Source organism: Trachurus trachurus, assembly GCF_905171665.1.
Source record: "Trachurus trachurus genome assembly, chromosome: 15".
NCBI lineage: Eukaryota > Metazoa > Chordata > Actinopteri > Carangiformes > Carangidae > Trachurus > Trachurus trachurus.
In genome coordinates this window covers 8,189,319-8,313,558 of record NC_139906.1, presented here as the reverse complement: position 1 = coordinate 8,313,558, position 124,240 = coordinate 8,189,319, and the positions used below count along the sequence as shown (strand labels likewise).

Here is a 124,240-nt window from a genome sequence, read left to right as displayed (position 1 = left end):
GCTGGTAATCGACCGCTGATGCCTTGCTCAGGGACACATAAACACTATAAACAGATTAATTCAAATTAATCAACAACGTCTCAGTGTTTTAATCAGCACCTCATCCGACTCAAGAGCTACAGACACCACAGCCTTTTTATTCTGTTGTAGATGTTTGTTCACCTTCCTTTTTCTCTTTACCTCTGTCATCATTCGTGAAGATGCACCGATGTGTGTTTGATCTGTGTTGCGACCACAATCTGAAATGATATCACCACTGAGCTGCTGATGGTGATTATCGCTGAGCCTGTTTCCATCTGTTTGAGTCGTCGTCTGGGGGATTTGGAGACATCACAGTCGCTCTGTGCAGAGTTTGCAACTAACAAAGTGAATGTGTGTCAGCAGCTCAGAGGGAAGTGAGACAACACGGTGTAGCTATAGTGCAGGGACAACGTTGCATCATACTTGAGGGAACAGGGTGAAATAGGCAGAGCTGCACCGGGAAGTTTGGTCAAAAAATCCTGCTTGTACGGCAAAATCCACCTAATTGCAGCATGAGTTCATGGCTCGTTTTCTTAAACTGCATCACATTTATCACAGACTTTAATTCATACAACAAGACCAAAGAGTCTGCAGCCATGCTAGCAGCTCCGCGAGGCTGTAATTAGACCCAGCAGCGCTTTGAGCTGAAGGCTTACGTCAGCATGTTAACGCGTTCACATCAGGAGAGTTTCCTCCACCTGCTTTTAAGTACATTTTCAATTTGCACATAAAAATACCTGAGTGGGAACACAGCGAGTTATAAAAACATAAAGCAGCACGAGGAGACTGTGACTGTGTGTGACCTGCCTTAAATTAACACATTCGCATGTTATTGTTTTTGATTACATCATATTGTTTCACCTTCTTCCTCTGAAGGGGAGTAAAGGAGAGTCTGTGCCACCGACCAAACCTCCTCTTCATATACAGTATAATGACAGTGGATGGAAAGTCAGAACAACAAAGGTGAATGAAATCATTCGGCTGCAACATCTGGGAGCTGCAAATGTCCTGCATCAAACAGATGTTTATGTGTTGAAAACCTTCACTGAGGTAGTAAAACAGTTCTTCCTCTGTGGACCATGAATCAGTTTAGCATTTGTAGAGAAAAGTAAGTGTAGTGATTTTAATCAAAATTCAGACTTTTACTGTATCACCACAGCACACACTGTCACTCTCATATCCTGCGTGCTATTATAGTACATATTTGAAATACTCTTTTATCCAGTATTTATTATTTATGTTTGCTGATTTGCACAACTGGGTACCAATTGACCACTCTTATTCCACTGACCACTTTTTATCTACAGTAACTATATTTGTATTATTTGTATTTCGGATTGTTTTATTATTGTTCAGTAACGAAAAAGTCAGATTCCTTGTATGTGTGTGCAACATACTTGGCCAATAAAGCTAGCGGACCAAAGTAGTGACAAACTGATCAACCACCCAACAAATATCTGTATTTATTTAGAAAAAACTACAAATTCAATAATAGTAAGATCCATCCATTCATTGTCCAGTCCACCACACTTATCCATGCTGGGTTGCAACTTAAAGTCCCCAATCAACCTCTTGTGCATGACTTTGGACCTGGAGAGAACCCATACAGAGAGAGGGAGAACATGCAAACTCCACGTAGAAAGGCTCAGGGATCAAACCCATCAGTTTCTTGCTGTGAGGTCACAGTGCTAACCACTGCTCCACCATGCCGCCCTAAAAACAGCAAGATTTCCTCTCTTTAATTTTCAGTTGATAGATGCAGAGATCGACTAAACCTGCGTCCTTCTCATGCAAAATGAATAAAACATTGACTTTTTATTCTGCTGAAGTTCATTTGACACAGTTTTTTTTTTTTTTTTAATGCACCGTCGTCTCATGTGAGCCACACAGCGAGCCGAGCCGACGCACCAGCAGCTGAGATGGAAAAAAAAAAGATCTTGCCAGTTGTCTGACTCTTGAATTTTCTGGTTTATCTGCTCGTAAAGCGTTTACAACCTTATAGCTGCACTGGAGGTTTGTCGGATATCACTGGGTAGATATCTCTCTGTGCCTTTGTGTGTGTGTGTGTCATGATGCGTGCAGACAGGTGCTGCTGCTGCTGCTGCTGGTGGTATTTTGAAATCTTATCAGGAAGCAGATCATCCCTTCACAACACACACACACACACTCACACTCACAGTGATTAAGCAACTCTGTTACCAAGCGCGGTGTTGCCCAGTGCTTCGTTTATACAAAACAACATCTGGAGCGTATTACACCACATTGCAGTAACATATGCACAGACCACGTAATGTAGACGTTAAAAAAACTACCTCACTCACTCAGTTGCACTCATACACACATATAGGCTAAATGTTACTGTAATGTAGTTATATAGTAGTTTTCACTTGGCTGCACACACTGCATCCATTCACAATATTAGCAACTGGCAACTCAACAATACCAGAATCTGTCAGTGAAAAATGCACTTAGTCTTGCAATGCCAGCACACACACACACACACACACACACACACACACACACACACAGACAGACACACACACACACACACAAACATTTGATTCATCTGGTCCAGTCACCCTATGTGCCTGCTTTGTGATATGCTAAACATTCTGTAAACATTATCCTGTGCATGGTTACTGTCACCATGGCAGCACGACAACAGCACTGAGCTCGGCCCCTCAAACACGGGACAGTAGTGTTATTTAATATTTGGCTACGCATGAGCACAGCATGTTTCTATCACATAATCCTGTCACAGCAGTGAAGACTTCTCCGTGCAGGCCGAGCCCCTCCCCTCCCCTCTCCTGCCCTGCACGGAGGCGGCGGCGGCGGCTGTGGCGGCGGCCGTTGAACGAAGCCCAGCTGTTGCTATGTTTTGGTCTTATCACACAACAACAACAAAGAATAAAAATGCTCTCTGAGAACAGTCTGCCCTCAGAGCAAGTCACACCACACCACACGCTCTGTGTCCACTGGCAGCATCACATGGGACGGGAACAGATGCTTTTTTTTTTTTTTTGCACAAATTTAGGCCGCTTACATCATACGTGCGTGCGTATGCGTGTATCAAGTTCAGTAAATCAGGTCAAAAAACAGATCTGTTTGTCTTGTTTGATGCTAAAATTACTCCGGCTGAATAATGGAAATATCGGCTATTTTCATCCCCTTTTTTTTTTTCAAAAATAGCTTTTTTTAGAGGCTGGGAGCAGCTCTGTAATCACTCGGAGCGGGAGCTGCTGAACAGACCGAGGTCAGAGGTCAAACTCTGTCAAAACACTCAGCGACAGTCAGAGCCGCGTCCTCTGAGCCGACCTGCGCACTGAGCTGTGAAAACCGGGGATCAAACATTATTTTGTCATCCTCTTTAGGTAGAAGCAACGTCTCACCTCCGTTTCAGTCAGGATGGAAGGAAGGACGTTGAGACTGTATTTTTGTTTCCTCTTAGAGCTAATATAGCCTATATAATATACAGTTCAGTCTTCCTCAACAGCTGCAGCTCAAACTCTCCTGTGGTGTTTTTACTTAGTTTCAGGACTCATGATCTAAGACACAAGGTCCTAATAGTTTACAGTTCACTGTTTCAAACTCAGCTTGATGTAATCTAAAAAATCCCCCGTTGATGTCACTCGGTTCACCACTATTATACAGTTTTTTTTGTAGTTGAAGCTTTGGCTGTTTTCTTTATGAACTTCCATGCATTTCTTATAACAGTAAAAATAAAAGAAATGTTTTTTTTTGTTGTTTTTTTTACATTCACAACCAACTGGTAGGTTTTTGCAGGTAAATCAAAATATGCAACTTTTACCACAAAGCAACATGGTGGGAATTATCTGCTGCACATATAAAAGTAAAAAAACAAACAATATACATGTGTATAAAAAGTGTGAAAATAATCCAGATCAGAATAACTTTTATTGACAAGTAGGTTTTACACATACTGTACAAGGAGTTTGACTTGACTCTTGTGTGCAAGAACAAGAGAGACTGTTAAACAGTACAAAAAATAATAAAACTAAATAGGAAATATGAAAAAATAAAGCTCTAGAGTTAAAACACACACACACACACACACACACACATAAATATGCAATGTAGAAATAGAGTTGTGCAGTATGTAGAGGTGTGTGCAAGTGTATTGACGGTGCACTGCAGAAAAGCAATAATCTTATTCTTTAAAATGCATTTTCTGTCGCTACTTTTACATGTTTTTTTTTCACTTTCATATTTCCTGATCTTGTGTTTTACATATTTAATTTTGCATATTAAGTTTGCATATTTACTTTTGCATATTTTGCAATTTATTTCTGACTCAATTCTAGCTATATTTTCCTGTTTCCTGTTTTTTTTTTCATAAATAACAAAGACTAATGAATGTGTAAATATTTCAAATGCGAGGTAAAAATGTCCACCAGTTTGGGAGATAATATGCACCAAACTTTTATATGTTACAATATCAATACATGTGTGCACCAAAGTTCACAGGGTATAAAAAGAGTTTGCTCTCAGGCAAAGAGAGAGAGCACAAGTCCAGACACACAGTGTACCTGCGGGCTGTAATCAGGCCACACAGGCACCGTGCACCATTTTTCAAAAAGTCCTGACGTTTCACACGGACGTGCAGCCCCATTGGCTCCTGGAGAGAGAAGCACTTGTCAAAACATCCATCAGGAGCTGCTGAAGTCGAACTGTTGCTGCAGCTCTTTTCACCCCCCGCTCGAATCAAAGGAAGGTGTGTCTGCTCTGCTGCTTCCCCCTTTGCTTGCCCTGGAAACGTCCAGGAGAGGTGTTGGTGCTGTAACTGTAGCAACGTAAACAGGAGGGTTCAAACACAGATTAAAATGTGTGCAAAGATTATGTAAGGCGTGTGTGCATGAATGTGTGTGTCAGTTCAGTTCAGTTCAGTTCAGACACACACACACACATGGTTTCTTATGTTTCTTAAGGGCAGAGTCTCTGCAGCCTCATGGTGAAAAACACTTGAGCCTGTGACGCCCACTACTCACTCACTCCCGGCGTTCAGCGCGGCAGCAGGCGTGCATTTTATTAGCAAACGTAAGTGGGTCTTTTACAGCGACTCGGCAGAATAAAAATAAGTCTGTCTCTATGTGCATGCATGAGTGTGTGTGTGTGTGTGTGTGTGTGTGTGTGTGTGTGTGTGTGTGTGTGTGTGTGTGTGATTACCGTGAGGATAGTTAAGTTGTGTTAAATCTGTTCTTGGCTTCACCTGGTTTTTCCACCCATTCTCACATTGAAGGAGTTGTCCCCCACTCAAACCAATTAATATATATATACACAGACACACACACACACACACACACACACACACACACACACACACACACACACACACACACACACACACACACACACACACACACACACACACACACACTCTCTCACACACACATGCACACACACACACACACAGCTGGAGTAGTGATGGTGTTTTGCTCCACATCTGGGACAGATTCACAGCTTCTTCTCAAATCCTGGGTATAGAGAAACAAAACGACGGCCAATTGTGTCGACAACTGTGAAACTTTTGTATAAAAAATTTCTTTTTTGAGGTTTGATTTCACCAGTTTTATTGATCCCATCACCAGGTACATCGCTCATATTCACTATTATACTGTACTTGATAATTGATCAGCTTTGAATTGCTGTTTGATTTAGTGGCTGTGTGAGCTTCTGAATTACCCTAATGTGGAGCAATACCGTGGAGAATGTGCACATGTTCCTGGAGATTTTCCACTGTTGGGAAAACATATAAACATAATTTATAGTGTCAATTACATGCAGTGGCTCTTAAAAAATGCAAATCACGAGCTATTTTATTAATTTTCAGGCAATGATGGAACATTTTTAGGGGCAATGTGGAAGTGTGAGAGCATAGAGAGGAATTATGTAACTGTTATCAAACCAGTAACGTGAATTTCATATGGTGTGCACTGTTACTACCAGACTGTACCAAGGGGCTGTATTGCTTAAATAAATAAAGGTTTTTTAACTTAATTAGACTAAGTTTTGTGTGTTCCACCTGTGCAGCGTATGGGCAGGACATGAAGCTCCAGTGGTGCATGATGGGATTTGTGTTGCAACGATCTCTCAAAGCTCTTTCAATAATATTTATATTTGGTGGAATATTATAATGACTCAGCCATATTTCTCCCATGAGTGTGATTCATTACATGTTTCTGACTTAGATATATTCTTATTATTAGTCTTTGTGTTCTCTGATGTATTGTTTGATATGAAACAACAGCTGGAAACAGGACAAAGTTACAGCAGCAACACTGAAAACACAAACTAATGAGTGCATGAAAGTTGCACACTCCTATATCATCTTTTGCATCAGGTAAAACTTGCAGCAGTTTCAAGTTTGAGCTGGTACATAAGCTGCAATACTCAAACTCAACTTTGAGCAACTTTATTAAAGTGGCTTCTAAAACTAATTGCAAAGAAGGAAGCAGCGTTCAATAGTTAAAGATGAGCTGATATAGTGGCAGAAACAACTGTACAAGTCGTCCCAGAAGCTCTCGTGGTATGCAAGCTGGCTAAGGTGTGTTTTGAATGAAGGCGAGCATGCAGGTGCACATGAGGGAGAGTGACTCACGTGTGTGTGTGTGTGTGGAGCCCGAATCTCACACGTTTGCACCAAAGTTCAACATGGAGGTCGATGAAGCGGTGGGCCCCCTGAAGGTCGAGCTGGTGTTGAAGGTGAGCTCATGCTGCCGTCCTACTGAGTGTCCCATCAGAAAACTTCACAGCAAAGACTCTGACCTTTTAAATGAGTAAAGATTTATTATGACACTTCAGGTTCAAGTTCAGTCTACACTTATTATTATTACACATGAACATTTAAATTGAAAGATAGCCCACTTTATCTGACATGTGAGAAAAACTAAAAAACAAGACAAAGAGATGCAAAATGACTGGGTTGAATAAAATCAAAATAAATACGGGCAAAAACTGCAACCTCATTTTGTAATGTCAAACAGGCATGACGTTAATGATGAATGTTAAAACAACAACAGGGCATGCAACCCAGGCAATTGCCTCTGGCCCCGAACTGGAAGGGAGCCCCTTGAGTCAGTATCAACATGATGTTACCTATGGCTGTAGTGCATAGTATGCCAAATTGAATCATCAATGGTTTGGGATTTTTGGATTAACTTTAGCTTTTACTCAAATTATGAGCCATTCTGCTGCTACCTGTTAGTATGTCTTTCATAAGATACAGATTTATACACCTGAGTTATCCTGGAGATACAGTGTCAAATTTGAGGAAAAAAAAATCAATCATTCTCTATTTGAAACCTTAAAACTTAGACAAAATAATTAATTTAACATTTTAGACTACCTCTCATTGGGGGTTGTTGCACATTGCTGAATGTGCAACAACAAAATAATACAAAAATGTACAAAAAGAAAAAGGGAGCAGGTGATGTAATGGCATCAAATGCATTGTCGTTTGACTCATTTTGTTGTAGGCCTATATGACAGTCAGTATCCCACTCAGTACTATCACTTTGAATATTAGGTGTAAATCGACCCCAGGCTGCACTTTTAGCTGAATTTGCGACCATTTCAGATTAAAAACCAAAGATTGTAGCAGGTGTGTAAATGGCCAATAATCAATATTATTTGGCAGTAATAATATAAGGCCCTAAAATAAGATTTTGCTTAGGGCCCCATGGAGACTTGGGCCGACCCAGGGTCACCCTGCTGCTCTCTGGGCGACCGTACAAGGAGCCCTCTCCTCTCCTCTGGCCGGCCGGCAGCGAGTTAAAAAACTACACGCCCCAGAATCCTTAGCGGCGACGTAAGCGAAGCGAGCGTCTCAACCTCAACGCGCGTGTGTGTGTGTGTGTAATGTGTGTGTGTTTCTTTCTCCGTGTCTCCTCCCACAGCCACAGTGAACGGACAGGACGGGTCGGCTCAGTGTTTACGCTGGGATGCTCACAACAAAGGACAGACTACAGCACACTCACACACACCGAGAGCCCTGTCATTAAAAAAAACCATACACACACAGTGATATTTTTCTCTCGCGCGGTGACCGTTGGTAACTCCTAACTGCAGGGAAGAGGAGGACACACAACACAGAGATCCCTTTTATTGGCGTCCATTTTTACCCTTTTTCTTTTATATTTTTATTGCTGAACCGGGGCAAGAAGACAAAAAAATCCCTCGTGTGTATGTGTGTTTTTAATGTGTGTGTGTGTATGAGCCCGGCGGATCGTTAGCTAGCCTGCTGCTAGCCTCAGCAAGTTGGGGGAAAGACGGGCAGAGCCACAGAGCCACAGAGCCGAGCCGAGCCACACCGAGCCGAGACAATAAAGAGGAGGACTTCATCAGTCATATCACTGTGAGTACATGTCTACAAACCAACCTGACTTCCTACTGTAACCCGTTAACAACACAAACAAACACACACAGTAACGAGACAAACCGGTGAAAACAGCTACTACTACAACAGCAGCAGCAACATCATCAACGGTTGGACACTAACGGTCGTCAGTTCGGCTGTTGCCCAGTGCCCCAGTGTTCTACATTCTACATTCTACATTCTATCTCTGTGATGATAAACGGTCGCGTGCGTTTTTGTCCGTTAAAAATCTAGAATGTGTTAATGACGTCAGCTCACCTCGGGTTTAAAGTGATTGAGCACTCGGCAGGTAAGTCACTAACCACTGAGGCTTCACTGCAGCAGCAGCAGCAGCAGCGGCGGCTGGCAGCACTATGCTTTGTCAAGTGTCCTGCAACACACTCACAATCACACACACTGCACGCACACACACTCATGCACCTGCTTTGTTTTATCTCAGTGCAAATCAACGGGCTCGGTGCAGATAAAGCTCATGGTGTGCAGAGCAGACAGTGTATCCGTGTGTGTGTGTGTGTGTGTAGGTTTTTTAGAGATGCAGATATTAGTTTACATCACTTCCAGTCTGCATGATGACCTGTCATAGTGGGGGGGTGGGAGTGGGAGTGATGGGGGTGGGGGGTTGAGAGAGAAAGGGAACATTGCCTGATAAGGAATTAACCAAATGCATGGACTCTTGCCATTACCAAAGCATGATTGCCAGTTAATGACCTCCCCTCCCCTCTCCTCTCCTCCCCTTCATCCCTCCCTTTCTTTCTTTCACTTTGTCCAATCTCTTTCTGTGTGAGCCTCTCTCTCACCCCCTCCCTTCTTCCCACCCTCCCACTTTCTGTCTTGTCAGACTTTACTGGTTGGTAAATGATGATGCGATAACTTTTTTTTGTTGTTGCTGATATGGATCTCGCTGACTTCCCTTCCCCGTTTTGGAAATGTCACGTAAAGACAGACGTGCATTAACTCCCCACCACCAGGATGCCCTGGGCCTTATTTCTATTGTCTGCGTGTCAGTGTGATGATTAATCTGGAGGTTTTTCTTTTGTTTTTGAGTTGTTGTTCAGTGCATTTCATCCTCTCAGCAGCGTTAACTCATTTACCAAGAGAGCTTAAGGTCTGCACACTTAAAACTGAAGGTTTTGCACCTGTGATTTGTAAAGCAGGTGAGTCAAATAAGACAGCACAACAACTTTTTTATCAGGTGCAACTGAGCTGAATCTGTTGGCGACAGCTACACATGAGCCTGTTGTGAGGAAGGATGACGAGCCTTTATTATATTTTTGCACGGGCTATTTAAGTCTGCATTCTCACAGTCCTATAAATGGCAATAACTTCTAGTGTGAAGTGCTTGGATCACAGCGTTTGCCGTGTAACAGGGGCAAGAGTGTAAGTGTTGCACATACTGCACACGCGTTTATGTTTGCCCATTTGCATTGGGTGTGTGTGTGTGTGTGTGTTGCCTCCGGGCCCTGAGTGCGCGTTTGCCTCCAACACGGTTTCAGTGGAGTCTCAATTTCAGGGAGGAAACCGGAGCCGATGGTGTCAGACAGGAGCGCTGAGAGAGCTCTGATGTCTTAATGGAGGCTCAGTGCTGCCCGTATCCTTAGTAACCCGTTCCGTGGGGACACAGATAGGCCTCCCAGCCTCGGCCCGGGCCGGATGCTGTATCACAAGTGCCCAGGAACAAAAAACAAAAAAAACAAAAAAGAAAACTCATAACCTCGCCATTTCATCAATTATTTGAAAAGTTTTTATTTCACTTAAATATTTTACATGGTCTTTTATAGGCGCAGCAAGATTTGTCCTCCAGTAGGACCATAAAACTCATTTCCACTATTATAACAACATTACAAATGTGCTTATCATCAGTCTAACAAATGTGGCTTTTTTGATATTCAGCAGCATCGTTATTGCATTTATATCCAGCATCACTAGGATTAAAACAAAACAAAACAAAAAAAAACTAAATCCCTGCTGCATTGGTTGCAATATACCAGGATATGTATCGTATATTAAGCATATTCTTCAGAAGCCTTTGAGAGCATTTGTGGCTTCTGAAGCCCACTGGTGACATAAAATACACAGCGGTTGATAAACAGTTCACTTCTTCCCACATTCCTTTGTTACAGAGCAACTGGAAAATGTTTAGAAAATTGGATTCGCTCGTTTATGAAAGTTTAACATAACAATTTGGTGGCAGAGGAAGAACAGACTTTAATAAACTGTTCTCTTTTTTTTCATCCGTGAGTGTGTTGGGCTCTTCCATCACCTCAGTCTAAATAATGTGTCCAAACTCTTCTCTTTTCCACGTTTCACAGATTTGCTAAACTCACTACCACCACTAGTGAAAATGGTTGACGGCAACTTTTTATAGGCCGGTGATACGGTGACATGTGAAAGTTGGCCTGCAGCGCTGCGTGGCTTTAAAACGAGTTGAGACAGAGATTGCTGAGGGTTAACGGGGTGAACTAATTGAGTAATTTTCTGTTTAGGCTGAGGTAAGTGTGAACTGTGTGGAAACCTGCTTTAATGGCGTTATTTGCTCAATGGAAATAGATGAAAGCTGTAACAATCGTGCCACGCAGCAGCAGGTCGTTTAACATGAGTGCATTTGAGAATCGAAGCCAAGTATGTACATGTTATTGGGAAAGTGTTTGCATTTTTTTGTATCTCCGTGTGCGGATGTGCCTGCAGACAGTTGTGCGTTGTGATCAGGCAGCCAGCGCCGATGGGATCTGGGGGTGTAATCATCATCGGCAACAGTGGAGCAGCAGCTTTCCCCCCGCTGTGTGTGAGGAGCTTGGCACCCGTCCTCCTCCCGGTCCGGCTTTACTCTCCGCTGGGCTGGTAAACAGGCAGAAGTTTGTGGAAGGAGATTACGTCTGTCATGGAAAGTGGGTCAGACAGTGGGCACGTTTTTATGGCCTTGTTTCTGTGAGGTAGGGAAGAAGAGGAGAGGAAGGGGAAGGAGGGGGGGGTTTAAACCACCAGCGTTTTTCCATAGTGTTGCTTGAGGCAGCTTGTGCTCAGTCAGTACTTCTTCTATACTCTCGCTCCTGTCAGAATCATTGTCAGTCGGCTTCTCATCTACGCTTTCTAACTTAAAGCTCCTCTTTGCGGACACATGTTGGTTCAGTGTGCGCTGAAAACCAGATTCTTCACCTCAGAAACTTCACATCTCTTTGTTATCTTCCTCCTTTCTCCATATATCCATGAATTAGAATCGTAAACTGTCATTTTCATTGCTTCGACAAGACGAAGCATCAGATATTCACATTTGAAAAGCTAGGAAAGGGAAATATTTCACATTTTTGCTTAAAAGAAACGACTAAAACAATTATATGAGTGTCAAAAGGAGTTGTCCATTTGTTTCCAGCCAGGCGACTAAATGATAAATCGATTAATCATCACAGCTGTATTCAGCACTTCTTTGCCCCTAAGCCGAAGCGTCTATTGTCTTTGCACTGACATGACAGGCCTTAACACACCTTAACACAGTCTAATTATAGTCAACAACTTGACACCTGTCAAACCAAAATGTACAAATTCAAAAGTGCCAGCTCCACCTGGACAACTGTGGCTGTCTGTGTTGGGTGTTGCCCTGTCTGAGTAGCTAAGCTTAGCTTTGTATGGCAAAAACAAATGAGAGACAAGAGCTCAAACATCAAATCCTTTTTTAAGGATCATTTTGGCTGCACCTCTGGTTCTATCTCTGCCAAATCTGCACATTTTGTAGAGTGTAAAGCTGCGAAAATCATCGTCAACAAGGAGAACAAACACCCACCCAGAACAACTCCCTCCATGCTCTCCCCCTCTGTTATTTGCTAGTAATAACCTGATTGCTTCCTGCAGGTCACCACACATCCACATTATCATATAAATTATGTAAACTCAGGTTTGCGTGGATCTGTTTATTGTAAACCACATGAATTATTGAAATCCAGTGGCTTCACAGTAATGGCGTTAACGTACGTGTAAAAGACAACACACGGCAGAGAAAGTACACCTGCACAAGAACTCGACTGAACAATGACGTGTGGTCCTTTTTCATCACAGCACCTGCCTTAATCTCACTCCTCCTATAGAAGAGAATATTTATTATTTATTCAGAGAGCTATTTTGGTTTTAGTTTGTGCACCGGTGTGAGTATTGGTCACCTTTTATTGTTCCATGAAAAACGAAGAATAAATTCCTCATTTCTCATTTCTCTCTCGCCACCTCCGCACTTATTCATCCTTCACAGTTGCCTAGTTTGTGTTTGTGTCGTTCCTCCCTTTGCTGCGCTGCCTTCTGAAAGTAACACTAACGTTTCTCTCCTGCTGCCAATACCTGAGTCAGAAAAGTGAGGGAGGGAGGGGAGGGAGTGAAACATAGTATAAAGAAAAAGCTGTTAGGGGAATCCACGGTCCTATTTGGCCACTTTTTATTATATTAACGGTAAGCCGGCTAAGTTCATGAATAGCTTCCTTATTTATGAACGTTGGTGGAAAAGTTGTGTTAATTGTGTCATAATAATGTCGCGGATGTGCTGACAAGTAGAAACTGAATCATTTTTTGGGGAGGAAACTAACAACACAGACACTAAAGGAAAAGTGAGGATGCAGTGAATGGTTTTTATTCATCAGGCAACATTTCATTTCTTTTTATTATTCGTTCCAATCCTAGGATTTGAAAGGAGCAGGATGAAGAAAACTTATCATACCTTCTCCTTTTTTTTTTAAACAAAAGAACACTTACATCAGATGAAATGCCAGTTCACAGCCAACAATATACTGAAAACGAACAAAGAAAAAAACATCCACAACCAATACCTTCCATCATGCAGCACCAGCTCTCCTTGTAGTTTCTAAAGATTTTTGGCAGGTTGTTTGTTTCAGCCCCCCAACACCCCACACCCCCGTCTCTTCTCGTGACGCAGACTGACTCCATGATGTCGAGGTCAGGGCCTGTTTCTGCTCATCACATTTATTCAATATCCGACCAAACTCTGAGATAGAGCTGAAGTGATGCATAAGTAAGTTGATTGGCAGAAATTTAATCTGCGGCCATTTTGATAATTGAATCAAACATTTCTGCCCATGCACTCACTGTGAGGAATCCGCTGTTTTGTTGTATCTGTTTCATGTCACTGTAAACTGAATTTATTTTGGTTTTGGCCTCGGCAATACAAGACGTCAGAGGACATTACCTTACGGCATTTTCTAAAATGATATTTTAGAGGCTAAAATTGTGTTTCTGTGTTCTTATCTGCTTCCAAAAACAATTGTGACTGGTGGTTTTTGTATTAGACTTTGAGCTAAACTTTGAGCTTTACACATATTTATATAGTGTAATAATGAATATAGTGAACTATTGTTGTGCTGCTTTGTCGTATTTCACTACATCCTTGACATTGTACATTTTGATGTTTACACTGAATGGATGTTGTTGAGCCAGAACCGGAAAGACAATTATACAAATTGGGGACATAAATATCTGCACAAGTAAGTAAATGTGGCTTAAATGTCCCAGATAAGGACAATAAGCTGTCAAGTAATAGATGCTGCTTTTTTTTTTTTTTTGACTTTTGCGTGGTGTCTGCACCTGAGAGGAGACAAACTGCTTTCTTCGTCTTAATACTTTTATATTTGGGGTGTGCCCGATATCGTGTTTGACACCTCCGCCCAAACTTAAAACCACAGTCTGTTGTCGAGAGGACGTTCGTTTCCTCTAATCGCATCACAACACTTCACTTTCAGAAACTGAAAGCACTATTGAGGTTTTACATTAAGTGTGAGAGAACGGGTTTGTGAGAGCGAACGTATGTGTTTGTGTTTGTGAGATTCTCACAGTGCCATTTCTGTGGTTTCTCTGTTGTATAGTTTGTTAAATATAGGACACTGCAGCTGAAACTACTGCTATAATAACACACACACACACACACACACACTCTTGAGGACACATTTTCATATGTAGACACAAACCTGTAATTATCGACTCCCCTCTGATCATGCATGATTGCCATTTCCTGCTTCACTTTCCAACCTTCCTGTCTCAAATGAGCTTGTGAGCACATCCTCGCACACACCCACACTTGACACAAAGTCAAGTGTGTAACTTGTTGACCCTTGCGACTTCCCCCGGGGGATTACTGCTGTTTCTGTAAATGCGGGAGAAACGCGGGGCAGTAATTGCTTGAAAATCCATTAAATAATCAAAGTCTGAGGGTCTTTCCTTGTGCTCGATGTAGCAAGAGAAGAAAGTTGCTGAGTTATGAAACACCCAATTTGTACATGAACTCGATTACATAACATGTGAAACTGTTGTTTAGACTAAAGATAAACTTTAAGTCCGCTTTAAGTGCACTTTCCAGAAACGCTAAGTCTGTTTTATTTTAAAGGTCTAGGAGATAGAGCCAGAGGTCTGAAGTGGAAACGCTGCCAAAGACCCAACCTAACCCCTGCCGCCGCCACCGCCGCCGCAGCAGCGCTAAGCACTAGACCGTCTCATTTGGCTGGACAAGGGGCTAATGATTACAAACTATGACCAGGTGCAGCACAGTCAGACCAACACAGACCGTTCCCTCGTAAAAACCCCCCGAAGAGAAAATCAGCCCTCAGTCACCAACAACTGAAAAGGCCCAAACAGGAACGGATGGCGAACGGAAACATGAATCAGCCCCGAGCACGCAACTCGTTGTTTTCTGCCGGGGGGGCACAGCACAGTAATCATGTCATCATGTAGCCGAGTGTGGGAATGGAAAATATTTTACACCAGTTTCGACATTTTATATCTTTTCAACCATATCTTGAAATGATTTCTCTTGAATCTTTCACTCTGACCGAAGCCGAGCGTCCCGTCCCCCCACCCTCCTTGTACTTGTTTACAGTCACCTACATTCCTGTGTGGAACGGATGACACTCGGCGTTGCTGTACAGTTGCACACTAACCCAGTTAACCGGTGATGAATTGCTGTAGGTTGCAGCTGTCCTTGGCATTCCTTCCTCGTTGCTGAAGACAATAGGGAAGCAGTGGGATTAAACACTCACACATTATCAGATCACCGCATTTTCGCTCCGTAACGAACGGTGGCTCAACTGCACCAGCGATTCTGTGATCTACAACGTATCGTCAGGTAATTATCCGCACAATAGGTAAAGGTGGAAAATGACCAAACTCATACTTGGATTGTATTTGCCTGTTGAATATTAATAGCTTGGTCTTTGACATACATTTAGATGAAACTGTTTATGAAAAGAGCAAACACAGAGCTTTTTAATGCCTGGTGAATGTCACATGTTAACCCCAATATCACCTTCCAGTAATGAGCTTTCATTTTTGAGCAAATTTTCCCAAAATGCGTATTGAAGTTAAATAAGAGCAGTTTAAATAACAGGCTGGGTGATTTCCCCCCCCCGTAGCGCTGATGAATGCAGATGAACGCCTGTCATTCTGGGAACACGGCTCACGCACGTTGCATGCCTCGAAGAAGGTCACATTGTGTGCTTCGTACAATCAGGAGATGGTGCCTGGCTCCAGAAACACTTGGTGTGTGTGTTTGATTGCATGTCCATATGACCAAGTATCCATGTGTATTTATAAACCCAGTGTGTGTTCATGTGTCTGCATCCATGACTGTGTGCATTATTGTGTGTCCAAGAGGCCTTGCTTGGGTTTGTGTCTTGTTGCACGTCGTCTACCAACAGAGCTATTTGTTGTCTGTGTGTGTGTGTGTGTCTGTGTGTGTGTGTGCATACACCGGCGGCCTGTGTTCTTCTTCCCACTGAATCATTGATGAGGCTGTAATTCAAACGCTGGCCCTCCTATTTCTTCCCCTACCTTCTGTCATCGAGTTAGCCTCCCTCCCTCCCAGCGCAGCTTACAGGAAAACCAGTCGGCTGCTCTGACGAAGCACAGACAGCAGACCGGCCCTGGAAACTGCAAAAAAAAAAAAAGCAACCGCTAGTTAAAAAATGGACAAAACACAGGAACAAGTGGTCTCTGCTGCTTTTAAGCTTTTCTGGTTTTATTTTTTTGGTTTGTTTGTTCACCATGCTATGACGTTCACACGGTGGTATTTGTTTTCCTCTCCGGAGATTAGTAATTCCAGTCCTGTGTGCCTGTATAGATAACATTTGATTAAACCATGAGAATATCTTCCTGTCCAACAAAACTAGTAGAGCTGAAACAGTTTGTTAATTAACCAATTCGTCAATCAAGACAAAAATGCGAAGACTCCCAAATTCAGCCGGTTTTCAAAGTCTTTAAACGTAGCAAGTTGAAACTCTTTCGGATTTGTTTGACAGACAAACAATAACATTAGGAAAGATTGATTGATCCTAGCCTAAACTGGAATAGTAACCTGATGACAACATTATGTAACAAAAGATATTCTTTGGAAATGTCTGACGAATAAGTTCGGGTAAGTGCACCGATAATAGACCCTCGTGTGAAATTAATTTCTTCCATTCCTCCTCCCATAAAAAAACGTTTTCTCCTATTTTAGCCGCTATTTTCGAGGCTTATTCCAAGTCTTCTTTTAATTTAAGGGAGCCTAAGTTAGATTTTGGGAAGTCTGATTCACATGAACGTTAGAGAAGGTATTCATAAATAAAAACAGAGCCACCACTGTTTTTAATTATTCCCCTCTAAGCTGCTTTTATTAGCCAGTATTACGACCAGTGGAAAGAAGAGGGAGACATCGGGATGATGATGGGACACATTGGTCATGGGTCGTATTCTCCCTTTTCTCAGTACCTGACATATTTTCTGCTGCTCTGATCCTCCAAAACAGCCTCGGGCTCCGACTGAGGACCCTGTTTTCTGTGGGAGCGGTCCTCCAGCCTGTGGAGATGCCAGTCTCTTGGAGCAACCGGTAGTTTGTTTTGATGAGTTAATTTAATTCTCAGCAGGAATTTGGCGCCGAAGGGTCCGACTCCAGTCTCTCCATTTAGGAGCGGAGAGGGTGGAGGTGCGAGTGGTCTGCGCTCCTCGTGCACTGGGGGAAAAAGATCTGGTCCTCCTTTTGTGCACTTTTGAAGTCTGAAAAGTGTGTATTTTTCTTGGTGCCCCTGCTTGGACGTGTGATGTGTGATGTGTGATGTTCACGGTTGAAACCGGTTCAGAGAGGTGTGACTGTTTCAGCAGCTCAGATCGTTTTCAGATGTGTCCTCGTGGGTCAGTCTTCTGGTGCCATCTTCACTATGTTCACATCTGCTTTCAACAACACGGCCCCGGGGTTTACATTCCTCACCGTGTTTCTAATGTCCAAGTCCTTTTCCTGACCTGCTCCACATATTTCATGCCTTGCTGTTTATAGCTGATGAGTGCGAGTATTGTTGTGGCAACGCTTCCTCTGATCAAGTGCCTGGAGTCGAGCCCAAGTGGATTATTCTAATCGGCCTTGTTACAGACTACTTCTTTTTTCCGTCGTAGCCGCCGCAGCTACGGAAGATCCTCCTAAAAGTAGCGCAACGTGTCTTAATATTGACCACTTCAGTGTCAATGTGGGCTCCGTGTGTCTGTCACAGCACATGGTGAAGTGGCGTGCTGCTGTGTGCACCAGTTTATAAGGTCTCTTTTGCAGGGTAATGGTTCCTCCAGAGAGATCCAGACACCGCTGAGCGTGGATGTCTTGTAATATGTTTTGCGTAAAAAAGGGAGGAAATTTAACCACATATAAAAGAAAAGAAAAATGACAGATGGTCTGAGGCTAATTAATTTTTTATTTGCCATGTTACAGAGCATGTGTGCGCCATCCTGAGTAAACAGGATATTCATAAATCTTACGTTTATGGCATTTGGCAGATGCTCTCATCCAGAGCAAATTACAGTTCTGCTCAACTTTAGTGATTGAGACAAACAAAAACCAAATCAGATGCAGTGAAGACTGATGTGCTGTATATTTGGTTGCAGTCAAATTGCCCCAGTGATTAGCTGGCCCCAAGGTGCTGCAGGCAGTAACTGAGTAAATATAATGACTCTTCTTCAGACACAGATGACCTCACCATAGCAGTTTTATTCTGTAGAAAAGATTTTCTTTCTATTTTTTCTAGGACAGAGACGAAAATGGTTGGACTTAACAAGACATTTCATAAAGGCATCTGCAGACCTTTAGCTAGTGTTTACACTCCTGTTTTGGAGAAGCACTGTCACACAGAGTTTACCAGGGGTGAAGTGCAAGAACTTTCTCCTTTACTGTCTACTCCACTTCATGCTCCTTTAGCTCTGTGTTTGGTCTCTGCTTTTCTTTTTTTGTAATCAAATGTTTTACTAGAATTTGAAAGGCATCTTCATCCATTCAACAGCACAGTAGCAGTCAAAAATGTTAAAACACTAAACAACACAAAAGATCAGTGAATTATAAGAAGGATAACCAGCCTCTAAAAAGTACACACATGAAGTAAATTAAAAATACATTCAACATTTACAACAGGAAAATGAATAAACATTCAACATCTACCAGAATTGAGTATGTACAGTACATACTTTGGTCTCTGCTTTTCTTTAGCTGCTAAATGCATCACTTTGTTCATTAGTGAGTTGTCTGTCTGCTGTTTTGTATTGAGCACTTGGCTGAAAACAACAGTCATGTTTCCATCAGCCTGTTTTGATGCGCATCTAGAAGGATCACATCGGAAAATTATGATGGAAACGCAATAATTCGAACTAAAATCCCCTGATTCGCACAAACTAAAATACACTCACTAGAGCCGGGTTTTGGTTGATTCGAAAGGGATGGAAACAGCTGTGTTCGAATTAACGAAGTAGCTCACTTTCACCCCAACCGAACTGTGTTTGCGGTTCACTCACAAGACAACAACATGGCGGATAACATAAGATTTGTGTGGACGGAGGACGAAATAGTAACTTTTTTAACGTTAATAAAGGAGAAAAACATCACTGCTATCCTTGACAGCTAGCAACAAAGAAACGCCACCATTTACCAGGAACTTTGTGGGGAAATGTTTATCCACACTCTGGGTTTGTAGTTTTCAGTCCGTACTTTTAATGGAAACACATATGATTCGAATTTCTTTTAATGCGTATTTACCAGTTATTCAAATCACTTTTGGATGGAAACATTGGTTAGTGAGTGAAGCGAAGTTACAGCCAAACGGCTGAACAATGAGATAAAACTACGATAGAGTAGCAAACCTCAAACAAAGCTGCTGATAGAAAATATCAATTATGGCTTTATGTTTTTCTATTTGTGTGATTAAGAGTATTGAACATCTTGTCAGGTGTGTTTTGGACTCAGACAAGTTAAATCTCACTAAACTAACCGCCCCTTTGTCTCCAGTGTTTCCTAACCTGGACGTGACAGCCTGTCTGTTAAAATGTGCCCGCTGTTGTTGTTCCTTCCTTCCTTCCTCTCGAGCAAAAGAGTCACGGGGGCTCATGTGAATCCAGCGAGCACAGTATGTTTCCATCCATCTTGGTGTAAATACTGGACCACACACACACACACACACTCACACACACAGCCATACTGGAAGTCTGCTCTGGGGACCACTGAACATGACAAGTGCGCGCCTGTCTGTGAGTGGGCAGGGAATTGGGACTTCCTGTGTGCATCGACACGCTGACTCTGTGTAAATCACTTTGCAGCAGGCTGGCTACAGGCGTGCCCGTGGTCAGACAGACATGTTTCTGTGCCGTGTGCACTTAGATTCAAAATAATCAGTGAAATATACCAAAATCACGCCCACGCACTCTAAAAAAAACCAAAAACCCACAATATTATGCTGCTCCTATCGTCTCATCTTCTACTCAGATACCTGTTAGGAATTCACACTCTGGTTTGTATTGATAGTACCGTCTTATCTCCCGTGCACACTCAGGAGATGTAATTCACCCTACATTAATTTTCAGTAATGTTGCATCAGCAGTGATTTTTCCTGTCGTATAAGGTCCTCTCTCTGCCTGGTTTTTCGGAGGGTTCCTTCTTCCTCTGGATGGAAATGGTCGCCGCGTGCCAGCGCTCTTCGTGGTTTTTTATTCTGAGACAGAAGATTGGACTTATTGTGAGATCTGGTGGTGTGTGAATGGAAATGAGTCTGATCATTTCCCATTGGAGTCAGGAGGAACGGCCGCCAGCTAAAGAGAGAGATGGAAAGAATATGAGCTGGTTGAGGCAGGCACATCCAGACAAACACATAAAAAAAAAATCTGCATTCATTGAAGGAGGAGGTGTTGAGGACCAATTTCTGGAGTAGGAAACATTAACACTAGCTGTTTGCCAAACACGGGCAGATTTTAGATTGTGTCTCTAAGTGTGTGTGTGTGTGTGTTGTCGTCCACTCGGTTTGGCAGGTAGGCAGCAAGCGATCTCTCTCTCTTCTGCTGGCTGCTGCACTGAGTGAAAACTGCAGTCACAATCATCAGGAGATGGACGGTCATCATTAATCATCCCCCGTTTGAGGCGTGTGGTTTCCTGCTGTACTCTTTGTTGAGTGCTTCAGGTTCTGTGTGGGCCGTGGTTCTGTAGCAGCAGCTAGGTTTTTGACTGACCATTAAACTGTTTGTATTCAAACATTAGACCGACTGTTTACACAACAAAAGGATTCACAGCTATCTAAAGATATCTCAGCTCTTGAGCCAATCTGCTAACTCTGCATAGGGGGGGGGGGCATTAGAGCGTTTTAAAGTGATTACATCAGCTAAAGAAATCTTGGTCCACTTCCAGTCCTTTGTTTGTTTTTTTGTAAGCGATTGCACTCTTTGCACTCCAGGTGCCAAAAACACCCCATGAACTCTGGACACACTGAAATAAAGCACAGTGTCGCCACCATTTAAAACCGCAGAGGAGCACAGACATAAGATGAAACAGCAGCCATCAGTTATAATTAGCAGCACAGTCCACACTCGCATCAACAGTGTGATATGTTTTTAGCCGTATTTTGCAGGCGAACTGTACCTTTCAAAGAGCTGCTGCTACAAAACTTAACCGGGCTATATTTACTTAATGTGGAGCAGATGTCAAACACATCTTTTTAAAACTGCTAGTTTTAATGTAGGCCCACTTTAAACCTGGAGTGTGCACCATGTAGCTGTATTATGTTGGAGAATATAAATATTGAACTCAAGTGTTGAATCAGATCCGGATGACAAAAAGAAGACACAAAGTGCAGGTCCAGTGTGATATTTAAAAAAGAAAAAAGAAAAAGGAAAGTTTAGCTAGAGAGGAAAAAAATAAACTTCAGATAACTCAATTGTTTCATTAGCGAACATCTAGAGGAGGATTTAGATATCTGATTGTCGATTAATCCTAGACTTTAGATAGTGGACTGAGCAACCGATACTGTTTCATCATGAACTTATTTCAATATACGGAAACAGACAGTATCATCATCCTCGGCTATGAGATATTCCCAAAATGAACACATGGCAATCACTGCGAGGAAAGAATCTGTCCCGAGACCTCTTGAAATCCTCACTGTCATCTTTGATTTTTTAGCTATTTAAACATTTGTTCATATGATACTATTTCTGGCATTGACTTAATCACTGTCACGTAAAAAAATGTTCCTATTTCTGTCTGGCATTTCCAACATAGATTACTGGTCAGTGAAGACATCCTGTGGAGCTCGGAAAGGAAGTTTAAAACACCTGATGATCTTATCCTCACGTAACCTTTTAATGATAAATTTCACTTTTGTTTTCATAGTTCGTCACAGCTATTGTTTCTGCTGCTTATGTAACTCTCAGCGGACTGACTGGATTTGGTGCTTAAATCTTTGTCCTTCAGGAACAGGTAATGTTAGATAAGACTACTGACAGATGCAGAGCTAGACTGAACGCACTGTGTGTCTTGTTATTAACAGGTGAAACAGGTAAATCAGTGTCTGAACCACAGGATACGAACGTAATGTAGAATATATTTGTAGGCAGTGGAGAATATGTTGTTTTGTTTATCTGTTCATCCTTCTTTTTCATTATTGAACATCTTGTTTTTCAAAGTTACCTCTTCATTTTATTTCAGTCTCATTTTTTCATCATGGAAAATAGGTCTCTCTTAAAACCATGCATGCTTAAACATTTACGTCCGCTTTCTAAAAACACTGGAAAACAGAGTATTTTCCTCCCATGCTCCCAGATGACTTGGATAGAGATCCCCTTCTCCTTCCACTTCTTTTATTTTCCTCTCATGTTCTTGCCATCTGTTCATGTTCATCGATCGGACAAGTTTGACCAAAGGAGGAGACAGAAATGGGGAGGCAGAGGAGAAAAGAAGACTCTGGCCTGGCGTCAGGTTTGCCAGCTCCCTCCTCCTCCTCCTCCTCTTCCCCACAGATCAGTTTCCGAGTCATCGAGCGTCTAATCTCCACAGCGCGCAAACCAATCCCTCTCCACTGACCCGACCGTGCAACTCTACACACCGGAGACCAGACCCAGGCCGTCTGAAAACGAGCCCGCGCCCACACAAAATGCATTTCACTTGCATTACAAACACTCGGAGCAGATTAAAATCCCTGATGATGTGCACACAACCTCCCACATGCTTGAAAAAAAACAAAAAAAAAACGCTGCATGGTTAGCACATGGTTTGACTTGTTATTGACTGTTGTCGCGTTGAAATTGTTAATTGAACCCTCAGCACTTACAACGAGGATGAGGTTTATTGGTCATATCCAGCCCTCATCTCTTTTGCTACAACCATAAAAACCTCCGGCATGATGTGCTGCATACAGTAATGCTCCATTTTAGTCATCATGTGGAAAAAAAATAAAAGCCATTCCAAGAAACTGTAGGAAGCTTTCATCTGGTGCTCTCTCCTGCTTTCAAGCCCATAAACTGATGACTGATGACCCAGACCAATCAGGCCTTTTTATCCTACAATTAGCCTTTTTTTTCTTTTCTTTTTCCTCCGCTGTCTGCATCAAGATAACTGAACATTGAGTCTGAATCACATTCTCATTCGTCACAAGCTTCAGTGTCTTGGTTAATAACACTTTCCTGCAGAGGATACATTTGGGACCAAGGGTTCAGTCTGTGGATCTGAAAGGCCGACAGTTCCCTCACTTGGGATCCTCTTCTTCTTCTTCTGAGTGAGACATAATCTGGCGGAGGGCTGCGATGTTATCGTCTTTGTCTGTGAGCTGGGAGGTGGCCGACCGTCTGAAGAGTCTGTGGCGAGCTGGCTCTGCCACCGAGCAGCTGCTGTTCGTCGCAGGAAGTTGAGGCTTTTGACGTGGAGCTGGCTGCGTTCACATGGAGGTCCTCTTACAGACGAACTGGCCCATCGACTGCTCCGACTCTGGTTCTCCAAAGTCTCAGATCTGTTTTAGAAATTTATGATAAACAGTGCTCCAGACTAACTTTTTCTATGAGGAGCACAGTGGCCCCCTAACTTAAAGGGATGGTTCAACATTTTGGCAAATTGGCCCATTGCCATAATCCCTATAGTTTTAGGAGTAGGTTTGTTACCTTTAATTGTCGGTGCAAGCTGTTTTCAGAACAGCGGAGCAGAGCTGCGAGCTGCTCAGAGCTATGCTATGGAAGCTAATGGGATTTCTTGGTTTCCCTCATCAAACTCATCAAATACACAATCCAACAACTCCAAAACGCTCTTATGTACAAGTTGTGCCCTGCACATTCACCACGCTATGAGATAATAACAGAATGTTATGACACAGAGTTGTTTTTGAGGTAAATTCATGCAAAACTGCTGATGCGCTGTCCCAGCGGGGGCAGTTTTTTGGCAAGCAGTCTCTGCATTTGCCTCGAAAACAACTCTGTCTTGTAACGTTCACCTTTACACATTTCACCTTTATCACAAAATAAAAGTGCAGCTCCTGCAACTTGGATGTTGCTCTTGTTCATACCATGATTTCAATCATTATATTACTTAGATTATTATTTAATTACATATTGTGCAGCTCTAATATGTAATTATGTAATGTAATATCCTCGAGTTATGAACAGTTGGTCAGACCAAACAAACTACTCTATGTGAAGAGTTCACCATGCACTCTGGAGTATTTGATATATCAATGAATAAACTAATTGATAATGAAATCAAGTTTACACTATAATATGATAATCTCCTTGCATAGTTGTACTCTTCCATCTGTTTTTAAGATTTCCTGAGTATTGAATGGTTCTTTAGAGACTTGGTTTGAGGTGCAGTGATTGTGACTGTGACATATTGCTAAACTTCAATATAAATATTGGTGTTACAGTGGAAATGTGCTGCTGTACGTCACAGATAATTCAATTTCAACACTTTTAGGTTTGCGCTGTGCCTCCTGAGAGACCTCCTCATCACTGTTGTTGGGTCTGACCGTAGCACGGATATTTCTGTCTTTTCTCTTCCACTGAGCTGAAAGACCTACCCCTGCTCTCCAAACAGGACACGGGTTAAGTGGGTTGGAGTTCCTCTTGGAGTGGGATTTTGACAAAGGACCCTTTTGTTAAGACGAGGCGAGGTCAGCCTGATTTCTTAGCAGCATGAGGTACAGTGAGATCAGCTGAGTATACTCCCTCCACTTGGTCCACCAGCACCTTTTAAGTTTTAGATTTTTTTTTTGCTCCTATCTCCCATTCAACTGGTAAATTGTGTCTGTGGTTTAGTTTATGCAAAAAAGGATTGAGTCAGTAGCAAGGAATAGAAACCTGACCCGAGTGTGACAGTGTGTTGCTGACATTATGATAAACCTGCCTTCACCATTAAAGCATCTTTAGTTTCTACCGGAAAGTAGACTAACCACTCACTCCCTGAAGTAGCTGAGTCAAATGACTTCTGCACTTTCGTTTTTCATTTTGTGCTTGTGGCTCCTGTTTTTTCTTTTCTTCATTTTTTAAAATACTCAATATTGTAGCTGCATTGATGATTAGTCGATTCAATCAAAAGAAAATCAATCTGCCAAATATTTGCTGCTCAAATGAAAAAATCTGCAGCTTTCCTTTGTTTTATGTGAATACAACATACATTTTGACAGAAGACATTGGCCTCTAAGGACTTGTGAGGGTTGATAATGAAAGTAGCCATTAGTTAAAGTCCTGCTCAGCAATATACTGAAGGTTTAACACATCCCACCCCTTATTATGAGAAATATGTAATCTTCTCACTCTTCTGCTCAGCACAGCTTAATGCAGAGTCTCATGTTTTAGCGGTAAGACTCATTTTAATGTCTTTGTGATAACATCAGTTTGCTGAGGTGGTTGGCAGCGGAGGGGGGTGCACCAGCGTTTGGTTTAGCAGCAGCAAAACGGTGCAAATGTGCAGCATCAAGAGCTGAGAACAAGAGAAACACGGTGGGTTGCCCTACATCGCCCCGTCTTCTGTTTCCATCACCGGTCTCTATTTCCACCGTAGTCGGGTAATTTTTGAGACAACAGTCGGTTTGTAAAAAGATTACAGCTACAGCTCTGTGTATGGAGATTCAGATGCAGCTGGTGGGGGGGTGTGCAAAGATAAAAAAGACTGTAGAGTGTGTGTTTTTTTTCAATTTTTGGAAATAGTTTGCTTGCTAAAGCTTTTGAAGAACACGTGTGGTTGAGTGCTCAGTGTGGAACAGCTGGGGAGCTCAAAGCCTCTCGCTCACCGTCGCAAGGGGAACATGAAAGGTGTGAAACACCTAAGAGCCTCAGTATTTACGGATGTGGTGAGAGCCAAGTGAAACTGGGATGATTAGGTATCTGATGACCTTCTTGATGAAAAGTACTGACAAAGATCACAGCAGCCACCTAATAAAATGTTTTTTTCCCCCCCATTTTTACACCGTGCTAACACAACAACTGTCAACCACTTTCAGCCCACATCTTATTGACACCTAGTTTTAGCCCCAGTGGGCAGAATATCAGTAGCACTTTGAGTGTCATAACAAAACTGAAAAAAGAAAAAAGAAAAAGTGAATACATAACTCTCATGTTTCTAAACACATCCTGGAGACAGCTGGTCGATTTGCTAACATATGATTATTGCCTCACTTTCAGGAAAAGAAATATGAGAAACCCAAGAAAGATGGATTCATTTTCAGCAAGTCATTTGTTAAAAACTCCTGGCGCTGTATTAATTCAAAGAAAAAAGGGACAGATATTATTAAATGAAATTGAATCTCACAAATAGGCCACTATTTCAAAATTATATACCACAGAAACACAAAAGTACAGTGTAGGTTGTTGTCTTTTCCAGTCGGAGCAGGTGTGCTTCACATTAAATAGCTCCACACGTCCACGGAGCCAGAAACATGTCAGTCTCTTGAAGTCTATTCCAGGCATCTGTTATTATTTATTGATCTGATGACCCACTTTACTGGGAGGATATCATTACCACTTTCCAGTAATGAAGATGTTACACCGTTTAGGAGGTCCTGGTTTCCTTTTCTTTTGTGTCCATCTCTGACCTGGTGGGTTTTTTGTTTTGTTTGTTTTTTTTGCTGGTACAGCGTTTGGCTGCGTGACGTCTTTATCAGTTTTTATGTTCTCTGTTTTTGTTGTTGCTTGTCCTATTTTTTATTCCATAGTCACAGATTTGTGACGTTTATTAGATAAATGGTTCACTTGAACATCACTGGACTCTGTTTTTATCGGATCTGCCAAGTTAAAACAGGATAATACATTTATCCATTTGCCTGTCCTTTTTTTTGGTTCTGCGTCTGTTTTTTGTCTCAGATCACAGTCTTGAGTCCTTTAATATTGGATATTTACCGACTCGCACTTCGATCTGATATGTACGTTTATCTAAAGTTTGATTTAAAATGAATCTGACTGAAATTAGAGGTGTAGCCTTCTAGGTTTGGCACAGCTTCTTCTTGACAAGTTCTTTGATCCACACGCTTCTTTAAAAAAGTTGAAAAGCTTAAATTATAGACACCCTGTTGATGATGTGTCACTTTGTGAGTTTTGTTTGGAACAAGGTGATGCTCCTGCTTTTTAACCCGTAAACAGTCTTTGGCTGAAGACAGGCACTGGCTTGCGAGAGCAGCAAACAAACCTGAAAGTTGAAAGTTTAATGTTGGTTAGACATCAAGTTACTCCCGGAATGAATGTTAATTAGTGACATCTGATAGGACACCGCTGCTGCCGGTGTCGTTTGAAGGCAACAGTTTGTGGCAGCTAAAATGAAAAAGCTGCCAGCTGAAAGTTTGTACACGTGGATCTTTGCTCATAATAAGAGAGCAAGACGAGATGACGGATTTGTCACTGTCACACCTTGATGAGTTGTGTGTGTACTTTGCAAACTGGGTGTCAGAAAACAGTCGAGTCATTTTTCACGTTCACACTACACAGTTTTTATTTGCATAAAAGAGAGCGAGGTGTTTGTAGCCTGGAGCTCAGCTGCCTGTCGTTAAGTAAGAGTTACACCAGCAGCAGCAGCAGTTTGAGGTGGACCAACCACTGTAAAAAGAATAGATTGGATTTCATCTGATTCAGGATCAGCTCAGGGCATCCCTACTCAGGTACCATTTAAATGTTTATCCCCGAAGCTCATTTCTGTCGTTGCGGTGGTGGGACGAAGCGGCCGAAAACAGGTTTGTAAATCACTGGTGAATATTAGCTGTCATCTTCTGTAGGTGTCAGGTACGGGGGCTTTCTGTCACATGAACCTGCAGCTTAAAGGACAATTCCAGGCAAATTTCAACCTGCGGCTCTAGTTTCCTTAGTATTTTAGGTCTAAAAGAATGAATCTGAAGATTTTCTTTTTAATGTCTCCTGTTATGCAGTAGTTCTGTCTGTCCCTGCATCGCCACAGCAGCGTATAATGCAGTGGTTCCCAACCTTTCTTGGTTGCAGCTGTCAATCAAGATGCGCCAGCTCAGATGTTTTTATATGCTGCATTCTATTTGAACTCGATTTATATATTTGAGAAAGTGAAAGTATAGAATACAGTTGTTTAGAATTGTGTGTGGTGTTTTTAATCAGACTTTTTAAAAGAATAATAATTAGTTAAAAACACATTTTTATCAGTAATTTTTTTTTTCAATTACTAGACACAGAGGGGTTTGTTTACTTCAAGAAAGCCGACAAGTTTGTAAACAGCTGTAATACGAAGTCTCGCGAAGTCTCAGGCGGGAGTCAAGTTGATGTGCTAACTATGTACAGGTAGAATAATAAACAATAGTCAGATTTACTGCTATGAAAACATTGTACCTCTGAGTTGATATTCCTTCAGACGACCTGTAGACAAAGTGAGCTGTCAACTTGACTCTCATGCGAGACTTCGTATTACAGCTCCGTTTACAAACATGTCGGCTTTCTTGAAGTAAACAAACTCCTAGGTGTATGTTTAAATACCCATCTGATGTTGTCTATGAAAGAAAAACAACTGTGGTTTTGTGGGATGTAAACAGCCTAAACGGCCTAAGATCTGTCCGCTCCCATTATATGCTGCTGTGGCGATGCGGGGACAGACAGAACTACTAAATTACAAACTACTAAATCTTCAGATTCATTCTTTTAGACCTAAAATATTAGGAAACTAGAGCCCCAGGTTGAATTTCCCCACCCTCAAGGCCTCAGTGCTTCTTCTACATGTTTCCTCGGCCACACGGCAGACTCAGCAGATCAGTTAGCGCCGTACTCGTATTGTAGGTCCGTCTGTCAGCTCCTCTTTGTCCATGACCCTGTTTAGAGGATCTTCTGACCCATTTTTTTTTTGATTTACGTACTGACCTACCAACCGAGAAAACACTTGCCTCTGGTTAAGTCGTTTGTTTCCACAGAGTCGCCGTGTGTCTTGTCATTCTGAAAGTGTGTCATCCTTTGAGTTACCACAATCGTGCCCTTTCTGAAGCATTACAAACACACTTTTAAGTCAATACGAAAGCCAGTATCATGCAATGGATCCAGAAGAACTGTTAACTCAGAGTGTGATGAGGTGGATTATCGATGCTCGACTTGTTTGGTCACGGCTTTGTGGCGCTCTTTGGTGCTTTTTTACGCCGAATAGGACAATAGTTTGACTTGATGTGCTCAAAAGAAGAAGAAGCGCAGCTGTCACCCTGCTTCCGTGTTAAACCCCCTCCTCCTCCTCCTCCCCTCGTATGCATGCATGTACACTTGTTTGTCATGTGTTGTTGTGCTCTGTTGGCAGTCAGGGCGAGTGGCAGGTGTCGCCCATGCCTTCTCTCCTTTGCAGTAAAGTTTTATGAGGGCTTTTGTAAGTGTGAGGTTGCTGTTCTCGCTGTCAGCAGCAGGTTGTTACAGTCCGTGACCCCGGCCTGCGGAGTCAGTCTCTCTGAGCTCTGGATCTATTGTTGTGTAGGACTGTGTGTGTCGGTAGCTAAGCAGCAGCTGGCACACGGCCACACCAAGCTCTGTGTCATGCAGAGTTTGCAGAGGCAGAGAGCTTAGTCAGACACACACAGTCACACACACACACACACACACACACTTAAAAATTATACACACACCCATACATATAACTAGACGTGCACTGGAGATGCCAGTTCGCAAACGGCTTCCTCGCTCGGCCATTTTAGTGATCGATGTGCTTGGGTTTTTCCTCAGTCGAAGGGTTTCATTTAAACGGGATCATTGGCGGGAGCTGCTTCCTGACATAAGCCAAGTAAATTAAGAAGAGAAATCACAGGTTAAATTAAAGAAAATAAAAGCTGTCACTCAAAACGGCTCTCGCTCCCACTCCACCGGTCATTATCCTTCATATAAAATGTCAATTAAGTGGAGCTTTTTAAATATTAAAACTGGCATCATCAATCACCGGCGAGATGGAAATCCCAGCCTCTGACATTAAAATCTAATGGCTTTCATTTCTATGCACCGACACAGACTCCTCTCCATACTTTTGACTGCTTTGCATACACATCGCTGTCTGAAAATAATGGTCCAATACGATCATAATTTCCCAGAGAGACCGGGGGCCGGCTGCCGGAGCTGCTGTCCCTGAGAAGGCGTGAGACGTGAGCTCCGGAGAGGCAGCTGCTGCTTTTTTTTCGTTTGTTTGTTTTGTTGAATTCTTGATAACAGCGTTGAGACCAATAGATAATTCAGCTTTCTGTTCATCTGTTCAATACTCCGGCCTATTTTTCTTTTGGTTGTTCAGTGTCTGGATCCATAGGTAAAAAAAAAAAAAAAAAATCAATTCCCGGCCAGTCAACAGCCCACAGCTCCCTCGAGACTGCTTACTTAACCTACCGCACACAGTCACGTGTTATATGTGTGGAGAGGATTGCACATGCAAACAGTTAAGAGCGTGGCGTTTCAGCATGCACTGATAATGCTGCATACTGTGTGTGTGTGTGTGGGATTAACCTCCTCTGTCATGGGAGCAGGTGGGGCTCAGCGCTTACGTCCAGTTTTGCCGGCCGGCCGAGTCGAACACACCCTTCTATCTCCACTTCCCCCCTTCTTCTTCTTCCTCCAGCTCCTTCATTAAACCAGGCAGAGTAACAACATCCTTCCTCCGACACAACCTCAACCTAGTGTCCACTCACTGTCAGATGATTCACAGCCGTTCCTGCCCTCGCTATCTGCTGGTTTTTTGTTCTGAAATATCAACAGGAGCTTGTCGTGTGGAGAAAATGAAGTGCTTGCCTTCACTTAAATGTGATTAACCCTGGTGCAATTTCTTTCTGCGCTACTAGAGTTTCACCTCCGCCCTCTTTTTTTTCTTTTTCTCCCTCTCTGTGTGTGATGAAGCTGTTTATAGCTCGCAGCTATACTGAGCTGCGGTGTGATGTGATGTACTTATTGTAGATTTTTTTGTTAACACTTCAGGAGTGAGACATTGGGATGTGAGCTCGAAGTCAAAGTGTCACATCTTCAGGTGTGAGGCTGTGAAAAGTTAGTCTGATTGTAAAGGTTTTGAGTTAGCAGACGCTATCTGTAGTTGTGCATCTCAAAAGTGTAATGGAAAAAATGTTTTTTTTTGCATTTACACGTCACTCCAGGTCTGATAAGATATGAACCCGTTGGTAATTGTTTGCGTTTCCCTTCGCTCTCCCTCTCTACCGTCTGTTTTGAGTCGTCTCGTCAGGACACCACAGTCCACAGTTGCTAAATCAGTACACGCAAAATGTTTTGAATGTCCATCTTCCTTAAAATTGAGTCTCATGGGCCGTGATTATATGACAAGAAGGGACATCGCTGTTAAAAGTCTGTTCTTTATTCACAAGAAGAATACACACTTTGTACCGTTTCCACCCAACCGGGTTAATTCAATAAAACGTAGGTGTGTGAGGTTCAGTCTGATAACTCAGGCGGTGTCACACAATAACATGTCCGTGTGAATAACCAAACAATAGGTCAAGGTTTCTTTTTTTTTTTTATTAATACCAGCTGGTAAATTTGTTGTGCAGACAGGCACTCAGCAATCCCAGTATAAAAAACAGCCACACACAGACATCATGACACACACATCACAAATATAAAAAGACAATATAATCAAATACATGGTCAAAGTCATAGGAATAGAAATAGTTCCTTCTGTTACAGTCGCGAGACCTTTAGGCTTTGCGAGAATTACGGCCGCTCATTTGCAAAACACCTTTCAGTGGAAACACCTGCAATTAGCAATTGTGCTCTTTCGAAATTTTAGAAATATCAGCGCTTTTATTTTGTGAAAACCTGTAGTGGAAACGCAGCTTGTGTGACCTTTCACCTGTAATATGTCCAACAGGTTGATTTTCTCTGGTGCGTGTTTCTCTGACAGGGCTCAGTTCATGACATTTTTGTTATGGTATGTTGGTGATAGACGACGGGCTGGTCTGGGTATTTCTCTACTTCTGCTTCTTTTCCCCCCCACACACAACAAAAACAACAAAAACATCCAGTGAGCAGCAGCAGCAGCAGCAGCAGCAGCAGCAGCAGCAGCAGCAGCAGCAGCAGCAGCAGCAGCAGCAGCAGCAGCAGCTCTGCTAAAAAGGAAACGCCTTAATGATGAGAGAGGTCAGAGGAGAATGACCAGACTGGTTGGAGCTGACATAAGGGCCACAGTGACGCGGATAACCACTCACTCTTTTACAGCTGTGGTGAGTGAGGAGAAAAGCAGCTGAGAGGGAACAACATGTTGAACTTTTTGCAGCAGCAGCAGCCGAACAACAAGAACAGAAGTCTGAGGCTGCACAGACACAGACTTTCACCAACGTTGGACAGATGAAGACTGGAAAAAATCGTAGTCTGGTCCAGTTTTGTGCTGAGGCAGCGTGAATCCATGGACCCAACCAACCTGCCTTGTGTCAACAGCCCAGACTGGCGGTGGTGGTGTGATGGTGTAGTAGGGAATGTTTTCTTGGCTCACTCTGTGCCCCCTTAATACCAATCAATCATGGTCTGAGTGCCACAGCCTGTCTGAGCATCACTGCTGCTGACCGTGTGCATTCCTTCATGGTCACAGTTGACCATCTTCTAAAACCAACGGCCACTTCCAGCAGCAGGATAATGATCCATGTCGCAAAGTAAAAAAATGTCGTCGTCTCAGGCTGGTTTTAAAGGGGAACTATGTAAGTCCGGTCGCTTTTCCGCTGTTTCGCTAACCCTCCTCTCGGCCATGTGCATTTATTTACAAGAAAACCAGCGAGAAATCGATCAATAGAGCGGTAGATAACGTTATATATCATATTACGATGTTACGACAGGTATATTTGTGTAGTTTAATCTGTCATAGACAAGAGATTACAGGTTAAAAGGTGTGTCGCCGTGCCGCCGAGACGAGAGCTGTAACAAGTTACATTTATTTAACCATCACAATTACTCCAGAGCTGTTTAATTGAGGTAAAAATCCTGCATAGTTCCTCTTTAATGAACGAAACTCAGTGAGTTCAGATCTGAATCCAATAGAAGATCTTTGAGAAGCGGAGATTTTGTAGCTCAAATGTGCAAATCTGCAGTGCAAGTGATACAATCTGCAAGTGATACAATCGCGTCACCAGCGTGGACCAGATCTGCTAAAAGGATCTTAATCCAATCTTCTAATCAGTTTTCACTCTGATAAACTGAAACATTTGCATAGATAGACACCGGACTTATAAGAGACACGAGTCGATGTGTTTTTTTTTTATTGTAAAGTGTTCTGTGCTGTCATCGGTGGCTTTTCTTTCGTATTCTTAATGAGGTGTGTCAGTGTATCGAAGAAACAGGTCTAATGATGAGCAGAGCTGGCTGTAGTGGAAACCTCGAACTTCCTGTTTCTGAGGGGAAGCTGTGTGTGTTGGTGTGTGTGTGTGTGTGTGTGCACCCACAGCCCTCCTTACTGCATGAGCATCTTCATATGTATATTAATCAAACAGTAAAAATCAGTTGCAGTCATAACTTGTATGTGCGTGTTAGGATGACTTTTCTTTTTCATGTTTCGGTCGTTGTTGGTGTTATTGACAGATTGTGCTGCTGTATCAATAACTCAACTCATTACAGACCATATCGTCCCTTATTGTTGCGTAGCTGTTGCTCCTACAGTACAAACACTGTCTTTGCTCCAGGATGTGGAGAGCTGCTTATTTACCTGGAAGGCCTCTGCATGAACTTCTCCCACTTGGTCTGATGGGACCGTCTCTGCTGTTCGGTGCTGAGGAACAAAAGCTCCCCCCTCCCCACTCATCATCAAAACACTGTACTTCCTATGCTTTATTCATATGTGGTTCTGCACTCTCTTAGCAGAAAGGCACTCTGGGACCGGTAGGAGAAATGTTCTGCCTGAAATGAGGATGTCTGCTGCTCGGTGGTTAAGTGGTGTTTTTGTTTTGGGAGAGATAGCTCGACATATTTATAGTATAAGAGCGGTGAGGCCACGCAGGGAGGGTCACAAGTTGAACTTAAACCCATGATGATGTCGAGAGTGCATGAGATCGTCCTCAGCTTATTGTAACAGGAAGTCCATCCTCTCCTTTCTCTTTCTCATGCATCATTTTCTCACACACACACACACACACAGCCTCTTCTCAGATTTTTTTTTCTGCTGTGATTTCCTGTGTCTTCAGTGTTTTGTTTTTGACTCAACCTCTGCAGTCGGCATTTACCACCAGGCAGAAAGTGGCATTTACAGAAATCTGGTTCACCAAGAAATCACATGAGTTCCTTGTTTGTGACCCCGATGCTCTGATCTAGGTTTCTTTTCTTTTTTTTTGTATTTGAAGCTTTATAGCAACATCATGGAAGGTTGAAAGTTGTGTGTGGGTGAGTTTTCATATCAGCCCTTTGAAGCAGCTCCAAAAAAATCTTTGATATGACTAGGTTGCACGCTTGAAAAGGAAGTTAAGTTCCTGTTTTCCCTTATTTATGTTTTCGTAATTCATAATGCCTTTTCTCTTTGTACCGTGGTTTTGTTTTGTTACTGTGAACTCCGGCGCTGAATGGGGAACAACTACTGTAGACGGACATGTGTCACCTGCTTTTCGATTGTCATCACACAGGAGCTTGCATCTATTTGCATGCAAACAGCTCGATGGCCAACATTTCCAACCCCGAGGGCTCGTTCAAACTCAAAACAACCCTGCATTATAAAAAAAGAAAAAATAGAAAGGTTTATAAAACTGTGACTCAGGAGTGTTCAACTTTATAGGTTGAATTGTGTTGTGGTGAAAGCTGCGAACCACCCTGTGTCTTGTTTTTACCTCATTCAGATGACCATCATGTGCGCTGCTGCTTACACAAAGCCATGTTAAATCACATTTAGTATTGATTGTTGCTGTCATAATAAACTGTGAAGTCTAGGGCTGCCCCCGACCAAGAGATTTTCTTGGTCGACCAATAGTCGTCATTTAGGGCCATTAGTCGACTAATCGTGATATTCAGATTGTTTATTTCAACACATCACACAGCTTATGAACTTGATGTAAGACAATATTATTATAACCTTTATTTAGACTCGTATATATATTGAGGTAGCAAACTCATTTACAATATAGCCGAGACAAAGAAGTACATTCAAAACAATCAACACAACTAACAGAAGATCACATTGAAAATAAATTGACAATCAGGAAGATGAGTCAATTAAAACAGGAGCAGTTGGTGGTAAAATAAGATACAATTAGGGAACTAAATTGCCTTAATGATAAAAAAGGAGGTGAGTTTAAGATTCTGCATAAGTGTTTCAAGTTGCAGGTGCACAGAATGAAACATTTTAGTTTCTTTTTAAAATGTAGGTAATGAATAAATAGCTCTACAGCAATCTAAAACTTGTGCGATATCATGATATTAATAGTTAACTGTCTAATAACGAAAAAAACATTCTGACAGTGAGTGAGTGTCATGTCTTTCTGTATCTGGCCCTTCAAATTAAAAGCCCTCTAGCCTTTCATACACTGTTCAGTCATATAGATTTTGACTTAATTTTGACAAGACACAACTCTAAATATCTTTTGTTTTTTTTCTGCGACTAATCGACCAATGACTTCTTGGTCGACTATTTCGGGGCAGCCCTGGTGAAGACTATTCACAGTCTGCGTGGAATTAAACATCAGCTGAAATCTCCACTAATTGCATTTGAATCCTGTTTCCTCCCGTTAGGCCTCCGCGAGTAAACACACTAATCTTTGTGCTAATCCTCTCTTTGTCACCGTGCAGGGCGGGACGAGCGCTGCGGGAGACGGACACATGAAGCATGAGAGGGTGGAGCTGAGGATCAGCTGACCCTTCCCCTTTCCTTCTCCTCCTTTCCCCCCCGTTCGCCATTCGATCAGCACCCCCCCCTCCCCTCCTCCCTCCCTCTCCTTCCTTTCCTCTTCCTGTCTCCCCCCTCCATCACCCTGTTGGATCTCACCGGTCTCGCCTCCCCCTCAATCAGCCGTGCCCAATGTACTCGCCAGAGCAGGAAAACATCTCCACCACCGCCTCCACCAAAGTGCCAGTGAAGTATGGAGAGCTCATTGTGCTGGGGTAAGCACCTGCAAATTACAAACACATATCATTATTTCCATAATACGCCAGTAAAGAAGAAGACCATGAGACAAGACAAGATTATATAATCAATAATCAGCACATTAATCATTCAGTCCAATGGTCAAGGTAATAGCTTATTATTTCCCTGAATTGACAGTCCTTTTCCAGACAGAGATATTGAATTTGTTGATACAGTACTTCTTCGCTCTTGGGGATGAGGTTTGTTTTCTTGGTAACTATATGAGAGTAGATTGAATGTGAACTGTGTGTTTTGGCGACGATCGACTGTATTGGTCATTGTTGGAGCAGTGAGTCATGGCTGATAATGGCTGGATGTGTTGGTCATCACAGTCGCTGGTGGATCCAGTTCAGTCCAATCAGTGTTTCCAACCAACACGCCCACCGTTCGCTGCGTTCTTCCTTTGAAACCGCATGAGTTCACTGTGTGCACAAAGACACAAACAGAGCCCGACCCCTGTGTGATTTCTGCTTTTAAATTGAAGACAGTTGGGATCTGGAGGTGACGACTTATTGGAGCTCTTTGGACCAAGTCCGGGTCAGCGAGTGTAAAGAATATAATCTCAACTCGACAGCCGCTGACAGTTGTTATTGTAAACTTTTTTCTTTTTCTTTTAAATCATGAAACAAAGTTCACTCGCCTCTCTGCTGAATGATCCGTGTTGCCTCCATCCTGGATCTCATCCAAACTCTTTTCTCCCGTTCACCACCCGCTGTGCTGCATATACAGTAAACAGCACAAGCTGCTGGTGGCCGTCCACTTTGTTTTGTACAAGAACATGTAACAGTTGATGGGGTCATCACCGCTGACCAGTCACTTCACTTTGCTCTCTTGTGTGTTGACTCTGTTGTAGGCTGAGCTCCAGAATAACTTTTGTTATTCGGAGCACAGTGGCCTCCTAACTTAAAAATTTTAGGAGTGCAAGAGGAAAAAGTAGGGGCGCACACTGTAAGTAAGCACATTTTTATTTATATAGCACCCTTCATAGTAGTTGTGCACAAGAGTGCTTAACAGTATATGCAATAAAACCACAGTTCAATCGACACAAACTGGAAAAACAACAACAAAAACATATAGGAAACTTATGGACAGAGCATATACTGTAGCAAAGCCCTGTGCATAAAGCAATGCACTGGCCTTGCGGGATAAATAAAATACAGTAACACATAGTCACATGGCACTGCAAGGCCAGAGGAAGTTGAAACAGGCAGTTAAGAAAGCAACATACTGTACAGTGGTAAGTGGGTACCGCCTAACACTCAAAGGCTTGTCTGTACAAATAAACACAGCTAATATTCACATTTTCCTTCTCATTAATGATCCTCACACATACTGGCCTGCTGCCTGTAATGACAGATACCGGATTCTTTGAGTTGCCCCTTCCATGTTTAAATGGCAAGCAAATTTACTGGTTAACACATGTGCAAGTAGATGAAATATTTACTTGCACTGTCTCAATTTTTAGGGGCAAAATGCTGACATTTCGGGGCAGACTGGAGCCCTGGTTGTAGGACTGGGTATCGCTACTGCTTTGTTTTCACGGTTTTAATACCAATTTGCTTGGTTATGAAAGAGATTTTCACAAAACTAATGTTGCAAATTGTACAAAGATGTAACTCTCTAGCCTGGTGTATTATTAAAAATATTAATGCCACAGTATAATACATTTTTGCAAAAAAGCAGTTACATTAATGCACATTTATTTAAAATTACCCACTACAGAAGTAAAAAGTGCAACAGTGCAATGGCGTCCAGCCCTACTCAGTTGTAAGGTTTATTTTACTTTATTTAATCCTCCGTAGTCCCTTTCGTTTCTTTTGAGGATAGATGAACAGTTACGAGAGATTTCAGTTTATTACCAGTTCGTCCCATTTATTGGGAGCCAGTTCTTCTGAGCTCACGCTCCGTCCAAAACTGTCGAAGACTAAACAATCTGTGCGAGTTTGTGGAAACACTCTTTATGTGTGGCAGCTCGTACAGTCTGTTTCCAGGCAGTCGTCAGGTTTGTCCCAAGCTTTAATAGAAACATCATGTTAATTAATAGGAAGGAAATGCACTTATTAGACCTCAAAGATGCACACAAGGACCACTGATGTAAACATTACTTTGTTTGTCTAAGAGAAACCTCAGTGCTGCTTTCAGGCACCACAATACAAACAGTAAAACATTTATATGGACATGCAGTCTCAACAAAAATAAGAATTTGTGTACCCTTGCTGTGACTTCCTATTGTTCCTATGATTTCTATTACATAAGATTTAATCCAAACTTTGAGAACAGTACAAATAGGCGTTTATTATAGCAGGACACTAGTGGAATAAACACTAAGGATTTACTGTAGAAGCACTCTGATTTGTCACTTAACCCCCCAGATATCTTCTAACAGGCTTAGCTGACGATGTGAACAAAGGGCAGCGATCCGGAAAGCCAGAACGGAAACGCTCTTCAAGAAAGAAGCAACAGAAACACATGTGGGGATATTTTTGTCTGGTTACTCGGGGTCGTGCACTGAAAGCCTCACACTGATGATGGGATTGTTCAGCCGCGGGGTTACAATCGAGTATTTTTGGAAGATGAGATTAACCACAATTTTGCTCGGCGTATTACAAGATGAGATGAGGTTTGGCCAGAAGCAGCACCGGCCGGATCATCATCTTTAACACCTCAACTCTCTCTCTCTCTCTCTTCCTCTTCCTCTGGAGATTTGTTTTGACTCAAGTCCACATACTCAGCTGTAGGGAAAAAAACCCTCGACCCCACCCTGCATCTCAAGCATGGAGGACAACTGCACACATACAGTACACATGCACTCTCTCCAATAACAACTGATGGTGAAGGACTTCCTCTATCTGTCCGTCTTCTGTTTATTTCCCATAGGGCTCTTCCACCCCACTCCCCATCCCAACCCACTCCACAGAGGAATGCAGATGTCGGAAAGACTCCTTACATGCACACACACACACCTTCTTGTGCTCATACGACACAGCCCACACACACATACACACACATGTTTTTCATGTCTCACACACACAGTTGGTTTCACAGCTGACTCACAGTTTGTTGTTCTGAGTTATTCTGGAGCCGCATTGTCAGGGAGATGACCGTGGAAATTTTCCCCTAGTGGAAAAACTGCAGCGAGCAGTAAATGCAGGCAGTCCCATGCCTTTACAAGGGAGAACCCCAGTTTTCCGTTTTGCTCTGCTTTTTCCGCTCCTCGTCGTCTCGATTCTAGGTCAGGCCACCCGTTTAGAAAAGGTCAACGGGGGCAACGTTCTCGCTGGTTGACACAAGCAGTCGCACTTTGCTGCGATCACAGCTGCTCTAAGTGTAGCCAGCGCTTTAATTACCAAACCGTAGCTCCATGCTCTCACCACCAACTCTAAAGGGGAAACGAATCCACGGCGGTGACGTGAACCCGTTCACTCTCATTACCATGTGGTCTCTTCAAAATAAAAGCCACACAAGGCCGTGGAAACACAGGACGCAGCATTTTATGTTCCTCGCATCGAGAGCAGAATCTGAAAGGTTGCAAACCCTGATTGCAATTAACCTTTCAAATTGGCACCGTGCTGTTCACGAGGACCATGTTGTGACTGAGAATGCACTGAAGGTTGAGGCGGCCCGCTGCTAAACGGGTAGAAGCTGAATATCCCACCAGGTGCAGTTAAAGTTATTCTTTATTATCATCTTTATGTGTGACGTTTCTGTACACAGCCCTTCTTCAGACAGCACTTAAAGGGGAACTATGCAAGTCTGGTCGCTTTTCCTCTGTTTTGCTAACCTTCCTCTCGACCATGTGCATTTGTTTACAACAAAACCGGTGAGAAATCGATCAATAGAGCCTTACATAACATTATATATCATCATACGATGTTACAATATGTATATTTGTGTAGTTAAATCTGTCATAAACAAGAGATTACGGGTTGCGGGGCGCGTTTGTGTCGCGGTGCCGCAGAGACGAGAGCTGGGACATTTTACAAGGTTGGTTTTCAGCCAAGAGACGCTAGGTGGAAGGCAGAGAGCATTTATTAAACCATCACACAATTACTCCAAAGCTGTGTAATTAAGGTAAAAATGTAGCAGAGTTAAGGTAAAAATCCTGCATAGTTCCTCTTTAAGTGACTTTGCCAGTGTAGCTGCTTCTAAACAGTGTTTACATTTCCAAAATGTGCAACATTCACAACATTCCCAAAGCTGTATTTTTTTTACATTCATGTTTTCCAGCTTTCATGTTCCTCCATGTTTTTTGGAGTTGGCACCTTGCTTTGCCTCTTTGCATATAACCACATCCAGCTGTTGATGACTGGATTAACAGGAATTTATGACAGGATCTTGATCACATCCTAAATTGGTACTTACCTGTACAGATCTGACCACGAGATTTATTTATTTATTTATTTTATTGTTTTGGAGCCCGAGGCGCTCGCTGTCACTGCTGGGACGGTGTCAACTCCTCAGGGTGTAGCGTCGTGACTTGTGAGTCAGCCAGCTCGTAAATGTCACATCACAGGTTTTAACGGACATGTGCTTCACATGAGATCTTCTCCGAGCAACTCTGAATCCGACATTAACAAGTCACAGTGGATCAACCAGATAATCTCACTGAATCGACACTTAGTTGAGTTTAGTTTAGTGAGTTTATTTCAGTCTTCTTGTAAAATCAAGTGCACACATCAATAAACAACGGGCTGGGCACCGTTGCACTGTTTTCTTCTGGAGTGGGTCATTTTAAATAAATGTACATTAATGTAAAGTTGCTTTTCAGTCAATTTATTGTAAACATTAATATTTTTAATAATGCACCAGAGAGTTCCATCTTTATACAATTTGAAACATTAGTTTTGTGAAAATCTCTTTCATAACCAAGCAATTTGTTATTAAAACTGAAATATCTCCAAATGAATCAATATCGAATCGGGACCTTGTGAATTGGAATCAAAATAATTCAGTAAATCTGTAGCGATACCCAGCCCTAATTTACACTTATGTTTTAAACATAAATAAACATACTTTTTCCCCCTTAAAGTATAAATACCAAACAAAACAAAACAAATGTAAACGCTTAACTCTAACAAAAGAAAACCCTGACATATCAACAGCTTTCCAGAGCTCTGCAGCCACTGATAAGTAATCAAACGTCAGGTATAATGATCCTTTCTTGCTGCAGTTGCTTTTTTCCCAGTGAAAACGTTTCAGTCCGTTTCACATCTTTTTCCACTTTGTGTAACGTTCAAGCTGTTTTAGTTTGTTAGGTGATGGTTGGGCTTTATAGGAAAATTACAGTAAACGACTTGCACGCCAGTATAAAGTGTTATCACGAATTGTGCTAACAGAACGGCTCAGCTGCAAGTAAACTCCCCAAACATCTGGAGCTCTGCAGCCGGCTTTGATCCGACTGCGGCTCCTGTGTGTGACCAGGGGACAACAGACCGGTCGTCATGCACGCAAAACAGGGAGCGGCCCCGTCATCAACACGTAGCACAGTGCTGCATCTGACCTCTGCGGCCGGCCGGCCGTTCGGCAACCCCCCGGTCCAACATTACCATGTTTGAAGCCCCCGTGATGCTAATGGCCCTAATCCTGAGGAATGCTGCGGCGTCTCTGGGGAACGATCTGTTTAGAGGCAACAGTGAGTGGACATCCATGTGGCTTTTTTTTAAAACAACCGTGACATCACTGGATACACTGCAGTCGCTCCAAACCACCACCTCCTCCTCCTCCTCCTCCTCCTGTGACCAGATACTGTACATCTGCTGCTCAGCTGTGTGTGTGTGTGTGTGTGTGTGTTGCATCGGCAGAACACAGGTCTCTCGCTCCGAAGAAGAACCCACTGGAAGAAGTAAATCTCACAGTTTCCTTCCTCATTAATTTTGCCATTTAACTTATGTCATATTCAATTACTCAAAAATAGAGAAGTAGAGTACGCACACTAGAATATGTTCCTGAATGTTTCATATGAACATCACCACAGATATTCATATTAAACACGGGACGGGAACATTTCTTCTTTCCTTTTGTGCTGTTTCTTTTGTATCAATAAGGACACAAACTGTACGTGGTTAGCATTTGAATTATCTTTGTCACATCATATTGTACCCATACCTACTTTTTTTATTTATTATTACACTGATGCTGCCCATGTTTTGTACAAAAACTTGAAATATAAAGTATAAAAACCACAAAACAAGTTGTTGTTCTGGCATATTCTAGTGTGCAGACTCTTATTTCTTTATATTTTTGATTCACTCCTCGTTGCGGTGTTTGGAGGATGTGCGTCGTGTCTTGTTGTGATTGTCTCATATTCAGTTTACTCAGTGATACAGTAGGTAGTAATTTCCCCTCACAGCCTTTCTTTACGTTTTTATAGACTTGCTCTATAAGTGGTAGCTTGTTGCTGCTGCTGCACACTGAGCTTTTAGTTCACTACACACACGCTTGTTGCTAATTGTGGGAAATGAAGAATACACCGTGTGTGTTTGTGCACACACACACTAACTTTTTCCTAACTGTGGCCCTTCCTGCCTCGCTCCCTCTGAAAGACACACACGCACACTCTCGTTGCGAACCTTTGGCCTTTCTGCCATTGTTTTAACAGAAATGTTCTGATGCATGTACGTACACGCACACATCGCCGCCGCCCGCTACCCATGGGAACTTGGGATTGAACTGCCAAGCGAGACTTTGAGCCTCCTCCAGCAGACTGCCCTGCCCTCTCCCTCTCTCCCTCTCCCTCCTTCTCTCCGGTTACGGGCCAAACTTCACCATGGTTACGCTCTTGCCATGGTTACTCTCCCCAAACGTTGCTGTGGCTCTGTTCCCTCACCATGGTAACTCATAAACCCTCCCAGCGTTGTTTGATCCCAGCAGATCCTGCTACTCTGAGAAGAGGAACATTTAGCTGGAGGCCGGGCGACGCGTCCTCCTCACAACCTGTCCGTCTCCGCTGCTGGACTCGGTGCTGCTGCGGTGGGTGGGTGGGTGGGTGGGTCGGTGCGTTTCAGGGGTCTGATTGGTCAGAGACGCGTTCCAGAGCCGCTGCTTTAAACACATGATCTTTTTTTTTCTCTCTCTCTTGTGTCTCGTTTGCTTTTTCAGATTTGACAAACTTAAACCCTTGATTTCTTTCATGTGCTCACCTGGAACTGTGACTGTTTCTAAAAACTTACAAGCGAGCTCTGGAAAGTTTTTATCAAAGTCAAGAAAGTTCTTTTTTTATTTACCTTTCTTCATTTATTGTGACTTGGCCTAAGTTTTTAATGTGGTGTTTTATTAATATTTAGACCAGAGGTGTCAAACTAATTTTAGTTCAGGGGCCACAAACAGCGCAATTTGATCTCAAGTGGGTCGGACCAGTAAAATAAAAGCATGATAACCTATAAATAAATAAAAAACTTTTAATTTTTACCTTTGTTTTTGTACATTATTAAGATGTTTACAGTTAATGAGCTATCCTTTTACAAAACAACCTAAAATTTCTTGATTAAAACATTTCTTTAACAATATTATGCCTCTTCAGTCTTCTACACAATTTTTACACAATTTTTACAATTCATCCTGCGAGCCGGATTGGACCCTCTGGGCCAGTTTTGGATTTAGATCGATGCTATTGAAAAGAATAAGATTGAATGTCTGATAAATGATAAATATGAATTGAATTGAAAACTGAAAAAAAACAAAAGGGTTTTTTGGAAGCAGTCATCATCACTGCTGACTGTCAGAGTGAGTCCATAACTTCTGTGGCCTCTGGATGTCATAACAGTGTTTTAAGGTAGCGAGCAGTATTTATGTACATGGTCGTGTTTATAAAGCAGTGCTGCTGCTGCTGCTGTTACAGGAATATCTCTGCACAGCCTGTAATGTATAGATGGGGCCTGCTTCAGATAAAGTGCATTTTCTTTCTCCGTGCATGTTAATTTCAAGATATATCCACTGATTTTGTTTCTTTAAATGACTGAATATTGTTTTTGTTAATGGGTTAAACGAGACGAGACACCTTTTTCTTCCATGTCTCTGTGCTCTGTCAAGGAAACACAAAAACACACTGTTGATAAACTGAAACGTAGGTGGAGATGACGAATGTTTGCTGAGTGTTTTCTTACTTTAGGATATTCACCAACACACACACACACTCACGCTCACACTCACACACCGAGACACAACAGTCCCGGTGTTGTTGGGAGTCACAGAGACTCCATTCTGTCGGAGGGAACGCCTCTGTTTATTCTCCTTTCCTCAGTCATGTATCAGGCTAAATGAGTCTCTCTCTGTGTTTATTTTCTCAGCCCTTCTGGGGTTATGTTTGGAGGGCTCTGTTGTTTATGGGGACATGATTTGCTTTTGTAAAAAAAAAAAAAAAAAAAGCATGTATAAAAAGTATAGGCTGTTATTTGTGCGCGTGGATGTGTGTGTGTGTGTGTGTGTGTGTGTGCGTGCATAGTCATGGAGAGAGTGCACTGAAATGCCTCGAGCGTTTTCCACAATGACTGTTTTTCCAGTGCATTATACAGCTGCTCAGACTATAATGCCCCATTGTTTATTGTTTTTTTCTTTCTTTGTATGTATGTGTGTGTGTGTGTGTGTGTGTGTGTGTGTGTGTGTGTGTGTGTGTGTGTGTGTGTGTGTGTGTGTGTGTGTGTGTGTGTGTGTCTTGTGTGTGTGCGTGTGTGTGTGTGTTTCTCTGTGCGAATGTGTAGGTACAATGGCTCTCTGCCCAACGGGGACCGAGGTCGACGTAAAAGCCGTTTTGCACTTTGTAAGAGGCCGAAGGCAAACGGGGTGAAACCCAGCACAGTTCACGTCGCCTGCTCTCCACAGGCAGCCAAGGTGACACACTCAAACACACACACACTCTTACACACTCTTACACACACACACGGTATTATTTATATGTCCCAGGGATGACCTACTTTTAAAAGGTACAATGGTTTCTACACAGTATTTAACTGGAACTGGATGCTAAAGCGTTATAAGAGAAACAAGTGTGAATGATTCAGTGGAAAGTGAGTGATTTCTTTTTGGGTTGTTTGTTTTTTTTTTGTCCTGGGAAACACGTTCATGTGTTTCCATCAGCAGTTGTGCATAAGTTCGGCCAGAAATCCTCCAGAATCTGTTAAATGAACAGGGGATTGTAACTTGTATATGTGTGTGTGAGAGCGAGAGACCTTTGCTTTTCTGGTTTAACATCTGCGCTTAATGGATTCTCCGAGGACACACACACATATACACATATACACACACACCGGCCAGGCTTTTAGCTGCAGTAATTTAAAGAGTCTGGAAGAGCGATTGTCCCTCTCTGTCCTGTGGGTGGTCCTGACCGACCGAAAAGACATCGAGGCCGTCCTCCTCCTCCTCCTCCTCCTCCTCCTCCTCTAAGGTCCAGCTAGTGACTGCATAACTGAACTCCTCCTCACCTACTCCACCCTTCCTCTCTCCGTCAGGATCACTGAGGAGGAGGAGGAGGAGGAGGAGATGTCGGAGGTGTTAGTGCGATGCAGCGTGTTCTGGCTCGGTTCCTCGTGTACATTTTGAACATTTGTGGAAAGTTTCAGAGCTGCATCTTGCGTCTCATTTATCCTCCCCTTTGTTCTTTTTTATGTCTCAACAGGCCATAAGCAACAAAGACCAGCACAGCATCTCATACACTCTGTCTCGAGCCCAGACGGTGGTGGTGGAGTACACCCATGACAGCAATACAGACATGTTCCAGGTAACAGCTTTTATCAGCACCACTAGATGATTTTTTTAATTTATTTTTTTTACAGCCAATTTATAGTCCTTGTTTTTTCCACTTCCACTTCCCTGCTGCACTCACTCACTCACTCACACCTGCTTCAGTAGAAGAGCTGGACTGCAGGGTGTGTTCGAGGCGAGCAGAGGGTTTCAAAACGGCTCACTAACCGGTGTTAGACTTTGTCTCAGCGTGTAGGTGGATCAATTTTTAATCTTAGGCGTTAATTATTTAAGTATCGGCAATGTTAGCATATTCATATCAGTGTGTTGCTACTAAATTTCCAAATGCAGTTTATAATGTGCAACATAATATTCAGTAGAAATTTCAGTTCAGGCTCAGTTGGTAAAGTCACATTTATCTAAGTTAAAGAGACCACGAGGAGTTTGCTTTTGGTTATAAAAGAGTCTCATATTAATGTGGATAAATCTACGTCAATGGGTCCATTTTCGATAAATGTATCGTTGTGTCTTTATAGTTATTTTGATATTATTATTTATTGGTCAACTTGCCCAGCATTTCCTAGTTTCAGTTTCCCGGATCGCTAGTTGGCATTGTTTATGAACTACGACGGTATCTGATCGTCTTCGAACCTGCGACTTTCGTTCTTGATTAATGAAAACATTCTTGGCAAATGTTTTCACTTTCGTCCGGCTTGCACCAGTCCAAGAATTTCACTTACAGGGTTATGCGTGCAGAGGCTCATGGGAAATGTAGTGTGAAATCACTTTGCTTTCCAAAAGTCCTCGTAGTCCCTTTAAAACACAGCTTGACCTTGGAAACAACAGTCACAAAGTTTATTTAAACTCTATTTCTGAGCTTTACATCACATCACATCACAGGTTGTCATGGAGTTGTTGAAGTTTTCTTTTTTTCCTCATCACTTTAAGAAGTTGAGAGTCGCTCGTAACCTTGGAAACTGCCTTCATGACAGCAACTAAAGTCCGTTCAGCTCCAGTCCAGGAGTTTTTCATCATATCACATTGTCAGCAAAGTGAAAGAAAGAAAAAAGGCACAATATTAAAGTGGACTGGTTGTGTTTTGTATTAAATAAAACAACAAGACTTGAGCAGTAACTTTGATGATACGTCTGAGTCAGACGTGGATTAGAGGTTCAGTTCCTCTACGGTAAACACTGTGTTTTTCAGGAGGCAGCCCGTTCCTCGCTTGAATACAGCATTAACGCGCTGGGAGGCCGCTGTGTGCGAGGCGCTGCTGTCAGGGGCTGCAAAGTACCCATCATCATGGCACAGAGTGTCCTCAGAGTTATTATGGGTTGTGTGTAGAAGTTTGTAATACACGTGAACCATCAGATAACTTTTCTCTCAGGTCGTCTAAGTTCATCCAGGTTTAAAAAGCAGAAAGTGTTTACAGTGGATCCAAGTAGCTGAACTTGTCGGACAATGCTCCTTCAGTGTTTTTGTCATCCACCTACGTCACTCCTTCTCTTTTCAACTGAGCTCTGTATTGTACACTGAGCTTTTATTTCTATGTCTCTCTTGTTCTTCCCCACAGAGAATTATTCAGTATTATCTCACAGCTGGAACGGGTTTTCTTAAGTAATCCTGATTTAAGTCTGGAACTTGTTATAACACGTCTTCTTCTTTGTCCCTCTCTCTCTCTCTCTCTCTCTCTCTCTCGACACCAGATCGGTCGATCGACGGAGAGTCCCATAGACTTCGTGGTGACGGACACGGTGGCGGGCAGCCAGAGCAACGCAGACACCCAGTCGGTTCAGAGCACCATCTCCCGCTTCGCCTGCCGCATCATGTGCCAGCGCACGCCGCCTTACACTGCACGCATCTACGCCGCGGGCTTCGACTCCTCCAAGAACATTTTCCTGGGGGTGAGATGTGTTTTTTTTTGTTTTTTTTTATGTATGTTTATTGTTTTTCAACAAAAAAACTGAGATTAGAAAAAAGACATGGACAGGATCAGCACATCATAAGTAAAGAAATAACAGAAGCCACTGACTGTCATGACAATAAAATAAACATGTGTGTTTAAAAAACTGTACAAAGTGAAGAGTAAAATGAGAGATACACACAGCAAGGTGTTTCACAGTGATCGACACATTAGTCCTTTCCTTGAAACAGTTGCAGTTCAGGGTCCCACATCTTTTCAAACATGTCTCCCCTGTCTTCGTTATAAAGTCTCAGTCTCTCCAGGTGAAGCGTATTTGCCATTTCTCTTAACCACAGATCGAACGTGGGTGCGATGTCTGACCTCCATGCCTGGAGGATTAACCTCTTTCCAATAATAATAAAATAATAATAATCAATCAATAATAATACATTTTATTTAAAAAGCGCTTTTCAAGCCACTCAAGGACACTTAAAGATGAGTGCTTCAAATGAAATGATCAATAAACAACATTCAAAACATCAGTAAAATAAAAATGAGCAAATATTAAAGCAGAAGTCGACTGCAATGGACAGTTCATCTGTGAAAGTAGACTCCAGGAAGAATAGCGATGGCCTTTGCCAAAGCTAATGGAGATCTAAATAAATGAAAAAAAAAAAGTGAGTGATCCGGTCGTTTTCGCTAATGCTGCGTTCCAGGCAGGCTTTTGAAATCATAAATTACAGCTTCAAACACTCTATGTAAGTGATTGCTGTCGGAAGATATAACTATTTAAGACTTATATTAACACAAATATATCACTTACTTCTGCTTTAAATATACAACATTTAAGAAAACAACAATGAATCACAATTCCAAATAGGAAAGCCTTTTTCTCATATTTATTGGCAGAAGACAAAGTGGGTAGTTGTCCCGAGAATGGCTACAAATGGATCAGGCTCCCAACATTTCCCATGGAGAAGCAATGAAAAATACGTTTCCAGTATGTGCACAATTGTGAGCTGTGTTTTTTTGTCTGGTGCCTCGGACACGTGAAAGAGTGAGAGGCAAAGAGATCAAAGGAAAAAAATAACACAAGGAAATGTGACAGAAAGACTGAGGGAAATGCATGATCAAACACAGCTCGTGTTCTGGTGATGTGAAAGATAAAAACTCTGTGCAAAACCTTTAACCTACTTTTTCCCCCCACTCATATTAGCTGTCATATTTTCACACTTACTGTCAGAAGCAAACATCATTCTCCCCTGTCTGTCATCATCATGACAACTGATTTCCTGTCAAAGTGGCCATAAAACTGAATTCACACGCTGGTCAAAGTAAAAAAAAAAGAGGAAATTACTCTTAATAATTTCATTTAAAGCTGCAATTTGTCATGTGGAAGTTTTTCTATGAACATGGTGCTGCAAAACTTTCCACTACACTCTTTCCTTTTCGACTCATAATGTGTCTTTGACCCTAACCCCGACGTCTTGGTTTGTCTCCAGGAGAAAGCTGCCAAGTGGAAGACGCCCGACAGTCAAATGGACGGGCTGACCACCAACGGCGTGCTGGTGATGCACCCGCGAACCGGCTTCACCCAGGACTCCAAACCCGGCGTGTGGAGGGAGATCTCGGTCTGCGGCAACGTCTTCACCCTGCGAGAAACACGCTCGGCGCAGCAGCGAGGAAAGATGGTGAGGAGGGAGGGAGGGAGGGAGGAAGGGAGGGAGGGAGGGAGGGAGGGAGGGAGGAAGCATGACCGTGTGTGGGAGAAAAAAAAAAAGTTCAAAACAAAAGTTCAGCCGCTCGTAAACTTTGTCCACAGTCAGATAAAAGAGGGTTCAGAAGGTTTTTAAGAAGATAAGATGATGAAGATGATGATATCGGCCCCACAGAGAGACAGGATGTTTTGGCAGCAGACCGGTTCACAGTCGACACATTGCTGCAGCAGAAACAAGTTGTGAAGATAACACAGACACCTTTTGAAGATGTTCTGATGAACAACAGGGAGCAAGCACACGGCCGCTTATTTCCACATCCAGCAGTTGTGTTTGCTCAGTGGCCACCGTCTTTTTCAGCTCCGTGTTTGGTCTCCACTGCCTGCGGAGGGAAATATCTGCCTCTTCTTTAGCTGCTCAGTGCTCCACCAGCTGCTCGCCAACCGTGTGCGTGTGTCTGCTGTTTGGTGCTGAGATGAATATTAGACTGTAGAGTAGGGGTGTCAAACTCATTTTTGTTCAGGGGCCAGAAACGGTGCAATATTTTTATTTTATTTTATTTATTTAGATTAAGGACAACACATAATATTGGACATTGTACAAATGTAAATATGCCAGATTGTAGCCATGGCTAGTGTCCGTCTGTAGTCCCCAGGTAGGTTGTTGTACAGTAATAGTAAAAAAAGACACATGAGAAATACATAGAAGAACCATAAAAGACCAATACAATATAAGGATTTGCACAAAGAGGGACAGAATACTGACTTAACAAAGAACATACACACTCAGGTACAATAAAACAAAACAAAAGATAACAAAAGTACCTCCGGTGTATTACATATCAAAATCAATAGTGACCACAACAAGAAAAAAAGAAAAGAAAAACAGATTAAAGCCTCACACAGTTGCACGACTAGACCCTCCAGCCCTTAACCTAGTTGCCCACGACCCAAATTGCACATAACCCCTATTACACACAAACTTAATATTAATAATAATAATACATTTTATTTATAGAGCGCTTTTCAGGGAACTCAAAGTTGCTTTACAGACAATAAAAACAGCAGATAATACAAGTAAAATAGAATTTTTTTTTAACACAGATTAAAACAAATACGACAATATATCAAGAAGTATTGCACTTAATTTAACTTAATTCGATTTCAAGTGGGCCGGACCAGTAAAATAATACCATGATAACCTAAAAATAAAAAGAAATTTGAATTCTTCCCTTTGTTTTAGTGCATTATTAAGATGTTACCAGTTTATAAACTATCCTTTTACAGAATATATTATAAACAAGCTGACATTTCTTGATAAAAATGTATTTTCACACTTGGCAAATTCTTCCCTCACATTTGACATCCCGGCTGTAGAGAGTGAGTGAACATGAATCTGCATGGTTCATCACTACGACACATATTCACACTGCTTTCATGTTGTTATTCGATACCTTGGTATTTAAATTACTTCAAATGTTGAGTCGGACATGAGTTCAAACTGATAGAAGCAGCTTTTCAAACACGGAAAAACCCACTGACCTGATTTTTCAGATTGTTTTTGTGTGTTGTGTGGTTGTTGTGGGTGTTTTTATCTTCTCCATCCCTTTATCATCACACTCTTTGCACCATCAGCAAAAAAGCTTAATAACAGCACATGGAGGTTATCGGGATGCCGTCTCCATAGGCAACGGGTCCGGCTGTCAGAGCTGTGTGTAACAGGACCTTGTAAGAGGATCCTCCGGCTGACGTCAGAGTCTCTCAGCCAATCACAGCGCCGCGGCCACCTGTGGCATTTATATCTGACTGGATTTAGGTTGTCGTTCTTGTTGAATTATGTCTTTTATTAGGCATTCGTTTAGTTTTTTTTCCTTTTCCTCCTCCATCATCATCGTCATCTTCATCATCATCATCCAGCAGAAGCTCACAGTCAGCGGCTCCAACATTAACCCGTCTCTTTATCTGCCGTCCCACATGTTTCCCAGTCTCAGCCGGCGCAGCACAAATTAACAGCTCTTGTTATCTCCACCCGGCCATCACCATCCAGAGGAGTTAACCAACCACGTGTGCGTTATTATCTACCACTATTACTATAGAAACCACTCATTATTTCACAGGTGATGGACAGTCTGAATCGTCAGCACCTATTTTCCATTATGCACGGTGACAGAACATGATGGGGTTTAATTGTGCACATGACAGTGAATAACACAGTGAAGTCCTGCGATGCAGTGGCGGATGATGATGATGCTGTAACAGCAGCAGCATCGTGTGCAGTTTCAAATGTCGATGGAAAAACACAGACTTTGGAAGAATACACCTACAGTAAAGACCAGTTTAAGTTAAAATACATTTATTTATTTGGCTTTTTACAAAATCACAAGCCGTGTTTTCTCCTTTTGAGAAAAAAATTCGAAATAAAAATGTTTTGTTTCAGGACAGTCTTAAAGGAGTATTATCGCAAAATTCGGCCACTAGATGGAGCCAGGCGGAGCTTATCAGATATAAACAAGTGGGCAGCTGTCAGAGAGAGAGAGCAGCCTCGTTTAGTCCCCCCCCGCCCCCCCTCCTTCTCCCTCCCCCCTCCCTCGCCAGGCTGAATGAACGTGCAATCGCGGGAAAAGAAAACTCGCGGCAGCTCTACGTCGCGCACAACCACAACAACGACAACAACAACTGAAACGTCCTCCTCCTTAATAACACTGAGAGGACAGCTGAAGAAAGACACAGGGACGTGGAGACAAAGTGTTCTACCAGCGATTCAGTGACTGTGAGCACCCTAACACTGCTACATTACTTACTGTTGCATATTTGTCCGGTTCAGAGGTCTGATTTGCGAGTTCCGAGTGCATTTTAACGCAGCAAGCGCCGGGCCGGCTTGGATCATAACAAAGACAAATGCTGCATTTGCCCCACGGACACTATACTGTTGGCGATTTTTTTTGTAAATTTAGTTATGGCTCCCCCCGACCCATCTTTTACATATGTCATCTTATTTTATGCTATTACTGCTGTATTTGCGATAATGCTCCTTTAAAGAGGAACTATGCAGGATTTGTAGCTACATTTTTACCTTAATTAAACAGCTTTGGAGTTATTCTGATGGTTTAATAAATGGCTTAACTTGTGGAAGCTGCCTCCACTTTTGTGTCACTTATTGGCCGAAAACCAACCTTGCAAGACCCGGTGTCCCAGCTCTCGTCTCGTAACCCGTAACCTCTTGTTTATGACAGATTAAACTACACAAATATACACATCGTAACATCGCATATGATATATAATGTTATCTACCGCTCTATTGATTAATTTCTTCATTCCTTCGTTGTAAACAAATGCACATGGCCAGGAGGAGGGTTAGCAAAACAGAGGAAAAGCGACCAGACTTGCATAGTTCCCCTTTAAAAATACACTGATTTATTTCGTCCTCTAAACCACAAGCCGTGTTTTCTCCCTTTGAGAAAAAATTAGAAATAAAAATGTTTTGTTTTAGGACAGCCTTAATATTTCCTGACTGCATGGGACTGTTGTTAAAGACGGCAGGATAGAGGCGGTCTGTGTGGAGGAGAGAGACGGAGAGAGAAGCCAGGGTTTGAACTTCTTTTTTAGCTCGTATCATTTTTGAAGACGTCTATTTCTGTCGTCGTGCCTGTGAACAACGACAGAGTGCAGGGCTGAAACTGTGCGCCTTCATCCCAGATGTTGTCTCCCTCTACAATAGCTAAGATAAGGTGGAAACTAAGTAACACATTTTCCAAACATTGTCTTTTTAAACATAAACCAGTTCTGAAATGAACAGTTTATCGCTCTGGAAACCTTTTTTGCCCCCTGAACCTTTCTGTGCCCCCCCCCCCCCCCCCCCACCACCACCACCACCACTTTCTCTGTAACTGTCTGAAACCACAGATACATCCTCTTCATGTCTTTCCCTGAACTGACACTTTTTGTGCAGCTATATCCCTCCACTGTTTCAACTCAACACTTTATCGCTTTTCCGAATAATACAGTTTGTTTTATTCTTTGGTTTTTCTTTGCACACAGCGTCTGGTTGAAGCTCTTTCTCTTTCTCTTTCAACCTTCAAACCTCTGCAAGTACACAGCTTTTCTAAATGGGATAACTGCCCCGTGTTAGTGAAGGTTAACATCTGAAGGACTTTCTGATTGAATGAGGGGAAAAAAGTCGTCTCAGCAGGTTTTAACCAAAAAGCTCTCAGGCAGGATCCTACTCACTGTGTGTGTGTGTGTGTTAATAAGCACCAAAACACCTTGTTTTTTAATCTCATTTGACCTTAGATTCTTAAAAAAACCCACAATATCCATCATTTGAGAGTTGATTTGATGTAGAGATGATGAATCCTGTGCAGGTTTGTTTCAGTTTTCACTCGGCTTCGCCAGCGGGGGCAGCTGGTCGTCCTTCTGCAGTTTGACACAAGGTTGAAGCCAGACAGTGTAATGAGGAATATCTTACAGTGCAGCACACACACACACACACACACACACACACACACACACACACACACATGCACAGATTTTAACAGATCCTGCTGTGGGTACAGAGAAGTATGAGAGTCCAGTGTCTCCTGGCTCCTGCTGTGTTTAATAAAAGCTTTTTGTGCTGATAAATGATCCTCTTTAGTCTAATTAAATTATAACTGTGTGTCGCCGCCGGTGGGAGTGTGTGAATCGACCCCGAGCGCTGACATCATTAAATTTGAACGTGGTTATTTATTGATCAGGCTGACCGTTTTTCATACGGTCATTTTTATTTCTTTTTATTTAGCGTGCCGTTATGTTAAAGGGATAGTTCGACATTTTGAGTAATTTGTGCTTTCACAACAGCAACGACAACAGTGCGTGGAAGTGGTCGACTCTCCACAGTGTGAGTGTGAAATGAAAAACTGTGAAAACCACAATAAGAGTGTGACGTCGACATTTGACGGCAACGGAAATCACAACTGGTTTGTTAAACTGGTGTGTTTAAATTCACTCAGTGACTCGAATATTAAAGCGTGAATTTAAAGGGATAGTTCAACATTTTGGCAAATTGGCCCATTGCCATAATCCCTATAGTCATAGCAGTAGGTTCGTCACCTTTGATTGTCGGCGCAAGCTATTTTTAGAACGGTGGAGCAGAGCGGCGAGCTGCTCAGAGCTACGCTACGGAGGCTAATGGGATTTCTTGGTTTCCCTCATCAAACTCATCAAATACACAATCCAACAACTCCAAAATGCTCTTGTGGACAAGTTGTGACCTGCACATTCACCACGATATGAGATAATAACAGAACGTTACGGAACGGAGTTGTTTTAGAGGTAAATTCATGCAAAACCAAACCGCTGATGCACGTTCCCGTCGGGGGCAGTTTTTCGGCAAGCAGTTTCTGTATTTGCCTCTAAAACAACTTATTATCTCATAGCGTGGTGAATGTGCAGGTCACAACTTGTCCACCAGAGCGTTTTGGAGTTGTTGGATTGTGTATTTGATGAGTTTGATGAGGGAAACCAAGAAATCCCATTAGCCTCCGTAGCGTAGCTCTGAGCAGCTCGCGGCTCTGCTCCGCTGTTCTAAAAACACCTTGCACCGACAATAATTGCTAACAAACCTACTGCTATGACTGCAATGGGCCAATTTGCCAAAATGTTGAACTATCCCTTTAACAACGAGCAGCAGCCTCACAGTCGCTGGTCTGAGATCAGCTGGACGGGAGGAAAACAACAACTGTTGGGACCCTGAGCTCAGAGCCGCTCGCTCCAGCTGAGCAGCTCTCCGGCCAACAGCACACACACACACACACACACACACACACACACACACACACACACACACACACACACACACACACACACACACACTTACACTTTCTGGCCAGATGTGAACGTGTGTTATTTTATCAGTGTGACATTAAGTGCACACGTGATGAACTTGATGAACCGTCCCCGGGTTGCATGAAGGTTAGACAGCGTCACCAGCAGCAGCCGGTGGCGGTGTAACGCTGCTGCTGATGCTGATGCTGCTGCTGTCGCCACGGAGACGTGTTTGCCCCGAGACCCACAGTGACCTCAACACACACACACACACACACACAGAAAAAACAACAACCCTTGAGCTGCTCTTCTCTTCTCTTCTCCTCTGTGAACAACTTGTCTCCTCTCAGGCTGTTTCTCCTCCTCCTCCCTCTTTCATCATCTTGTCTTTGTCCCACTCTGACTCGTTATCTAAAGCTGGAATTTCCCCCCGTGTCTCATCTGACCCCAGTCACTCAGTCAGTCACAGCGAGTGAGTGAGTGAGTGAGTGAGTGAGTGAGTGAGCGAGCGCTTCCTCCATCCAGACTGTACTTTTAATACATTTTCCAGCGGCTCCTCCCCCAGCTCCACTTGTTCTTTCAGTTTCCTCATGTCATCTTGCCTCCAGCTGTTTGTCCCCTGCATCCATCCTCCCCTGAATCACTCGGCTGTCAGACAGAGAAAAGGGGTAAACGCAGGAGTCACACTGCCACCTACTGCGCTCACACCAGTACTGCAGCACAGTAAATCCACTTTTTTACCGGACTCAAACATCACCTGTTTACTTGCTGCTAACTGGATTTATGCTAAATGAAAGTTAAAAACACTTTGGCTTTGGAAGTGAATTTAGCAACAGTGTTGGCAGCAATCACTCAATCAATCAATACATAGTTTACAAAGTGCTTCACAAAACAACATATAAGACACAAGTCGCCCAAACAATACAGTAACACAGGCAATGCAAGAAATAACCAAAAAATAACAATCAATTGTGTATTAATGTCAAGAAATAGCCTAGAAATAACAGTCAATTTCATTGTAATGTCATGTTTTTCATAAAGGCAAAAAGATTTTACATGCTTTTTTCATACTTAGAATTTTTTGGGAAAGGCCAGAATTTTTCTCCACTACAGTACTGTATGTCCTTGCAATTTGTCAATTACAATCAGTTATTTCTGGGCTATTTCTACCCAATCAATCGTTATCTCTTGAAATTACTATAACATTGACCGTTATTTCTTGGCTATTTCTTGACATTATGACACATTACTTGTTATTTCTTGGCTATGTTTTGACATTGTCACGTAATTAGCAGCCTGTAAATTAAAGGGTTACCAATTTTTTTTTTTAAAAAAGAAGAGGATTTTTGGACTCAAAATGTATAAAAATCCTGCCCATGTCCTGGTTGAATAACATGAAAATGTGAAAATGTGCCTTTAATTATGTTTGACATATATAATAATCTGATCATGTGACCTGCTGTGTTTTCTGTTTCTGTGCTCCAGGTGGAGACGGAGTCCCAGGAGCTCGTCGACGGCTCCCTCATCGACCTTTGCGGCGCGACTCTGCTGTGGCGCACGGCCGAGGGCCTCGCGCGCACGCCGACGCTCAAACACCTGGAGGCGCTGCGGCAGGAGATCAACGCGGCGCGGCCCCAGTGCCCCGTGGGCTTCAACACGCTGGCCTTCCCCTCGATGCGCCGCAAGGACACGCCGGACGAGAAGCAGCCGTGGGTCTACCTCCAGTGCGGCCACGTGCACGGCTACCACAACTGGGGCAACCACCGCGAGGAGCGCGAGGGCCGCGAGGGCCGCCACCGCGAGTGCCCCATGTGCCGCGCCAAGGGGCCGTACGTGCCGCTGTGGCTGGGCTGCGAGGCGGGCTTCTACGTGGACGCGGCGCCGCCCACTCACGCCTTTAACCCCTGCGGCCACGTGTGCTCGGAGAAGACGGCGGCCTTCTGGAGTCAGATCCCGCTGCCGCACGGCACGCACACCTTCCACGCCGCGTGCCCCTTCTGCGCCCAACAGCTGAGCGGCGAGCAGGGCTTCGTCAGACTCATCTTCCAGGGGCCGCTCGACTAGCGCAGCGGCGGCGCGTCCCGCTGTTTGGACCCCGAGGTCGAAAACAGGGACCTGCCCAGACGTTGTTTTCTGTCCTCTGCGGTTAAATAGAAACTTTTTTCTGGACTTTTTGTCTCTCTCATTTTTAAGTGACCTTTGTATTGCTTTTTCATGAATGACGACAAAGATTTCTATATTTTCACGTGAAACCAGAGACACAAAAAAAGAAAAAAAAACCAAACAAAAGAACACTGCTGGGTAAAACTTTTCGCGTTTTTGTTTCTCGGAAAGAACTTTTAACAACAGTATTTATCTAAATTACTAACATAACAACCGTCGTTGTGCAAAAAAAGAAAAAAAAAAAACGTACGGTTTTTATTCATGTTTCTTGTTGCAATATACATCTGTGTACATCTCTTAGAGCTAATTTAAACAAAAGATGTTTATTTATGGCCCCAGGATCCATTGCTTCATTCTTCTATCTGTCAGATATGCCTAACTTCAATACTATTTAGCATTTTAATTTGAAAATACAGTATATTGTTAATCAGATATAAAGTTCTAGGTGTGTTCTGAGGGTTTCGTTCTGTGTCTTTCTCCCATGTTTCACCTCTCAGATCATGTTTGTCGTATATATTTATATTTACACCCCCTCCTTCCCCGTCCCGTCCTCTGGCGTGCTCTCACTCTGTGTGTGTTTAACCCTTCAGTTGTACTTCTCTCTCATTAGGGCATCACCACGGCCTTCTCACATTCAAAGCAATAGATTTGGAAAACGGAAACCTCCTACTAGAGCATTATGGGAAACTGAGTCTCTTCTAGGCGTCTGTAAACGCTCAGACAAAGCTTGAATGACTGACTGACTGACCGCTCCCTCCCTTTAAAGTCCGAGTGACACACGTTCCTGTGGGTGAGTGACTTGTTTTTCTGATCGCAGGTTAGCCATGATACCGCAGTTATGTAGCTTATCACTCATCACACTGCAAAAACTCAAAATCTTTCCAAGAATATTTGTCTTATTTCTTGTCAAAATGTCTAATTTCTAGTCTTTCCACATAAAATAAGACTCATCACCTAAAAATTTACTCGTTTTCACTTAAAATATGCTTGAAAGAAGTAAAAAGTGTCTAAAAACAAGCTACTTTTTAAATGTGATGAGTCTTATTTTAAGTATAATGAGATTTGTTTTTAGAAATGACAATTTCACTAGAAATAAGACAAATATTCTTGGTAAGATTTTGAGTTTTTGCAGTGCACACACACATACACGCACACATACAGTAAACACACACACTGTAACCAGACCTGGTCAAATGCTTTTTATTATATTGAAAGAGTAAAAGGAAGTGATGGTACAAAGATACTGATCCAGATGTGATTAAAGTGAGAAGACCAGTTGTGGACAGTCTGCTTTATTCTGCTTCTCCGCTCTGATGTTTTTACCTGCACAGGTGTAGCAAGCAAGAATATTGATCATTATGTTTTCCAAATACAGTATTATGGTCAGTATTATTATCTCTAGTCATTCATAATCAGATATATATTCAAAGTATTGGCATCTTACAACAACATAAATGCTCCATTTCAGTAAAGATGAGGTGTTTTATTTTGAAAAGCTTAGATTCACTGCACTTCGACCTGAGCGAGTCGGTCTCACACATTCAAGCCATTAAAAAGAAAAACCACACACACTTCAGAATAAAACTGTAGCTGTTTGACTCAGGTTTGACGCACACAAACCAAACACAGACACACAGCACACACACACACACACACACACACACACACACACACACACACACACACACACACACACACACACACACACACACACTCTGATCTACAGATGTGTGAGTGGATTTAACAGGAAGTAATTTGTGCTTTCATAACAACAACAACAGTGAGTGGAAGTGGTCGACTCTCCACAGTGTGAGTATGAAATGAAAAACTGAAAACCACAATGAGAATGTGACGTCGACATTTGACGGCAACGGAAATCACAACTGGTTTGTTAAATTCACTCGAATATTAAAGCGTGAATTTAAAGGGATAGTTCAACATTTTGGCAAACTGGCCCATTGCCTATAATCCCTATAGTCATAGCAGTAGGTTCGTTACCTTTAATTGTCGGTGCAAGATATTTTTAGAACGGCGGAGCAGAGCCTCGAGCTGCTCAGAGCTACGCTACGGAGGCTCGTGGGATTTTTTGGTTTCCCTCATCAAATACACAATCCAACAACTCCAAAACGCTCTGGTGGACAAGTTGTGACCTGCACATTCACCACACTATGAGATAATAACACAACGTTACCACACAGAGTTGTTTTAGAGGTAAATGCAGCGACTGCTTGATGAAAAACTGTCCCTGAAGGCAACGCGCATCAGCGGTTTTGCATGACGTTTAGAGTTGTTGGATTGTGTATTTGATGAGTTTGATGAGGGAAACCAAGAAATCCCATTAGCCTCCGTAGCGTAGCTCTGAGCAGCTCGCGGCTCCGCTCCGCCGTTCTAAAAACAGCTTGCACCGACAATTAAAGGTAACGAACCTACTGCTATGACTATAGGGATTATGGCAATGGGCCGATTTGCCAAAATGTTGAACTATTCCTTTAAGAAAAAGCTAAAATAAAGTAAGTTTCACTCCGAGTCCGACCTTTTCTACATCACACAGGCCGCTCAGACTCAGAGTAGAGACGACGACCGTGGTGTTTTTGTGAAAGTACAAATTCTCCCTGATCTTCATGCACACACACACACACACACACACACACACACACACACACACACACACACACAGACACACACACACACAAACACACATCCTGCAGCGTCACCGACACTTCAACTGTAGAAACCTGACGACGGAGCAGCAGCTTCACAGTCAGAGTCACTTCAAACCCACAACGCCTCCCTCAGCGCACACACAGCTCCTGCAGGTATCCCGAGTGTATGTGTGTATATGTGTGTGTGTGTGTGTGTGTGATTGTAATTTATGTGTTCATGATGATGATGATTGTATGGCGTTGCCTGGGTAACGAGTCTAACCAGTTTGTGTGTGCATGTACAGTATGTGTGGGTGTGTGTGTGTGTCCATGGTGTCCACACACACACAGTAGCTCTCCACACCAGTGTCGCTCGGTCGGACTGCAACACACTAAGTCACCTCAGGGAGAAAAATAATGACCTGTGTCGCACACACACACACACACACACACTCAAAGACACACACACACACACACAGCTTAAGTCTTCTGAGGATACTGTACCTCAAAAGTCAAAGTCTCTTCTGGATCTGAAGTTTTGTGTCTTCCGTCTCCTTCACTGTGTCTTGTTTTGTTTTTCTTTTCGTTGCCTCCGAGGCTTCGTGTCTCTGTGGATTAAAAAGTGTGTGTGTGTGTGTGTGTGTGTGTGTAATGGCTTCACTCTGTGTCTGTACCGTTATCGCAGCCTTGTTGTTTCCACACATACACAACACACATCTGTCTCTCTCTCTGTCAGTCTCTCTGTCTGTCCCACCTCCTCACTCGCTCGTCTCCTTCTCCTTCTCCTCCTGTCCGGTGTCTCCTTGTGCTTAACTACGGCAAAAAGCAAAGAATGTTTCCAGCAAACACTTTTTTGTAACAACTTTAAACAATAAAGTGTAAAAGTGAAACTGTGTGTTGTGTTTTTATTTAAATGACCAATGTCAGATATAAAAAAACATAACAAAATCTCTTAGTTTGTCATCTTAGAAATGGATGGGAAGATCCTTTTATTTATTTGTGTAGGTATATTGTGTTTAAGAAACTCTGACTTCACTAAACCTGAATTTTCAGTTCCAAAGAATAACGTTAAAGTCTTTCCTGCTATAAATTGACCTCAGATTGTCCTTCATGTTACCTTAAATTAAAACGTACTCCCTTTTCCCTTTTGTAGGGGAGCGCCTACGCTACTCTGCAGTAGGTTTTAGATGTTTTCACCATTTAAAATCTTGTTTTTTGGCCCCTCAGGGCAGTTTCATTTTAATTTATTAGTGTTATTTGTAATGGGACTCTGCATATTCATGAATACACAAAAATAATTTGTTGTACTGTAAATATGACAAATTTAGCCTGGGAGCTAATTTCCATCTGCAGTCGCACGGTCCACAAATAAAAAATACAGTAAGACAAAAAACAAAACAAATGACAAGCTTTGTATGAATATATTACATCACACAGTGGTTGCATCAGTCGGAGGGAACATCAAGTGGTGAAATACTTAAGTGCATTTATGGTATTTGCCCCCTTCTGGATTTCTTACTTTTCTGCATATTTGTGGTTCGCTGGAATCCCAAAGCTTTAGAAATGGCTTTGTAACACTTTCCAGACTCACAGATGTCAAGGATTTTGCTTTTTTGTCTTTTTTTAAAATTTCTTTATATCTCATCGCAGCATGATGAGTCGCTGTTTGAGATCAATCAGCCTCCTTCACTTCACTCAAACACTTTCGATGGACCTGGATGTGGACAGTTACATTGAACTCAGCTTTAAAAAAAAAAAAAAAAAAAAAAAAAGGTTTATCAGGGTTACTTCATGATTTAACAAGGGGCAATTACTTTTTCCCATACAGTAGGGCCAGGTTGGTTTGGATGGCTTCCCCCCCCCTTAAAGCATGTAATTATCATTTAAAAACTGCATTTTATGTTTACTTGAGTTATCTTTGTCTAATATTAAAATGTGTTCGATGATCTTAAAGGTGTACAGAAATGGCCGTTTGTCCTGTTTGTCCGCCGAGTTGTCACGAGCTGCAACACGAGTTTACCCGAGTGAGGAAAACGAATTTGATTGGTTGTTATCGAGCGGGCGGGATATTCAAAGCTTGGGGCGAGCCCGAGCTCCGTGTGTGTGTGCGTGTCTCAGACGTTTGAATGACGGATTACGGATCCAATATCAGTGGCTGGTGAATCGTGTACAGGCTGACGTATAATCCGTGCGCCTGCATTATCCAATGCGAAAAAAAAAATACACACTTTCATCCCGGATTTACTCAAAAATAGAATTTTGCACAAAGTTTGGCCTACAACGTCTGAAAGATGAGTTATCACATTAATTTTATGACCCAAAGTGGGCTCAAATTCAATTTTCTTTTCTGTACACCTTTAAACATTTAAGTGTGACGAAGGGGGCAAATACTTTTTCACAGCACTGTATGTTGTAAAGTGCTATTTGAGATTCACTGAAGTGCATTTTCAGGCAGTAAGTGCTATTTTTTTTAAAGTGCATGGAGTAAAGTCCTACTCACAGAACTGGTTTTTACTGAACCATATTTTTTAGCTGTTTCTTAAATGCGACGTATGTTGTGCTTTCTCTGTAAGAAGACGTAACACTGGGGCAATGAAGGCAATAAAAATATCTTTATAATCTGATCTAAGCACTGATCTATGTAAATGAAGCTTCATGGTTTCAGTTCTGACTTACTATGACACCAGATGGAGTTAAAACCATCATTTAAGGTTATTATTTATCAATAACTGTGTCATGTGACTGGATGAGGAGTTTGTGTGTGTGTGTGTGTACAGACATGAAGGACGACACATGCTCAGTAGATCATATTGCACTTTATTCAGCTCTGAGGAGGCAGAACTGGGCCGAGACCTCGTCACTGTCACAGATCAACATTTATTGCTTTCAGGCTCCCGGTCCTGGTGTACAGTATGTATGTATATGTGTGTGTTTTTGTGTGTGTTTTTGTGTGTCGGACCCATCTCAAGTACTTTCCCACTAAAACGTCCCGTCCGTCTTTGTGTGTGTGTGTGAAGAGTCGACGCTGAGTGGCGTGATGATGGACAGAGAGGAGACAGGAGAGGTTTGACACCGTGAGGTTTCTGTACAATTTGTGAACAAACTGGATTCAAAACAGAAATAATAATGCACAATGTGACAGGCTTCGTTATCTAACAGGTTTCACTGGGATTGCATGAATAAAGGCCTTCGCTTTAAAACGAGGATCATTTTCAACTCTTACAGGAAATTTCATGACAACCCCCCAACAGACGTGTCGAACGAACGAACGAACGGTTACAGAACAAACACTCACAGCTCGGTTTGTGTTTCATCATCAGGTCGGTCTGCAGCTACTGTACGCCCGCAGAGGAAACATGTTTTCTACGCTCTGTAACATGAGAAACATTAAAAATTCATTCCCCAACACAAACTTCACCTCGGTCCCACAGGTTCACACTGGCTGGTTATTGTTGCACAGAGCTTTTAAATGTCTTTCAGCTCATTGTTTTGGATTTTCCAACCTGGACAGTCACTGTTAATCTGCCTAGCAACAAACGACAAGACAGACAGATGTCACTTTTAGCAAAGAAAATGTGATTTAATGTGCATTTCTGTTTACGACCAGTGATTTTCTCCAATCAAAAGAGAAGAAACATTTTTAAATATCACCAGTCACAGTTTTGGGAAATGTGGCATTTGTTTGTGTCCTGTAACAATTTGATAAACATTATAATCTCTTTTTTATTGCAATTTTTTTTAATGATTCACCAACTTTTCCACTCAGACATACAGGCAGGTGAACCTTTTTTAAGTTACTGTATATAGAGAAATTATCTGTCACTGGTCACTGGTTGTGTATAATTTGAAACTCATAAGGACCACTCTTGATTACTTATTGATTATTTTTTTTAAATTATTATTTACTTTTGTTTTGTTTTAATTAATCATTATTATTATTATTATTATTATATATATGTTTTACTTTATTATTATGTATTTATATATATACATTTTTTGTATATGTAATTTTGATATGTACTTGATGCATGTAATACAAGTGGTTGCATACAAGCTCAATCAATACTAGGTTGTTGAATGGTACAGTAATATTGTTGCAGGGATGGGGCTCTGTTGGAGCGAGGGAGGGGGGGGGTTATATTTGTAATATTTCTAATAATCTATGCTTCTGAATTTATGTACTTTATACATCATCTCTTGTATGTATAAATATCAATAAAAAAGACAAAAAAGCCACGGTTTGGTCGTCTCAGAGCTCAAGTTGAGTGAATATTGGACTTTGATTGGAATAAAAACATTTTTTTCTGCTGGCTGAGTAAACAGAAAACTTTTTCACAATAAATCCATGTTGAGTTCACTGCTTGTTATTCAAGGTGTGAAAGAAAAAAAAGAAGAAAACTGTTAAAGCAGAAATAATTGGACTGGTTATGACGTCTCTTCAGACTCTCTCAAAGTGCAGCAGCCAATAACGAGACAGCAACAGTTCCTGGCAACAAGTCTGAGTCATGTTGGTTTACTTTTTTTTTTTTTTCTTCTTTTTTATTCAATTTTTTTATTTGACTTCACACAGTAGTAGCTCAGACTGAGGAGGAGCGTTTTAAAAACCTTCCTGTGTGTGTTTTCGGTCCAGCTGAGGTGAAGTGGAAACCAGCTGTGACACGTACACATGTGACGAAACAGCAGCTGGTTTCTTCTCACAGCTGGACCGCGGGACAACGTGTGACGTCTTCGTCTCCGTGTTAGAAAAATAAATGATCTAAACTCAACAACTTCACTTCAGACAGGACTGTACTCTCTCTATGTACTTGTTTTTTTGTACATTGAGGTGATTGCATTAGCAGTGCTGAGGATGGAGACGATGAAGATGAAACTATCAGGTTTGTTCTTTATAGTTTAGTTTATCAGTTTCCTCATTAAAGGAAATTATTAATTATCTAGTTTCACTATTTTGACAGGTTTTTATTTCCTGGTCTTGGAAATGAGTTAATACTAGAATTAAAAAAAAGAAAATAAGAGTTGATTTTCTCTCCGTCGTTGTGTAAAGTGACAGCTATGATCAGCTCATTATAGATACTATTAAAGGTTCATGTTGTGTAATAATCAGCCTGTAGGGGGCAGTGTATTCAAGCTACACACATACACATTTACACACACACATACACACACACACACACACACACTCCAACAACCAGCTGTGTAAACTCCAACTGTCCTAACGTCGTAGCACTGCACATGCAATCACACACGCAGCCTTCAGGGAGACGCCGCTCGCTTCCTCTCACAATCTGTTGTCGGGTAAACGAGACAAACAGGTCACATGACTGGGATAAAAGCCTGGGATTGGTCACATGATGCGGTGGGTGGGTGGTGGGTGGTGGGTGGGTTGGTTGGTTGGTGGGTGGGGGGGTCGGTTTGGTCGGTTTGGAAAAGGCCTCAGTGGTCCAGGATGCGGAGGTTGCCGGACACGATCTTGTTTTCCAGCATGGAGCCGGCCGGGATGTCGATCCGATCCCCGTGGTTGGCGATGATGATGACGGTGCCCTGCGAGGAGGAAGAGCAGAGAGTTTAGTTTAGTAAATGTGACAAATCAAACAAAAATACTCCATTAATTCTCTTTAACATGTGTCTCAGTGTCAAAACTAAAAGTCTGCAGCTTCTTTTTGTTCATTATTATTAGATGGTTTATACTAATTAAGCATTTCACTGCTGTAGCTGCACAACATGGAGTCAACTTTATTCTATTTACATACAATTAATTGATTCTCCAGTGGCACACATCCTAATAGATTAATAAGATGAATGGAAAAACCAAACACAAACATGTGTTTTTAGCTTTTCTCTAGTCTGTGATTCTTCACTCTTTCTGCCTCAGAGTCATTTAAATAAAAAAACATGTGGGAGGTTTAAAGAGCGAAAGTGTCTCTGGTGGAACGACTGGTTTAATTATGACAGATTGCATCAGATTATCATTGTAACTTCTCATCTAACAGCTGTTTAACAACTGTTTCACTGTAACAGGTTTAATTACCTGACACGTATTGAAGTGGGTCAAGTTTGGCTTCACTTTGATCAACAACAACAGGAACAGATTTGCTGTTCACACGACTTCTTGTTGTTTTCTCATGATTAATTTAAGTAATTACACCTTTTTAGGCCTTTTATCGTTGTTTAAATGAAATGTATTGATTGTATTAATGTATGTGAAGGACCTAGAAACCATTCCTGCAATAAAATGTGGTGTAAAGTGTAAAATAGTATTGTATAAAATCAAAAGTAGGTGAAGTTTAGTTTGTGTTTCTCGGAGCCGGAGACGCTCGACGTTTTCAAAGCAGGATTTAATTAAAGCAATAAATCACTGCCCACCCGCTCTCTGAAAGCCTCTGTTACATCTTTGTTGAGACGTACGTGACCTGAAAGCCGAAACCAGATTATAATCTCTCAGGGTTGCGTTTTAAAGGTCGGAGAAATTTAAGGATTTCTCTCTGTGCTTTTTTTTTTTTCAACCACAGCTGCCTCGGGTGTTTCTCCAGACTTCATCTGTGCCACATCAACAAATATAGAAACTTAAAAAAAAAGGGGGAAAAAAAGAAAGAAAGATCACCGGGAGGTTTGCAGCCTTTTTAAGACCCACAGTCTGGTGCCATCAGTGTGGGGCACCAGAATAAATAATGCAGCGGTCTTTCTAGGTTATCAAGTCCAACCGAAGAGGCTTCTGCACATTTAGACCTAATGCAACTTTAATTTACGTATGAAGTGACATTTATGGCCTTTGATATGGGCTAAAGTTAACAGAGAGCACAACACAACAGCAGATTTATAAAACAATACATTTCATCATCTGTTTTTCAAGTGAAACGTTGTTTTGGAAGAAGCTCTTTACCTTCACTGTAACGTTTTTCCCAAAGGTGACGTCTCCAGACACGGTGAGGTGGTCGAGCTCCAGCATGTCGGGAATGCTCTCGAAGCGCGTCAGGTACTCCTGAACCTGATCACAGACAACAGACCACGTGTTTATCCTGCTATGATCACTTTTTACAACATTTTATAATAATAATATAACAGATTCAATTTTTTTTTTTTTTACTTTTCAACATCCGTAAAAATAGTACGGTAATTAACATTTTTGTAATAAAAATGCTGCATATTGGAACTGACATGAGAAAAGCAAAAAAGTGAGAGAAGAAGGTATAAAAAAATCTAATTATGTATATATATTATTTGACATATCTTCATTAAATGTGAAGCCATAATCATTACAATTAAAATAAATTAAATAGATAAAGACATGAAATGTTTCAGTCTGTGTGGAATGGATCTATATAATGTATTAGTTTCACTTATTGAATGTAATTACTGACATGAACAAACTTTTCCATGATATTCAAATTTATCGATCTATTAATTTCCACACTTATTTCTATATTTATGTATTTTTTTTTTCATGTGTCACTTTCAGCCCAGATTAAAGCAGTAAAAAAAAAAAAAAAAAAAACTACTGGAACTGAAACTTTAGAGAGGCACTGACCTGAACTTTGAACGTTTGGAGGTTATTTTCTATATTTGAGCTGATGACTGTGACACTGTTGAGTAACCACATGACTGAACTTCCTGCACAGTCTAATACGTCATGTTTACGTGTTTGTATTGTCCTGTCCTCCTCCTCGTTACCTTGGTGAAGGAGCTGCCCAGTTTGACGTGCGGCGTGGTGGGGAACTCCCTCTTGGGGCTCATGGTGAGAGAGCCGGCGTCCAGGCTGTACAGGTTGGACATGACCAGCAGCAGGTCCGACGTGGTCTTCACGGGCAGGAAGCGGCTGCGGGGCACGTTGATCCCCAGGGCGTTGTCGAAGCTCTTGATGGCCGCGCCCACCGCCGTCTCCAGCTGGATGACGTTCTGTCCACCATCAAGCGTCTGAGGATTGATGAGGAGAGAAGACATGTTGGTTACTTATATTGTATTTTGTATTTTTATTTAGCACATAAAAGATGTATAAAACAGCATATTAAAAAAAGTGGAACGACAACGACAAGAGACATACAAAGTATACAGTAGATAAAGCAAATGTGCTGGAGAAACCAAAAAAACCCCTAAGGGCTTGTCAAGTGGTCCTCCAAAAGACAAACATTCAACATAAATTTAATTTACAGAATGAAAAAACAACATAAAACAATAAAAAAAAAGAAAATCAATATTGTGTGAAAATTCAGGATAAACATTTGACATACATTTGTTAAGATAAGCATTCAACATAAATTTATAAAGATAAACATTCAGCATAAATTCAGTTTACCGTCATGTGAAAAACAAAACAATTAGAAAAAGAGAGAGAGAAAAACAAAAGTGATGTAAAAAGTATGTGGAATTATGCATTGCTCAATTGGGCCAATAGAAAGTGAATTAATTGTTTCTTAAATTAATTTATAGGTGGATTGGTAATGCATTCCAAAAATGAGTTATGAGTTTATGAGTTATGAGTTTATAAACTGATCAAACCACACATTTGATGTTTAATTTGCCTGAGTCCTCTAAAAACTGTAGGAGGAGCAGTGAGTCGCAATTTGGTACCAAAGAAGAATTAGAAGAAGAAACACCTTTCATCAGACCCCAGAAAACTATAATTTATTTATGTATTGTAATATTGTTATCACTCTAATTTCATTCTTTTCTGGGCAAATTGAATCGTAGGCAACTGGACTTGTATTTGTCTAGGAAGACAACTTGTCAAACTAGTGCGGACTGAGACTTGCGTACGAACTGATGAAGTCCAGTTGCCTACGATTCAATTTGCCCAGAAAAGACCTGGATGAATGAGAATATCCATAGACTCTAATATCATGTTTGTTTCTATTTATTTACCTTTCTTGTATTTCGTAAAAAGAAAAAAAAATGGTTCCATTCGTTACTGTAGGCCTATTATATTTCCTCAGTTTTAAAGTATAATTTGTATTTGTAAGATTTGTATAAATAATTATTTAAAAAAAAAAAAAAAAACAGTAGGTATCTTACTTATAATAAATAAGAAGTTAGCAAATAAGAGCTTTGCAGCTTCACAACGTTTTGAGAAAATAAGTTACATCTTGTCACGGTTGCTAAGCGACATGGCTCGCGCACTGCGGCGTAAACGGCCGGTGACGACGCACAACAACGTACGTCCTCCGTAGATGAAACCGTTGCCTTTCACCTCGGCCTTCCCGGTCTACAACGATTATAAACGGCCACACTTTCGTTTTACTACGACCCCCGGACGCTGCGGACCATGAGTTGCGACCATGAATTTATTAATCACTCGTTTAAAGTTTGTATATAATCGAGGGTCTACCGCTTCGAGTGACAGTTGACTGATTAGTCAGTTAACAAGATGGCGACGGCGCAGCAGCACACTGAGCCAAAGAGACTCTACTACTATCAAGGTGGCCAGTGATATGAAATGAATGAAGGAATGAAAAGTTGTCAACAGAGGAGGAAAGTAAGCTATTTATATTTTCTTATGATAACACGAAATATTTACACAGCTAACTTAACCAAGTGTATCCGTCTGCGGCCTGCAAGAGGGAGGCGTGTCGAGTAGTAGGCACTGTAGGAGGCGTGTCGCGTAATGACGTCACTACGCGACACGCCCCCCGCCACTACAGGGAACGCCCTACACACGGTTCTTAAAGGGATATGAGCCCACTACAGTTGCATGTTGCATGCAAAAGTTAACGACTTTGCCTACGCGTTCTTTGCCCTATAATGAATGTATTCAAAAGCTTACAAATGTTATTATTACATTTTTAATTGGGTAAAAACAATTAAGGCAGGATTTCATTTATATTAAAAATTTAGATGTAAAATTTTCTGACTTTGTCACAAGAGAAAACACAAGATAATTAACAGACAGGAATTCATGAGCTAAATGTCAGTGCTTATGTGGGAGTAAGAGCGTAATGTGTTGATATATATATATATGTATATATATAAAAGTAGTGGCCTACCCTATATTTATTTATATAAATAAATAAAAGTAGTAAATAATAATGTCAGTGCTTATGTGGGAGTAAGAGCGTAATGTGTAGATATATATATAAATATATATATATATAAATAAAAGTAGTGGCCTACATAACAAAATTAAAATAATGTGATGACAATAACTTTTATTATTCCTTAATGGGGAATTAATTTGTGAATCTCTCCATTCTGTAGGTTACTGAGCAGTGTTGCTCCCTTGCTTTCTCTCTTGATATCAGCAGGGATCATCAGCAGCATTCTCCTGGAGCTTGAGTTGCTGGCCCTCTCGCCCTCTCTCCTACCTGCAACACCTCTTGGGCTTTGTTTGGTATTCTGATTTCCTTTATTTCACCCTACAACACACACACTACTGTACTCATGCACTCACAGCACTGATCATAGACCATAACTTTCTTTGTCATGGTCGTTTTGTGACAAGTAGCAATTCATCTCAACTATATTTGGTCTGTCAAACGTATTTGTAGTGAAGAAGAGATCTATTTAAAAAAAAAAAAACCAAAACATTTCAAGGCTCATTTTTTATTTTATTTTATAGCCTGCTCAGAAATGCCTCAGAGGAGAGGGCTTCTTCCAGTTTCTCCTTGTAAATTTGGAGCTTCTTTGCTCCCTCCTTGGACATGTGCCCCACCAGGGCTTCGGCCATCACATTTAACTCACTGTCAAAAAAGAACAATAAAGGTTTTCAATTACATGTTACATCACACATTGATGTGTCATGTGTCTATCATCAATTCTTTACATATTAATCTTACCACGGTTGATATTGAGGTCCCATTCGGAATCTCGCCACAGCCTCTGGCACTGTTATGTTGACTTTATGTTGAGTAGAGTGGCTGTTAATCGCCTGTTCGTCTGCTCAGGGTGATGCGCATTTATTGAGTCCCTAGCAACGGCTCGTTTTACCTAGCAACGGTCTGGTATTGTGTTATTGTTCCCTTCCCCTAACCTTTAAGAAATGGTCACTTTTGTGACTGTAGGAAGTACGTGTTTAAATGTAAATGTGAACAATAATTTCAAACAAACTATTGCTGCACTAGACCACGGTGAGAATAATGTTTTTGAATGAGCTGGTCAATATTATAGCAGAGTTACAATTTATTAGTTACACCAGATTGCTGGCTAAGTTACAACACCCAATTCTATTTGGCTCAACCTTTTAGGATCATTTGCAATAAAACGTATGTATACGCTGCATGTCACTTATCAAACAGGCAAATAACCCTCTGAAACTTTGCTAACGTTACATTTTGCTGAGTCGGCAACGGGCTGGCTTCGTTGTTATATTTAATAATATGGATAAATATAGCCTTACTTCCTTAGTCCATCGCTAAACACATTTATTATATACATTAATCGATGAATTAATTAAATTACACTGACACTTACAGTCTGCATATGTTCGGCCATTCAGACTAGTCAAGTTTTACGGCGGAACTGGTTTACTTCCTGTTTTGGCGGTCTCATTTTACATCTCGCGTGGTTCAACGTGACTTTCCCGTGTGGAGGGGGCGTGTCGCGTAGTGACGTCACTACGCGACACGCCTCTACGCGAAACGCCTCCCTCTTGCAGGCCGCAGACAGACCCTTCTCAACTTAACAGTCACGAAAATTAGTTAGCGCGGGCGTTTGTTGGCGTTATCTAGGAGATTTGTGCCAAATCTCGCGAGAGTGTGTTGTAGAGACACAGACAGGTCTTACAAAGTTCATTTTCTCCTGATTTGTCTGTTTGATATTTGCCATTTTTGTGTGAAAATCTTAAGTAGAGATGTGGCTTTGCTTGTGAAAAACTCTGGTGACTATGGAGTGAAAGAATCGACCATAAACTGTTTTCATGTCCACTTCTCCCATTGGACTCAACAGACTCCAGACCTGCTGCTGGTCTCCTAACGGGGCGGTGGAGGTGGAGAAACCCTCAGGACACAGATACAGGAAGCTGACCCGTCGTGGGGCGTCTCGGCTTCTAAACCGTGTTTGTCTGAGCTACCGAAAACCATAGGTTGTCGTCATGGAGGCCACATCCACCTTTATCTACAGTCTATGGTCACAGCAGGTAAAAATAAAAACTATCTCAGCCAGGTGATTATATAACATGGACCACTTCATGGACCTTTTTTTTTTATCTTAAGTGTCTCTCAGTGTCACAAGTACACACAGTTTGCTCATGTGTGGAGCTGTAATGGGAAAAGTCCCCTCATAGTCTCTGTAGTTTCAACACTGCACTCCTACCTGTACCTAGAAGGGACCACACACATACACACGTACACATACACACTTATGTAAAGCCACACGGTTATCAGCAGTTACATAACACTCACTATGTCACGGTGTGTGATTTAGTAACCAAGGGCTGGAAAATTACATCTATAGGCCGAGAAAGCAATAATCAGGACCGAGGCTGAGGTTCTGCAGTGAATTTATTACGCCGGTTGCAGATTTGCATACCCTGAGGCGGCGCGTCTCTCTCCGCTGAGGGGCGGCGAGCGAGCGCACAACAAAAATAACATCAAGTCACATCAAGTCAAATTTGTTTGCTGTGCTGCTTTTTTAACAGGACTGCTCTGTCACCACAAGCTTTTTTTTGGAGGACTATAAAAGGACAAACATGGAGTCTTAAAATGATTCTCCACGAGTGAACATTTACTCCCACCTTCCCTTTAAATCTTTGCTTCATTATGAGGAAAATGAAGTGTATATGCAAATGTGCGAGAGCTGCAGCAACTAGCTCGAGAAATAGAGCAGAATGAGAAGCAGCTTTAAATTTTAAGTCACAGAAGTGACGTTTGTGCGGGGGGGAAATTAAACTTTTAAATTCATCTTTGGCTCGCTTATGCCATCCCCACACACACAAACACACACACACAGTCGCACACACTCAGCTGAAAAAAGAGTCCAAGTAGGGCAGATGAGCCACCAGAGAGGTGACCAGAAAACTGGATTGGTTTGAAGCTGCTTTTCTTCTCCTTTGTATGCAAAAACCTCACAGAACAACAAACAGCTCAGGAAGTGGAGCCGTGCAAACACAAATATGAGTTTCTTCTGCAAGCTAAGATTGTTTTTTTGTTTTGTTTTGTTTCAGAAACATTATGATTTATTCAGAAGTGGTGTTCTCTGACAAGGAGACCGGGTGCAGAAAACTCCTGTTGGGATGGACACAGTGAAACACAGCACAGTCGGATGATACTGGCTGGTTATTTAGAGTGAATTGTTTTATCTGAGCATCTATTGCACACTCAGCCGCCCTGATGTGGTCCCTCCTCTTTCATCTGCCCCCCTCTGGGCTCCAGACTCACACATGGATGATACAACAGTGGACTATACCACTACAAGGACATGAGTCATTTCACTCTGATGGCTCCATAATTCATTGAACGGGAAGGGAAGAGGAAGGAGACATGAAAGATGAAAACATCTTGCAAGGCAGCAGATTTCAGGAGACTAATAGTATCCCTCCCACTGAGGCGCTGAGCTTGTGTTGTCAGACAGAAGGGAAATGTTAGCAACAAAGTCAAATCAAACGTCTGACAGACTTTTGTTTTGCGTCCCTACTCCAACACAACAGTGACAACTGGCTGCACATCCCTGTTACCCGCCATTTGTACCATTTGTGGTGATTTTGAAAGTATAATGTAAACAGAAAGTATAATGTTGCCATGTAATCAGTGAGTTAGTGGTAAGCTACAACTCAACTTGCACTTTTTTTTGGCCTATATTTCTTAACATTTCGGAAAAATTGGCACCATTAAAACTAAGCCGAAGTTACCATATATAAGTCTTGGGCAAGTTCTGTATTATAAGAATTGTCTGTTTTTCTGTCATTTATGAACTAAACACTATTATGATTATCACAAATCGATTATTATGCAAGAATTAATTTCACAACACTATGAATATGTAAAATCAAACATAGTCAAAATATTTACACAAAATATTTAAGTATTTATTCAAATAGGACCAATTATTAACCCCCAAGGGGAAGTGTTGGAAATATTCAAGTCATTAATTATCATCTATACCAAATGTTTAACTTTATTTTAATCGTTTTTTTTTTTTTTTTATTACAAATGACACACTAACATTTAAATTCCTACCAATTCAATGTTGGTAAATGGACCAGTATCTGTGCATTTACCTTTACTTTAGTGCTGATCTGAGTAATCGTGACATCCCTACTAAAGACATAATCAAATCCTCAGAAAATCTAAGTTATCCTGAATCTAAAAGCATGTACATTAGATCCGCATTTTCAGATGTAACTGAGCTATGATTTATGGGAAGCAGTGCATGTTTTGCAACGCCCCTTTCAAGACGGGAATCGCGCCTCAAAGTCTGAGTCTGAAAACCTCAGATCAACAGGGTTTTGTTTATTGTTGTCATACAGTACACACATACACAGAGGATGATTACTTTGTGTTAGTTGCCCTGGTAGTGACGGCGTTACTCAGCCTTAGTCACCGAGATCTTCGTAACACACTGACGTTAAGTGTTTTCACAGCAATGATTTCCAGATGTGATAAATGCCGGTCTTCAGCAGCAACTTCATCCTTTTTTCATGCCTTCTAATATTCAAACCTCTCCGGCGTCGCCTCGCTGACATTAGATGTAATGACCTTATAAATAATCTAGAGGCAAATTCTTTATTAATCATCTGCAGCCCTTCTGAGTCGATATCACATCTCACTGCTACACCCTCTTTTCTTATTCCCTCATCTCAGCAAAACAATAACAGCTTCAACACACGCTGGCAGCAGGAAAGTATCGCCCCTCCCGACCATTGAAATGCAACTGTGGCATTTCATTAATGCAGCACATTTAGTGAAGATGTGACACGCTCTCACAGTTTGAATCTTCATTTACACTTCAATTATTTTTTTTACTGTATCGTACAAATCAAAGAAAGACAGATGGTCGGTTGCAGTGACAGCTCATATCTGAAGTTTCCCTCTGTTCTGTTATGTTAATTGTTAAACTTTGCAAACAAACAGTAAGAATCTGAATTGTTCTCACTGACCTTGGGGTTGACTATGATCTCCATGCCCATCGTCTTCTGCTCTTGCAGCCTCTTGATCGCAGCCAGAGAGATCCACAGATTGTTGGTGTTGAAGATCTTGAACTTCGACACCGACTTGAATTCGTCCACATGGGCCTTGGGCACCTGGGCGATCTCCAGCAGACGCAGTTTCCCTTCGTACTGGATCAGCGTGCCACCCTGAAAGTAAGAGTTGCCTTTTTTACAATTTGTGTGTGTGTGTGTGTGTGTGTGTGTGTGTGTGTGTGTGTGTGTGTGTGTGTGTGTGTGTGTGTGTGTGTGTGTGTGTGAGAGAGAATGATTGACTTCGAATTGTATTTTTAATGAGGCCTGTTAAAAGTGGTTCTTTGGAATAATAGGAATAATAAAAGTTGCTTGGTGTTAAGTTTTCCATTCTGCTAAAAAATCCCTTTTATTAGTCGTCATCATAATTGAAAACAGGAGTCTAGCAAGTTGCGATTCAACCGAGATCCACTAGAAAGTAAGTTATGGTATCACCAAAAGCTTAAATGTTCATAAATGAGTGTATAAACAACAAAATACAAACCATTACACCAAAAAAAAATACAATCCTCACTCTTCCTTCACCTCATAACACCTGTTTGAAATACTGCACTACAATGACAGGTACGGTAATCAGTCATCTCAGGTTCAATCAATGAACTGATCACTGTGAGATATGAGAACATTATCTACAGCCATTGCACCTCTGTTTTGTTTTCCAGTTCACCATAACTCTAAAAGAAAATCGACTCTATCTTTGGTTTAAGATGTAATATTTCCCCCCCAAAAACCCCCAATAAACTCGCACAATCACTCCTCACTCTCAATCATCACTTATGACCCTGTGAACGTCTGTGGAGGTGGATTTATCTGCCTTCTTATTTCAGTGTGTTCAGCTGAAACCAACCAACTGAAAGCAGAGAAGGTGTGTAGCGCAGCGTTGTGCCGGTCGGGATGTGAAGGTTACACGGCTGTGTCCTTCTCTTTTCTCTACTGTTTGTATAATACATATATAAAGAAGCTGCTGTTGTGTGTGTGTGTGACCGAAAGCTGAACTTTGGCCGCAATTACCCAAATTACAAGAGCGCTGCACCTTCCCATGGGTTGGACAAAGGTGTGTGTGTGTTTACTTGTGCTTTGTAATGTAACTAGTGAAAAAAAAAAACTAAACCAAAAACAATCAAACACTCTTTTCATCACTCGAGGGGCCAACGTTCAAAAGAAACTGACAAAGCATCACAGCGAGTAAACCTGTACAAACATAACATAACCACTCCACGTCACGTTTAAACCCGGACCTCCTCCTCGTACCTTGACGTCAGCGCGCGTCTTGTCCGTCACCTCCATGATGAACTCGCAGCGCTTGCCGTTGGGCTGGCTGACCAGGTGGTGCAGGATGTGGAGGTCCACGGTGGCGCCCAGGTTGTCGATGTTGGACACGAAGATGTACTCCTTGCCCTGCGCGATCAGCTTCTCCAACAGCCCCGAGTTGTAGAAGCTGGCGTAGATGTCGCCGTGGCCGGGAGGGTACCAGCCCTCTGTGTTCTGCCCCGTCATGGTCAGGGTTGTGGACACGGGCAGGAGGGACTCTTTGTTGATGCGAGGGTACCTGGACAAAGGAAACCAGCCATCATGTGTTTGTTTGATAGAGATTGTTGGTTTAGAAATAGACATCGGGATGGACGATGGTTCAATATTATCATCTATTCTCTGAGGAAAAGAAAAAGCCTGAACTACATCATCTGTCAACTAATTAAAAGTCAGAGTGTGGAGCAAAAGATCTGACTCTAAACTTGGATAAGACAGAATTAAACCCTAATTTGATGCCTCCACCTGGGCACTAGGTGTCCCCATCTCTGCTTCTGCTGGTGCAGTTACTGAAAGAAGGAAATGAGTTAACACTAGTGATGTGCATCTTCACTGGCCACCCGATACAATTTGATTACGATTCACCGAGTCTATGATTCGGTTCGATTATACGGTTCGATGCATCTCAATGCATTTCAATGCATTTCAATGCATCACATCCTCAATTTTCTGTTACCACACATGGCTATTTCATTAATTAACATAAATAGTCAGATAAATATGAAATAGAAAATATAATTTAAATGCATTTCCACAATACAGCAGCTTCCTTGGAGTCTGAACACACAAAGAAAAAGAAAAGGCCTAGCCTACTTAAAGGTGCACTTGTAAATTTCTCAAAAACAAAACCTAAATCTTGGCATTGTGCTTTAAAATAAAATAAATCACTGTCTCTGTATGTGAACAACAAACTTCATCATCAAACTTGAATAATCGGTTGAATTCAAAAAATCGACTTATGTGACATCGATTCAGAGTCCTTCTCCCTGAGAGACCAGCGACCAGAGACCGGAGACCTGTACTACGAACATACCTTGGACACATTTTTGTAATCTGGTTTAACTAATTCATTTTAAATCCTGGATTTACCGTATTTTATCTGACGTGTTCACTTGAAAGAGGTAAAAAACTGATCTGATTGGTCAGCGGTCTGGTTGTTTACTGCTTTGGAGTGGCGTAGCAGTTCAGCATCAGTTGCCATGGTGATTTAAGTCGGTAAGAAGGGAACGACCATCGTAGGACTGAAAATCCAGCGTTAAACCGGAAGTTACTCTGACACCTTAAACTCTCTAATCTCTCTGAACAACAGCAGTGGTTTTCTTTTTGTTACACTGCTCGATCTATACTTTCTTTTGTTAAATAAATTACTTTTCTTTCACTGCCAACTCGTATCGTTTCCCATTTCTGTCCCAGTCCTTACAGTCCAATGGCAGCAAACATTTCATGTATCCCCTACATTCAGGATAATACAGGTAATATAAACAAACTATAAAAGCTGTGAATCTGATGTACTAAGCAGAGAAGCAGCACAAGGAGAAAACATGGAGATTTCACTACTGCAGGACTTCAAACAACACCCTCACCGAAATAAACTTCCAAGAAGGCAGATGAGGCAACAAGCCAAAGAGTCCAAGCCATCATCGCTGCGTGCATTAAACTGATCAAAGGGTTTCTGAGAAGGATCCGCGTCAGGTCGAGTTAACAACCCTCACCGTGAGCGAACAGCGCCGTGTGAAAGCCGGCCGTGGTTTTTTGGCAGTTTGAGGATATTTCAGAGCGTAGATGAGCCGGTCAGGTGAGAGGAGCTGCACGAAGGTCTTATTAATTGAGGACTTATTCCGGCTGACTACAGTTCCCGGGAAGATCTTTCGGATGAGTGGTTTTGATATGAGCTCATAGACTTCAAAGGTTTCATGTCATCTCAAGACTCACATCTGAGAACATTTCGTTACCTCCACAGAAATGTTTTTTTTTCCAGATGTAGATCCAATATCGCTGCTGCAGAAGGAGCAGGTTTTTTCTTCCAGGGTACAACAAGACATAAATGAACATATTACTGAGAAACCACTTGGATTTTTTTTTATAAATGATCTTTATCTGCCAATTTTTAGCACAGTTGGTCCTGAGGTCCAGATGCTGATTTACTACATCTCTCCACTTTTGTTTCCATGCTGAGCTGCAGCAAAAGAGACACGAAGACAAAAGACTTTAACTTTGAAAAGACTTCAGATCTGGTTACCACAGACTTCACATTAACTCCTGATAAACTCAGCCGTGGATTTTGCACCGACAGTGATTTGGAAACGCGTCTCCTCGGGGCCGCTGTGAACAGGAGGAGTGATTACAGCTCTGTGCCGATGGGCGGCTGGCTACCGTTTCAGCTGTACAGAGGTGAAAAACATGTAATAGAGTAACACATCAGACACAAAAGATGCTGGGAGGACGGGAGCTGAACCGACTGCTGCAGGGATCGAAAAACGTAAACCTCTACTGTATAACGTAGAGGTTCGAGTCTTTAGCGGCGTCGTTGGAATCTGTCCAAACCTGAACCGCCTTTAAGTCTTTAAGCCGAGTTAAATGCCACCGCAAGGAAGCCGATCAAATATTACACTAGCACAGGGTGTGTGTGTTTTGCACGACTCTCTGACACATGGCCGAGTTGTATTCAATTGGTGTGATTATTATTGCCATTGATATAGTTGATGAATATTAGTGGGTGAGGACCAACTATATTTACGATTTCCAGTTAGATTGAACATGCCGCTGAATTTCATTTGCCTTTTATGAATTACTCTCATGACCCCGGCCGCAGACCTCTTTGTTCTCATATTGATTCGGGTTTCGACTGTTCAACCACTTCCTCTGCGCCGACATTAAATCCTGAAGCGGCCTCGCCAGCCGCTGTCTAAAAACTGCTTTGTACTACACTCCTTCAGGCCCACGAGAACATACAAGAGCGCTAAATAATTCAAGGCGTATAGTAAAAAAGCATGTTTCACTTGACTGACAAATTAGAGACACGAGGACATTAAATATTAACGGCTTTCTCCATACATTACATGACATTTCCTGTCTAGTTGCTGCTGTTCTTGACAGTTTTATTACAGACTCAGGAGCAGCACACAGCAGGGAGCTCTGACCAGCTCGGGATTCACTACTGACAAGTTTCCACTGCAGGAACTTTGGGGTAATTTGACGGGGGCCGGGGGCGTTGGTGCATGTCTCCAAAGCGGGAAACGCCCCCGGAAGATGATCTCCTGGAAGTTTTACGGAGGCTAAAGGAGTCCCTGCCTCGGGGGAAAGGTCCTCCAACTGGTCCAGAATAACTCGTTGATGGGGCTTGAGGTTTACTCAGTGCTGATTGTGGTGTTCTCAAAATTAGGGCTTGGTTTATAAAATCGATTTTCCGATTCATATCAATCTTCATTTTGAAGATCCAATATCGATTAATAAAACCCTTAGACTGATCTTTTAATAAATGCCACTTCCTGTTTGTTAACTTGTTAAAGGACAATTTCACCGCTGCTGTTTACATCTTGTTGTGCCCATCCACTACTGAAATGTAGACATTGATCGCAGTACTTGAATTTTTCACCCACAACTGCACTGGAGAGTTGCCCTGTTTACTTCTGAGGTGGCTCATGTTGAATACATTTGTGTTAATGATGCTGCTTTTGGGTAAATTATTTAATATTTTTAATAACGCACCATCATTGTACAATTTGCAGCATTAGTTCTGTGAACATCTCTTTCATAACCAGGCGAAATTTGTGTTAAAACTGAAATATCTCTAAATATCCAATCAGAAATCGAAACGAAATCAAATCTATTCAGTAAATCGGTAACGATAGCCAGCACTACTCAAAATGGGATGTGATGCAAAACAGAAAGCGCCAACATAAACAACATTTTTAAACTTCGACAGAAGAGGAGCATCAGTCAAAAGCATCTACACGGCCAGAAAAACGACAACTAGAGATGCAATTACGTAACAATCCAAACTGTTGCACATGGTCCTGCTCTGCATTTAGAAAACGTTATCTGCCTCGTCTGGTAAAACTGCACGGACACACTGTCAGAGGAGATTTGGCACCGAGCCCACTGTCACTGTTACTGTCACTGCTGTTGATGATGATGATGTTATGAAGAGTCGTTAACGCGGTCGCTCACCTGCTCTGGTTGAAGGTGTGTATCTTGACGCGGTGGTGTGTGTACTTCTGCAGGATCTTCTTCGTGTCTTCGTCTGTGTTGAAGGAGTTCATGAGGACCAGGGGCACGTCTGTGTTGTACGTCTTGTTCAGGTGCTGTGGGACATTTGAAAAAACACAAACACAAACTGTGTAAATGCCAACTTCATCTAGGTTTTATTTATCCAGGGAAGAGGAATTATAATCATCCGACTAAAATCGGACTCATAATAAATACTAAGCAGGAGAAGAGCCTGGTAATGTTTCTGTAAGTTGTGTCATTAAAGAGCGAATACAAAGCAGAGGAGTCGATCCTGAGGAGACATGGAAGCAATTTCTTTCATCAAGATAAGAGAAAACTAAAAGTAAGTTGAGGAGGAAGATGAGAAACGGGATATGAATCATCGGGGAGAAGCTTGCCATGAGAAAGTTGCGAAAAACTTGAATTTCCAGTCTGGCAGTGAAAAGAAGGAAGCGAATTAATAAACCAATGCGGATGTTGGGTGAACATTCACTTCACATACTATCGTGCCAACTGCCAACCGAACCACAAAGATATCTTGCATTTAGTTTCAAGGGAAGGTAAAATGTGCTGTTCTTCCTTGAATATGATGTCACTTCAGGATGGATGGAGGATGTTGAAGTTCAGGCTTCACACTGCAAACACACAGAGAAAAGGAGCGACCTTACGGCTTTCTTTCAGAGTGTGTTGACAGTGGGTGTGTGTGGAGGTTAAGACTGGAGGGATGGCAATGACCACCTGGAACATTTTGTACTGTGCTGCTGAACCAGCAGCCGGACCAGGCATCTACCTAACACACCGGAGATCTGAAAAGGCCTGTGTGTGCAGCATTTTTATGATTTCTGCAGTAAAATATAATCGATATTCGATGTGAAGTCCAACACAGAGGAACTTTAAATACAAGTGGGCATCAGTGTTTGAACTATGGACCAATGAGCACGTGCTAAAGATATTTTTAGATTAGATGCAACCCTGTAAATTAAAAAATATACTGTATATTTTCATGGTAAAAAGGAAAATCTGCAAAATGATCTAAATATTTTGATTTTTCACACTTAATTTACACAATTACAGGAATTCTGTAGATGTTTTTTTCCCTATGAAAGCTCTAAATGTTTTATAAGTCTATTAATCTGCCATGTATTTCAACCAATTTGTCATTTGGGCGTTAAAATGTCAAAAAAAATGTCGTAATCTCTTTAAATCAACAATTCTGAAACCAAAGACGTAACCTTAATAACTACAGAGGAATGTTCAACGATTAAATTTTTCCTCTATTTTGGTTTAAAAATCCCAGAAAAAACACAGTAATTACCAAAAAATTGACTGCCAGTAAATTTTGGGAACTCTGTTGAGTCTGAAAACACTGTGTGCTCCTGTCTGAGGTCACTTCTGCTCAGCTGCTTTCATAACTGATGATAGGAAAACATGTTTTAATGCGGAGGAGCATTTTTTACAGGTGACTCACATCAGCTCTGACCTTCAAAAAAAACCAAAAAAAAAAACCAATAGCCTGTGCACCGGGTTCAGGACGTCCTGACCAAAAACTGAAACAGCAACTTTTTAGGAAATGCTCACAGCTTCTTTTTTGAGTCCGGTGACCTCATATTATTATACACTAAAATGGACTCAGCTGAGCTCAATATGGAAATACATATTAATTCTGAACTAAAGGAGCTTAATCTGTCTCATATGACTTTTGGACAAACTTCTAGATATATTAAACTGTAGGTGTTTGTCCCTCTGTGTCTCGTGCTGCAGCAGTGTGAGGGCGAGAGCAGCAGTAAATCCTCTGCAGCCAGGTGGCGACATCCAGTAAAAAGCCTGAGTGTTGTGTCGTCCAAACGTCCACGTCTGCTCAGTGACAGTGCACAGGAGCCCTGCACTCAAACGACCCCCCCCCAAAACACACACACACATAGGAGGAGATGTGGTTATGGGATATATATGCGTGTGTGTGTGTGTGCGTGTGTGGGATCCATTTTCTCTCGTTCTAAACAGGCTTCCTAAACAGATTGAGTCAGTCAGGAGGTAATCTGACCAGACCTGAGCAGAAAATGGAGAGCAGAGACTCGGACACAGAGGCCAGTGTGCTGGGAGGGGAGAGGCGTCCCACGAGACCATTATGAAACACACACATACACACACACCCAATATAAACTCAGTTACACCATACTGTACTGTACACACACACACACACCACCAGTGACTCAAAAACCTTTAATTCACCTTCAGCGCAGCCTCATACCATCACCCGGTGTGAGCTGCATCGAGGGAGCAGCAGCTGCACGACAACGTTTTTTTTTCATTATTAATCGTACATGTTGACATAAACACACACACACACACAGGTATGAATACAAGCACACCTCCCTCCACACACACACACACACACACGCACTCTGCTCCCCTTCCAGCACACACAGCCCTCTCTGTTTCCCTGCCAATCCCACAGACCTGCCCGCCCGCCTGCACACCAACAGATCCTCTTTCACTACAGCCCCCCTCCACCTCCCACCCCCCCAATTATCACACTGGACTCCTTCACCCAAGACCTTCAGCCCACTTTCAGGGAAAAAAAAGAAAAAAGAAAAACCAGAAACAGAACGCATGTCTCCCTCCCGGTGCCTCCGATACATGAAGTAACAGAAGGAACTGTGTCCGGACGAAGATGCACATGTGGCGCTGCGTAACAGAAAGAGAAAGGCGGTGGTTGTGATTATTTCTCTCCATAAACATATCTATCTCAGATTAGACAACACAGTGCATCGCTTCCTCCTCCTCCTCCTCCTCCTCCTCCTCCTCCTCCTCCTCTGTCCTGACATCAGAGCCACATTGTGCGAACCGGTGTGTGTGGCAACCAGCCATTTCTACTCTTGTTAGGCAACACCTACAGTAACCGTTGGTCCCCGCTGCCAAGTGTGGCCCACGGTTACAAAGTGAAGTGTAAAGTGGCGGCTGCCGGCTGTGAGGAGTTCAAACCAAAGAAGCACCAAGAACATGTAGAAACTGTGGACAAAGAAAGTTTATTTGGTGAATTAAATGAGCGTTTTGAGGGTTTGGTTTTGGCGACACGACAGGGTAGAAGAAGTTTAAAGAATGCAACTCCCACCCGTCTGTGATTAAAACCCTGTGTCTGCTCCGCTCAGGCTTCGGTGGAGTGAAAGTGAGAGTGAGAGTGGACCTCCCACTTTTCTCTGAGCTCCACATAAATCAATGTGCGCTGCCTTTTCCCTGCTGCTCAACACTTGCGTTCATGCCGTGGCAGCACATGAGACGAGTCTTGCTCAACTCACCCTCATCATCATCATCATCATCTGGATGGTTTAGATTTCTTACACCAATCTGCTGCAAGTCACTAAACACGACCACCCTTATTGAAAGAATTACATGGTGGAACCAGGAGGTCACAGCAAAAAAAACTCCACATTGGCGTCACAAAAATCCTCCTTTGAAACAGTTTACAGACTAAACTGATCGTGGAGTTAAATCGTCTGTGAACAAAACATTTTCAAGCCCCATTTAATCCATTTTAAACCTGCAGCAACACTGACATGTTATTATCTAATAAAATCAATATATTAGCTAATCATTTTCTAAGAGTAACTTTCCTTTTAAGGCTTAAAGGTATAGTTCAACATTTTGGCAAATTGGCCCATTGCCATAATGCCTATAGTTTTAGGAGTAGGTTGGTTACCTTTAATTGTTGGTGCAAGCTATTTTTAGAACGGCGGAGCAGAGCCGCTAGCTGCTCAGAGCTACGCTACAGAGGCTCATGGGATTTCTTGTTTTCCCTCATCAAACTCATCACAACTCCAAAACGGTCTGGTGGACAAGTTGTGACCTGCACATTCACCACGCTATGAGATAATAACGAAACGTTACGAGACAAAGTTGTTTTCAAGGTAAATTCATGCAAAACCGCTGATGCGCGTACCCATTGGGGGCAGTTTTTCAGCAAGCAGTCTCTGCATTTACCTCGGAAACAACTCTGTCTCATAACGCTCCGTTATTATCTCAAAGCGTGGTGAATGTGCAGGTCACAACTTGTCCACGAGAGCGTTTTGGAGTTGTCGGATTGTGTATTTGATGAGTTTGATGAGGGAAACCAAGAAATCCCATGATGAGCCTCCGTATCGTAGCTCTGAGCAGCTTGCGGCTCTGCTCCGCCGTTCTAAAAATAGCTTGCACCAACAATTAAAGGTAACGAACCTACTGCTAAGACTATAGGGATTATGGCAATGGGCCAATTTGCCAAAATGTTGAACTATCCCTTTAAAAGGAAATTATCTGCTGCTAAATGCTCCACTGTGATCACCAGCGAGTTGATAACTGTGTAGTTTGGTGCTGGGGCAGGTGGTGTAAAGATGATTTTTTTTTCATCTTCTCTGCAGAATTGGCTGATAATTCTCTGTCACAAGGAGACACACACCCATCAAATCTGCTTTAATGTGAGCGAAACAGACGGACTGATGAGTGCACATGCTAATTCGTACCTCAAAGCATAAATCTGCTGTGCACCGGAGTGATAGTGAGTGAAACCCTGATGTCATGATATCAAGCTGTAAGAACCAAGATAAATCATCCCTGCTGCAGCCTATGAAGCTGTCTTAGAAAAAGACGGATGCAGAGAGCCGTGCTTCATTTATTCCTCCGTCACAACACTTCCCTGTACGTCCAAGGCGCAGACATAACTCACAGGTGGCCATCTTGCATCTGTCCACTCGCTCTGAGTCTGGCCACAGTAACGTGGGAGATCCAGTCATCTGCTCTAAACCAAGTATTCATAAGTCCTCTTCCATGCGCCGCTGATCCAAACAGCTGATATATCGGTGTTCCCAGATTGGGTGGTTTTTCCGCTACATATTAATAACGCCTGTTTATGGTGTGTTTTAGTCTGGAAGGCTCTATGGAAATCTGGCACTCTCTTGAAAAAAGTCATACTGTGAGAGAGCGCTGTACGCAAACGCCAGATTGAACGCGTTCACAGTAACGTTCATCAAGCAGAACAACAGTACGTTCAGTTCACGTTCGCCCAAAATGACTTTTTTGAGTTTTTTTTGTTTTGCTTTCTTTTTTAAATCTCACCTTTTTCCGTCCATTTATTTATTTAGTGATGTTATCATTACTACTACTATTATTCTTACTATAATTATCCCTTATCTTCATTTCTTTTCTTCTTTTATTGTTATTTCTTTACCTCGCAAAAGGTATGTTAATATTATTTCTTTACTTTGTTTAAATTATTTGTTAGGTCAAGGTGAGGTCATGTTATAACTGTGCGTTCACACCAAAAGCTTCCAAAGCGTCAAAACACCGGAAGTCAATTCATTTTCAATGAGAGCCCGGCGACCAAAGCGTCAACTGGCGTCACCGCGCTTCCAAAGCGTCCAAAGCGTCACCAGACGAGAAGTTGAGCCTTGGTTAACTTTAGGGTAATTAGCTATGACACAGTTCGGCTGCAACCTGTCAGAATAGAGACGTCCTTAGGCTCCCTTTTGTTTTCTTTTTTTTTGTCCTTCGGCTCCCCAATGACCAGCGCGATCGAACTTTGACGTCAGTCACGTGACGAGCGACGCTTTGGAAGCTTTTGGTGTGCACGCACAGTAAGCCTTTCAGGTTTCCGACCTCACCTGCAAATTTTTTTCGTATCTTCCTCCCTATTAAGAGAGATAAGTAAATTTATTTGTTTTATTTCATATGTGCAAATAAATAAAGTCTAAAGTCTAAAATATGAATGAGTTCATGAACGATCGTTTATTGAACGCGTTCAGGCACAACTCTGTGTCTGTGTCTGTTTACCTCTATCTGCTGCACAGTGAGGTCCAGGAAGGTGTTCTCGTTGCGGACGCTGATCAGGCTCTTGGGGCCCTTGCAGCCCATGCTGGTGCCCAGGCCTCCGTTCAGCTTCACCACCACCAGTTTGTTCAGGCAGTTGGCCACGTTGTCGGGCAGGCCGCGAGCCTCGATCTTGTCGTACGGCTGGATCTAAAGAGGGAGGGAAAGAGAAAGAGAAAGAGAGAGAGAGTTTAATTTCACTGCAAACAAACTAGTAATATTAACTTCTTTTTTTTTCTTATGGAGAGCGAGGACTGTAACAGCTTTGAGTGTGGGCTGATTAATTTCCAGCTGAGCAAAATAATGGGCTGAATTGATGTGGAAATGTGAGAATGTCAGAAAATGTTAATTTGCTCTGCTGCAAAGTGCTTTTTTGAAACAAGACGGCAACTGACGCCACCTGCATGAAACACACACACACACACACACACACAAAAAGCCCACAAGACATCGAACACATCACATGCTGTGTGTTTTTGCGCGAATGCTAGAGATAATAGTAATTACGACGACGCCTTAATGCATCGTCTTCAGCACTTCTGTTTGTGAGGCAGCAAAAAAAAAAGTGTGTGTGTGTGTGTGTGTGTGTGTGAGAAGCCACATTACAGGGTCAATACTCCAGCTCTCACATCAGCATATTCACACATCAGGTATTGATTGTTTTTCTTTTATTCTCTCCCACCGAGCAGAGATAATAAGAAACAGAGAGAGAGAGAGAGATGGAGATGGAGAGAGAGAGAGAGAGAGAGGGATGTGACTCCGGGTTGTAGAAAAATCCACAGGAGTGTAGTTTTCGATTTGAAGGTGAGCAGGATTTTCCCACTGCTGTTGTGTGTTTCACATCGAGTTTCATCTCACCTTGAATGAGTTTCATTTCTTTCATAGCGAGAAAAAAAAAAAAAAAAGTTAAAACAAAGAAGAAAAAAAAAGAGAAAGAGAAAGAAAGAGAGAGAGAGAGCGATCCAGGGACACTAAACTCTAACCAGATGTTACAACAGCTTTTTGTTGTTAGGATGGGAGCGAGCGGGTCAGTGTTAAAATCCACCTCTGTGTGTGTGTGTGTGAGGAGTCGCTGTGTGGCGTTTCCTGCTAAAAGCACAGCCACCAATTAGAGCCAGCAGCAGCAAAAACCTCCTGATGGAAACAGACGGCTTCTCCCTCACCCCCTCGACACCAACCTCACCTCACCTCACCCCTCTCCACCCCACTCAGAGGATGAGGTTACAAACACAACAGACAACAGACACACAACCTCTCCACCCAGCTGCTGTCCTGTCTGTCCGGTCCTGCACGGAGAGAGAGACAGACAGGAAGAGGTGGAGCAGCGGGCGACGGTGACGAACAGGACAATAGTCGTTTCACGGTCACTGACTGTCGAGGTGATAACTGTCTCGCATGAGAGCGATACGCGCTATTAATGTGCAGGACAGCGCGTTCGCTCGCCGGCTGCCTGGTGATGTATTCTGGGAAATCTAAAAAAGATAAGCACGACACTCAGGAGGAAGCAGGAGGAGACTGTGTGTTTGTGTTTGTGTGTGTGTGTGGAGTGAATTTGGTTTCAGCTGGAAGCCCCATCCTACCCCTGTACCCCCAGAGGGAAAACAGCCTCCACTCCCAGATGTTCATTTCCCCCTTTTTCTGGACAATACAGATGTTTTTTTGTTTTGTTTTTTTTGTGTTTCCCCTCCTGTGCATGTATGTGCGTGTTCGAAGCCGCTCCGCAGACAAACACCTCATTAACCGGGCTGCTGAATAAACCTCCTCCTGTTTTTTAATCTTTGCTTCCAAGTGCATCCTTCACTGTGACGGACGCCGTGCTGCGAGGAGCTGCGAGGAGCGAGCGAACGAGCACCTGCAGGAAACATTTCATCCACTGCAGCGCGGCGCCGGTGATGGATTATGGTGATGGGGACTGACTCACTCAAGATACAGCACACAACAACCAGCAGGATTTGGGATGTCACACAACTAAAAAAAAAATACGGTTTCGGTTCTGCACGACATGTTAATCAGCATCAGCAGTGGAGGGGAAAGGGAGGACGGCTGCGTGGCTGGAGCCAAACTACCCTGTTATTACTGAAGAGCCGAGGAGATCTGACTGGGAGGATTGCGTAACGAGATGTTTGAGTTGTCATTGACTCGGTTTCAGTGGTTGTGAAGTTATTGCCCCCCCCCTCTTTCTTTGGAAATAAAAACCCCACCACTGTGGTCGAGGCCTGCAGGTACTCACAGTGTGACAAACCACACAACATTTTCCTTCGGCGCACGAAGTCGCCGTGTCACAAACTGTCTCCACTGCCACTTCTCATCTCTAATATACGACCACATACACCCACAAAATACACAATACACAAAACACAAAACGACTTTCTTAAATCTCTCTGTGCTGCTTGTTGTTAACTCTCCCTTCAGGACTGAGTCTGACATTCCCAATTTTATTCAATTTCTTTATTTTATTACGGCCTGCGAATGGCACAGTTTCCAAACATCGGCCCCAAAGATACGGTCGAAGCAGAGCTTGTCGTTCTGTTTTTGTGCTGTATAACTGTAATGATGTCACTCAAATGCCTTTTTGTTAAAGGGATAGTTCAACATTTTGGCAAATTGGCCCATTGCCATAATCTATAGTTTTAGGAGTAGGTTCGTTACCTATCATTGTCGGTGCAAGCTATTTAAGAACGGCGGAGCAGAGCGGCGAGCTGCTCAGAGCTACGCTACGGAGGCTAATGGGATTTCTTGGTTTCCCTCATCAAACTCATCAAATACACAATCCAACAACTCCAAAACGCTCTGGTGGACAAGTTGTGACCTGCACATTCACCACGCTATGAGATAATAACGCAACGTTACCAGACGGAGTTGTTTTAGAGGCAAATGCAGAGACTGCTTCCTGAAAAACTGTCCCCAACGGGAACGCGCATCAGCGGTTTGCATGAATTTACCTCGAAAACAACTCTGTCTCGTAACATATTCCCTGGTAAAAGGAAATGCATTTTTATTTTCCAGTGTTATTGCCAAGAAGATGCTGTTTTACCTGCTCTACTGCACAAATATTTTCTAATCCATTGTCCATCCATTGGGTGACGCGGAGACACCCTGTTTAATTAATTTAATTAATAGAGGAATGAGACCTTGTGGTTCTCACCTTCCTGCTCCAGATCGTTGAAATACCTGTCACACCTGTGTCTACAGCGGTATCACTCAATCATCACGTCACTACAATGGTTTATGTGGAATCTGGTAGAAGATCCCAAGGGGCTATCCTTTGAAAATACAGTCACATAGTACAGTAACTGTTCTGTAAACTTGAAAACTATGTAAACTACTTAACTTAACTGGTTTAATGACTCAGTGCAGCCATTAACCACTTAAAAGATGTTTAAAATGACAGATATAATGACTAGCGTTATCTTAGTTTAAGTTATAAAAGGAGTGTTTTGATATTTTCTTTTACCATTACTCCTAGGGTTGTTTATGTGCAGATGTAGGAATAAAATAACCTGTTAAACGTGTCAGGTGTGGACACCTCCAGGCTACAAATCACTGCACATGGATAACTTAGAAGAAACCAGTTGTTAGCACATAGTAGGTCATTAAACATTGTAGACTCTGTAATTACTGGTGTTGTTGTTTGAACAGTGACTTGTTTTAGGTTTTTAGTTTTGGCTCTCTGGGTGAAACATTAGGGGATGTATAGTAGCTGACTGGTGTAGGACCAGGATCTTTAATGTCATCTGACCGATCACAATATAATGACTGAGCCATCATGTGTCTGCTGAAGACTTCAAACTGTCTCTGACTGATGAAGATTTAGGGCAAATATGTTTTCTGGACAGTTGGTCAGACAGGACAAGACATCTGAGGATGTCACCTTGGACTCTGGGAGAGTCATGTGACCAGGCGTCCAGTCTGCCCCTGAATGGGAGCATTTTGCCCCTAAAATTTGAGACAGTGCAAGTAAATTTTTCATCTTCTTGCGCATGTGCAACCAGTAAAGTTGCTGCTTTTTTAAACACTGGTAAAACGTGCAACGGGCGAATCAAAAAACCTGGTATCTGTCATTACAGGTGGGAGCCCAATGTGTGTGAGAATCATGAATGAAAAGGAAAATGTGATTATTTGCTTTGCAGGTTGATTTACGCACCTAAATTGTCTGCTTAAAGGGACAGTATGTGAGATTTACCCCCATCTAGCGGTGCGGTTGCATGTCGGCACGTATTCTTGCTGTTGCGTTTACGTAAACTCGGGCAGAAGTCAGAAAAACAACACAAGCTGCATGTATCAGGATAAACAAGCCTCTATGTAAGCAAACGGTCCGCCAGCACGAGGCAAAACAATACAGGCGTGACAATATGTTGTCATGGTGATGTCGTATTGTTTACCTGACCCACGTTTTACCGGCTTTCTCTCGTCGAGTAAAATAACATCCAGTTGGTTTGCCGACGGCGTCACTCACGGCGTCATTCAGGTGTCTGACTGCACCTGAAGGCAACACCAGTGCCTCCGTCCTTCCTCACACTAGCTACACGCTGGTGACAGTTTTAACAGGCGCTGTCTGGAAAACTTTCTCCCCGAGCCGAGAAGCTCCGGCGGCCCGAGTTTGAGGTTACTTACAGCCACGGTGACACTGAACGTAAAACATGGCGATTCAACATGGCAGAGAAGGTTCGGTGAACCCCCCCCTGTATGTTTGTAACGACTTGTAACATCTCATTCTAAGGTACGAGAAAGCGCTCGTTTGTATGCGGGCGCGATTCCACTTCAGTGAAATACGTATTTATGAAAGCGATATTTGATTTTTGTCAATAAAAAGCCAATAAAGTCCCATACTGTCCCTTTAAAGCAGAAGTGAGTGATCCGGTCGTTTTCGCTAATGCTGCGTTCCAGGCAGGCTTTTGAAATCGTAAATTACAGCTTCAAGTCACAACTTACGACTTTGTAGCGTTCCAGGCAACCCACTCGTGTTTTTCCGACCTGTTTTACCGGTGAAAGTCACTATAACGGCCACTCGTAACTTCCGACCGGTGAACTCGTACCAGATCGAACTGGTACGACTTCACGGTCGGAAAAATACGAGTTTCCTTGAACGCACCATAACAGTCCTCGTCGCTACGTCACCACATTCACGGCGTTCCTTGGCTGCACACACAGCCCTGCATGCCGTTCTCTCTCCTCATTGGATAAAAACTGTAGGATACGATAAATGTTTTCTCTTCGGCTCAGAGCAGAGCAGAGGGACTGAGAGACCCGTGTTTCAGTCCAAACACTCTATGTAAGTGATTGCTGTCGGAAGATATAACTATTTAAGACTTATATTAACACAAATATATCACTCACTTCTGCTTTAAGCTCCTAAAATTTTAAGTTAGGGGGAATAAACGAGGAATGAAATTCAGCATTAGTTAGCTGCCGTTAAATCTGGACGCCCAAAGCTGTGATGACTCCCTGATGTGGACGAATCTCAGATAGATACAGTTAAATATCTGAGCCCCTCCTGTGTGTGTGTCCACTGAACCACCTTGGGGTCATTTGGGAATAAACCCATGTGGTTTGATTCTGGGAGCAAATCTCTCTGGTGGCCCTCGGTGATATTTATATATAACAACATAAGTGTCCCATTTAGTACACCCACTCTGCTCCTGTTTAGCGATGGCAGCTCTTTTAAACCTCTCTACGGGCTGGTGTCACTGCAGCCAAGAAAATATTGGCGTTAAGATGGCAGCTGCCACATTCCCTGGCTCGGCGGCGCCAGTGGGTCAATATTTCGCTCAATATCGTCCTGATGGCCCGAACGCAAGCAACTAAAGAAACAGAGTACAGTCCGACCAACCTTACACATGTGTCTTTGTGCTTTAAAGGGATACTTCGCCCAAAATCAATAATTCACCAATCATCTACTCACTATCATGCCAAGGAAGGGTTCACTTTTGAATCGTCCAAAACACACACTATGAAACATCCAGATACCTCCATACTGCTCGTCTGTACTGACCCAAGTGTCCTGAAGCCGCCACATGAAAAAGTTGTTGGGAAAAAAATGAATTTGATCTGTTTTTAGCCTTGTTGTACAGTAGCAGTAGCTCCCAGTGGCTCTGTTGATTTGCTGCCAGATGTTCGTTCGTTGTTGTAAACCATTGGATGTTTGATGTAAACATGGAAGAACATCTCGCAACAAATCTCGATGCCACTGGGAGCTACTGCTACAACAAGGCTAAAAACAGAGAACACATTATTTTTTTCGAACAACTTTTTCATGTGCCGGCTTCAGGACACTTGGGTCAGTACAGACGGAGCAGTATGGAGGTATCTGGATGTTTCATAGTGTTTTGGACAATTCAAAAGTGAACTCTATCCGCCGCCATTATATGAAAGTCCCTTGCCAGCCGGACCCCCCCTGGAACTCCAAAAGCGTTTTAATGACTCAGAAAGTTCTCCAAACCCTTCCTTGGCATGACGGTGAGTAGAAAATTGGTGAATTATTGATTTTGGGTGAAGTATCCTTTAACTTTGTGTGATGCCTACTACCATATGTTATTAGTGTTTAATCTGGTGAGAGGCAAAGGGGCGCCCATCGTCTTCCTCTGCCAGCGTCTACTTCACCGCTCCTCTTTTATTTCCTCCGCCTGCCGTTGTGACTTGAAGAACGTCTTAACGCCTTTAGATGCCAAACATCCGCCAATTAATTATTGCTGCAGCGTTTTTTTTCGGTCGGTCGGTCGGTCAGACTGTCACGTCCCCGCCAGTCGCAGCAGTGAGTGGGCAATCTGTGTCGAAACTGTCTTTACAGTAGCTGCTGAATAATTAATGTGGTTTTTTTTTTCTTTTCTTGGTGTTGGGAGAAGTGGTGAATTCCAGTTTCAAGAGGCTGTTAATAAAGTTTAGTTTAACCCTTTCCTGTTGCCAATTGACGCCCTCACACACACACACACACACTTGTTTCTCGCCCTGTTTCCTCCGTCTCATTACCGAGTGTAACTGTCATTTTCTATTTCACGTAATGTTCCCTGTTTTCGGTGCTCGTCATCTCACCACTTCCCTCTCCTCTCGGGCTCTAATCTTCCCTCTCTCTTGCCTCCGTCTCTCTCTTTATGTAACTCTCAATTTCACTGTAAAGCCCCCCCCCCCTCTCTCTCTTCGCACTTCATTCATCCTTTTCGCTGCTCCTCTGTCCATTTTTAATCCCCCCCCCCCACCACCACCCATCTTTAATCTTCTCCATCTCCCTCCTCCTTCTCAGCCTCTTTCTTTCACTCTCTCCTTTTCCAGCTTTTGAGTTTGTAAATGAGGCGGCTCCGAGTCGCAGTTTGATGCAGTTTCTCTTCTCCTGGCCTGCAAATGGACTGAAGAGAGGAAGACACATCTCGCTGCATGTGTGTGTGTGTGTGTGTGTGTGTGTGTGTGTGTGTGTGTGTGTGTGTGTGTGTGTGTGTGTGTGTGTGTGTGTGTGTGTGTGTGTGTGTGTGTGTTTGGTTAAAGAGTCCAGAGCCGGAGCAGAAACTGAGGACGTTCTGTCGATGTTCAGCGAGACAGAACCAAACAGGCGGCAGCACTTCAGGCCTGAAACCAGCTCAACCTGCTTTTTTTTCTTCTTCTTCTTTTTTTGGGGGGGGAGAGAAGACGATTTGGACCGCAGGTTGTCTGGCTTGTTAGTAGAGCAGATAATTATGGGGTATGATAAAAAAGAAAGAAAGAAAAAGAGCAGATTCCTGTACATAATTTAAATACCTTGCTCCGCAGCAGAACCACTAAACTTACATGGTATTAACTCAGCCAGATTTATCTTTAGATCTATTTTACATCATGTTTTTATTTATTATTCTTTATGTGAATTTTATTTTATTTTTTACTTGCTTTGATCCAGTGGCATTTCTCATTCGCTTCTGACAAATGTCACTGGTGTCACACAGTGATTAAAAAAAGGAACATGCTACATAAACAAATCTTTTTTTCCCTGGTAAATTCTGGAAACTTTTAGCCTTTCTCACGCCTGACACGCCTTACAGTACAATGACTCATTAAAATCGAAAATCAAAAATGCAGCCAAACATGTTTCTACCATCACCCAAAAAGAAAAAGTGAAATCTGATCATATCAGATTCATGTTCCTAATTCATTCAGCATAGTTTTGTTATCGTCGTCCATTCATTGTTCTGCTGCTCAGGTGTTTTCTGCAACACATCAGGCCATTGGTGGTGATTGGTGGAAGTGGTGCCATTTCTGTGGGTTTCACACACAAGACTGGTTGTGTAGCTTTTCCTCTGGCTCTGTATCCGTCTCACAGACAAACAACTGGAGGAACATTGGAGACGACTCGTTTTTTGCGATTATAAGTTTGATAAGATTTATTTTGTGCTGTAGATAACACTAGGTTTGTGGCTGGTGGCCTTTTTGTTTTGGCAGACAGGTCAGGTCATTTATATATCTATGTATGTTTTTAAAAAACTTTTATGGCGGTTTATGACAGGGCCTTTGCTTTGTTCTGTGTTTTTATATGTTATTATCTTCAAGTTAGTTCAGGACCATTGGTTCATTAAACAATAAACGGCTTTGTCTGACAGAGCAGAGTCCCTTCACACTCACTGCTCAGTAGTTTTCATGTCATGTGACTTTTAATGACAGAACAGTAATGGTCCAAAACCATTCGACATGAGGAATCCATTAAAAATAAAAAAAAACAACCTGGATCGCACTATCAGTTCATCAAAGGTCAATAAATACCTGCTTCACCTGAACAACTTATCTTACGTTGGCACGTGTCTTTATTTCCTGGTAATCTTATCACTGCTGTGATCACGTGACAAAGTTATTGAATGATTAATCTACACAAACACACACTGAATACCTGAATATATTAGTATTGCGATTTGCAAGAATAGGCCAACGTCAAACAGCAGGCACCAGACTTCAGAGGAAAAAATAAACTAAAATTAAAAAATAGATGATCCAGAACGACCGCTGAATTTAACGGCTTCTTGGTCCAGTTTGGTGAAAATCAGTTCATTACTTTTTGCATAATCCTGATCACTAATGGAGGTAATCAAGCATCATAATATACCTAATTATTGATCTAATCATGATGTCTTTACTGTAGTATGTACGTGTAACCTCAGTATGTTTGTGGTTAACTTATCTGTCCTCTTAACGACGACACTTTCTGTCACTACAACAAAATAAAAAAAACACATTGAGACAAATCTGCTCCTCCTAAAAGACACAGATCACCGTGGTGAGACGGCAAACACAGAAAAATGACTAATTAACTTCACTGGGAATTAAAAGTAAATGAGCAAATATGATTTATCTATTCTGACTTTGACAAATTTTCCCCAAAAGTGAGTCATTTATTATGTATTGACACATCGTCACGGCCGTTTCTCTTACTTAACTTCATCACATTAAACGCCGACATGTTTGATTGAAGTCAACACAGCAAAAAAAAAAAAAAAAAAGTTTCTCCGAGTTTGAAATTCAGCCTAAAAAAAAATAAAAAACGGACTCGTCTTCTTCTGCTGCTTCATCCTTTTACTGGCTATTCTCCGGTTCTGCTCGTCACCGCTCAGCACTTTGACTGACGCACAAAAAACCTCTGTGCTGCTCAGTGCTCATACTTCAAAGATCCTCCCACGAGATCAGACCGAATCGGAGAAGTTTGCACCTTTCAATCCCGGGGCCACTTTGAAACTCGCACAAAAACACTGGGAGCCCGGTTTGTTGAGGAGATCGAAGCGAAGGAGAGAGAGAGAGCACAGTCCCATGTGAGTGAAAAAAAAACTAAAAAGGAAGACCGACAAAAATGTGCTTCTTCAGTGAAAGGGAACAAGGAAATCCTGCACAATCAACTCTAAGAAACGCTGATGACTCGGCACTTTAACTTTCTAAAGGTAAACAGACCCGCAGAGCCATCAAAGGGAAACTTCTGTGGTTTGACTATTGAATGGGTCTGTGGTTACGACAGGTAACAACTGCTGGAGTTTAAAAAAAGAAAAAAAAAAGAAAGATATAAGGCACAATCTGATCTCTGAGTTTGGACGACGCCCCTTGAACATCACAGCGTCACGTTAGAATAATCTTACTTTATCAAAGACCATTTTAAAGCTGTTTTATTGTTATACAATACTCAGGATGGTTATAAATTCTTGCTCTATTCACTCACAGGAAACCAACCAATGAAATACCTCCATTTATTTCTACTTTATACTTCTCCTACACTACATCTTTCTACTTCTTTTTGCTCCATTGCATTTAAACTTCCTTTGCAGATGAAGATTTCACATATATATATTTTTTTGTTAAGTTTAGTATTTCTAAGGGCTTCATATACCTTTATCTCACTGGGTGGAGTGGGGGCGCCCCATATACAGTCTACAGTCCTTACTGCAGTGGTCCTGGTTTGATTCCCCTGGGCCATTTCCCCTCTCTCTGTGTTCCCATTTTCTGTCTATCTCAACTGGCCAAAAGCCCCCCAAAATACTTCTTATTATTCTTATTCTTTTTTTAAAAGTGATGCAAATATTAATGTGTTTTTGTTTCTGAGCACCTTTCTTTGAATGTATCATGTATGGCAGTGTACCCTTGGTTTATTTTACTTTATACATATCTATATTATTTATTTACTTGCTTTTTTTTTTTTTGCATAAGATGTGACTCCTGAATCTCTTGCCTGTATACATTTGAATTTGAATGTGTATGTTTGTTTGTTTTGTCGTATGTGCTCTTGTTTTATCTCTTGAAAATTTCATAAACATATATTCAAGAGAAAGAAAAATGGCTACCCTTAGGAAAGTAAAGAATCATTTGTTTATGCAGCTCTGTACTCGCTACTCGACGACTCCATGTGGAGTTTCTTCTTTCTTCTTCTATCGCTCAAACACTAATGATACACAGAGCTGGTCAAAGGTAGGAGCGTCTTGCCACCTTAAAGATAGGAAACAGGCTGTTCTACCGTGTTGTTGACTCTGATATCGGATCATATCAGGGAGCGGACCTGTTCAGGATATGGACACGGGGCTCATAAACAGGGAGACGCAATCTCTACTTACACCAACACTGTCACATAAGCCCATCTGTAGTTTACACTCCGTCTCCGACTGAACCAACAGGACTCACTCAGATCCTGTTTGTCTGAAATTCAGTCTGGTCACGGTTATTATCATGACACTTAAAGCAGAAGTAAGTGATATATTTGTGTTAATATAAGTCTTAAATAGTTATATCTTCCGACAGCAATCACTTACATAGAGTGTTTGGTCTGAAACACGGGTCTGTCAGTCCCTCTGCTCTGCTCTGAGCCGAGGAGAAAACATTTATCGTATCCTACAGTTTTTATCCAATGAGGAGAGAGAACGGCATGCAGGGCTGTGTGTGCAGCCAAGGGACGCCGTGAATGTGGTGACGTAGGGACGAGGACTGTTATGGTGCGTTCAAGGAAACTCGTATTTTTCCGACCGTGAAGTGGTACCAGTTCGATCTGGTACGAGTTCACGGGTCGGAAGTTACGAGTGGCCGTTATAGTGACTTTCACCGGTAAAACAGGTCGGAGAAACACGAGTGGGTTGCCTGAAACGCTACAAAGTCGTAAGTTGTGACTTGAAGCTGTAATTTACGATTTCAAAAGCCTGCCTGGAACGCAGCATTAGCGAAAACGACCGGACCACTTACTTCTGCTTTAAGTTTCCACACCGTGTCATAATGTACGTATCTACATGTATAATCACTGGTGGTGTCCAGGAGAGGTTGAGTCACATGTTTACAGCAAAATAAAAAAAACGTGACGCGCCTCATTTTTTTTCTAACTGTACAGACTTCCGTTGCGTTTGGCCCCTTTATCTCGCTGGGAGCCTGTGATGCCTCGGTTTCAAGCTGTGGGCTGTTTTGGTTTACAGACAGGCTCGTCACGGTGATTGACAGGTGCCTGGATGGGAGTTTGATCATCTGAAGCTCTGGGAAAGTAAAAACAAAAATACACTCACACAGAGAAGCTGCGTGTGGTTGGCTTTCATTTCCTGCGCCTCAACAGTCGCCACCAAAAGAAGAAGCAACACTGAAATATTTTCATTTGAAACGTTCTCAAAGGTCACGTCTGATCCGTGCAGCAGGAAGCGAACCACTGCTGCTAAACTTACCTGTGCATACAGTAGCTATGTAACGACTGTTGAGCACTGTTCAAGTCTGACATGGTGCACTGCACAGTGTGATTCCTTGTAGCTTTTAAAACTGATATTAAATTAACATATAAATAAAAATGCAGCCTTCACAGTTTCGATGCAGAATAAATAGCGACAACGACCCAATCAAGTCTCTCTGGCCTCGATCCCGATTTGAGTCCTCCAGTATCGGCTTTCTGTCCCATCCAATTTTTTATATTTACATTAGGAAAACGTTGACAGTGTATTCTGTCACATTACACTGACACACAGGTATCGGCTACTTCATCTTAGGCGTTTTATTTTGTAGGAGCTTCTAGATCCAAACATATTTTAAAAAGAAAACTTCAATTATTGATATTATAGATCTGAGTTTGTGATCCACTAGAGAGAAGATGAGTGGACGCTCTTCCATCCACAATCTTTGATGAGTAGTGACAGCAGCGCTCACACAGCCAGGTTTAATTTAGACCTACCATAGAGTCAGTGACAGAATTAACATTAATAAATGACAAGCGCGTATGACAGAGTTCGTTTTCTTAACCACTGAGAGAAGATGCTCAGCTCGGTCGGTGTTGGCTAAAAATAAGAAGCTGCAGCTCACATGCGGTTTTTCAGTGGTTTATGCAGCAGGACGTCTTAAAGCAGCGAGTGAACGATGAGAACATCAGCTAAAGGACTTAATTTAGATCGACACCTCTTTAGTCGATACCGATCTGTTAATATTATTGTATGTACTAGGGCTGGCTGCCCCCGACCAAAGATTTTCTTGGTCGACCAACATCGTTGAAAACAGCAGTGATACGTGCTTTCACGTCGGAGTCTCCAAACCAGAAACTGACAGCGAATGAGTGTCATGCCTTCCAGTATCTGGCCCTTCAAATTAAAAGCCTTATAGCCTTTCATATACAGTTCAGTCATATTGATTTTGACTTAATTTTGACAAGACACGGCTCCAAATGTTTTTTGTTTTTTTCCTGCGACCAATCGACCAATGACATTTTGGTTGACTATTTGGGGGCAGCCCTAGTATGTACTGTACTGTATTTATTCTGTGCTGTTGCTTTATGTCTACACTTGTGTTTTTTATTCTATGCACATCTGTGAGCAGGTCAAAGATGAATTTCCACTGCTCTTTTGCGAGGGACAATAAAGGTTTTTTTGATTCTAGGTTAAACATGTCTCCTCGTCATGTGAGCTGCTTGTCTTTAAGTCTCTGTTAACGAAGATAAAGTGATTTGTGTTGCTGAAATCTAGCTCATTGTTTTTGGTCTGTGATGAGTGATAAGCCTTCGGGGTTCGGGGCTGTATTGTTATAACTCATGCTGGACTTCCTGAACCGTGTTTCATTATCTCACTTGCACCTGCGGCGACAACAACTCCTCCACCAAAACACTCACAGTCCACTGCTCAGACATCATTTCTGCTCTCTATTGGATGTTAATTAATTCCTGGTGTATTCATGATTGCCTCCTGGTTTAGTTGTCTTCTTACAAGCTAATCCATCAAACAGTGTGTGTGTGTGTTTGTGTGTGTATACGCGTGGCTTAATCATTATAAGTATACACCAAACACACATGCACACAGGAATATTTCTGAACAATTGTTCCTTGTAAGATGCAGCAGCATGAGGAGCTGTGTGAGGTATCAGTGATGTAAATCCCAGAGTCTTTGCTTCCCCTCTGTCTCTCTCTCGCGCCATAAATGTGTAATGTTTTCACTCTCTCAGATACAAACAAACACACAAACACACAATAAAAACACTTACTGAGTCCTCTGGAGGTCTCTGTATCTTGATCCACTCCACTGACGGCCCCTTCACCTGCAGAAATCTGTGGAAAAGATTCTTGAAGCCTTCAAAGTCTTTCCTGGACACCTGAAAAACACACAAAAACAATTTACAATATTTAAACCTCTGCTCCGTCCGTCCTTAAACTCTGAGTCACTTTCTGCACAGCCACAACTTTGATTTACATGGCCCGAAAGTTAAAAATTGACACTGTATTGAAGCCATTTTATTACACTCTCAAAAAGATTAGGCCCTAGCAACAGTATTTTTTGCAATCACTGATTCCCATCATAGTTTTCAATCAAGAAAAGCTAATAAAAATCTGATTTATGCTCATTTCACATTCCTCACACTGTACTTTATTATTACTGCTAACTTTCTTATAATGAAACTGATAATCTTGGAGCTCCAACTTTTCTATTTCGCTGCTCTAATGTAAAAACGTTCGAAGATAAAAACACTGTACAATGTAAAATGTGGGTTTGATCATCTGGAATTACACAGTGAACATCGACTCGTCTGCTCGCTGTGCTGCAACAAAGTCTGTTCATCAAGTGAGAAATTACATAATAAGAAACGTAAGACTGACGGATGAAACATGTAAATCTTCTTTACACACTATGAAATTTTTATTTGATTGCACAGCGGCAGTCATTACAGAACTACATCTGTTCACCTGGAGCAATAACATTTATATGACACTGCTACATGTTTGTTTTACAGCGCGCTGTAGCAACAAGATCAACACGGTTTAAAGCTACACTGCATCTTACCTCGTCATTAATTATACATTGATAATAATCAGTCAATCTGTTCATGTATTTGATTTAAAAGAACATATTTTAAACCAGTTGCAGGTCAGACAGGGTCAGGATGTGATGCTGCTGCTGCTGCTGCATCAACAACACCAGTGGTTTTATTTGTTTTGGGATGAGATGATTTTATATTTTATAAAAAACCTCACTTTGGTGATTTATTCATAAAATTCCTCTCCATAATTCAGTGAATTTCAATCTCTCTTCGTTCTGTGCAGATTTTATTTTTCTCCGGATTTGTCTGGTTTTACTTTTTAATAAAAAGAGCAAATGCTACACACACACACACACACACCAATTCCTAGAGGTGAAATTAAATAAAATACAAACGTGTAAAAGGGATAGTTCAACATTTTGACAAATTGGCCCAATTTCCATAATCCCTATAGTCATAGCAGTAGGTTCGTTACTTTTAATTGTCGGTGCAAGCTGTGTTTAGATCGGCGGAGCAGAGCCGCGAGCTGCTCAGAGTTACGCTACGGAGGCTCATGGGATTTCTTGGTTTCCCTCATCAAACTCATCAAATACACAATCCAACAACTCCAAAACGCTCTGGTGGACAAGTTGTGACCTGCACATTCACCACGCTATGAGATAATAATGGAATGTTACGAGATGGAGTTGTTTTAGAGGTAAATGCAGAGACTGCTTGCCGAAAAACTGCCCCCGACGGGGACGTGCATCAATTTTGCATGGATTTACCTCTAAAACAACTCTGTCTCATAACGTTCTGTTATTATCTCATAGCGTGGTGAATGTGCAGGTCACAACTTGTCCACCAGAGCGTTTTGGAGTTGTTGGATTGTGTATTTGATGAGTTTGATGAGGGAAACCAAGAAATCCCATGAGCCTCCGTAGTGTACTGTAGCTCTGAGCAGCTTGCGGCTCTGCTCTGCCGTTCTAAAAATAGCTTGCACCGACAATTAAAGGTAAGAAACCTACTCCTAAAACTATAGGGATTATGGCAATGGGCCAATTTACCAAAACGTTGAACTACCCCTTTAAGTTTCCAGTTCTTCACTGGTCATCATGCAGCCCAGTTTAACCAGTGTGTGATTAATAACAACGCCTCTCTGCAGTGTTTTGTTGCTGTCGTAACTGTCGGTGCTTAAACACAAAAGCTTTTTCAGTGAGTCCACTTGAGTGAAAGTGTGTGTGAAGTACTGGGTGCGCTTGTGTGTTTATGTGTGTGACTGTGTGTGTTTATGTGTGTGTGTGTGTGTGTGTCCCTACTGACCTTTCTCTCTCTGTGTTACCATTCCATCTTTTGTGATTGAGCCTGGTTAATGTCTGAAAGAGGCAACTGCCAAACCCAGTGTGTGTGTGTGTGTGTCGGTGTGTGTTTGGCCTCAAGGTTTTTTATTGTATTACAATAAAACAGAATTCAAAGAAAACACAAGTAAATGACGATGAGTCTCGCTCTCTCTCTCACTCTCACTCACACTCTCGCAGCTGTTCAGCAGGACACAGTCTGAGGTTGTGCCCACTCCCAACACTACACACCCACACACACACACACACATTAACACACACACACACACACACACACCGTGACAGGATGAAGCTGTGGGGTCTCGGCTTTGGGGCTGGGTGTCTCTCTAGAGTCTAAAATGACGCGATATGTTATGATTCAGAATGAGAAAATGGGGCGAATGGCTGAGTAAAGGCTGTTTTTATGACATTATGTCTGTGCGACTTCATATGTGCGTGTTTGTGTGTGTGTGAGTGTGTAGGTGGAACCCTCATTGGCACTGCGCTATAGTATGTGTCACTTTTGTGTTTTTCCCAGTGTTCATGCGAGACCCCACCACCACCACCAACACCACCCTCTAAATCACTACCAGATGGTCGGGGAGGCAGAGACACAGAGACACACAGAGACACAGAGAGGGAGAGAGAGTCGGTGCTGGTGTAGCTACCTCTCGCTCGGCCCCCGTGGTGGTGTCCAGCAGCTTCTCCAGCTCGGCGTGCATGGAGCTCTCCAGCTGCTGCCGCATCATTTCCTGGAACTGAGCCATCCCTCCGTTGGCCACTCCTTTACCCAGACCTGGAGGACAGAGGAGGAGGAACGATCATCAGTACAGAGGTTTGTTTTTCACAATCGCAAACGCACTTGACTCCACTAGTATGACGACACAGTTTATTGACTCACTGCTTCCACGGTCCACACGTCTTCTTAACTTATCGACTTTATCTTCTATCTCGGTCACAGCTCTTTAATAATTTTAACTTTGAGCCGTCCCTGTTGTGTGCACACTAATAGTTAAATCAGATTTCTTTTAAGGGGAGACACTACAGCCAGGTGAATAGGGTACAAATCTTAACTAACAGATATCACCATGAAACTTCCCAAGTTTATCACTTACATTAAGACAAATATGTTTTGTATTACAAGTTTTGTCAAATTTTATGTTTAAATATGTAAATGAGATTTCCAGAACCGAAATGTGAAAAATGGATAAAGCCACTTTCAAAATTCTTGTTTTATTTTGTTGACATATTAGATTCAGAAGTTTTTACAGAGGAGGATTTTGGATATCTCTTTTTATCACTTTGTAAATGAGAACATACTGTTACCAGCCCTAAAAAAATCTAATTTCGCCATGTTTTTAGGAATAAAATGTTGTATAAATCAGGCTCTGAATGATATATCAACTATCCCCTCTGTAAAAACCTTCAGAATATAGACAGGAATACAACTGGAAGGTTTGGTGTCTATGAAAGAATACATGTTAAGGAAGAAAAATAGCCAAAAATCTCAAAATTGATCAGTGCATGAAAAAACAGTGTTTTTGCCTGGGGTGTCTCGCCTTAAAATCTCAAAACATCTGGGTGGATATTGGCCTTGAATTCTGTAGTTGAGTAGTTGACACAGGCTGGTGATTTCTAAAGGGATCAGAGTAAGTAGTGTAATAATGACACCTGTGAGCAAAACACTTATCAGCCTAATTATTTTAATTATCAACTAACACGTTGTCGCTTCGTCAACTTGACATGTTGTAAGTAAGAAAGAGAGTAGCTCAGGAGACAACAACAGGCTGTGTTGAGAATAGATGAACTTTTTGATTAGTTGTTGTTTTTTTTAAAGTGGATAAATAAATAAAAACCAAAAACCAAGATGTACCAATAAGAGCTGAGAGGTTTTTAAGTGTTCCTCTGCATGAGGAGTAATAATAAATCAAATAAAAACACAATAACAAAGCTGATTAACACGCGCAGAGCAGAGACCGACCGATAATAACTGTCATTACCAGTGTTTTTTTGTTTTTTTTTACAGGTTAGTCGGAGGTGGTGAGAACAGATGAAAGGAGACTTTGAGGTGCTGGGCATTTGATACCTAAAAGATCCTTGACAATCTGTCTCTCAGCTTCTTTCTCACTGGTTTTGTAACAATGGCTCAGGAGGAAAAAGAAAAGAAAAAAGAAACTGCACCACAGAATCCACAGGGTCAGTAACATGACCACAGGAAACCATCCTTTCATAGATAGTGTAACAAAAACAAAGCAAGTAGCATAAAAAAGTGGAAACAGCAGCAGGAGGAACAGCCCCTCTGCTTGATTAATTATAATTGTTTAAAATAATTTGATATTCTATGATTTAATAAGACCTTAAATTCACTTTTATTTTTTTATTTTTTTGTTATCGAAGGGCAGATGAGGACAAGGTGACATCTGTGACTGTGGTAAAGACCTTGGCATACGTAAAAGCAGAATACCATATCTACTAATCAATAGGTTGAACAAACTGACTTTGCTCAGTCAATAATGAAGAACGTCAACCACAGTTACACAAACTGTACATCTCTGAACTGTATCCATCATTTTTGCAATTTTTTACCTCATTAGCTATTTAACATAATTACTGTTTTTCACAGTAATAGCCAGATGATTGACTAATTATGTCTCTGTGTAGTAGTTAGTCACTTTTGACAGTTAACCAGCCAGGATTATAGGAGCGTCTGTTCTCCTCTAATGGAGTTGTGAAGTGGCCGCCGGAGAATTTTTTTAGGAGAATAATCAGCAACTGTGTCCCCCTCCCCAAAAAAAACAGAAAAGCTGAAGTTACTGGCACGTTTAGTTTGGCCAGGAAACCAGAGCGGCTGTAGCAGTAAGTTGTAAAGTTGCAGGCATGTTGGCTGGATGCCTGAGGTGGTGGAGAGAGAGAGAGAGACTAGAGAGAGAAAAAAAAAAGACGCAGCAGTGAATGACCTGGAGAACTTTGACCAGCGCTTCACCTGGCCGCCTGGTAGAAAGCTTTACAACCCAGCTGTGTGGACTGCGACTGAGCTAGTCTGAGCTTCTTCTTTTTTTTTAAATCTGAAAGCTGGTGTGCTGCTGCTCGTAGCTACTCGTATCTCCCAATCTCATGCTGCTGGAGTCAGGCGGATACCACCACCATGTGTGACAGGAAAAAGGACAGTGGTCATGTGGTGAAAGCTGCAATCTGCGTTCAAAACGTTAGATATCAGATCCCTTCATGTGAAGTCAGAGCTTTCAAGTAAATGTGGTAATCACATGGACTGGACTGCGTTTAGTATGTGGAGCAAAACTTTAAAATCTCTGCAGCAGCCTCATCTCAGATCTGCAACCCTAAAACATTAAAACACATGTTTTCTCCAGGATGTGGTTTTGGTAAATGAAAAAAACACATAAACAAAGATGTTTTCCATAGTCACACAGCTACTATTCACTATCAAATACCTTCCACATCATCACGTACCTTCTATATAAAGTGCCATGTTTCAGCTGCCAAGTATCGACCAGTTCAGCACCAACACATACAATTAAATTATAATAATTAAACCAAAAAAAAAGGGGGTAAATCCAAACGGGAATGCTTCAAGTTAAATAATCCTTTGAGGTGTCATTGAACACACGTCCCGTGAAATGAATAGAAAAGTTTCCTCCTGGCAGTGAGTCAGTGAGTCAGTCAGGCAGCAGCAGCAGCAGCAGCAGCAGCAGATCATTCATTCAGAGGTGTGCAACCCTGTAAGTCCATTCACCACTGGCGCTGTGGAGGATAAGGCATCCTGTCTACTACCTCAGGGAAGAAAAAAAAAAAAACGAGGGAGGAAAAGAGAAGGACACATTCATCCGATCACATTTATCTCTCTGGTCAGGAGCCAAATGTTAAGTCCCTCATGAACATGGAGCTGGACCTAGGACTGGTCTAGGAGGATCTCTGCCTGCCTCTCTCGTCTTCCAGCCCCTGCGCTGTAAAAAACCCACGTCATAAATACTGGCAATGACACCCAACCTCTGGTCCTGCCTACATTTTTATTGCCTTATTATAATCATATGGTCTCCTTCTCTCTCTCTCTTTTTTTTCCTTTTTATACGTCAGAGTCCAGTCCACTTACTATGTGCTGGGCAACAAACCTCCAGTCAATTATTAATCGATGGGATGAACACAGAAGAAGTGGCTGCGTTTGTTGCCTGACGAGGGGGAACTTCACACAGAGAGAGGATGCGGAAATGAATGAGTGATGGATGGATGGATGGATCGCGGAGGAGGAAGAGACATATACTGTCGAGAAATACATATTTTCACGGCGTGCGCAAATCGAGTCCGTGAACGCAACACGATAAAAAAAAAGACTGTTTCCTCGATTTATTTATGTGTTAAAAAGGTGGGAGCTTCGATGGCTGACGCGAAGAGGTGACCGTGAACGCGCCTCGGTTTGGAAAAGGAAAAAAAAACGTGCAAATGTCATTAAAATGTTAGATTTAAAGATATTTTCTTACTGTGTGACTGTAGTAGGATGCTGCTGGTGGATGATTTAAAAAAAAAAAAGTCGATGGGGTCGGCCTGGTCCAGCGGGTCTGAAGGACCACAGCAGCAATCCCGCAGAGAAGAGGAGGAAGAAGAAGAGGAAGACGGGGCTCTCTGATGTGTAAAATGTTGTGTTTTGTTTTTTTCTTTAACAAGATTTTCACCCTAACACACCGGGCTTCTGTTTCCACTCGACATTGCTGGGTGAAAAAAACACGAAATGGTGGAAAAACTTTAAGAAGAAGAAAAAAAAATCAGTCAGTCAGTAGTTTGAAGATCCCCAAAGCAAGAGGCGAATGGGAATGTCGCAGGCGGGACGACAGCCAATCAGAGCGCCGGATTCCTGTGACGCCTATTTCGACAGCCAATAGAATTCCGCTACGTGCGATATGTTTTCTGATGATTCCGGGTTGAGGACAGCTCGAAATGTAGGGGATAAAAATGCCAAAGACAGTCACATCTGACCCCTAAACTGCAGCACAATACGTGAAGTGAGATCTTTTAAAATACACAGTTATTGTACGAGTTGTATTTAAAACTGGCGGGACAGAAGCCGACTAGATACATAAAGTACCACCACCATGCTGTCAAAAATACTCCATTACAACATAGAAGTCATCTAAACATAATGAAAAATACTCAATTACAAGTAAAACAAACAAAAGTATCTCAGTGTAATGGGGAAAATGAAAAGTAGCCCCTGACATTCTTACATAATTACAATGAATACAGTGATATGCTCTTGCATTTTGTACAGCGGTACATGTTGTACTATTTGAATATAAGGCTGCAAGCAATGACTATTTCCTTATTCTTGATTACTCAATTTGAATGCGAAACTTCAGGGAAGAGTGACAAATTGGTCAGTGTGAGTTACGCCTCAGGAAAAGCAGCAAAACAAAAGAGAGAAGCATTTTTCATATTTTATAAGCACTTCTACTGTGCATAAAAGATAGTTAAGTTCTTCTTTTGTCAGATAAAGTGACTATAACAGCTATCCTATTAATGTTGTGCTTAAAAAGTACCATATTCCCATCTGAACTGTAATAAGAGAAAAATAATAAAATGTAGAATTTGACAAACGCCTCAAATCTGTACTCATCACAGTACTTGAGTGTACATCCTAAACTGATCCGGTTAATGTCAGTCTCATTAATCGTTGTGGTAGAGTTGTCCCCATTACAGACTGACAGCCTTTATCAACAATGACACATTGTGAATTTAGCCAATTAGAGATGTTACATAATCATTTCTTGTGCTGCTGGTACTGTAAGTGAAACGGTGAGGAGATACTGACCTCGCCTGGTGGAACTGTGACAATGCACCATGCCTCAGTATTTTTAATAATAAGAGTCACCTTTAGAGTATTTTGATCCCTGCTGCAGATTAAAGTATTGTACTGTTTGTACTTGTATTCTCATCACTAAGCAGACCAACTCAATGACAAACCCTGTGTCCATCTAGCTCTAAAATTTGAACCCTTGTAGCACTGTATACAACAGACTTGGAAAACAAATATATTGTTGATTTTTTTTTTATTGTTTCAGCTTAAAAGTTAACCGTTCCAGTGTTTGAGGACTTAGTGCATCACTGACTATATGTAACAACCATCCATTCACTTACCCCCAGAGAAAAAGATTGGAAAATAGCTGGTAACAGATTTGATGGACATTTCAGTATGAACTGTACTGTACTGTATACTTAACGTGGAGTTATACTTGTGCATCACGCTGTGCAGCAACTCTGCTAAAGGGCGTCTCTGAACACAAGACTATGATGTCATGTGTTCTCTTGTAGCCAAAGTAAAGTCAATTAAGATCAGTTTTTTACTTTGTGATAGACAGCATCAATCAAAATGAACGAGTTTGTAGAGGAAACAGCTTTGTTGCATCAAAGAAGATGTCTGGTGGTGCAGAGGACAACATTACAGAGCTTCTCTAACTTGCTTAATGTCGTCTTCACCATCAATTGGGAACTTTTAAAGGAAGTCAAGCCAGCCAATCACAGCTGTACATTTTTAAAGAAGGTGCACCATAGTGTAGGTTGCTGTGTGCATATGCTTCTTGTTTTTACTACACAGCCTCTGAACACACAAGTATAAATCCAACTTTACACTCATAAACACTGACTCACTCTCTCTCTCTCTCTCACTCACACACACACACACAGTAATAATGGGGTTTGTGGAGTGCTTTCTTTATCACAGGCGTGCGTCTGGAGTTTTGGGGCTGTCTAAGTGCTGGTCGGGTGGCCCTGCAGTGCGTAGTCATACTGCCAGGAAAGACACGGCTGTGTCCCTCTCCTCTATCAGCTCTGCTGCTGTGGCGTCCATCTTTGATCGGGAGAAATCATTGATGGCCAGACCATCCACAATCTTCCAGGTCTTGTCCTGAGGAAACAAGATATTTGATACATGAGTATTGTATTCTGGGACAGATGGAAAGAAATAACCTTTTAGACTTTTGAGAGGAGTCAAATAGGAACTATGGCACCGCAACACAAACGCGCTCCGTAACCGTAATCTCTTGTTTATGACGGATAAGACTACACAAATATACACGTCGTAACATTGTATATGATATATAACATTATGTACCGCTCTATTGATTGATTTCTTGCCGGCTTCGTTGTAAACAAATGCACATGGTCGGGAGGAGGGTTAGCAAAACAGCGTAAAAGCGACCAGACTTGCATGGTTCCCCTTTAAACAACCCCTGAAAATCTTTTGTTTGCTGAACTCTTCCCCTGGCTGCAGTGTACAGAAGGACTGACATCACTGTTTGGTTACAGGTACAACAAAGCACATTTCTGACCACACCCAGCTACACACTATGATACCGAGTGAGGCACATCTACAACAAATATTTTTTTTGTATGTTCATGAATATGCAGAGTCCCATTACAAATAAATTAATACATGAAAAACAGGTGAAACTTTGAACCAGAGAAGCCAGTGAAACACAGATATCTAGGATGGAAGTGTGTCTTTTTCACAGTTATTCATTATTTCACAATTTTAAGACAAAAAAAAACAAAAAACACATGACAAACATTTGGCTTTATATCAACTAGAACTAGATATGATGGAAACTCAAGGTTAGATCAGTCTCACCTTGATCTGGACAGGGAATGAGTAGATGAGGTCGTCTGGGACTCCGTAAGAGTTTCCAGAGGAGTAAACACCCATAGAGATGAAATCACCCTGAGAGAGGAGCAGAGGGTTAAACCTGCACTAAACACTGCAACAGAAATATAATGTGACTAAATCCAGACCCAAGTGTGCTGTACTGTGTGTGTTCTGACAAAAATCAATAATATCATAATAACAACCTGTAAAAATATGAAGATGCTGTCTCATCTGAGGCATGGACAGTTTTACACACACACACACATACACACACAGCCGGTCCTTTGACAGTGCCACAGCCACTTCTTGTCTGATTGCAGCGATGGGACAGCCGACGTTTCCTTTCCAACACTACAGTATAAATAAACATGGTGTTTACCTCGGGGGTGCCTGACCAGATGTCTCTCATGTGGTCACAGATGGCCTTGGCTGCAGACATGGCACTGGACAGTTTCCTGGCCTTGATGACTGCGGCGCCTCTCTGCTGCACCGTCTGCGACACACAAATGTGGATCATTGAATGACTACAACTGTGATTTGTCCGCCTCCACCACTCCAACTCATTTCCGTTTGTGTGAGTAACAAATTGTGTGAAATTTTGTCATAATTGCTGTGAAGTCTTGAGCGGTGGCCAAAGGTCACCTGACATTTGTCCACCGAAATCTAATAACTTTATCTTTTACTTTTTTACTTCTTCTGCCAAATTTTTGACAGAGGGTTTACTGAGACATTGTGTTTGCGAGAACGAGACGGTCCGTACAACCTGAGGACAATGTGCCTCTGGCTCTGACTGTAGCTGAAGCAGAGGCATAGAGATGTGGAAGAGTTATTGAGCTGTGAAGCTACTTTGAGTTTTATTTATCAAGGTTTTTGAGATAAAAGACTGAAGGCTGATTTTTTTGCAACTATTTTCTCTGGATTTTTTTTTCTAGTGCATCAGAAAATTACATTTGAAGAACTGAATGTCAACCTCAACAATGCATTTTTGTCATCGTTCAGTCCCATGGCCATGACTGCTGCACCTGAACCAAGTCAGAAAAATGAATTTTAACTGCTTGTTGTTGAAAAACTTGGGACCAATGTTTGAGGTTATGTGAGTTTGTTGAACCAGACTGACTTCATGTAATAAGCAATTTCAGGAATTTATTTTCAGCTACTTCTCTTGTCAACTACTGTACACCTCTTACTCTTGATTATTTGATTTACAAAACCAATCACAAGTCCTGCTAATTCCAGTTTGAGAATATTGAGCTGCTGAGTTTTAGATAAATGTTTCCCAAAGTCGAGTAGATTACAATAAATCAACATCATCTTACAGAGATGAAGTCTCCTTTGAGCCAGGCATCATCCTTGACGGCATCGAAGCAGGCGAGCTCGCTGCCGGACATGTTGACCATGCAGTGGTGCACGTCGGGGTACTGGGTGGACGAGTGGTTGCCCCAGATGATCACATTCCTCACGTGGGTGGCCGGGACGCCGCAGCGCATCGCCACCTACAGGACAGAAAGACACTTTTTTATTAGTTTTTACACTCAGAAAGAAATGGAAAAAGAAAAAAATAAACCTGACACCGGCTGAATAGAAATGGAAGTGCTGAGGAGGCGGTTTAAAGGAGCGCACCTGAGAGCGAGCCCTGTTGTGGTCCAGACGGGTGAGGCAGGAGAAGTTCGCTTTGGGGATGGAGGGAGCAGATTTGGCTGCAATCAGACAGTTGGTGTTGGCGGGGTTTCCCACAACCAGCACCTGAAAACACACATTTAAAAAAAAAAAAGGCAATCTGAGTGACACATAGGATCCAATTTAAACCAAACTGAACAGATAAATCGAGCTCTGTTCTCCTCCTCGGGACATATTTCCTCCATTTAAAAGCATTTTCTGTTAGAAAGATGGTGATGCTTAATGGAAAAACGAGAAACGAGGTCCTGTGTTGTCATCACCTTGACGGTCTTCTTGGCGTACTTCTCCAGGGCGGCTCCCTGGCCCTTGAAGATGGCCACGTTAGCTTTGAGCAGGTCTTTCCTCTCCATACCCTCCTTCCTGGGCATGGAGCCCACCAAGATGGCGGCGTCCAGGTCCTTGAAGCCCACCTCCTCCTTGTCAGTGGGGACAACATCTGTGGAGGGAGCACATTCATTCATTATTTTAACTGTGTAAGGGTTCCTTCACATTTTCTATCCCTAAAAACGGTGCTTTGCCACATCTTTCATCGACACTGACATGGCGTTTGTTCTTCAATGTGTTTATATATTATATATTTATGCATTTTTGGGCAAATTCACATTTAACCAAGCAGGAAGTGTACATTCATGATGAGCTCATGTTAATGCTGCTTCTTGTTCAGGTCTCCACTGTGATAAAAGGTTAAGTGAACAATAAACTACCACTGTACACTGTCTAAATCAACAAACACCATCTGTACTGTAGCTGTGTATCTGCTGTTTATCACTATGACAACATTGATAGGAAACCAGGCTTAATGAAAAGTCTTTCTTTCCTTTTTAAATCACAGGCGGACGCGATTTTGAGAAATAAGTATTGGGTGTGTGTGGCCACGTGTTCGCCCGGCGCTGCCCTGTGTGGCTGTCGGGCCCATCTCGGTGTGTGAAGCGTTGTCTTTGCAGTACAGTCGGTTAATACAGGGGCCTCTCACAGCCCCTGTCCAAACAAAGCAAAGGACAGCACCATTTCAAAAGAAAAATTCCAGGTCACAATGGAGACGACACATAATGGCGCCTCACAACTGATGTCACGACTGTGGTCGCAGCAGTGATGCCACCGGAAAAAAACCCACGTGGAAACCAGCGACCACTTTTGACCAAGTGTTTCACAGAAGGAAACAAGTCGTACCGCTCTGAAAGTCTGTACAGTGATGATGAATTGGTGCCTGGAGTAAAAACTGTTTTATCACGTTTCAGCCATCAGGTTTCAGGTGAACTGCACAGCTGCTACAGTGTAGAAATATATAAACGGTAAAATGCAGATTAAATCAACTGATGGAAAGAAAATGATGTGTATTTTGTCTGAGATAATAATTCTATTTAATTTAAACTGAAGTGAAAACAAGAACATACAGCTGCCACCTCTTGTATCCCCACCTGTGACTGCATTTGTCTATCTACATTAGAACTGTGTGTTTTTGATAATTTCCAAGCCTACAAATATTGCTATGAATGTGTTATCATAAGATGGCAAATCAAATAGTCCAGATATGCAAGCATGCCTTGGAGATTTTCATTCTGGACACATTCAGATGAAAGTGAACAAATTGATCAAATAACACTCGCTGGCTAAAGGACACACTTTGTGTAGAAATCATATTTAGGACTGATTTTGAGTTTGTTCAGTAGCACTAAGTATTTTCATTAATACAGTGGAAGAAGAGATTCTCTCCTCCCTGGGGCCCAGCATGAAGAAATTACATCCATTCATAAATATAAAGCACTTTACATAAAACAGTTTCATGTGTCTTTAGCCCAGCATAACCACTGATTCTCTTAGCACAGTAAAAACAAGCACTTATTCTGTTTAAAAACTGCAAGCATGACTAAAGCTATAGTTCACAGGTGTTAATATCACAGGAAAGATCTAAATATAATCAATTCTACAAGTGATAGTAACAGTGTTTACTATTAATGTGAAACACTGTAAGTCAAAAACAATCATAATTCATTGATATTCATAAGTTATAACCCATCATGTACACATGTGCTATCTTCAAGATGGACAAAGCTATAAAAGCTATAAACAGATAATTGATGCCAGTGTATCAATCACAAATACGACAATATATTGTTTTTTTTTATTGCATCAATTATCCACCCCGCCCTTAAATGGTTACCTCTCAGGAGTGGGAGGGCACAGTCCTGCAGCTCCATGACAACACCCTCCAGGACCGGCAACATGGGCGTGATGTCCAAAAGGACCAAGATGATTGGCTGGCAGAGGGAGGAGGGAAGGAAGTAGGCAATGGGATGAATGGTATGAGATGAATGAAACACGATGAACTGAATTCAAATCATAATTTCCATGCATAATGACCAGTCAGTCACTGAGCGGTGGGGTGGGGGGGGGACTTAGACGTCTCTGGGACAGAGAGTGAAGGCCTAAGCCATGTGGCTCACGGACTACTGCGCGTGCCAAATGGATCAAGTGGTTTTAAAGTTGTCCTAAGACTATTGGCACAAGATCCAGTCCACCGACTTCAAGGACACTCCTGACGTGTCCCTGGGGTGAGTGAGTGGGTGGGGGGCTGGGACGGGCAAGTGCAATCTGATCAGTTCCCACCGGGACAACATCTGCTCAGTGTCACCCCTAGACAATTTGTGACACTCACAGCTGTTTACTGACATCTTGTGACATTGCCATAATGAGATAAAGGAATTCAGTGTGTTGCGTGAGTGAGCGAGACAAAAGCGTCTTCCTTACCTGTTCTTTGCCAAACACATCTCCTTTGGCAATGCTGAACAGCAGGGAATAGGCAATCTGCCCAGCAGCGCCGGTCACCAGAACTCTAATAGGCTCAGACTGCAGGACACAAGACAAAATGACAATACTGTTAACAATACTGTTAGTACTATTGGCATTGATTTCAGGGTGGAAAGGGGGGCAGACAGACAGGTATGAAAAGTGCGGCTTTAATTGTTCCACACAAGTGCTGCTGAGCTTCTATTCTTGTCTACGGGATTTACTGAAGCAGGGGGTCATGTCAGAAATAGACTGTCTTCTATACAGGGGGTGTATTGCATAACAAAACCAGGGTTTACTTGGGTTTATCAAGTCCATCGCCATCTTTACCATTCACTCACTCACTGGCATTCATTCAATACCTCCAGAACTCTACTACTAACTCAGAATAAAATTAAAATAACTTCATATTTATGAATAGCAGTTTGAATACCACTTTTTTTAAGGAGGGTGGGTTACGTCATTCGTCAAGCTAGTCTATTATTATGGGTATTGCTAAAAATCAAATTAGCTAACTTTGAAGAACTTTGCTTCATGAATTAATAAGAATAACAGGAAGTTACATTGGTAATAGAAGTAAAAAGTGTAACGTTAATAAAAGTGTCCGGTTGTACTCACCATGTTAGCACGGTTGCCTGGACTGCTCTCTCTCTCACTCCCACACCACTCGTCTCGCTCAACTCGGTGCTGATCGGATCCTCCTCTTCAAAGCCCTCAGTTGTTTTTGCGACACTTGTGGCGTGTCATACGGCAAAACCGGGTGAACGTGGGAGTTGTAGTTTAAACAGCCCTTTTTGTCAGAAACTACAAACTCGTCCCAACTAGTAGTTATTCCATTCACAGCTGTAGGAAACATAGCTATCTGTGGTACTAGGATTACCGAATAATGATACAATAATGAGCCGTTTGCAAATTAGCTAGCTAGTTAGCACAGCCGTTCAAGTAGCACTTGTAGTTGTTGCTTAGCGACCAGTATCAGAGACCTAATGCTGCGTTCGGGGCTACTCTGAACTCGGAACTTACCGTTCTCCTACTGCTTGGAAAAAGTGCAATCGATCGCCACCTCATGTCGGAGCTCCCACTCGGCGAAGTCGTAGAAAAAAAAAATCTACCCCGACTTCTCCGAGAAATAACAATCTGAATCCGTTTTAAATTCCAAAATACATTAAAACGTTATGAAATATACAATAGTTCAGATTTCCTACTGATGTTGTGGCACACGGTAAATTCATGTTGTTATTTATCTTCGATTTTAAATAATCTGTTTCGTTATTTTAAAATGCCTCTTTTTTCAATTGTTTTGTGCCTTTTGCAGTGTTTTGTGAACGCATTGGAGTCGGAAATCGGAGTTTTCAACTAGGAGTTTCCGAGTTCCGAGTTGTTTCGAACGCAGCATAGTGAGCTAGCTAGCTAGTTAGCATAGCACATTCAAGTAGCGCTTGCAGTTGTTGCTTAGCGACCAGTGATCCAGAGGCAGACGGAAGCCTGCTAGCTTCAAGTGCACAGGTTAGTTAGTTACCTACCTTATCTTAGCACGGCGTTAATAATACGAACAGAAGACCAACATGTTTGATTGAAAATGGACAGAACAGCGGCTAACTGTGTTGAAAATGAAACTGGTTACACTTTCAGTCACAACCGTTTTCAGTGAAAAAAGGAAAAGAAAAGCAGGTTAAGTTTGTGTGTTATGCTAACTCCAGTTCCCACAGTAAACAGCGGCTACAGGACTTTCACGTGTAGTTTACGTGTCGACCAAACAGGCTTACTATAACGTTAAATATCTACAGGGGAAAACATGTATTATACTTATAATTAGCATTTATGAAGTTGAAGTTAAAACAAAAGAAAACTAAACAAAACCGACGAAGCTAAACAGGCTAGGAAAGAGCTTGCAAACTTTTACAGTCCTCCTCACCAGTGAGATAATCAAGGTAAGTTGATGACACTGACCTGTCTCATCTCTTCTCATCTCATATCTGTCTTCCTCTGCTTCCAGTCAGTGATGTGGTTGAAGTTTAACAAGCTTCATCACAAATGGATGATTTGACTCATGTTTTGATTGATTTTTGATTGATTTGTTTATGTAAGCGTCATGCACATTAAGTTACTGTGCCCCGGCCCACATGGGCTTACAGGACACTAAACAATACAAATACATACATTAAAAGATGGCTAACGAGTCTACTCATAAATGTGTCCATAGACTCATGCAACAAAAATGTCTGCAGTTTTTCAAAAAATAACCAAAACAAGGATCATGTAAATGCCTCTTCCTTGAACTGAGCTACGTTTGTGATACTGTACAGGTTCATTTGCCTGTAAGGAATAGTATAATGTAGGATTTAAATACCTTTAGTAAGTGGGAGACTTCAATATCTCCCTCTGGTTCCACCTACAGGTGCAGTGATTTGTCAGCTAATCATTCATCTGTAGCTTTTTTAATAACTGATAAACCATTTTTTGATGACTCCAGGTTCTCATAGTGACAATTGTCTGATTTCCTTGGTGGCAAATTATATACTTTTATGTTTTGGTATGTTGGTTAAACAAAGCAAGACCTCTAATATCATCAAATTGAAATTCTGGTGGACATCATTTCATAGGTTTTAGGCAAGTTTTACACAGCAAATGATTGCTTGAGAAACTGATCGAACTGATTTGCTGCAGCCCTGCATCCATCAATGTCAGATTGTGCTTGTGCCCTGGTCATGCAAACAATCCACCGACTGCATTCATACCTACTGTAAAGCTGTTTGTGAGTCAGGATTAAGAGATTTTGATCTGTTGTTTTCAAAGCACCGTCCTCATCTTTGGTCCTTCAGGGCGGGACGCGTAAAGTGTTTCTTTCTAGTATGTTGTTTTTTTTTGTTGAGAGGACCCTATAGAGGCCCGAGTGTCAGTTGAGCCTGGTCATCAATATTTCATGGGCTCATTACAGGCTCATTACATGATCTGAACAAAAAGCAGAGGAGATGGTGTTACAACCAGGCTGGCAGCAGACTGGGGGTTAGCTTGGCTGGATGTCTGCAGGGCTACAACACTGTGCCAAACGATTACGGTTGAAACTGATTTTTTTTTTATTGGAATTAATGGTTGTAGCATGAGGGCGGCATCATTTTCTATTTTGATGATATTTGTGTTGTTTTTAGCCAGCAGTGTTGTGTAGCTAGTAGCTACATCAACCAATGACTACAATAATAATGATTTTGCTTGGAGTTGTTTGATATATTGAATCTGCAGGTATATAAAATGTTTGGTGATGTAAAGCTGCATTAGATTTCAGTTGTTGTTTGACATTTCTGGCAGAGCAAAATAAACACCAGAGGCATCAATATGATACTGAAGTGTCTTAAACCTCCTGCCGTCTGTGTGCAGGTAAACATCTTGATGTTGTCATTCCACATTTTGTATGTGAATCAAGTAAAATCCTGTTAATAATTCAACAATTATCCAGGTTTTTCTCTGCATCTTTGAGTGCTGTGAGTGCAATAAACACCATTTTTATATCCATCCTACGATTTAACACCTGGTGCCATCAAAAAAACAAGCTTTTAGAGCTTTCTCATTAATATAGAGGCAGGCATTATTTAAAATAGGGCTGCAATCCTGGATTATTTTCACGATCAATTCATCGGGCCATTTTATTTATTTACCACATTCCTTGGTGTTCAGTTGTCCAACTATAGCACATCCTTTGATGGCACAGTAAATGTTTTTACCCTGATTTTGTAATAGCTTAAATTTGTGTTTCAGTTCCTGTGCTGCGATGATACCACCACTGTTAAAATATTAGGCCATGCCATTTGTCAGGTTTAGACTCACGATTTCTGCCCCCAGTCTCCATGTGAAAGGTGACATTTTCATGTTATAATAATATTTCCCTTTTTGTCAAACACCCCTGCTGTTCTATCTCGCAATCGAACAGCATTAAATGAACCCGAGCCACCACCAATTCTTCATCCAGAGCCCGAAACTGGCCTCGCTTCCTCCGTGCCTCCATCTGCCAGTGACAGCGGCTGACACGGACGCTTCCCTTCTCAAAAGGCTCTGCGTGTGATAGCTGGATTCAAAGCTGTTTGAAGCAGCTGCCACGGCCTGGCAGTCTTCCTCTCAGCTCCAGTTACATTTTTACCCCTCTGTGTGGCATGTGCTTATGGCTGTCATGGGTGTCAGTGTGGGACAAACAGGTGCTCACAGCTGTCTGTTGGCTGGCAGCGCTGTGCCATCACACTGTGGCTGTATTACATTGATCGGAGGGGCCTTGAAATATGCTGTGGTCTACTTCTTTTGATGGGCTTTTGGTTGAACTCACCTGCTATTTACAGAGCGAGTAAAACTTTTTGTCCCCTTCCCAAAAGAGATGAGGAAGGACTGACTTCCTCTTAACAATGGCTACCCATTAAGTTGCATCAGTATTGTATTAACATGCTATATATATTTCTAAAGCATTCTTTTAGTCGTACAACCTGTAACTTAATAATGTGCTTCAGTCATTTTTTGCATTTGGCAGCTAAGGAGCCAGCTATTTCTCTCAGGAGTCAAAAGGACAGTAAATATTATGTCTCAAAAAATCAATTAATGCAGCTTTAGTGAAAATAGAAAGTTATTCTAAATAAACGGATCTTGAGTTCAGATTTGTAGAGTCCCAAGTCGTCAATAGCCGTAAGTCATGGGGTTGCGATCAGTTTGTATAGAAACATTATGTGCTCTACCATTAATAAAACAATCTGCTGTCCCATGAGGAATAGGTACAACATAATCAGGTTATTGCTAAGCAACGTTTAGTTTAGTTTATTTAGATTGGGGATAGCGCATACTGTATTAATGGACATTGTACACATATGCGAGACTATAGCCATGGCTAATTTATGTCTGTAGTCCTCAGGCAGGTTGTTGTAATGGTAAAAAATATTTTTGTTGTTCATAAATCATCTAATGTAAAGAAAGATTTTATTCTAAACAAGGATCGGTGAAATGATTGATGAGCTGAATAGTTGTGACAAAACAGTAAAAAAAAAAAATTATTCTGCATATTTCATTGTTATTTTTTTTTTTTATTTCAAGTTGAAGATAATAGAGAAGTTTTAGATTGAACGTGTGAACCTTTCAGAAGGTCGGTCCAGAGGAGTAAAAGTTTTGTCCTCCAGAAGAAAAAGATATCAGGCGTAGACAAATCTACAATGGAGGAGAGATTAAAAGAACACAGTGGCCTTGAGGTTAAGCTTTTGTTAAAGCTGTTTGATTACATTTTAGTCCGTTGAACTCCCATCCAATATACAGAACCAGCTACGTATTGATCAGTCTTTATAGAAATAGCAAAAGTCCTACAAATTGTCTTTTTTGTTACCATGATCAATTAGAGGTTCAGTCCCCTGGTCAATGGACAAACTAGTAACAGCCCCACCTTTGTGTTTTCAGTATTTACATAGCACACTTGACTACAAACACTTATGTATATTATCTATAAGATATAGCAGCCTCAAATGCAAAGTGCACAATAGTAATCCCTATAGTCTTCACAGTGATTGAATATGTCAGTCAGTATTGTTCAGGCCTACTTCTGTTCTGCCTGCATAAATTAAAGCTCAGTCCATGTTTCTAAAAACCCCAAACTCAGGTCCATATTTTGGTTTGGATCTTTTGATTCAGGGCAACACGTGAAAGCCTGAAAATTGCTCCTTCCTGGCGATTATTCATGAGCCTTTCACTGCCGCGTGTCAGGTGCAGCCATCGAAAATCTCCCCCCTAACTCGTCAGATAACTTGTGACAGTTATGACTTTAACATAAGCGCACGTTTCTGAAAGAGTCTGTTGTTGCTGTTGTAAATGTTATTTGACAAGTTGGACTCCAATGTTTATTTTCTTCTCTGGCAGCCTCCACAGTCAGGTTGACATGAGGGGATTAGGCACCCTCCGCCTTTGTAAAAGAGGAAATCAGAATGAAAACTAAAAACAGCAGCGACGAAGCAACACATACGATAATATCTGGTGCCAGTTTGCCACGCCGGGGCCTGATCCTCTGTGTGTGTGTGCTGTGAAAACAATTGGTATTGTGTGTGTGTGTGTGTGGGTGTGTTTCGTTGTCCCACCCACCCACCCACAGACGGTAAGACCCCACAGGAGGGAGGAGGGAGGAGGAGGAGGAGAGTGGGAAAGTTTTACACAGCCACACAAACACACATGCATACGCCTGCCGGTCATGCACATGCACAGTGTGAACATGCATCACACACACACACACACACACACACACAAATCTTGATAAGCACATTGCAACATGACCAGCAGCACGTCTCTGTTGTGTCTGTCTCCTCGGCTGACCCGTCTCTCTCTCTCTCTCCGTGTCCTTTGTCCACTCCATCTCTTCCTCCTCTTTTGTTCCGCTGTCATTTCGTCTCCACCTCTCTCTCTCTCTGTCCACTCTCACTTTATCTCCTCCTATTCCACTCCTCCACTTGTCGCCGCAGAGTGCACCTGAGTGACCCCGTTACGTTGGCAGCTGGGAGGCAGATAGCCAAGCACACACACACACACACACACACACACACACACACACCGGCCTCGAAATCGCCCCCTTATCTCCCTCGCAAGACCAACCAAATAGCCCCCGCAGTGCATCAGAAGACACTGAGATAGCAGGTTTGCATCCACAGTGTACACATGACATGAGCACGCACACAAACAATCACGGTGGATAATTACATCATCGTCACCGGCCGCTATCTCTCATCATCATATTCAACTTCTGCGCCGTCATCATCCTGCTGACTCTCTCTATGGCGTATCTGTGTCTTAGCCGTGTCATGTTCCTGTGTTATAGCTTTAAATCAGATGCAGGAGATGATTCTTCTTGTTTATCTGCACTGTAACGCAGACAGTAGCGGCGTTGTTGTGTAAAATCAACCTGCGTTCTGTTTGCCCCCCCTGTCCTGTCCTGTCCTGTCATTTGCTGTCATTTTGCAATAACCATGATAATACACTAGGTGTCACTGTATGCCTGTCGGTTAACCACACACAGTCGTTCTTGGCCCATCATTCACTTTCACAGAGGCTCTTAGCAACTGGTGTTGATGGATTTGTGGTGAAGACTCTCAGGAAAACACTTGTTGCTGCAGCAGTCAGTCTGGCCTTTAAAGAGCTGTTGGTTCAAATTGCCACTTTGGAAAGTTGTTATCCATGTGATACCAAGTGATTTTGACATCTTGTTCAAGACCACAGCTACTGTACCTGTTCTACAGGATCGACACAGTCTGAAGCAGATTTTCCTCTGGTTTAGGATTTGGGACAATTATAATCATGGTAAATTTGATCGTTTCTTCTTCTCCTTTTCCTTTTGGGTGTTCCTTTAAAGGGATACTTCATCCAAAATCGATAATTCACCAATTTTCTACTCACCGTCATGCCAAGGAAGGGTTTGGAGAACTTTCAGAGTCATTAAAACGCTTTAGGAGTTCCATGGGGGGTCCGGCAACGGATTTTCATATAATGGCGGCGGATAGAGTTCACTTTTGAATCGTCCAAAACACACACTATGAAACATCCAGATACCTCCATACTGCTCGTCTGTACTGACCTAAGTGTCCTGAAGCCGGCACATGAAAAAGTTGTTCGTAAAAAATTAATTTGATCTCTGTTTTTAGCCTTGTTGTAGCAGTAGCTCCCAGCGGGTGCACGAGATGCGCAAGATTTGCTGCGAGATGTTCTTCCGTGTTTACATCATACATCCAATGGTTTACAACGCTGAACGAACATCTTGCAGCAAATCTCGCACATGCACACAAACATCAACAGATTATAGATACCAGCCCATGATGAGAAATGTTTTGGAAATATTCCCATTATAGTTATGTGGAAAAGACTGCAGCACTGTACAAAACCAGATAGTTTTAATTCCTACAGTATATGACCAAAGTTTCATGTCATTTCTCAACATGCTGTATGTAATGTGTCCTTTTAAATAATTCCCTTTGTGCATTGAAGATATTTTAGTCTCCTTTGTGTTTTACACTAAAAGCAGAGCTGAGCTGAAATATCATGAATTTGTTGCTTCCAGAAATAGTCTACTCTGCAGATCCATTTGAGCTGCTGTCATTGTGTAGCGTTGGCACTTTTAGGACAAGGCCTGGAGGCGTATGTGAATGTTTCCAATCTGCTTCAATGTACCTACTACCTCCTGTGAGTTTTTTTTTCTTCTTTTTTTCTCTCTGACTGATTGTCTGTGATTGAAACCTGAGAAGGACTTTGTTTCTGGCCAAGTGTTGGCTTGCTGTGGGGAGGACGGAAGAAAAAAAAAAAGAGAAAGAGACAAACCAAAGCTCTCAATCAGAAAGAACACAGACCCCTGAAAATACACCGAGAAACTTCTAGGCACCGATGCAGAACTATTCAATTAAATCTCATATTATACACACTTATACACACACACACACACTCACACACTGAGCCATCCTCGGAGGTGTGTTTCTTCCTCCACACTCTCCCTCTCTCCATGTTTCTCCCCCCGAGGTGTTTGCATAGGGAAATGGTCCGTGAAATGGGTTTGATGGAATCAAACTCCATGTTAAGACAAATACATATTTCATAGCAGCTGATGGGACTGATTGACGGGGGGCTGCGTCTTCATTTCCCCTCTTTTTTTTTCTGTGCGTCATCGCCAAAAAAGATCCTTATCAGAAACGGTAATATGAAGGATCATGGCCCCGGCTTGTTTTCAGAGAGGAGTTGTTCACCTGTCATGTCGTAACTTTGAGTGATTCCTCTGAGTATCTTTAGGGGTCTTCAGGTTGCTGTTTCTTTTTTTTTTTTTTTCCCTCTTCTTCCTTTTTGAGCGTGACAATGTGTTTTCCAGTGACCACAAGAGGGCACCAAACTGCCACATGTTGACACTTGGTGCATCTGTCCTGAAACTGAAAGCTCACTCTGCTGTTGTTGACACTTTTTTTTTTTTTTTCACAAACTCAGTGAAGGATGACCAGAAATGCGGCAGCAACAGTGTCCTGGACCCACAGCCAGTGGATGTGGCAGCAGACTCACGTTGTCTTTTTTTTTATTTTTTTTATCAATACAACTGTTGTTTTAGCACCACAACACTGGCTGACAAACTCCCACCCTCCCCACCCTCCCTCTCCCCCCTTTTTCCCACCCCACCTTGCCCCCACCTTTCATTAACCTCAAAACCTAAATCCATCCAACTGGACCAGTGACGGCAACTCGCTGCCGATGCTGGCGGTCACACCCCTCTGCACAGCCATAATGGGGCCGTGGCACAATTGGGGAGGGGGGGTGAGGTTGGGGTGAGGAGAGGAGGCCACGCAACCGACAACATTCCCGGTCTTTCCAAGAGGCCGGTCGGTCGGTTTGCCTGCAGGTTACCAGCAACACTGCTCGTCCCCTGTTTGTCTGCACTCACTAAAAAGGGAAGAATTTCGTCCCCCCCGTCCCCCCAACACACACACACACACACACATATACAACATGGCTGTGTTGTGGGGATTAAGACCCATTCTGAGTGGCCCCGGGTCGTGCAGCAGATGTTAGCCAGGATAGTGCTCGTTGCCGTGCCGACAGTGAGCCGGCGGGATCGGCCCGCCT

General features: G+C 42.1%; 3 protein-coding genes across 7 annotated transcripts; 1 reads left to right on the top strand and 2 right to left on the bottom strand.

Annotated features, from left to right (window-relative positions):
* Window positions 1–7,952: 7,952 nt before the first annotated feature.
* Window positions 7,953–58,392, top strand: peli1b (pellino E3 ubiquitin protein ligase 1b). Of its 3 annotated transcripts, XM_083988271.1 has the most exons (8): window positions 7,953–8,392; window positions 15,362–15,518; window positions 35,852–36,163; window positions 44,882–45,011; window positions 45,796–45,897; window positions 47,567–47,764; window positions 49,266–49,454; window positions 56,765–58,392. In XM_083988271.1, the coding sequence occupies exons 3-8, from the start codon at window positions 36,081–36,083 to the stop codon at window positions 57,341–57,343; spliced, it is 1,281 nt and encodes a 426-aa protein (XP_083844397.1). In that variant the 5' UTR covers window positions 7,953–8,392; window positions 15,362–15,518; window positions 35,852–36,080; the 3' UTR covers window positions 57,344–58,392. The 3 variants fall into 3 exon arrangements, with proteins under 3 accessions (XP_083844397.1, XP_083844396.1, XP_083844398.1); XM_083988270.1 differs by lacking the exon at window positions 15,362–15,518; XM_083988272.1 differs by lacking the exons at window positions 7,953–8,392; window positions 15,362–15,518 and adding an exon at window positions 8,655–8,702.
* A 5,157-nt stretch (window positions 58,393–63,549) lies between these two features.
* On the bottom strand, window positions 63,550–107,285 carry ugp2b (UDP-glucose pyrophosphorylase 2b). Of its 3 annotated transcripts, none has more exons than XM_083988064.1 (10): window positions 107,031–107,285; window positions 103,206–103,333; window positions 100,451–100,558; window positions 86,504–86,689; window positions 80,663–80,796; window positions 76,436–76,733; window positions 75,104–75,301; window positions 67,753–67,995; window positions 66,965–67,069; window positions 63,550–65,625 (listed from the first exon to the last, which is right to left on the bottom strand). In XM_083988064.1, exons 2-10 carry the CDS (start codon window positions 103,302–103,304, stop codon window positions 65,518–65,520), a joined length of 1,479 nt encoding a protein of 492 aa, XP_083844190.1. In that variant the 5' UTR covers window positions 103,305–103,333; window positions 107,031–107,285; the 3' UTR covers window positions 63,550–65,517. The 3 variants fall into 3 exon arrangements, with proteins under 3 accessions (XP_083844190.1, XP_083844189.1, XP_083844188.1); XM_083988063.1 differs by lacking the exon at window positions 107,031–107,285 and adding an exon at window positions 106,006–106,480; XM_083988062.1 differs by lacking the exon at window positions 107,031–107,285 and adding an exon at window positions 104,624–105,404.
* A 1,783-nt stretch (window positions 107,286–109,068) lies between these two features.
* Window positions 109,069–115,376, bottom strand: mdh1ab (malate dehydrogenase 1Ab, NAD (soluble)). Its single transcript, XM_083988538.1, has 9 exons — window positions 115,268–115,376; window positions 114,611–114,709; window positions 114,024–114,120; window positions 112,123–112,298; window positions 111,806–111,928; window positions 111,502–111,678; window positions 110,565–110,678; window positions 110,171–110,260; window positions 109,069–109,447 (listed from the first exon to the last, which is right to left on the bottom strand). Exons 1-9 carry the CDS (start codon window positions 115,268–115,270, stop codon window positions 109,325–109,327), a joined length of 1,002 nt encoding a protein of 333 aa, XP_083844664.1. The 5' UTR covers window positions 115,271–115,376; the 3' UTR covers window positions 109,069–109,324.
* Between the last annotated feature and the right edge of the window lie 8,864 nt (window positions 115,377–124,240).

Bases quoted from the DNA above. Each gene is read 5' to 3' on its own strand.
- peli1b (XM_083988270.1), top strand. From the start codon at position 36,081: ATGTACTCGCCAGAGCAGGAAAACATCTCCACCACCGCCTCCACCAAA. The intron at 45,012-45,795 runs GTGACACACTCA...ATGTCTCAACAG, and splicing joins GCTCTCCACAGGCAGCCAAG to GCCATAAGCAACAAAGACCA. The intron at 49,455-56,764 runs GTGAGGAGGGAG...TCTGTGCTCCAG, and splicing joins CGCAGCAGCGAGGAAAGATG to GTGGAGACGGAGTCCCAGGA.
- ugp2b (XM_083988062.1), bottom strand. From the start codon at position 104,768: ATGAAAGGATGGTTTCCTGTGGTCATGTTACTGACCCTGTGGATTCTG. The intron at 100,559-103,205 runs GTAGCTACACCA...TGTGTTTTTCAG, and splicing joins CCACGGGGGCCGAGCGAGAG to GTGTCCAGGAAAGACTTTGA. The intron at 65,626-66,964 runs GTAAAGAGCTTC...TCCTCCTCGCAG, and splicing joins GGAAAAACGTTACAGTGAAG to GGCACCGTCATCATCATCGC.
- mdh1ab (XM_083988538.1), bottom strand. The intron at 114,121-114,610 runs GTAAGGAAGACG...TCCCTCTGCCAG, and splicing joins ATGTGTTTGGCAAAGAACAG to CCAATCATCTTGGTCCTTTT. The intron at 112,299-114,023 runs GTAACCATTTAA...CTCCCTCCACAG, and splicing joins TGCCCTCCCACTCCTGAGAG to ATGTTGTCCCCACTGACAAG.